Source organism: Rhineura floridana, chromosome 11, assembly GCF_030035675.1.
Source record: "Rhineura floridana isolate rRhiFlo1 chromosome 11, rRhiFlo1.hap2, whole genome shotgun sequence".
NCBI lineage: Eukaryota > Metazoa > Chordata > Lepidosauria > Squamata > Rhineuridae > Rhineura > Rhineura floridana.
Window position 1 is genome coordinate 41,753,939 of NC_084490.1, and position 137,546 is coordinate 41,891,484.

Below are 137,546 nucleotides of genomic sequence, written 5' to 3' on the forward strand. Positions count from 1 at the left end.
TAATCTACCTCATTTAACTTTTCTCATGCAAATTTACGTACTACCAAAATAGGGCATGTGACATTTGCTGGAAGAGGCATCAGAAGCAGTGTTAGGTGGCTGGCCCAGGGCCTTTCTATAGAACAGAGACTGTGTACTTGTACAGTTAATTCTTACACCTGTAGTTCAGAGAGATGTATAGTTCCTATGTGACATGCTGTCATGAATTTCCTTATGAAAAGTGATGTTTATAGGTATTAATTTAATTTTTAAAATGAAACTTCTCTTAATTGCTTTCCTGGCATGGCAAAGAAGACTAGGGTAGTTAGTTGTGGGAAGCAGCTGCCCCAGGGAATTGAACTCACAGTTCAAAATATTACTAAAACGTTGTACCTGTACAAGGAAGCTTTTCCACACATGGATACTTTGTATGCTGCAGGACTCACCTTTGGTGCATCTACAGCTGTGTGTGAAAATTCATTCTCAACTTTGACACATGTTGACACCATACAGGTGTTCAGTGCTTCATCACAGAAAAACAAACTTAGTAATCTTGGTTTTTGAAAGTAACATATTTTAAGGAATTTCAAGTGAACATCCTCTGCAAGTTTGCAGAAAAATCACAGTGCATTAGACTTTATTAACAGATCATTATGGTAGATGACTTGCACAATACACGTTTACTTCCTAGTGGTCACCGTTGTTTAGTTTACACAACTATTTTCCATTTGGAAAATATTGCATTTAAATTGATTTGCTTTTTTGTAAACCTCATAAGTTATAGTTCTTAATTAAAATGCATAAATTGGGGGGCATTACCTATGAAAACTGGGAGTGATGCTGTGTTGGGGGCATTGTGGGAAATTTAAATTAAATCTGGGCCAATATTTTTGGCCCACCTCTTTTCAGCTCTTTTTGCAAGGCAAAGAAAAACTGGGGAGGGATGGAACAAATTTCTTAAGAAATTTCATGGTGGAGGGAAGGTTAAGTTTTACTTTATAACCAATGATTTTCATTTCATCTATATTAACCCTTTAAAAATGCCTCATTGGCCACTGGTCATACCAGATGAGACTTTCCACCACAGCCTTCTGAGTTCCTTTTCCTGTCCCGGATCTGGCAAGAGGAACTCACTACATCAAATGCTTACCAAGCAGCAGCTTCTGCTCTGGGGAGAACCAATTTGCACCAGGATCACAGCACATGGAGAGTGTAATCCCCCACCAAAAATCACCTTTTTCCACAGCAATTAGGTTTTAAAATCTCCCATTGGCAATGATCTTTGCAGATGAATAGCACAAAATGACATTAAAATGACCATGAAACCACATAGCAGTAAATTTGTTTTAACCTGGCAGCTGAAACTCAGTTGGTGCCAAGTGGATGTCCCTGGGCAGAATACTCCATAAGAGGTTGCCAACACAGAAACGGCTTTGTTCCCAGTCACAACTCACCCAATTACCAAAAATGGAGCATCCAGAGAAGGGGCTCCAAAAATTATCTTAAGAGTAGGGCAGAAGAGGAGCAGAGCTGCAAAGGGCTTTAAGGTTGTGCCTGAAAATCCACAGGAAGACGTGGTGGTGGTCTGGCAAGCCTGGCAAGATGTGTCAACCAACCAGCTACAAAAATAACTGAAGTTCTCCCATTGTTTTCAAAGGCAGCCCCCTCCCCCGCACAACACATTGCAGTAGTCTAATATGGACGTTACCAGCCATGGATAACAATGGCCAGTCAGAAGACAGGGGGATGCTTTTGGAAGAAATGAGATATTTGCAGAACCTTGAGCATTTGTGACTGCGCCTTTATTGAGCCAAGGATAACTAAGGGCTCATTCACACAGGAGCTGAACTTGCCAGTAAAGATGCAGCTTTTGCCACACTTCCTCCCTTCAAAACCGCTGTTTTCCTATCACACAAGTAGGTGTTCCTCTGGAAAGATCTAGTATTGCTGTTTCCTTGTGGCACCACCCCTAATTGTACATGTTTACTCCCTCTGAAGTATCCATATTGCTAATGGAGAAGGGGAGAGGGTTTTTTGTCAGTTTCATTGTTTCTTGTCCATTGCAGGCCTCTCCCTGGAGAGAGTGGCACAAAACTATGAAACTGAATAGAGGGGGGAGTGAGTGAAAGGCAAAGTAGGCAGCAGCTGCTGCAGCTTTTGCAGACAGCAGAGAGAGAGGGCGATGGGGCATAAGAGAGCCCACCCACTAAAAAAACATCGAGGCAAAGTGCCTACATGGAGGATCGCAGTGAAGCTGAGATGGTTTTTCCTTTCCTTTTTGCATTATGATTGGATTGGGTTGATATGGGAAACTGTGTGATAGCTGCTGATTGCCTGCAACGTCATGTGAACCATGCAAATAAAATGGAAATGCAAGTAGCACTAATCTCACAGTAAGTCGCCATGTGAATGAGCCCTAAGTGGTGTTTGGAAGAAAAGTCATTCCCTAACAGATGACATTTCCTAAAAGGATAAGCCTGCCTGAGATGTCATGAAGTGTTTAATTGCTACAGGGGTCTCTAGAGCTCTGTTCACACCTACTCCTCCATTGCCAGACACACATACTGGCCCCATGCCCCCAATAGCCACATCATCAGTGTTAGTCTGAAAGTGCCCTGTGTGTGTGAATAAGCCATAAACATGCACATCTGTACACTAATACTTAACATCTGGGAGTGTGGCCAGTAGGCACATCAGCACTGGCAGCATAGCAAACGCCACAGCCCCTCTCCATGCACCACTCATTTGTGGAATGCATAGCAGTAGATTTGGGGCAAATTCAGAAGTGCAGGGTCCCTTCATATTAATCACAGCCATGCCCCCTCTCCATTGTTTTTGCTGTGGAGTTAAGAATGAGATTCTGGATACTGCCTAGGAATCAATAAGCATGAAATAGAAGTGTCTTCTCAGTGTTTGATTCACCTCCTTTCATTCTCATTAGCTTCAATCTGCAGAAAAGGGCAAGGAAGCATGTTAGAAGACTCTTCTCTGTGGTTAACACACTCCCGTTTCACGCTGATTGGCTTGTAGAATGCTGGAGACATAGGGACACTGCTGTGACACTGCTCCCAAAAACCTAAAGGGTCTAAGACAGTCTTTCCCAACCAGTGTGCCTCCAGATGTTGTTGGACCACAACTCCCATCAGCCTCAGCTAGCATTGCCAATGGTCAGGAAGATGGGAGTTGTAGTCCCACAACATCTGGAGGCACACTGGTTGGGAAAGGCTGGTCTAAGACCTCCTGAGACCCTGCACAACTACACCCATGATGCCTAGAGGAGAAGGCTAGAACAGACCCTAGCAGTAATAAGAACATGGACTCCCTGCCTCAGAAGTTCCAGTTGTTCCCCACTTTTCCCACTGCCTTATGATGATTGTTTCTGCTGGGTAATATTCCTTGTCTGAATCTTGTTTTTTGCAGTATGAATGTTACTGCTTTTGTGTTCCATTGTAGATTTTTTAAAAAATAGTATTTTTTTAAAAAAAATGCAGTTTTCCTAAAATACAGAGACAGAATAAACAACAACGATCCTGGTTCCAACCTGTAACAAGCCAAACAGGTACACTTCCACAAGGATCAAGACACAATCAGCTCAATAATTCAAGCCATAACGTGCCACAAGGGAGGTGCTGTTGGGCAGTCCACCATGTTCATGCATGGACATTGGAAAACCAAACCATTTCTCCCCAAAGTCTTTGTCCTGTCCTCTTGCCTCTCTCAATTGCCTCATTTTGCGTTCTTCTGGAAGCCTTCATTTTTGGGAGGTGGAAAGATGGGGTATAGGTACCATAATAAATATATTTAGAGGAAGGGAGAAGGAGGAGAGTTCTGAGTAGATGTGGAGTACAGGATCTGCCCCCAACCTCTATATGATCATTAGACCGTCTGCAGAAAGCACTCCCGTGCATATGTGGAGGACTCCTAGCAGGTGTTGTAATGAACATTTATAGACCAGAGGCAGAGTCTGCCTCTACTATGATGCCCTTCCCTGTACACATTCCTTGTATACAACAGGAAGGTCTAGTGTTTCAGGTGAAACTCAAAGAAGTGGTGAGCTATCAGGGCCAGGACAACACATGAGTAGGGGCGGGAAAGAAATTTGCTTTGGTTTCCATTTAAAGGCAAATTTATCAAATTTTCACTTTCCAAAACCATATGAGAACCAAAACACAGTCATCCTTCAAAATTCACACTTGTCTGAACTTTCCGATGCAGTTCTCCAAGCAAACAAGGTTTACCAAAATGCATATATTAGGAGAAAATGTGCATAAAAATGAATATATTCATGAAAATAACATACAAAATGCATTGCATTAGAAGAAATTGCTTGCACAGGTGTGTACATTAGTCAGAACTACATACAAAAATGTGTTTATTAGCAGAAATTCTCACTAAAATGCTATAGAATTTTCATAAGGACTTTTTCAAAAAAATCACAAATTACTGCAGAATTGCATTTAAGACTGGAAAAATGAAAACTGGGAAAACCAAAACTTACACATCTTTCCATCCTTACTCATGAGGGATCCCTTACAATGTAGGCTTCAATCATTGCTATCCCTGACAGACCTACTTGTGAGTCACAGCCAGCTCTGCTTTTATACAACTAGGCCCAAGGGGGAGGGGAGAAAAGGACGAATGAATCTTGGTTGCTTGAATTCTGCTCAAAAAGAAGGAAACGTTTGCAGAGATATGAAGAGTTTCCAAGTGGCAACAGAATTGAGTGCTAGAGATATTTTTCCTAGCACAAAATAAGAAAGGCAGGGCAGGGGGGAGAAAGAAAGTTGTTTTAATGCAACCCATGTGTTTGTAGTGTTGAATCCAGTTAACAAATCCCAGATGCCCTTTATCTGCTCCAGTTTGCTCTGCAGGGGGAAAAAAACCCCACATCCCAGAATTGCCTTCCACTTAGTTAAGTTTATACAGAGCTTGTGTTTCTCCCTGCCCTCGCAGGTTGGTCTAATCTACCTCGTGAGGGGTTCCATTTCTGGTCAAAGCTTTTTGGTTAGTTAGTTCTCTTGTGGGAGTTTGTCTGCACTAGACCTGTCCATTCATTTTCCCTCCATGGGTATAATGAATGTGCAGAGGGGAAAGGGTCTGTTCCTGATTTCACTAACCCCACAGGCCCCACTTTTCCAGTGCTCTCCTTTTGCCACAATATGGGCATCAGAAAGTGGGCCAGTGGGCATGGCAACATTGGGACTGAGGCCAGTGGATGTGGCCCTGCTTTTGTGCATTCATTATACATGTGGAGGGGATGCGAGTAGGTGCAGCTTCATAGTGAGCTCCCTTCATGCCAAAGCCATTTCCCTGTGGCCAGCTGCAGTATCTGGCAATTCTTGAAACAGGTAAGGTAAGGTAAGGTAAGGGACTGGAATGAGTCCAGCCACTTATCCATCACCAGAAAGGAGGATAAAAAGATGATATGGATTTGCATAAAGTTTGCATATGCTGATATATAGGTATAGATGGAGATCTATACAATACATCTCACCATTGTAGGGAAGACTGTGACCATGTGTGTGCCTGCTCAGTTTGCTGTCCAGGTGCTAGCTGTTGACAGGCAATGGCAAAACCCCTGTTCTCCCTCCTTATGGGGCTTTATCTTTACACTGGTGTGGGGTGTAGTTGTCCAGGGTCTCAGGGGGTCTTAGACCCCTTATTTTGAGGGGAGCAGGGTCCTGGAAGGGTCCTTATGTCTCCAGCTTCTTATGAGCCAATTAGGATGAAAGGGGAGTGTGTTGGCCACTGAGAATAATTTTCTAACATGCTTCCTTGTTCTTTCCTGCTGATTGGAGCCAGTTAGAGTGAAAAGAGGTGAGTCAGCCACTGAGAAGACTCTTCTCAGTAGCTGACACTCTCCCCTTTCAGGCCAATTTGCCCCTAGGGATGTTGTGGGAGATGCATTAACAAGGATCTCAATCTCAGTCCAACAGCAAAAAAGAGGGGGGGCATGGCTGTGACTACACTACTGCACTGGTCTGGGTACAAATAGCCGTTCAGATAGAGGACTCCTTCAACTGAAGCTTGTCCTCTGACAGCCCTTCAAACAGAGGACTGGCCTCTCTGTAAAGTACAACATATGGCCATCCTACCTGCAACACAGCCCAGGGTAGGTCTAGAGTAGAGTCAAGGAGTGGAGCCCTGGGATTCTGGTGAGTCTGAGGGAAGAGGCCACTGTGTCTGATGGATCTAGGGTGGGGAACTTGTGGTCCTCCAGACACTGTTAGACTCCAGCTTCCATCAGCCCCAGCCAGCATGGCCCGTAGTCAGGGTTGATGGGAGTTGTAGTACAACAACATCTGGAGGATTGCTAGTTCCACAGACCTCCTCTAGGGTTATGGACCAATGGAAACGCTGGCTGTTCACAAAGGTGTGCAGCTAAAAAGAAAGGAACAAAAAACAGTGGAGGCAAAGGAAGCCAGCCTCACCTCTTTCCTTTGTTGGCAACTGGCTTCCATGCAACCCACCCATTTTCCAGACTTCCCCACTCCTGCTTTGTTGTCAGTTGGCAACCCTTGCTGGCTGGGATCCGAAGGGTCCAGGGGCCTGCCTGTCAACATCACTAAATAAATGATAAATGTGCTCTCTCACTCTCTCTCTCATATTCATCTCTTTTAAATAGGTTGATATTCCTTTCTCTGCATTTTCAAGGAAAGGTGAGATTAGGGTTGCCATTTAACTGTGAAAAATAGTAGGGGCTCACCCTGGATGGGGCAGAGCTAGCATAGAAGGTGGAAGATATGGATATGCTGCTTGAACAGGGCAGAACCTGATGGAATATGGTGGATCTGGGCAGAGCCAGCTTGCCTGTCCACTAAGGTACACTAATTGCAACCATGCATAAACAGATCCAGTCATCCCATCCCAGGCACATGCACCGATAACTATATCTCAGGTACATGCACACACAATCATGCACTTAATCATTCACACATACACCCACAGCAAGGATAGGGAACCTTTTTCAGCCCAAGGGTCACATTCCCTTCTGGGCACCTTTTTGGGGGCTACATGCCAGTTCTGGGCAAGGTCAGCAACAAATGTAAATTGTACCTTTTTACAGTAGGCAAGCTTCTATGCACATTCATCACACACCCCTCTTTCTCCTCCATCCAGGCAAGCGAGAGGCGTGATCAGAGTTCAAGGACACCTTCCAGGCAGGCAAAGACACCCAAGGGGGGTACGAAGCAGGGCCAGTGAGGGGTGTGGCCTGAAGAGAGGGGTGTGTGGTCTGGGGAGAGTTCCAAGGGGCACTTAGAGTGGCCTGGAGCGCTGCTTGGTCTGAGTTTCCCCACCTCTGATTTACAGCATGTTGTTTCTCATGAGCAGAAGCACAAAGTTCTCCCATGTCTATCTTTGGCTACATTGGATGTGCCCATACGACACATCCCTGTAGCTTTCATATATCTAAAAATCTAAACAAATTATATATATGCTTTTACAGATTTAAAGCCTAAGTGAAAGGGCAGAACAGGCAGGTTAACAAATGGACACATAAAACATTACATGTTTGGGCTGCCTCAACATGAACAGGTTTATTGCTGTGGTTTGCAGAGCTTGGAAAAGTTACTTTTTTGAACTACAACTCCCATGATCCCCAGCCAGCATGGCCACTGGATTGGGCTGATGGGAGTTGTAGTTCAAAAAAGTAACTTTTCCAAGCTCTGGGTTTTAGCTGAGAAAAGATGGTGGGTTATCAGGAATGTAACAAAAATACTTTAATGGGCCTTAATGGCGTTAAACTCTCTCCCCTTTGCCCAGAGCTTGGAAGATTACTTTTAAAAAGTGATAAATTACAGTTACAGTTACATGGCCCCAAAAAAGTAGTAATTACCGTTACAATTACAATTGCTCTGAAAGTAACGGATTGCTTTGCCTTTACTCAAAAGTAATTGCTACAATTACATTTTAGTTACTTTTTTAAAAACAAAATGCCTACAAGGTGCTGGCCTTGGCTGCTGCACATCTAAGTAGCCTAAAACAACATTAAAAATAAGAGCACACACACAGAGGGTAGTAGAATAAAAAAAAATTATCCATAAGATTAACAGAATGGCATAACAGAATCTCACATCCCCTCACCCCACCCCCAGCAATGATGATACCCCAACACACATATTTTTGTATACATATATTGCCTGTTATTTGTATATATTTTCTCCTTCCACTCCTGTTAATTTTTAAACAGTTGTTTTCTCCACGCCGTCTCGCTCTCCACCTCCTCCCTCGTTGTCTCTTAAGCACCTATAGAGCATGTAGGAAGAACAATGCTGCACAGAAGCCCAATCTGAAGCACATAGTTTTTATTCACAAATCAGAGGAGCAGAAGACTTCCCCTGCTCCCCCCCCCCAAGTAATGCACAAAAGTAATGCTGGAAACATTACAATTACTCCTGAAAAGTAATGAAGTTACTACTCATTCTATTACCAGCAATGAAGTTACCCACTCGTTACTCAAAAAAGTAATAAATTACAAGTAATTTGTTACTTGTAACTAGTTACTTCCAAACTCTGCCTTTGCCTTTGGAATGTCACATCATAAGAGCACCGGAAAGGACAGAGAGACCTTGTAAAAAAAGCAGTAGCAATTTGGGCAGAGTTGGATTTTGAAGGAATTGTGAGTTAGCGGAGAAGGTGGCACACTTTGTGATACTTGCTTTAGGAGTCTTTTCCCAAAATGTTCTCCTTGTGCATTTGTATATAAGCAGATATTTTGCATTCAGAAGAAATTAAAACCTGAGTTTCATGGTCACAAAAATGGGGAGCACATAACTGTTTAATTTCTTTTCAAAAATAGACCTGATGAACACAATGACGAAAAAGTTGTATTGTCTTATGAAACATCGTACAAAGGCTGTAAACGCCCAACCTGACACCTAAGGGAAGCCCACAAGCAGGACATAAGTACAATAGCACTCCCCCGCTCATCATCCTCAGTACTTGGGAAACTGCTGGAGGAAACTGATTGAGAGCTACACAATTTGTAGGGGGTGAGCAGTTGCATAATTCTGATTCATAACCAAGACTAAGCTGAGGAAAAGCAGCAAATTTTTGACCAGCTCTAAATCCCACACCAAGGGCCTAACTATACATGACAATTAAAAAATATGTACTTAACCTTTCTGCTTTTATTTTGGAAAGATAGCACCCATGGGGACCCAATCTAGAACAAGCTGTAATGAAAATCACCCCTACAAAGCTGCTATTCCCCTGCTCCCCAGGCATTGGTTGCAGTAACCAGCACTTTCAGGGGCAAAAGGCAGCCAAGTAGGGGTTGGTTTTCAGCAGAAAATTGGTGCAGGCCTCGATCTGGATTGAGAACATGTTCTGGAGTGGGGCCTCGTAGTGGCTTTTTCTTTACAGCCAAAGTGATCAAGTTAAGCGTGCTTCTTTAAACGTGACTTACCGTCCTGTCATTTGGCCCTCTCATATCAGAGAATCAAACCTGCATCCACAAAGATTTGCCTGCACAAGGATATGTCCTTGTGAAAACAAGCTTAAGAGTCTGAAATTTTCAAATTTAGAAAAGGAGAGAGGAAAAACGTACATAGATTTATTTATGTATTTATTGTTATATTTATATCCTGTCTTCCCTGCAAGGAGCTCAAGATGACATATGTGGTTCTTCTTAACCTGCATGTTATTCTCACAAGAACTTTGTGAGGTAGGTTAGGCTAAAGAGACTATGACTTGCCCAAGGTCACCCAATGAGCAGGGATTTGAACCCAGGTCTCCCAGCCCCTAGTATGACACTCTAACCACCATACCACACTGTATAACACAGCGCTTACACACATTCTTGGCTGCTACAAGACACTCAAATGTGTGAAAGGGAACAGAATTTCCACGTGTTCCATTTTTGAGGGTTGACTCGCTCTTTGCCAGACTGCTGGCCTCTAAGATGAGATAAACTTCACATTTCTCTGAGAGTGAATGAGAATCATGTTGAATGCACGAAAAGTGCTAACATAAGAAAAGAAGGAGCAGTAATCCGTCATCTAGCCAACAGCTGGTTTGAGTTTCCAGAAATTAGCATGTATTGGGCTATGTGTGTCCTATATTTCAGTTTTCTACCTGGCATTGAAATCAATGGACCTAAGTTAGTTACGACCACTGATTTCAGTGGGTCTGTTGTGAGTAGGATTTAATTGGCTACAACCCATAATCTTGTTGACATCCTATCAGCCAGTCTTAAGCATACAGATATGGACAAGCGAGACCTGCAGCAAAGTTTTGCAATGTGGAATACTGTTCAGAATGTTCCATTTCCAGTGTTTGGTCCCCGCCAATACTCAGCCGGGATTCCATGGCCACTGTGCACATTGATTTCACTGGGAACAAAATGCAGCTAGCATAATCAGCTGGACCTAACCTATCATCTGTACTCAGCCTCAGTGTCACCTGTGGAAAGGTGTTCCAACATTGTGCTGGCCTTTTTGCAGAAGCAAAATCTAGACAAATAGTAAAAAAGTCCCCTTTCCCTTGTTTTTCCTCTATGGAATACAAAATGAAATCAGGAGGCTTTGTGGCATGGGGATGGGTGGGAGTCAGTTACGAAGAGGCCACTGAGAAGACCCCAGCCACAAAGACAATCACCATGGCATGTACTCTCTTTTTCTTTTCCCAATGAAAGAATGACTTTACTCCTTTTTCTCTCTCTCCCATCGTAGTCTTTTCTCCTTCCCCCCCCCCTGACAAACCCATCACATTCCTGAGCCCAAACTGCTAACTCCAAGTGATGAGGTGGCGTCTCTCCCCCTTCTTCACCCGGCCTCATTCTCCCTCCTCTTTCTCTCTTTACATACACATATATATAAAAAAAGATGGCATTCTTTTCTTTTTGGTCATGCTGCAAAAATGAAAGACACATCTTCATACTGGAAAGCATCCAGCTTTTTTAAGTGTCCAAAAAAACAGTCATGATAGGAGGAGGAGCTGTCTCCTGCAACGTGTCTAGAGTGCATTGCTACAGTCCACCATAGCCTGCCAGATATTTTGCGTCTACATTGCTGAAGTGTGTGTGTGTGTGGGGGGGGATATTTTAGTTGCTTTGGTGGAGTTCTCTGTGCATTTAATGGCAGCCTAAAACACAGAGAGAGAGAGTTGGAGCGCCTGTGCAAAAGTTCACCGCTCCATTTCTGACGTGTCCCTTTGAGTTGAGAAGAATACGTACGGATTTGAAAATGTAGAAGTGTTACATCTTTTTTTAAAGGATGGTCTGGAAGATGGGAGTGCTTGCAGAGCAAATTGAAATAAAAAGGAATAAAAAGTAAGCATTTCTTGTATCTTTGTTATTTATCAGCAAGACCAGCTCCAGAGAGTAGCAAGCTTGGGTGTTTTGCCAGTGCCTCAAGTGGAGGTGGAAATGAGGATGAACCTGTGTGCTGCCTTTGATTATCTACTGGATTGAAATGGGTGTGCCAGCACTACACCTGAGCTGTTGCACACATGCAACACACTGGCACTATCAACTTTGGCAGTTCAGATCACCTGTGTGGTGCATGTAAATCATCTTTTTGGCAGGGAGATCAACAAATCTTATAATCCTTCTCCCCTTCATTGTTCTTATGCCACTGCATGGAAATAGGCCACATCACTTCAGCCATGTGTCTACAGGGGTGAGCTCCATCTCCCCCATTCAATGCAGGGGTAGTCAATGTTGCCCTCTACAGATGTGGCTGGACTACAACTCCCATTAGTCCCAGCCAGCATGGCAAATGGTCTGGGATGATGGGAGTTGTAGTCCAACAACATCAGCAGGGTACTACATTCACCATCCATGTGGCTCAAGGTATAACTGGATGAGTGCTATGTAGAACCAAAGACAAATGGACTCTTTTCTGAAATGGGTTTTGAGGTCTGTGTTCTGTGTGGACACTGCTATCAATAGTTCTCATGATAAGATGTTTGGGCCACTGAACATCCACATGTATGTTCTCAGGAGTTCCCAGAAGCTACTTAGACATGCACAAAAAACAGTACCTAGGCCCAGTATCCGTGTCCAGCCTGATGGGGCAAATGCTGGTGGCCATTGCTACTGTAGCCGGGCTCCTCACTCTGAAAAGAAGCACCACATGAGGTGACTGTAGTGGCTTCCTTTCCACATAATACCTCTGAGACCCATCACAGGGCCCAGAAGCATTTTGGAGGCCTTGAAATGGCAGCAACTGCTGCTTTCAGCTTACTGGCATTTATCATTTTTAGCGCTGTGCTGCACCTAACCCTGCTACTACCTAACATGGCACTACCACCTGCCCACCACTTCTGGGGAGGGGGGAAATGACCCAGAGGACACTTTGCCCATGCCCCCCTCAAACTTGGAGCCAGTCCTGGTAATGCCAAATAGATTACTATTCCAGAACAGTTACTGAGGGCTGAACTGCATAGAACTTTAATCATGTAGTTTACTGTAAGCTTTTCCTTTCATAAATTGCCAGCGTGGCCGGCCCAATTTCCAATGGGAAAAATGTGGGCTTATATTAGCATGCATTTGCCCCTAGCCATTAAGAGTAATGTGAGAAGCAAACCTAGACCCTAGTGGTAGGGAACCTCTGGCCCTCCAGATGTTGCTGAACTACAACTCTCATCATCCCTTATCACTGGCCATGCTGGCTGGGGTTGATGGGAGTTGTAGTCTAACAAGTTCTGGAGGTTCCCCAATCCTGACATAAATCAACAAGACTCCTGGCCCATATGCTTCTGAACTCAGAACCATGCTTGTCTTTTTGAAATTAGTGCTTCTTGCTATAATCAGCCATCACAATTCTGGCTACTTGTTTTTACTGCCTGATAGTGCTCTGTTAATGGAATAAGGGCCCATGTGGCACAATCCATGAGAAGCCCACCCAAGGGGATCTAAACAATGGCATTATATGCCAGAAAGTGAGATAGATGCTCCGGCTTCAGTCTACATACAAGACAGCCCCCAAGTCCTAATAGTGTGCTTTAGATTATCTGCTTGCCATGCTGATGCAACAGTGGTGCTGGCATCATGATAATCACCATCATTACTCACATATCTATCTCATCCTTCACCCCTTAAACTCAGGGTGGCATACTTTATCCTTACAGCAAGTGTGTGAGGTGGATTAAGCCGAGATGAAGTGACTGGCCTGTGATCACTAAGTGAGCCTAATGGGTGAGTGTGGATCTGAACTCTTGATTTCTCCACCCAGTGTTCCAAATGCTAACCACTACCTCAGACAGCTCTTAACATGTGGCACCAGGTTTCCACCATCCCAAACAATTGTTTGTCAAAGTGAAGTGGATTTTATTATTACGGTCGCAGACCAGATATTAAAAAAAGAGACATAAAAAGGCAAACGTACAGGATGGAGGATTTGGATGTTTAGGATACAGAGCTACCATAGTTCCAAGAGCCCAATTCTTTAAAGAGCAGGTTGACATTTTTTCCTAATTTGCATTGAAATAAGGAGAAACTATGCGACATTAGCAGTGATATGACACATCACCAAGACAGGACGACACCAGATTGGCGGAATTGCCCTTAGGCAAAGCTGTTACCAAAGGGGAAATTAGCCTTCTCCTGTATAGCTCACAGGATAGAAGAACATGTTCTACAGACTCCACTGCACCATCTCCACAGAGGCATAACTGTTCACTAACTGGAATCTTGTTGAAACGGCCCTAATATGCATTACTACTAAGCCTCTAGATGAACTAATGTTTTGATCAGTTCTAACGTAACTGCCTACAATTAAAATAGGATATTATTTGGCTCTGTGGTCTTCAATTTTTCTAGAACTGAGATCCTTTAACCCCAAACTTTTACATAATAATCACTTTTAATTCTCCTCCCCTATCTTTCTCCACTTCTCCTGTGTTTTTGTAATCATGTGGTCAGTAATTCCATATCATGGATGCATAGTGGCAGCCATTTTTATTTTCCTCCCCTTTCTCAAACATTTTCCATGGCTCCCTTTGTATCTAACTTTTTCTCTGACACCCAGCAGTAAAGAAAAACATGTTTTAAAAAAGGAAATTAAAGCAGTACCAGTGATGCAAATCCACCTGAAATCAGGTTATAATCCCACCAGTTTAAGGTCAATAATCTCTAACATGTATTCTGAATTTCTGATGAGTGATCCATTACTATTTAACATTTGTTCAAGAGATCCCAGTTGCCAAGGACATTGCATTTGAACCTCACATTTTGTAGGCAATTACTCATCAGCTTTGCAATGCTCCTGATTTTCAGCACATACCATGTTTCTGCTGAATTTGCCTGCTAAGCAGGGATGGGAGAGAAATTTGGTTTGGTTTGCAAACCTATCTGATGTGCACTCCCTCCAAAAATATGCAAACTGAAATGCAGGCATCCTTCCAAAAGTGCTCTTCTTTGAATTTTGTAGTCCAGTTTTCCAGTCAAAACATGTGTCCAAAAATGTATATATTAGGGGGAAATGTGCATAAAAATGCATATATTGGTGAAAACATTAAAAATTGCTTCCAAAGTTGTATTCATTAAGAGAAATCTGCACTAAAGTGCTGAAAATAGTTCATGAGGACTTTAACAACAACAACAACGTGAACTGATGCAGAAATGTGGTGAACTGAATTTAAGATTGGAAAAATAAGAAATTCAGGGAAACTGGGCAGATCTGTCTATCCCAACTGCTAAGATCCATTGTCCTGCCTTCCTTACAGTGGTCCTGATTATTAGGAACACAACTCATTTCAAAATCTTGTGTTTTGTTTTTTTATTTTGAACAATATTTTTATTAAATGTTTTTCCAAAGCAGTACAAACCAATAAAAATAATAAATAGGGCAAAAAACTCTGGATCAATGGAATAGATACACCTAGAGTCTTAAAACCAAAAAGAAGCCCACATCCTAAATTCTACTGCCTCTGTTATTCTCAAAGAAAATCATGCAATGAAATTTCTCTCTAAACTTTTGATTTTTCAGGGAAGGTTTACTCTCCCTCATGGTATCCTCTATTCTAAAGTGGTTTGCTTTAGGATGTCCTTCCTTTGGAAGCTTCCTGGACGTTATTTTAAAGCCCAGAGGTTGAAAGGTGTAGTTTACCATGGCCTAGTAAACACACACACAGACACACACACACCAGTAATTGCAGCTTCTAAAAATTGCACAGTATCTTGTGTGCTGTTGTCACAATGCTGCTTCTTTTTCCAACCAACGTGGCTCTTCACGCTTTGGAACAGTCATGGAAGTTTCTTTTTCTTTTTTTGGAGAATATGCCCTTGAGGTCCATCAGGGAGAAGGAGCGTAGCTAATAAGAAATCAGCCTTTGGATTTTTCTCTGAGGTTCTTGGAATGCCTGTATTTGAGTCACAAAGCATATTTGCCATTTGGATTTGAAGTTTGCCCATTCAAACCTCTGTGAAATAAGGGTCAAAAAGTTTAATGAAGTTTAATGAAGTCATTTTTATTAGTTTGTGCACAAGATCAACATTTTGGGAGATTCTTAGTGAAGACACTGACGTTATAAATTGGGATAGAATGAAAACCTTATGATTTTTTTCAATATTTCACATTCACATCAGTACAAATGGATTGGATCATGGGTAACATTTTTTATGATAAAAAAACTTCATATGTTTTTTTAAATGTGTTTTATCTTGTTACATGCACATTTGAAGGTTGTCCTAGTCTGTTACACATCTTTACAGACAGGCAGCCATAAATATAGGTAAACCATATCACATAGTAAAACACATATACAGATAGCATTTCTTTTTCACGGATGGTGGCAGAAAATTGGAAAGCCATAGCCATGATATTTAGAGACACCAAACCTCAAACCTGACCAAAAGCATTTTGACTTGTCCTGTTGTTTTCAAATGAAGTTTATACGGCATGATTTGAAGTGTTCTTATTATGATCGTAGTCCATCACTCCATTACTGATTGCATTGCACACTGCATACAAGTTAAATTCCATTGATTTCTATGGAATTTTCATGTGTTTTACAATGGGGGTGTAAGCAAGACAAGCTTCAACTTTCCTTTTTAATCAGTAAACAGCACATATTTTCTGATACTGAACTCCATGTGTGCTGCAATTCACATATGGAGTTCATATATACATATGGTGTAAGAGAGAATAGGGAAGCCTCTGAAGGTCAGGGCAACTCTGTGCATGCACTGGGGCCCCTGAACCCAGGGGAAGTTGCTGAGCCTTAGGGGTATTCCTTTTCTTGGCATTTTTGTCCATTTGCTTCTTTTTGGTCCTTCATCGGTAATTTCAAACTGTGTTCCTTATTTTTAGCATGATGCTGCCCAAGCCACACTTTATCGCACTCTCTGTCTGTCTGTCTGTCTGTCTGTCTGTTTTTGAAATTGTGGCAATTGTTTCAAAAGGAGAGAGGAGAAGAGAATGAGAGAAAGGATGGATATAAAATTAAAGCGAACTGCAACATAGCAAGGATCCATTGACATTTAGAGAAAGCTTGCATGAACCAAAAGTTTTACTTTTTTTGGTATTTTAAGAAGAAAAAGACATACAGAAACAACTACACACTTTGCTCTATACCTCCCTCTGGTGCCCCACCTTCACAGGTGCTTTATTAGGTCATGCAAAAGCTGCACGTTTTACCTTACTATTATCTGATCTTGCATACTTTCTAATATTCAACTTGGTTCTTTCAGACCTTCCTGTAACTCCTGTTCCCCAAATCAGCTTGCTCCCCCTTTTCTTTTAGTCCCCCCATACACACACACACACACACACCTCAATTCATACCCCATTACATTCCTCCCTCTTCACACAGAATGTACTTCCACCCTAGAAGATCCACTGGTTTTCTGGAAGGGAGACTAACAGGGTCCATTCTTTTATGATTGGTTAGAAAGGGGCTTGGCTTGGCTTTTCAACTTTTTGGGAGTGGGTGCGCATATGTGTGTGTATGTGTGTGTGTGTGTGTGTGTGTCGGGGCAGGCTGGGCTTCTCTGATTGGCTGAGGGGCTGGCCCAAGATCCCCCCCTCAGCACTCAGAAGCAAGCAAAGAAGGGATCCACCTCTGGGACACTGGACCATATAAAAAGGGAGCCTAAGAACTTGACAGAGTCAGTAGGAAGTTTCTGCTAGGGTCTGGAGTGGAACTACATAAATCAGACCGTCCCTGTATGACTGGACTCTAAAGCAGAACCAAGGATACAAAGAGTCTTCATGTCTAATATTTAGACATGTTCAGCTTTGTGGATTCCCGGTTACTGCTTTTGATAGCAGCAACTGTTCTACTCACCAAAGGCCAAGGCGAAGAAGACAGTAAGTACAGCATCTTATCTCCTCTCACAGCAATGTATGCATGCTAAATAACAGTTTTTATCATAGTTATGTGAAGGGGCACATTTCCCCCTTGTTTTCTATTTCCCATCTGTTGAATGCAAAGTCTTTCCCCGTTCTGAATTGCCAAAACCTAGTAGTGCAGAGCAAGCATCAAACTATTTCTGCAGAACAGTTTGCCAAAGTTGGGGATGGGCCGGTGGTGGCTATGTTATCATTTTGTAATCTGTACTTCACTGTAATTGTAATATTTGTAGCATGCAGTGGTGGCTGAGGAGATGTAGAGATAAGATCGGGGGGAGGGAAGTGCTTGTTATATATATGGTGTTAAGATTCCTCTTTTTTTAAAAAAAGTGGGAAAGGTCAACACACACTGGTGACCTTTCTGAAGCTTCTAAGGTTGGCATGATGGCAGTGGGGAGAAAGGTTTAAGAGACTGAAAATTAAGGCATTTATTCCACAAGAATTCTCCTGATTCTCCTGAAAGTGCTCTATGGAGAAAATGAACGACTTCTAAAAGCAAACTTACCCAGCTGTATGTAGCCTTGGGCGTGTTTCCTTCGGTCTCCCTCTCTCCCTTCCCCTTTTCTCTAAACATGTCCCTTGGGGCAAAGCAGTAAGTTGGATCAATTAGAATCTCTGCACAGCCTTGCCAAGTTCAGTAAAGGAGAAGGTGGGGAGAAAATGGGAGTGGGTTGTCATTGGAGGGGGACAGAAAAGGGGAGTATAGCAAATGATGGAAAACTCATTGTGTGTTCTTGGAAAGCTAAGGCATAATGGTTGAGAGGGGGAAGGAGGGTAGAAGGTAGAAGGACAAAGCTATTTTCCCTGCCTTGTTGAAGAAGCCTGCAAAAGCCATCAGGAAAATATTACCCCCCCCCCCGGGGGGGGAAGAGTTTCAAGATGATTCATAAGGAAAATGTTGCACCAACCTATAAAGCACGAGAGTCTAGACATCACTTCATAGACAAAGCCTTTTGGATAGTAAAGGATTTGGAGGGAATAATTTTCTCTAGACAACAAAGTCCAATGGTGACATCTGCTGGCCATCAACAGACTCACTCTTGCCTTTGGCTAGTAAGGCTTTCTTACACAGCCTTGTCTGGGGTGGGGTTTGGGGGAGTGGCCTTAATACGGGTCAGCACTAATCAAAGAGAGTCTGTTTCCGGGGTCATCAACTAAACAGGTTTACTGAACAATCCTCCACTGGGGAACAATTAATATCCCAAGAAGCAGATAACATTTGTGAAATGATATCTTCTTGATTCCAATTATGGAAGTTTTTGCTGCCATCTAGTGGCTGATGGGAAATTTTCCTGCAACATTCCAGCATGGTGTTATCAAACATGAGTTTCATGTTGCCACATCTCCTTGGCTCTTTTTTGGTTTCCCCCCCTTATTCTGTACTTCTTCCAAGAATAGCAGGTTTTCTTTCTTTTCATTCCCCCCCCGCCATGATAAAGTAAAACCTCTATCATTTTAAAAGTTCAGTGTACAATTTTAAAAGGGAGAAATATGCACAATCCTTCAATTTTTAAAACAAACTAACAAAATGTGCTAGGAAATAAATCCTTACTTCTTCTCCATCATTTGTTCTTGGCATATCTCTTGGTACCATCCTTGGCTTAGGTATGTTCCACAGTTTCTGGTTTCTGAACAAGTTGGCATCAGATTTCACCTAAGGTGGGAGGCCATCTCACCTGCCTTGTAAACCTGCCCCGTCATGGTGCACACCTGCTGACTTCTCTGCCTACTTAAATTGTTTGCACTGGATCCAGTTTCCCAAGGCCACATGCCCTTAGTAGGATACAATTTATTCCCCTATGTGGGTCCTCCTTCAGTCCTAATTCCTGAGTCTCTCTCCTCTTTATCTCTTCTCCTTTTCGGAAGGCTGTTGATTTCTTTCTCTTTTTTTGTGTGCGTTTGGTTTGGCTTCAGCTCAGAATGTTGAGGTTACCAGTTGGATGTAACAACTGGCCAGAGGTTTTGTTTAAATTCCAAAGCAACTGGAAAGAGTTATTGTGAGGCTGGCTCATTTCCTGTGTCATAGAGTTTTCTTGATGAAAAGCAGATGAGGTTTTAGAACACACACACAAAATGTCAGTGTAAGTGGAGGGGAGGAGGGAAAGGAAGCCGCCAATCCAAAGCAATTTTATAAAACATTATGCTTTCTCCAAATTGATCTATCACAAGAGATTCTCCAGTTTGCTCCTTTGTCGATTCATGTATTCTACTGACACTGCTGGCTCCTAGACAATCCTTCACCTCTTCTCTCATCCACCTTATTTCTTGTGTTGTCTCTTTCTTTAGTTCCATCTGGAAGCTGCATACAGGACGGAATAACGTACAATGACAAAGATGTTTGGAAACCAGAAAACTGCCAGATCTGCGTGTGCGACAGCGGTAACATCCTTTGCGACGAGGTGATCTGTGAACACACATCGGACTGCCCCCATCCTCACATCCCCTTCGGAGAATGCTGTCCTATCTGTCCTGATACGGGTACTGACTTTACCTACTCTTCTTCCACTTGCCCATTCACTCAGACCATCAGAATTGTCCATAATTCCCTCCATCCATGATCACCCAGCCTCTTATCATTCCACTCAACCATACTCCTATCAGTCTACTAAAAAAAACTGCCTGTCTACAAACATATTTACTCATCATATCTAGTCTAGTCTATTTTACTAATTCATCCATCTGTCCAAACAAATCATCTACGTTCTACTAATGTACTCAAATATTGATTAATTTTCCTATCTTTCCTCTTCGCTCCTCTTTTCCCATCTTATCAACTGATCAACAGCCATCTAATCACCCATCCAAATATCCACCCACCTTTACATTGCCTATTTATTATTTTCTTCCCATCCATCCATCCATCCATCCATCCATCCATCCATCCATCCGTCGGTCCGTCTGTCCGTCAGTCCGTCCATCCATCCGGCACCTGAATAAGTGATTCCGTTGTCTGAGATTTTGTTTTCATTGCAAATAACAATAACAAATCATTGGTTTAATATAAATATTTGTGTAAATATTTGTATCTGTTCCTTGAGTGCTTGCAGAAAGTTGGCAAAGAAGCAATGCATGCAGAGCCAGGAAAGGTTTTAGAAGAGAGTGAAGAGTTGGGGGAGGATCTTTCAGGCAATGCCATCAAAGGCATCGTAGCTTTAGTTGACACTATAATGGTGCATCACGGGAAGAAAACTGGGCTTTGCTTCCTTCCTTTGGAAAGTGAACATTTCAAATGGGAGTGCTCAAGTAGTCTGGGTGATGTGAATAACTATTCTGCAGATTAACACACTGCATCTTCTAATTAGGCCAACAACAGGAGCTGCCAATTCCTATCAACCTCTAAAATGTACTTAGATTTATCAACAAGAATATAAGTCTGGTCTGTAAAGAGTCATTAATGTTTATTATGGTGAGGAGATTCTGATAGGCCAGATGGCATGGGCTGGTTTTGTTTTGTTTTGTTTTGTTTTGCAGATTATGATGATAAATTCTAGATGATAAGTTCTGATTCTTAATAATCCTTTTCCTTTTGTATCCAAGATCCCTCTCAACCACAAGCCCCTGGAGTAGAGGTAAAGTATCTTTTGGTAATCTTAACTTTCATTTATTTGGATGCATCAGTTTTGTTCTCTGAATGATAATCTGTTAATCACTATTTTTTTTATATTTGGCAGGGTCCTCAAGGAGAACCAGGCCCCAAAGGAGACAGGGTAGATATCTGTAACTAGGCTTTGGCTGATAATAGTTCAAAGGAAAAATAAAATAAAGCAAGCATGCCGGAAGAAATGTTGGCAAAATATTATGTGAGACTGGGATAGTAATAAAATATCAGGGACACTTTTTTGGCTACGTTTTGAAATTTCCATTCCTGTATGCAAAGAAAATTTGGCCGGCGTAGATTGTTCTCTTAGATGATCTCGCCCACTTCCAGTCTACAGAAAGCATATTCAAATCTCTTTTTACTTATTCTTTTTAGCAACGTTGGAATGTATTTTTTAAGTTCACGGCAGCTTTTAAGTAAACATCCAATCATTGTTTTGAAAAGACATAAGGCCATTTCGGTATAATTTATTACAGTTTCACAATTATTCATATGGGGGAGGGACATAGAAACGCCCCCTTTCAAATTTTGCCAGGGTGTGAGGAATTTCCAAAGAGTTTTCATCTTGTATAACGATCAGAGCATACTGTCATGGTGCTAACCTGTGGCTTCTTACTGCCTTTGTTTTCAGGGAGATCCAGGCCCACCTGGCAGAGATGGTATTCCTGGAAAACCTGGACTCCCTGGACCTCCAGGAACCCCAGGCCTTGGCGGAGTAAGTTGGGTTTGCCCACATAATTTTGTTATTCCATCAATTAATGGAGAATGTGTTCTGAAGAACCCTGACAAAACATTTTCTTCCTCTTCTCTGCCCTTGTAGAACTTCGCTTCTCAGCTGTCTTATGGTTATGATGAAAAATCCGCTGGTGGTGGTCTTGCTCTTCCTGGCCCAATGGTAAGTGTTGATGGCCTCGAGGAATCTGAGAGTGTCAGCTGAAGGGTGAGGGTTTAGTAAGGAAGAAGAAAAGTAGCGAGAAAACCTGAGAAGATTGAGGAAATGCAAACCAAAGAGTCTGTTTCAGCCTTCTTGATTCCTTTATCCTCAAGACAGAATGGTGAGGTCATGCATAGGTAGGTAGGTAGAAAGTCTACTGATGCGTGTCTGATCTCAGTAGCAGTAACTGTCTTTCCTAGAGTAAAAAAAATCACAGATACTCTAACTTTACTGTTATTTTTTATTAGGCAGGGGTCTCACCAGAAAAACAGAGTAACTAAGGGCTGACATTCCTTCTTTCCATGAGGAAAAGTGATCCAGAATATGGGTTCAATGAATTAATAATTGTTATGATTTAAATGATTATAATATTAGTGATCATGAGTATTTACATAAGGTTAGACCCAGTCTAAATTGGTTGGACAAGTCCCATTGAAATCAATGGAACAAGTTAGTCATGACAACTGCTATTGTTTTTAGTGGGAACTATGCTCAACTAACTTAGTCTGAACTCTGGAGCCAACCTATAACTGATTTTTTCCCCAAAGTGAGCAAACATTACCTCAGTATCCTCACAGCACCCTTGCAAAATATGTCAGTGATATTGTCACCACAGTGGAGGGAGAGGTAAAGCTGAGAGGTAATGCCTTGAGTTTGATGCCTTATACTTGTTTTCTTCATAATATACCAGTTAACCTGGCTTAGAAGGAAACAGGGACTTAGGGGTGTACAACCCCCCACCAAAAATTTCTATTAGTCTTGCTTCTCTGAGGTTCTCTCAAAGATTCTCAGGTAGGAACCTCCAGTTTTGTGTTATGTTTCACTCTCAGCGAAATTTGATGGCAACTCACCACTCAGTTGGGAAGCAGCCAATCACATTGACTACTAATGTGGTGCAACAGCAGACATTTCCCAATATCGATGTGGAAGCTAGGCCAAGAGAGATGAAAGGATAATTTAAAATAAATGGAGGAAAGGCAATTTAGGAAATGATATAAAGAGGGGAGGGAGTCAGATCTAGTTAATAGGAAAGATCAAGAATAAGAAAGAGCAAGAGCAAGGCAATATGATTGTTAGATCAAGCCTAGAAAAAATGGATATCCACTGGAGTCAAATCAAAATGGTGGCACTTGCATTTAATCTGTAAACATGACTTACTCTTCTCACCTTGATTTGCAGGGTCCATCTGGTCCCCGTGGTCTTCCTGGTCCTCCTGGCTCTCCCGTAAGTACCTCTTCATTTTCATCTTAACAATGAGCTCTCAAAACTTGTTAGACAAGCCTTTATGCATTAAGCATTTCAGATGAGAGGTGCATTGTGCACAAATGTCAGTACTTGAAGCAATGTTCACCATCCTGATAATCCCACTTCCTTTCTTCATTCGTTGAAGGAATGGGGGTTGAGTGAGATGTCTACTGTCCTGGAGAACAAGGATCCGATTTTGTGCCCTCTTTAGTTCTTTGCCTTATCAGAAGCAGATTAATTTTGCAGACTATATGCAAATCTCTTAGTTTGCATAGGTTGTGGAGTTGCAGAATTCACTTACTCTTAGGTCTTGGCACAGAATAGGAGATTGCTTTGACAAAGATTTCTTTCCTCTTTGCATAGAGGAAACAAGCTCCTCCCCTGAGAGGCCTGCTCCACAAACCTGGATGATCACACAGCTTTACAGGCGAGCTGAGAGCAGGGGAAATGAAAGACATAACCATTTCCACTTTACCCTTTGATATGTGAGATGGTTACTTACATCGCTATTACTTCTTAAAACTTATGGACAAACATTGTTCACTAAACTCAGGCAACGGAACCAGTGATGTGTCCCCTGCATTTTCAGGGTTCACTTGAGAGAGAGAGAGATGCAGCTTTCTTGAACTCCATACCCTCTAGCAGTAAGCCTGCCTCCTAATCCAATATATGGAGGATCTAGTTATTCTGTAGACCGCTCTGCATATGCTCTGGGGCACTTGTTTCTTTTCTTTGTTGAGAGCTCAGCCCCAGTGAGGTTTGGCTCAAGTTAACCCTTACTGGGGTCTTACAGTCTATATTGGCAAACTGGAGAGTTCAGGGATTTAATAAATTGGCTCTGCGGGAGAGGAGGCAAGGATAGCACAAGGTGGTTGAAGAGATGCCATGCAACAGAACAAGAAGATGCAGATTCACAGGGAAGATGCTGTTTCAGGTTAGGAGATCAGCACAGTAGAAGGCATGGAGGTGGAGTCAGAGATGAAGGGAAGGGTGGGGACTTAGAGCTGTCATAAGGTCCATCATGTTCTATCCAAAACAAATAGGGGTGCAGTCAGTAGTAGCCTTCTATCTAACATAGATGATATTCTTAATCTTCCAGGGCCCCCAAGGTTTCCAAGGTCCCCCTGGTGAACCCGGAGAGCCTGGTGGTAGTGTGAGTACCATCTGATCTTCTTTTTGCATTTTGTGTTTGCATTGTTATGGCTAAGCTGAACAGTCTCCTTTGAGTCTGTTCCTTGCAGTTTTCTGTTGGGGGAGCTTTTAAACATAGAATGTCACAGACAGGTTTTGGATTAGAAGTCCTTATTTGGCCCACTTTTGAACAATTCAGCTGGGTTATAAATAGGAGCAGGGAATACTCATCTCTGATTTTCCTACATTTGTTTCTTTTCAAATTCTAGGGTCCAATGGGTCCCCGTGGTCCATCCGGCCCACCTGGCAAGAACGGAGATGATGTGAGTAACTTATGTCTTTCCTTTGGGGTTGGTAGTTGTGGTGGGGGACTTCTTCCTTCCAATAATCCAACAATGAGGTGTGCCCAAATTGCCATGCAAATCACTAACATTGATGCTGAGGTTGCTCTGAGCTTACAGACTTGAGTGAGCTGACTCATGCACCTGTCTTACATTGTCTCCAAGAAAAGCAAGTAGGGTTCTGCAAGGTGACAATGAAAGGTGAGGGCCTTCATTTCCTTCGCACCACTTTCCCTTACTGTCTCCCATTAAGCACTGCATCGAGCAGACAGTGACCAAGGGGCAACCACCAGTTGTTCCATTCCCACTGAATGCCTTTCAGTATCTCTGCATCAAAGGAGTTTACAATGTCAAAAAGCCTTATCCCTGGTCATAGTGTTGAACTCTTCAGCAGCCGCCGAGCCAGCATTTGTCATTGCTTGGCCTTAATCAGTCTTGCCCATTGCCTTTTCTCTAGCTTCTCTCTCTCAGCTGAACAGAAGCAGAGGCACCAACCCTCAGGTGACACCTGTTGACATTTCAAGACCATTAGATTGCAAATCTTCATGAGAAGTCAAAGGGTTTAGGCCCCCTTTACAAACACAATTGGTCAATCAATAGTCTTTCTTCCTAATAACTTACTGTTTTTCCAGCACTGGCTTAGATCTGTTTCCTTTTCTTTCTCCAAGGGTGAAGCTGGAAAACCTGGCCGTCCTGGTGAGCGCGGTGCTCCTGGCCCACAGGTAAGATGACTCTCATCATGGGACAGCTATCAAGCAACTGTCCTTTTACGAAGAGTTGCAACATGTCCAGACATTCCTGGAGGTGAAACAGGTAGCCTTGATAATGGGAACCTGTTGTCTAGGGAAAGTTATGGAACTTCCTAAACTTGCTTCCAGAGTTTTTGAAATAACAGGTTAGATAATCATATTAGCAGGGTTAGCAGCTTAACTGTTTTGATTCCTGCTGTGCTACAGAGGGATTTATTTATTTAGAAGCATATCCAATGGCCTTCCCCACCCTCCAGATGTTTTGGACTACAACTCCTGTTATCCCTGACCATTGGTTAGGCTAGCTGGGGCAGATGGTAATTGAGGTCCAACAGTACCTGGAGGGCACCAGGTTGGTGAAGGGTTAACATACAACCTCTTCCTGCTCACCTGCCCCACTCTAAATGCTTAAGAACATATTACAATGCACCCCTATTTCAATGCATCCTCACAACAATTTTGCAATGTGGTAAACCTGACTGTACAATAGTCACTAGTCTATGGCCACAAGGTGGCTGAGTGGGATTTTGAAGCCCACATCTGAACTCATCCATTCTGCTCATTGCATCATCAGACTAGGTGATTACTGATAGATTCCTTCCCAGATTGGGAAATTTGATCTATTGATGGGTGGTCCCAGCTGAACAAAGAACTTTGATCTTGAGTCAGGTTGAAGAGGGAAGTTCAGGGAGACATAAGGACAAAGCTAGTCATTAAGATGGTCCAGCCAGGATACCTCCAACTACCATACTGGCATTTCTTAGAGCTTTTAAACTGGTACACTACACAGTTAATGAAAAGCAGATTAAATGTGCCCCAGTCATAAACCAGGCATCAGTGTGAAGAAGTCTGACACACTTGTTTACAGAAAGTTAGAAAGCTAAGACATTATTTTCTTCTATCTCTCCTAAATAATTTCTTGTTGTCTTTCTTCAGGGTGCCCGTGGTCTTCCTGGAACTGCTGGCCTGCCAGGCATGAAGGGACACAGAGTAAGTTTGCTCCAATTACTCAGTGGCCAAGAAAATCAAGGGATCTTGCAATTCAGAGTATCCGATGGCTAGATTATTTACTTAAGAGTAGGTATGCATTCCCTGGTGCTTTTAAGATTTGCAGGCATAACAGGTGAAAACAGCACCATGTCTCCTTCACTAGATAATTCCTGCTGTTCATTGCTACCATGGAAGTGATAACACCTCCAGCTATATGGCCAAGTGAACCATGGAATGAAGCCCCTTCTCCTGCTGCTTGTCTTAGAAGGCACCCGAGGCCCAAGCTGACAAGCCCATAAACAGGCCCTTTATAATGTCTGCTCAGATGTCTTTGGTTGAACATAGTATTATTGTCTTCTGCATTTATATCCTGCCAATCTACTTAATTCAAGGCAGTCTCCCATTCAGGAACTGACTAGACCAATAATAATAATAATAATATGGAACCCATCAGCTTTTTAGTTGAGCTGTAAACTAAGGCGCTAATAGCCTTCCAAACATAGAATTATAATATGGCAGCCATTGCCTTTTTTATAGTCAACCTTTTGGATTTTAATGTGTCTTTTTTCTCTCCATCTACTCATTCCTTCCTTCTACTTTAGGGATTCAGCGGTCTTGATGGGGCTAAAGGTGATTCTGGTCCAGCTGGCCCCAAGGTGAGTGTCCACTTTTATGTACTGCCTTCAGTTTATACAGAATTCTATTCCCTCATATTTCAGCAACAGGGAGTTGACATCTGTTCTGTCTTCTCTTTTAGGGTGAGCCCGGTAGCCCTGGTGAGAATGGTGCTCCTGGACAAGTAGTGAGTATTACCTTTCTTCTGTTCATTACTTTGATGGGTAGATCATCTTTCTGCATCTTACAAGCATAGGCTGCCTATCAACAATTTGCTCAGGTGATATCACAGAAGTAAAAGGAAAACTCCCCTTTGTCGAAGGAGCAAAGCAAGAGGATAGCTCAGTAGCAGAGTGCATGTTTTGCATGCAAAAGGTCCCAGGATCAATCCCTGGCATCTCCAGTTAAAGGAGCAGGAGTGGGTAGCAAGTGGTGGGGAAGATCTCTGTCTGTGACCCTAAAGAGCCTCTTCCAGTCAGAGTAGACAATAGTAGGCTAGATGGATCTGATTCAATGTAAGGTAGCTTCATGTGTTTCTGTGTACTATGGTCACACTTTACAACCTTTGTGTTCCTAAGGATGGATTCAGTAAAAGCTTTAACCAAACATTCTTTGTTAGGAATCAAATAAAACTAATTTTCTGAAGGTGTCCAATACGCAGTAGACTTCCTTTCATACCTTGTTAATGAAAATCCTTCAGATGAACTAGTTCCATGTGGTGAACATCCAGCAACCCCAAAAGACAATGCAAGACTTCCGTCTGAATCCTTCCTTAAGTGTGAGATAGCAGCCACCTACATGAAGGACAGGAGCATCTTGACATAAAGAACACAGAGAAATATCCAGCAAGATGTACCATTATTTTATGCAGGGAGCCTGTGGCCCTCCAGATGTTGTTGGCTTCCAATTCCCATCAGTCTCAGCCAGCATGGCCGATGGTCAGGGATGATGGGAGGTGTAGTCCAACAACATCTGGAGGGCTGCAACATCCTTACCCCTGCTTTATGGATAGTTGTAGGCCTTTGTGTAAGATTTCAGGCAAATGAGCAGGAGTCATGGCAGAACTGGATGTCTGTAGCACCTGGGTGGGGAAAGTAACAGCAAATATTCTTTCACTGGGTTTTATGGATTCCACAGAGGTATATATCAGTCTGTGGATATAGTTATGAGCAGATCCAGAAGAGCGAGAACACATAGTGAAGGGGAATGAAATGAGGGGAAAGGGGTGGATCAAATTTCAGTCAGGGGAACTTGAGAGGTATGAAGTAACAACATAAAGAAACAAGACACACTAGCAAATTAAGACTCTCTGTCTACAGTCTTTATGGCTTCCTGATGGAAACAGGAACCCCTTAACACCAGTAGAGGCATTACACTTTTGGAGGAAAGTGGTAGATGTTAAAGAACAGAACAGCTAATGAAAAAGCTTGGTGTGTAGAAATGGGGCATGAAATCAAAGCTGCCTTCCCCCGTCTGACCTTGATTCTGCTTATTCTGAATAGGGCCCACGTGGTCTTCCTGGTGAGAGAGGTCGCCCTGGTCCTTCTGGCCCTGCTGTAAGTAGATTCTTTTGTCTTGCTGGATTCCTATACATTGTGGGGCTGGATGAGCTGCTTTGAAGGCACATCATGAACTGTGGTGTACCATCTTCCAACTCTGATGTGGCCTGGTAAGGTCACTTTGGTTCAAATTCCTTTTTCCTCTCTTGTCTCCTACAGGGTGGTCGTGGTAACGATGGTGCTGCAGGTCCTGCTGGCCCCCCAGTAAGTATTGCTGTGACTCTCAGTTTCTCTTAATCATCTTTAATATTGCTGAAGTGGTGATCACATTCCTGCAGAGAGGGAAGGCTCTGCCATAGCAACACTGGCCATTGCCAAGCTCTGTAACCGAAATGGGGATTTGCAATTTAGTGTGGTCTATAATTAGCCAACCAAGTTATGGAAGAGCTTGTCTCAACTCCCGTTTCCTTTTTCCTTCCATTTTAGATCACAGACCAAACCTCTGGCCATTAATGGGGCAGAGTAGGCCAGTGTAAAGAAGCTGTTAATTTGGGACTCTTAAGGAAAATGCCATGAATTTTTTCTTCTTTATTTCAGGGCCCCACTGGTCCAGCTGGTCCTCCTGGTTTCCCTGGTGCCGTTGGCCCTAAGGTAAGGATATCTGACAACACTGACATTTCAAGTAATTGCTTTGTATCAAAATGGTTGAGTTTAGCCTTTATCAGTATATAAACTAATAGCAATCTCAATTCTCCAAGTACCATTGCTTTATGTAACCAAAATGGCACCATCACTGTATACTAGGGAGGTCTCAGCAGGCTTTTGAGGAATCCCAGTGTTTGCAGATCTAAAGACAAAAATCTTTAGGGGGGAAAATATTGGGGGCCAAAAAACCAGCCCTATGAGGACTGAGCACGCTCAGTGGGCCTGAAATGCTGATAAAACTGTTGAGGTGCAGAGGAGAAATGGGCAGGAGGGGGAACAGAATGAAGTTTCTGAAATCATAAGCAGAAGAATCCCACACTGCAACATTTTGTTGCAGGGCCCATTTGTCTCTTGGATTTCTCAGTCTATTGTTAATTTTAAAAAAGGGGGTGGGAGAGAACTCAGTCTTCCCCTCCACTTTTCTAGATGAAGAACTCTGTAGCACTTCCTCTTCTATAGATTAGTGATTTCTTACCAAACCAGCCACAACCATTGTTTTTCTCCTGTGGGAAAGATTATCGTCTTTTCCTGAAAAGCCTTGCTCCTCATAATGATAAGGCTGATCTGAAAAGCACTTCTTCCTCAAAGTCTCTGAATGCTGCCTCATCTGGCTAGGAGGCCAAGAAGTCCTGAGAGCTCCTCATTCCAGAAACGAGGGTAACACATCTACACAGACAAAGTTCTTATATTATAAGAATGGTGCAATTCCCCATGGTAGCTTCCCATCCTGACCCATTCATGTCTGAACCTAGAGGTCACTTGAGAGGCGACTGTAGTGTTACTGCCCATTCCACTATCACACACACTTCAGGTGATGTTGGTATGGGAAAGAAGTGACCACATTGTTAAACCTTCAGCATGACCTTTCAAGGTTCAAACATTACCAAAGCAGCAAGATAGTACCAAAAAGGACTAGCAACCATAAAGTTCCTGCAGCATAAGAATTGGGCCACAGGCCTTAGGCCTCAACGGAGTAATATAATAACAGACCTTGTGTAATGTGTTTCAAGTAGAAGGCCTCAAGGGAAGGCCTGAGGTCCTGAAAGCTAGCTTAACGCCTTATACTGCTAAACTAGCAGGCCTAACAAGAAGACAAAATTGTGAGGCCTCAAGAGGACTGGGGGTGGCATAGTGTAGTTTGACGGGGAAGTAAGATGTTGCCTCCAGGCTGGAGGAGGAGTACTTATGCATATTCTTCTTTCTCTTGCTGCACAGGGTGAAACTGGCCCCCAAGGTGGTCGTGGTGGTGAAGGCCCACAAGGTGCTCGTGGTGAACCTGGCCCAGCTGGTCCTGCTGGTGCTGCTGGTCCTTCTGTAAGCTACAGTGCCAATTGGTTTTTGCTTTTCTTTTTCATTCTGAATGCAGAATTTTCTAATGACAATCATAATAATAACCCTTCTCTCCTTCTCCTCTGCTTTAGGGCAATCCTGGTGCCGATGGTCAACCTGGTGGCAAAGGCGTAACTGTAAGTATCATCCCATTACTTTTCTTGTCTTCTTCAAAGCCTTCTTTTTTTCCAGTTGTTTCACCAGCTCTGCTTTCTCTTCTAGGGTGCTCCTGGTATTGCTGGCGCTCCTGGCTTCCCTGGTGCTCGTGGCCCAGCTGGACCTTCGGGTCCCAGTGGCGGTCCTGGTCCCAAGGGTAACAACGTAGGTGTCACCTAATTGTTCCTCACCGTTTGGCTTATCATTTAAGTTGTGCCTTTCTTCACAGGACTTTGAACAAATAAATCCGCATCGTGGCTGGCTATCCAGTAAATCCCAGTTTCTTTAGCCAGTAGGAGAACAAAGAGGATCTATCATAATATAACTGATTCAGTGGGCATCGTCCTCTGTTTATCCCTCCAGCTGTGCTTGAAACAGTACCTAGTTTCTTGCAGTGTTGGCAATTTGTTCCAGATCAGTATCTAATAGGGGAGTATAGACTCAAAAAAATTTTTTCTGGCAGAATACCAGCTTTCTTGCTTTGATACCATATTATACCACCCTGTCAGCATATACTGGGTTCTGAAATTCCAAAAATGACAGTATTTCAAAGCAGCCAGATCTGTGCAGTAGGTGGAATAAAGTATCAAAAGGATAAGTGATGGTGTGGGAAAAAAATGTTTTAAGAGTAATAGTATCCAAAATCCTTTAGCAGGATATTCCTGCTACCAAATCCCTTTGTTAAGTCTCATATGATGGAGGTTTTCATCAGTCACATACTGATTACTGTGTTCTCAAATCCCTTTTTCCTGGCTCTGTTTCCCACCATCAGTTCCTTCTAGACAGGTGCAAAGCCAATTTTCAACTAACTCCTAGCATCTTACCAAACCTGTTCCTCTCTGGATTGTCTTGATAACAGATACTTGTTGAGAGACACTTCAAAGATGCCACACACCCTTGTTCTCTTGTAAAATACAAAACAAAATTCATTGTTGCATTTCTTGCACTGAACGAGATTTGTGATTGTTTTCTGTCTCTTCTTAATATCTTTAGGGTGAACCTGGTGCTCCTGGAAACAAAGGAGATGCTGGTGCTAAAGGCGAACCTGTAAGTGTCCATCTCACCTGGGATGTCTTTGTAAAATGTTGTGACTATTCTAGCTTTATTTTTACCTCCACAAACACTTTACTTTATTTTCTAGGGCCCCGTTGGTGTCCAAGGCCCTCCTGGTCCACATGGTGAGGAAGGCAAGAGAGGATCTCGTGGTGAGCCTGGACCTGCTGGCTTGCCTGGACCTGCTGGTGAACGTGTATGTAGCAACTTAAGCTTTTGGTCTCCATATTATTGCCCTCCCGACCAAAATTAGTCTCCTCTTAGCTGTGAATACCAAGATCACAGCCTCTTAGCAGCCATTTAGAGTAAGCCCATTTGTGCATGGATCATGTATCTGTCTGGTATACCTCACAGTACTTTATTAGATTCATTAGGAATTGCTAAGTCAGATTACAAGTGAAACCAAAGCAGGTTAGAAGGGAAGGCTTAAGAACCCTCTGTGAATCAGAGGAGAGCTATTCTCCTAGAGGAAAACTGTCGCAAAAACAGAGTACACTGTAGCACTTCAAAGGAAACTGAATTTACAGGTACCTTTGTCATTTATTAGGAGCTGCCTATTAAGGTGTCCAGGACTTAATCACATTAAGTACAGTGTGTTCTTTGCTCATGCAGTGTTTTAAACCCAGGAAAGATCACTGCCTGGGCACTATATGTGAGCAGGACACTGCTGTTCTTTTGCTTTTAACAAATCAGCATTGTATTTATTATTTATTTTGTTGTAAACCGCCCAGAGAGCTTTGGCTATGGGGCAGTATACAAATGCAATAAATAAATAAATATATTAAAGCATTTATAAGCTGCCCTTTTCATAAAAGTACAGCAAGGTGGCTTACAGCATGCAAAGACATTATAAAAAGTAAAAACCAATATAAACATCATTAAAAACAATAATAAAAGCATCAGCAAATACTGCATTGGCTTAAAGAAAAAAATCATATTAAAAGCCCTTTCTAAAAAGTTTGATTTTCAAGAGACGCCTGAAAGAAAGAAGGAATGGTTCCTGCTGAATCTCTATTGGTTGGGAGTTCCACAAGGCAGGGCCTGCCACATTAAAGGCTCGGTCCCTGGTGGAGGCCAGCCGAACCTCAGGGTCATGGGGAACCACCAAAATTGCCCCATCAGAAGATCTCAGTGATCAAGATGGAACATAGTCAGGTGGTCCTTAAGGTACTCACTCCCTTAATTACTTAAATCTGGATCTAGAAAGAAGCACCATCACTCTTTTCTGTTACTGAGTTGAAACCCCAGGACAGTTCCATGAGAACTGATTCTATATAAATAATAAATGAGACCTTTAAGGTCAAAAGATGGCCTCATAGTCAGGTCGTCAGTTGTGTTTTATGATGATCAAATGTTTGATCAAATCCAAACTTCCCTCTACCCTGGACAGTTTCTTTTTTTCTTCTTTTGGGGTTGGGGTGGGGTTGCTCCCTCTTGTAATGTGTTGCCTGGTACTCTTGCTTGAGTTATCTGGAGCACCTGCTTTCTGTTTGTGGGTTATGTGTACTGCTTTGAGGCAGGGTGATGGGAGAGTATGAGGTGGCTGCTGTGTGGTCCTGTCTTTAGCCTGGGCAATGAACTATAATTGTGAGATTCTTGAGACTATCGTGAATCTTCTGGAGTTGCTTTCATTGACCTGCAGGTGATTCTTCCTTGCAGCATTGGAATTTTTGGTCCTTTGTGGCCAATCAGTTATTATTTTTCCTGTTCACAACATAAGAAATGAACTTGCATTGATATTTTGATGGGAGATCTCTCATTGAGGCTCACCTTCTAGCTGTGTTGAACATGTGACATTCACTGGTTCTCCTTTATCCCATTCACAGGGTGCTCCTGGAAGCCGTGGTTTCCCTGGATCTGATGGCATTGCTGGTCCCAAGGTGAGTTCTAGTATCACACTGCTGATTTCTTCTTTACAGAAGGGAAGGTATAAAAATAAAGGGAGCACGGCTTCTTGACCCCTACCCCTCCATTGGCAGCAATCCTATTTGCAGAGGTTAGGGCGGAGCAACTGGGTTGAAAAGTGGGAAGCATCAGACAAGCTTTTGGGAATGTGGGGCAGGGTAGTGACAGTTAAACCAGGGCCAGGAGGGAGAAATGGAATCTTCTCTCAGAAAGGAGCCTGGCACAATTCTGAATTGACTATGAACTTGTCAAGGATTATCACAATGATTGGCACAATCATTAACCAAAATGGAGACAATAGGCAAGAAATCAGAAGAAGGCTAGGACTGGGGAGGGCAGCTATGAGAGACCTAGAAAAGGTCCTCAAATGCAAAGATGTATCACTGAACATTAAAGTCAGAAAGTTGGACAGTGAAAAAAGTGGATAAGAGAGAAATCAACTCTTTGAAATGTGGTGGAGGAGAGCTTTCCGCACACCATGGACTGAGAAAAAGATAAATAATTGGGTGTTAGAACAAATTGAACTAAAATCATGAAACTGAAGTTATCATACTTTGAACACATAATGAGAAGACATGATTCACTAGAAAAGACAATAATGCTGGGGAAAACAGAAGGGAGTAGAAAAAGAGGAAGACCAAACAAGAGATGGATTAACTCCATAAAGGATGCCACAGACCTGAACTTACAAGATCTGAACAGGGTGGTTCATGACAGATGCTATTGAGGTTGCTGATTCATAGGGTCGCCATAAGTCATAATCAAAGGCACATATTAACAATCTACATTATAAGTAGTTTAGAAGAGGGAAATATATTATGGGGGGAAAAGGCTTCTTACATGAAACTCGTTCCCCTTCATCTCAGAGGACCTGGCCAGATTTACTCAATGTAGAGGAAATGGCACTCTGCACTTGCCCAGGAGTACTGCCATGCTGCACATGTTCTAAGGCTATCAAAATAGGTCGATTGCTTCATTTATTTCCCACCTACCAATGTCAATACTGGCTAGCAAAAATGAAAATATTATAATAAAATATCTAAAATAGTTTTTTTTAAAGCATAAGTAAAATATCCTGTTCAAATTTACCTCTGGGCCCATACTACTCCCATTTTAGAGATGGATGCTGAGAGGTAACTTGGCCAAGCGCATGCTGAATGAGTTCATGGCAGACATGAACCCTGATCCCAAATTGCTCAGTAAATATAGAAATCTACATTGTTTGCTGACACTAGAGGAATTTGCTTTCCCCATCTCTCCAAAGTTCTCTGAAGTCTTCTGGAAATTCAAAGGGGCCAACGGGGGTTGCCTAATCATCAGATAACATCACACATCATCCCTTTTTAAGGCACGGGGGCCTGCGGTGCTCCCTCATCCTCAAACTCCCATGGTCCTTAATTCCAGCTGAATTGCTGTTGCTCCCAGTTCTTGCTTAACTACCAGACTTATGCCCTCTGGCTTCTCCTCCAATTCTTTCAGATGACATATGCTTTCAAGTTAACCAGAGAATGAAATGTAAAGAGTGCTTTCCTACACCAATTGGTTTCACATTCCTTGCCCCTGCATACCGAGGGGCTTTCTTGAGCTTCTTATTCCCTAGGAACCAGATTTGCCTGGAAGCCAGCTTCAGTCTTTCCTTCTGACCATTATTTTTCCCACTCCAACAACCCATCTGTTTCATTATGCTATATTTTGCCCATTTCTCACATTTTGGAACTCTCCAGATTTACTTCAAGTGAGTCTGCTTAGAACTCACACATGCTCATTTGACTAAAGTGGAGCTGGAGCCAGTACCCCAGTAGTTATTGCTCATGCTGTGGGGCTTTTGGCCTTTTATGGTTCAACTTATTTCTCTGCACATCCTCCACAATTGAAGATTAATTCACCCACACAGAATCAGGCAGTCTGATGTTGGTCTCCATTCCTTGCTCAGCTCTTTGTTCTCAATGAATCCTTAGATTTAGCCCTAATATAGTTCTCTAAAAAAGAGAAGATGAAGCAATGCCAGTATTTACCTGCAGTGTTCAATGTCTTCCCTTGATCACTGTTCCTCCTCCAGGGTCCCTCTGGCGAACGTGGCTCTCCTGGCCCTGCTGGTCCCAAAGGATCTCCCGGTGAAGCTGGACGCTCTGGTGAGCCTGGTCTCCCTGGAGCCAAGGTGAGTGAATTACAAGAGCTCTGACAAAATGGGAGCTTGCAAATGTGATGCGGTTTTCCTGTTAGCCCCCGAGTAATGGAAAACGGGGCACATTCTACAACAAGCTTCCACATCAGTGCTGCGTTTGGGCCCTAGAAACAAATTTAGAAATGAACCGTGTTAGGAAATCATATGCTTCCCTTGTTATATTAATTGCACTCATAAAATGATACAGGACTTTTAAGTATGCAAAGTATTTTGTATTCTCTGTCACATTCATCCTAGCAACTTAGTAAGGAGGTCCTTAATTATCCCACTTTACAGATGGGAAAATGAGGCTGAGTAAGTAAGTGAATCGAAAGGCTTTTGTCACCTTTGGGTGACAGATTTTAGTGCCTTCTTTTGGTTATTTTTCAGGGGGGCATGGTGAATACAGCAAAAGTATTCACCCATTCAGAATGAAGGTGATGCTGATCCAGGAAGCATTGCCCTCCCTCTGAATTGGTGTTATGACATCATCACATAACCAGAGTTGACTGGTTACGTGCATCATGGCATGCATCCTCTTGCTCCCTATGTGATACTTGATTGGCTGGAAACAAGAATGTTTTCAGAGGCAAGCATTCAGTGCAACCCTAGAAAGAACTGACTTGCCCAAGGCTACTAGGAAGTCAAGGGCTGTCTATAATTTGAACTCAGGGCTTATAAACCAAAGCCATATACTCTTGTTACTGGGCTACATAAGCTCTCAAAATCCTCCCTTGCTCAACAATTTGAACCTGGCCTTCCAGCTCCAGAAATAGGCCAAATAACCCCTCCTACCTGTTGCCTTGATCTGTCCCTTTTCCCCATGTGCTCAGGGCAACTTACAACAAGATTAAAATTGCAATAAAATACATGCCCAAATTAATTTAAAATAGCATAAAACTGGTGGAGGGGAAACAAAACATATCTAAAACCTGGAATTAATTTAAGAGAAACCAGCAATTCCTAGGGTTTTTTGGGGGAGGGGGAAGTCTTCACCCTCTGATGAAAGGAACACCCAATTGTGAATGGCACTTATTGGATTTATTAGCTATTCAAATATTCTGTTCAGCTGGAGACTATTCTCTTAGAGTGAAAAGAGTGTGTCCAGAAGGGGCTCTGAATGTAAAAGCTGTAAAGGAACTGGGTATCTTTCACAGAAAAGATGCACAATAAGGGGTTCCCGTGACAAATAGATGTTTTCAAAGCAGAGTCTAAAATGCATTTATGAGCTGCTGTTACTGTGATGAATGCCCAGTAGGACCAGCCCAACTTGGGTGCACAATCCAAGAGTTGTTTCACCCTCTTTGGTGGCATTCCAAGGGATTCTGTGGCACACTCCTCTGATCATGCAGTGTCATGCCATGCTTGGGGTGGCAAAGACAGAGCAATCCTATCTACAGGTATATTATCCTTCACAGTTCTCTCAAGCCCTGTTTGTTAATGCACCAAAGGATGCTTCCTAACTGTCTTTCCTTTCCCCCTCCCATTAGGGTCTGACTGGTAGCCCTGGAAGCCCTGGCCCAGATGGCAAGACTGGACCCACTGTAAGTAACAGAATGGTCCTCTTCAGTTTCTTTTCTTGCTCAGGAGGGAATTTTTCTTAAACACACACATACCGCAAACAACGTATTGGTTTCTTCTTTCCCTAACAGGGCCCTGCTGGTCATGATGGTCGCCCTGGATCTGCAGGTCCACCTGGTCAAAGAGGCCAAGCTGGTGTGATGGGATTCCCTGGACCTAAAGGTGCTGCTGTAAGTAACCACTCTCTAGCTGGTTCCTTTTCTTGAATCCCTTGTTCCTTTGAATGAAGTTGCCAAGGTGGCAAAATCTAGCTTCCTCCTCCAATGTCCAGTCTTTTTCAATTCTCATCTCACAGTGTTGACATGCAAGTGGCAGTCTCAGTTTCAGGACTTTGTGAAATGGCTGCCTCCAAGCGTTCCTGAAATAAAAGCTGACATTGGCTTATGTTGCACCTCTAATAATTGCCCTCCTAACATTTTTGAGCAGCTGGAGAGATCAAAATCTGGGGGATCTATAAAGACCAAACTTGCTGGTCATTTTTGTTTTGCACCTGCAGTTACTACTATGGAGCAGAATCCTGGCTTCACACACCCTGTTCTGGGGCAGTTCACACAGCAACTTCAGGGCCTCCTGTTCAGCAATTTCCTGCAATGGCTTGCAAGGCTTCCTTTTCTGATTACTAATCTCACTGCAGCTTTTTATGCCCATAGATTTATTTTACACTGTTTGAATTCCTCCGAGGTAGATGATAATTGAGTTGATTTGGGATTTGTTTGTTTGGGGGGGGGGCGGTATAGTAATCCATCACCTCCAGATTGTGAACTGGGGAAGGCGAGGTGTTAAGAAAACAGGTAGTTTACCAAAATGACAAAAGAAGGCTAGAGATTTATGGGTAATGAAGAAGAGAAAGGAAATATGGGAAATCCTGGTGATGTGATGATCATTTATAAATCCAATGTGAGCAGTAGGCACACAAGACAGAGTATGCCTTCTTGTTCAGCAATAGTGTCTTCCAACACAAAACTCACTCCTAAGAATACAGAGAGATGCAGGCACTGTGGTATCTATTTGTGGCTGAACATTTGCACACTGCTTGCACATGAATGCACATTCAATGAGTATTTGACATACATATGTCCTGGATTTGCGCTACTTCCTGTAACTCCTCATGAGCGTAATGAAGCTCCACTGCAAGGAATACCTTCTTGCTTGCTGCTTATAAAGTTATTGATTCTGTCCCTAAAATGACCCACTTTTTTCTTTTCTCCTAGGGTGAGCCTGGCAAAACCGGCGAGAGAGGTACTCCTGGACCTGCTGGTCCTCTTGTAAGTATTTTACTTAGTGCCCTATATACCAGGTGTGGAGCTGGCCTGACATCTGCACAGGGATTTTTAGATGAAAGCAAGAAATTGTTTGCACTTGTTCCAAGTTGACACCTGTCATTATAGCAAGCCCCACTGCAGCAAGGAAAGGATAACTGCTACTGCTGCAACAGCATGATACTGATATGACACCGAGTGTGTGCTAGGCATTTACAGAACACTGAAATGATGAGAACCCTACCCTGAAAAGCTTGCAATTGCTGTAACAAAGAAGATTGACAGCCGAGGGAGAGGTTGGGGACTGGTAAAATTGTAGTGGGTCTGTCCCACTCAGACCAGTCAGATAGCAATGGAGGAGCAGGCAAGGGGAGGCTCTGGAAAGGCTTTGCTAAGGAAAAATGACAAATGAGATGAGTTTGGGTGGAGAATCACACAAAGAGGCAAAGTACATAAACGAAGAGGCTAACAAGTTTGACAGGTGCATAGAGCGATAAGGAACCAACACAATGAATTACAAAGATACATGATCTAGGCATATTGTCAGCAATAAGAAAGATGAATTTAACCGTAATACTTTCAGTCAATAGACCATTCTTCAAAGAATCCTTCCAGATACTCTCACCTCTGTGTGTTCCAACCCACATCCCTTCCTCTTTCCTCCCCAGGGTGCTCCTGGTAAAGATGGTGAAGCTGGTGCTCAGGGACCCCCTGGCCCAAGTGTAAGTATGATTTTTTTATTCCACTTTCTGTACCATTGATGGCTATTGTAGGATACCATTTTTCTGTATTCTGTCAACTCTTGAACTTTCCTTTGTTTCCTCTCTCAGGGTCCTGCTGGAGAAAGAGGTGAACCAGGTCCATCAGGAGCTCCTGGATTCCAGGTGAGAGGCTTTTCATAAAAAGAGGTGCAGATGGAACTGTGTTTTTCTATTGCAACAAAACTCCAAATTTGGAAGCCAGGGAAGAAAACTTCAGGGGTAGCAATAAAACAAGGCAAATATAGTACGTTTCTGCATTGTTGCTTAATTTTGTATACTTAATTTCTGCTTCCCTGCTTCTGGTTTTACGGTGTCTTAGATTTCTTTACAGATTTTCTGATAAGTAGTTGGAAGGTGTGGGAGGCAGCAGTAGAATAGTTGGAAGGGGACAACATGATTGTGTTTTCTTCTTCAAACCAGGAGTTTGAAGAAAAAGGAATGGTGCAAAATTTAAGTATGCAGAATCCATGACAACAGGCAGCAATGCCTGTGCTTCTTCAGCAAATTTGCAGATTATCAGATTATAGTACAGATATAGCTAACCCCCTTGATAAGCAATATTTCACTTCCTAATCTAACTCTTTCCCCACCTTCGGCTTCCTCTTGCAGGGTCTTCCAGGACCTGCTGGTGCCCCTGGTGAATCTGGAAAGCCTGGTGAACAGGTAATGGGGCTGTGTGTACAAAAATGTGAAGAAAAGATTGGGTCTAAAGACAGATAGGTTAGGGTATAATCTGAGCATGCTGTCTCGCCAGAAAAGGCTTGCTCGCCATATGTATAGTATTTATATCTGTCTTCCGGAGCAATCTGGTCATTATTAGTGCATTTCCTTTTCAAGCAGAATGCATTAGGAAGCCATTATGGAAAGCCTTGTGGATGTCTTATAGAGAACTGGGAAGTTAAGCACCTCCTCCTTTAGCATCTTCTGCTTTATTATTCACAATCTGCACGCACAGTGGGAACAGCTTCTTCCTTCTTTTAATAGCTGAAGGGAATTTCAGCAGACAAAACTTTCTCCTCTCTTTTGGGACCATGTCACAGCAAGATTAGGAACGCTTAGATTAGATGATCTTTTGAAAGTCTTCATTCAGTCCTTGTAAACCATAAAGTGCTTGTGCTGAATCTACCCCTTACCCTTCAGAGACACACATACACATTGCACTTGGGGGCTGAACTAGAAGTTGTACAATCATGGCAGAGTCCATATCACACCTCTTTTTTGAAAGGATCTCCTCCCATGCTTCCTGTGTAAAGCCAAATCAAGAGTACAATGATCTCTTGTACAAAGGCTCTCTGCATTACTGAAGCAAATGGACTCCTCCTCTTCCACATGTTCCAGTGGCCACATAACCCCCCATACTGCAATCAACATCCTTGTGCCATCACCCACATGTTCTTCTACTAGAGATGGAATAAACTGTTTGGACCAAAACTAGGATTTCGGGTATTCAAAGTACTGTAGATATCAGATACTTCCCTCTGCCTCAGGGGACCTCAGTGGGTTGAGACATCCTGGAATAATGGATTAAGTATGGGACTGCCCTTGTGGAGTCCATAGTTTAGGCCTAGCAAATCTTTCAATAAGGCAATGAATTGAACACATCCTGATGACTCAGTGCTCACAAGGGTTTTCTATATCCAGGACTCTATGATTCTTCTTAACATTCTGAATCTGAAATTGGCATTTTGGAGAGTTCATCTTCTTTGGATCCTATCCATAGAACCATACACATTTCCAGTGTGAGGTTTTGGAGAAGCCATCAAGGATAGCTGTGCTATGTATTGCTGAAGATTATCCTATCAGGCAGATGAGAATAGCCAGATATTTCCTATCATGTCCTTCTGTTTCCTCCATGCCTTTACCCTAGAGGCCCTGCCTACACTGAGCAAGTCCTGCCACCTGAAACTTGAGCTCATTCTATAGCCTTCTAAAATTCCACAACTCAAAGGGATCAAAAGGCCATGTAATCCTACCCTCATTCATGAAGCAGCACAGTCCACCCATTGCTGCACAGCAGGACCATCCTTCAGTCCCACCGTGGATTAACTATGGTACTTGAATGCTTTGTCAAAGATGCTTTAAGCAATGATATTTTCTTTTTTTGCCTTCCTGATAGGGTGCCCCTGGCGATGCTGGTGCTCCTGGTCCCTCTGGTGCAAGAGTAAGTGAACATCTTCACTCTTGTCTTCCATGTATCTTTTCATTCATCCACTGTTGCTTCTTGTAATGGTGGAGTTGTAATTAGATCTCTTTCCTACCTTTAGGGGGAGAGAGGTTTCCCTGGTGAACGTGGTACCCAAGGTCCCCCAGGTCCTCAGGGACCCCGTGGTTCTAATGGTGGTCCTGGTAACGATGGTGCTAAGGTAAGGGATGCGTGAAGACCCTGACGAAATAGGTGAAGGCCAGGCCTTTCACAAGAATGTGTTTGTGTGGAGATCCAATAAAATCATAGAATGTGCCCTATCACTACTTGTTATTCCCAACTGTTCTTCACAGTATTTTCTTTGTTGAGAATATGTTGTAGGATAAATATGAAATTAGTGTTGGATAGTTATTATGTAGAGGAAATTTTCAAATTCTCAATGTCAGATTTTGAGGCATGCAGGTAACGAGACATCTATAAACCTCTGAAATTCAGAGATGGAGGAAAAACTAATACATCCCTTCTTAGGCATCCCTGCACACCTCCTATTTTCTCAGCTCTGACTCAGCACAGTGCTTGCCTGCTTAAGACTGAGTGATAGCACCTATAGTATTTGGGATCCTCTCATGAGCTTATGTAACTCGATAATATTGCATCTCCATTCATACACATACATACAGGTTATAAGAACCTAGGGCAAAATCAGGAATAGGGGGCCACAGCTGAGCTGAGTCGTTCCCTCAGGACTGGGCTAGGTTTGGAATCCAACCAAGCATCTGCTGTGTGAAGCAAGGCATAGCCTTCATCTTATTGCAGGGTTAAGCCAAACCACATGGAACAAGCTCTGGGGTCTTCCTTGTCCCTTCAGCATCCACAGCCACATTTCACTCAAAGTAAGGCAGCTTTTGCATCCTAAAGCAAATTGTCTCAAGGAAATAAATGTGCATGGGCACTGGGATGTTCAGAAATTTTATCTTGCCCTTAGTGACATCTACCAAAGCCCCCTAAATTGCTGCCATCCTGGGAGTAACAAGGCTCTTCTTCTTCCCTAACATAAAGGCTAGACATCAGAAAAGATAAATATTGTCTCACAGATTTGTGAGTGAGTGAGTGAATTCAGAAAGGATTAGGTGCCACCTATGCTGGGTCTGATGTCTTAGCTCTGTTTCTGATCCTTGCCCACTTCTGTTTTTTTGGCTCTACCCCTCTAGGGTGATGCTGGTGCTCCTGGCGCTCCTGGAAGCCAAGGTCCTCCTGGCCTTCAGGGTATGCCCGGTGAACGTGGCGCTGCTGGTCTGCCTGGTGCCAAGGGAGACAGAGTAAGTATCTTGTCCTTGGAAACAATGCCATCAAAACAGCAATCAGTAACTTACCCTGCCTGTTAAGAAAATGAACAAGCAAAACAACAACAGCAGCACCCTTACTCTTCAAGTGTCATCCTGCTACTTCAAGTCTTTCCCAACTTCTCATGTCTCTCCCTAGCTCTCTTTCAATAAGAATCACCATTGTTGTATCTTTATAGAGATAATCATGACATAGATACTCATTCCCACTCATGCCCGCAGATTCATTAGGGGCCATTGGGGGGGGTGGAAGAAAGGAGATTTAAAAAACAGGAGGCAAGGTAGCCAGACCACTATCTCAGGGTTGTGCAATCTCAGGTTGTGCAATTACAGTGGATTTGGTGTTCTTGTGCAACAAACCCACTCCCCCCCCCACTTTTTGCAGTGACAGGAAAATGCACCAGGCTACTGGCCTATAAGCTTGTATGAGGAAAAGTAGCATCTGAAGTTGCCTTATACTGAATCAGGCCATTGGGCCATAAAGCTCAGTACTGTCTCCTTCAACTGGCAACAGTTCTCCACCCATCTCAGGCTGAGGCATTGCCCAGCCCCATCACATGTGGTCATTTTATTTTTTACAAAAAATGCCAGAGATTTAAAGTATTGCCTTTTGCATGCAAAGCTTGTGATCTGCCAGTGAGCCCCTCCCCTACCTAGTGCTACCACACAAGTAGATTTCTGGCAGAATCATAATACAGGGACTAAGGAACAGGAAGATAGTCTTAAATTCTACTGGCATATAGATATCTTCCCTCCTTAAAATCTCCAGTGCAGAGGCCAGTGGGCAGATGATCTTCCCGTTCTGTAGACTCAGAGCAAGAGGGTGGTTTACAGCAGAGGTAGCTGACCTATGGCCCTCCAGATGTTGCTGGACTATGTCTTCCATCATCCCTGACCATTGTCCATGCAGGCTGGGGCTGATAGAAGTAAGAGCTTAACAACATCTGGAAGGCCACAGATTCCTCACCTCTGGTTTATAGGATTTGCCTTCAGCATTGGCCCAAGGGGTTTGGAGCAAAGGAGAAATCTTGGGGTGCTATTTTAGTCTTTCCTTTATCAGTTTCCTTGAGAGAAATTTCCTCATGTCAAATTTGATTTGACATGCTGATATAAATTCTTCAAGATGATCAAATCTCTCAGAAGACTTCAAATTTGGGACATGTTACATCATTAATATAAAGTTCTTCCTCCCAGTGGTTGTACCAGTTTGTTCTCTTCAGTGCTTCACGGTGTGTTCTGCTTTTCCTTCCTCTTAGGGTGACGCAGGTCCCAAAGGTGTTGATGGTGCTCCTGGCAAAGATGGAGTTAGAGGACCGACTGGACCTATTGGCGCAGCTGGACCAGCTGGTTCTCCTGGCGACAAGGTAAGTGTTCTATTGACTTTCTGCACTTTATTTCCAGAGAAGCTGTAGTGAACTACAGTTGTCAGGTGTCTAGGTACATATCCTGGCATTTTAATGAATTTGTGAATAAGCCAGGAACTATTTGGTGTCTCCAAACTCAGGCTTTGATGCCACTACTTTGCCAAGCAATGGGAAGTCACTCAATAGGCAGACAGTTGCCAATGGAGATGGAAACTCTTTCCTGAACCCTTTCCCCAGCTTTGTCCTGAATGGATGGGGATGCAGAGTTCCAAGCTATCTTTTTCTAGTCAGTTCAGTATCCCACCCCTCATGCTGACTGTCAGAATTGGGCAGCATTGGGGACAGCCTCCTTTTCCAAGGAATTCTAAAGCATGAGAATTTCAGCATTGTGTACCCTTACTGAAGCTTGACCCTTTCAGAGGAGCAGCAATTGGACAGCCTGGTATTTTAGACCATGATCTCATGCTTCATCTGGGCCCCTCAGGCTCTGTGAGGTGGGCTGGGTTAGACTTGGGAAGAAAACAAGAAACCAGTGGAATCCAAGCCTGTATCAGGCTCCTTCTAACCCTGTCCACAATGACCAGGCCTGATATGACAAGGGTCAGTTTGAAATTAAAGTAGTGGCCTGTAACTAGATTCACTGATAGGGCAATCTAGGGTAGAGTGCTAGGGTGAGGAGTTTCGCTCTTTCCCTGTCATTTTATTCACATGATGCCACCAGGATACCTATTGCTGGCTGAGGCTAAACGTTCCACACACTGGCTGTCTTCCATGTGGGAAGGCTACTCCCTACAGTGGCTGTGGGAAGGACAAATGGGGGGGGGAGTACTTCTTTTTGCCTCCAGAATGGCATAGGTGACAGCATTGAGCCAACAGTCATCATCTATAGGCCATATTGTCTAACAGGCCACCAGTTGCTGACTGCCCTCAGTGAAAGGAATCCCCAGCTCAACCTGCTATATCTGATCTTAAAGGTTGCTCATGGGTCCTTTTTCAAATATTACCAACAGGTCAGGCACAAAGATAGGGTTCTAGTCAATCCTCCCATCTCCACTTTCCATCCACATAAAATCATCTCGTTCACACTTTAAACAGGAGAAAAGAAAATTGTCTTATACTGAGTCAGACCATTAATCTATCTAGCTCAGTATTGTCTATCCTGTTCAGCAGTGGCTTTCTGGGGTTTCAGTCAGGGGTCTTTTCCCAGGTCTACCTGGAGGTTACAGGGATTGAACCTGGGACCTCTTGCAGGGGAAGATATGGTCCTTCCTCTTCCAAGCCAATTTTGCTCTTCCAATTTGTCATGAATAATATTTTTCTCCCCCTCCTTTTTTTTGTACCAAAGCTTGATGGCTCTCTCTGATATGAAGGCAAATTGTCCATTTTTTGAATCCACATGTTGAATTTTGGCCTCCATATGAGACACTGAATAAACTGTTAGAAAAAGAAGCATTTCTGACCTCTGCCAAATTTATCAAGTTCGGTGATAGCAGTAGATATATCAGCTTTAGAAAAATCCTTCTTTGGCAGCAGATAATCAACCTATAGTATTTTGCTGTTGGATGCATCCAGGGTTTTTTGATGCTTTTCCTCTTTGTATTACAGCATCTTTTGTGGTCCCTCCTGGTTCTCTGGAACTTAGCCTTGTCTCTCTTTTGTTCTCCTCACCTAGGGTGAAGCTGGTCCTGCTGGCCCTGCTGGCCCCACTGGTGGTCGTGGTGCTCCTGTAAGTACATCTTCTTGGGTCATCAACTTCCTCATTGTTCCAACTGCTCTCTTCCTCTGGCCTTCCTTCCATCACTGACCATGTACATTTGTCTCTTTTTTCCTTCGCAGGGAGATCGTGGTGAGCCTGGCCCTGCTGGCCCTGCTGGATTCGCTGGCCCCCCTGTTAGTATGATGACAAACATTAATTTCTCACTGAACTGTCGGCTTTTATTGCATGTTCTGTGGCCAGGCCAGGGTGGAGGGTGAACAGTCCACCTGTTTTATGTACATTGTGGAGCGAAAGTGACACAGTTAACAGTCGAGGTTGGCTACCAGAAGCAGGTGTGGATTATTGTCAGGTGACCTCTGGTAGGAGAAAGTGAAATGTTCCAGGTGTTGTTGATATCACTCAGTTAGCAGCACTCATAAATCCCCAATTTGGGGCATATTCAGTTCTTCCTTACCCTCCCCCTAACTACAGCAGTCAGTTAGGCATGAATTAGTACACTGTTGGTGTGACAAAGTGCCTTTTTCAATGCCTTACTATGCCACTGAACTACTCTCATGGACGTTCAGGCCAACAGCAGCCCAGACAAGCAAGTCTCTATGTACTGGCTGAATCCATTTTTGGAATATTTTTCAGTACCAGGTGAACTGCAGTCTAAACTTGGGTTTAGTGCCATCACAGAACTGGTTCAGTCAAGGTCCCAAAGTACAATGGACAAGTTGATTTGGGTTGCAAATTGTTAGTAATTGTTTCTTTAGTATTTCTGTATCTGCCAATTGCTTTACAAGTGCTCATATCGTTTGTTCTCCCATCCAATGAGCTCATAGCTGAAGAGTGGGGATTTGAACCTGGGTCTCCCATGCCCAAGCCATTTTCTGCTGAACCACAAAGGGTTGACTCCACCATATCTAAGCAGTGGTGAGATGAATCAGGAATTGAATATCCAAAACATGATCAAATCCCTCCTCCCTTTTTTGCACCCTTCCCTTTCCTGGTTGAAAAAATTAGCTTCCAATTCCACCTCTTTCAGTTTTATTCACACCTGGCAAATCCGCTGGAAAGGCAGATTATCAGAAGCAATATGGTCTAACCTCCCATAGTCAGATATTTTTGGATGATGCAGCGAAAGATACATATTAGAAGACCATATAACTAAAAGTGAAATTATCTTTCCTTTTCCATCCTCCTGTTACTCACCACCTGCTCTGTTCTTACCTCCATAGGGTGCTGATGGACAACCTGGTGCTAAAGGTGAACCTGGTGATGCTGGTGCTAAAGGTGATGCTGGTCCTCCTGGCCCTGGTGGAGCCACCGGACCTCCTGGCCCTTCTGTAAGTGCCCTTTCTTTGCTTCCCAATCTCTTTTGAGACACCTTGACCTTCTGTCAGCCTTTGGTTTAATGCTGTCTTCTTTCCATTTATTCCAGGGTGCTATTGGTGCTCCTGGACCCAAAGGTGCTCGTGGAGGCCCTGGACCTGCTGTGAGTATCTTCTTTTGCATTATTAAGCTGGATGCAAGTCAAAAATGAGGCCACACATGCATTCAGATCATTATTCACATTTGTCAAAAACTCCAGAGCTTTTACATCCCAAGAATATTACTCAAGTTCATAATCCTTGGACATTTAAAGCAGACTGTGAGTTGGGAAATTAATGGTGCTCTCAGCACAAGTAATGTGCTATACAAACAAACTATAGAAGGGGTCATGCAACCTCTGCCCAGAGAGATTACAGTCTGTATGAAGTGGGCAACACAGGGTTCTTTAACCCCTGGTCCAAAATAGTTAATCTTTATTCACGGGGGACTGGCTACTCCATGGTGAGGAAAAAGTCTCCATGCATGCTCAGAAGCTCTCACTAGCTATCCTAAACCCTAATACACAACAGGAAAGAATTCCATTCCAGAGTGTGCTGCCAGCAGGTCCTAGCTAAAAGTAAACATTAGCTGATTGCAAGTAACCTAGATCAGATAATCCAAGCTGTTTTACCTGGGGGATATACAGGAGGCTCTTCAGTTGGCACGACATACAGGTTTTTTTTCACACTGTATTTCTGCATCTCCGTTTAGAATAGAAGCAGTGGGCTAAGTTCAAGGTTCTAGTTTTGGTGTACCAAGCCCTACACAGCTTGGGATCAGGATACCTGAAAGACCGCCTTACTATATGCCCAGTCGATCACTGCGCTCTGCAGGTGAGAGCCTCCTACAGATACCTAGGAGGTCCATTCTGTACAATATAGGAAACAGACCTTTAGTGTAGTGGTGCCTAACCTTTGGAATTCCCTCCCCTTAAATATTAGACAGTCGCCATCTCTGTTATCTTTTCGGCACATACTGAAGACCTTCCTCTTTGAACAAGCCTTTTAAGCAGAGACCTTATCCCAGTCTGCGTCTGTGTTGGAATTGCTTTTTAACATGTTTTTAAACCTTTTCTTTAAAAAATAGATGTTTTTAAAGCTTTTCGTAAAAAAATTTAAGATGTTTTGTTTTAATATGTTTTTAATGGTTGTTTGGTTTTAATGTGTTTTAAAGTCTGTTTTTATGATGTGTTAAAGTGTTTTTAGTGCTTTTGTTTGCTGCCCTGGGCTTCTACTGGGAGAAAGGGTGGGATATAAATCTAATTTATTATTATTATTATTATTATTTCCTGCTAAGATGCTAGAAGGGCTGAGATATTATTATCTTTCTATGACATTCTATGGCATTGCAAAGAGGTTCCTGAACAGAAAAATTAAGACCAAACCTATTAGAACAATTGCAGGTTCCTGTTCGGTGGAGAAACAGCTCTAGACAAACTTACAGTTCCCATATGTAGGGGAAAGTTATTGAAATGAAACTTTCTCTTCGATTCCTTTCATAGGGTGCTACTGGATTCCCCGGAGCTGCTGGTAGAATTGGACCCCCTGGCCCATCTGTAAGTGCCTTCCCACAAACCCACAGTTTGGTATTGTGGGCAATAGTCTTGAAAGCCATTACACAGCTCCCAGCTTGGTGAGGGGACGGAGGGAGGATGCTCAGTGGGAAGTTCCCAATATCCTACATTACAAGACCTACAAGAATATGTGTATACTGTAGGGCCTACAAGAATTTTTGTTTGCTTCCTCAGAAGAGAGGACAGAACAAGGGGGCCATAAAGCGGAAAAGATACAGATGTGAGCATAGTGCTGAATCAATTCAAATCTGAATATAAAATGGTTTTAGTCTGAATCAAAAGTATTCCTTGTAAATAACACTTTACAAAATATTTTAATTTGAAAGAATTCTAGTGTCCAATTTTATTTTTATGACCCAAGTTTGCAAACTGGATAACCAGGTTTTCAAATTTTAGCCAAACCCCACTCCCCTTGAGACATATCTGAAATTGTTGGGCTTTACAGGTTTTAACACACAGGTGTCTCTAGGTATATTTATACTCCTGACTTTATGGTCATTCCTTCTTCCAAGAGAAATCTTTGAGTTGTAGTTAGGGACAAGAAGCTAAGGATTTCTAGGCATATATTCTCAGCATCTTCACCAAAGCTGAATTCCCAGATTTGTTGGAGCAAAACATGGCAGTTAAAATGATCTGTCCACCCTCATGTATATGTTTTCTGTACTTATAAGAATGACTGACTTGTTTGTCCTCTTCCTTTCCCAAAAGGGTAACATCGGTCTTCCTGGCCCACCAGGCCCTGGTGGAAAGGAAGGTGGCAAAGGACCCCGTGGTGAGACTGGACCTGCTGGCCGCCCTGGTGAAGCTGGACCTGCTGGCCCACCTGGACCTACTGGTGAGAAGGGCTCTCCCGGTTCTGATGGACCCCCTGTAAGTAAATACCTCCTTCTACAATTCATTTCTCTTTAATGGGATAGTGAAGGCCAAGCTGGGTGTCTTCTCCTTGTGGAATCTCCCTATCACAACAATGAACTCCCTATAAGCAGCCCCACTACCATGATGATGATGATGATAAAATTCCCCTATCTTAAATTGCTTTTGAAATTCCCCACTTCCTGCTTTTGCTTTTGAAATTTCCCTCTTCCTAGTGGTGATGTTGCACTAGTCCTTGCCATATGACTAGAGCATCCCCTACCATTTTCATGGCAATTGGCAACTGTGCAAATATTTAAAACTATATCTCTTCACTGGAAAAACTTCTAGTGAGTATAACTAAGATTCAAAATAATGAGATACCACATTACATATCATGTTAACTATATTCACCAGTTTAGTGAGTTTAAGTGTTAGGAATAGAAAAAGAAATGTGGGATGTATTTCAGTAGAAAACATAGTCCTTGGCATGGGTGGTCACAAAGCACCCTTTATTTTAAGGGACTCTTATTTGATCCCACAGCCAGCCAGTCAGAGACAACAGGATGTGGATTCCTTTAGGCAAGACACTGGTAGAAAGACCCACAAAGGATAGGGATTGCTCGCAATGTAAAGAGGAGTCAGGATATCCAACAGTTCTTCTTCAAGCAAGCCCACCATATTCTTATTTCCCAACATGTCTGGGTCGCAGAAATGCTAGCTTACTATTTGCTGCTTAGTTGCTACTGAGGCCTAGCTCCTCATCACCACCCCTTCCATGGTGCACCATTATGTTGGTGAAAATGAAAACTCTCCTACCCAGGAACAGTTCTTTGTTGACATCTCACGTTCATGTCTCTTTCCTTCCTATAGGGTGCACCTGGTACTCCTGGTCCCCAAGGTATTGGTGGACAGCGTGGTGTAGTTGGTCTTCCCGGGCAAAGAGGCGAGAGAGGTTTCTCTGGTCTTCCTGGACCATCTGTGAGTGCTTCTGTTCAGTCCTTTTCCGACAGCTGTGGGCAGATAGTCTGGATACGGTTTCATCCTGAGCTTTGCAGGACAGAGTTTTGGTCATCAGAGGGCAAGGGAACAGTGGGGGACATCTCAGCCATACATGGGGCTGCAGACACAAGGGTATATGAGCAAAATAGGTTCTCGGGTTTAATTGGGATATTCTTCAATAGCTAATGACTTAACTTGGTCTATAGTTCAGATAAGAGGCCAAAAGAACAGGAGAAAATAACAGCAAAATTCATTTCTGGGCTGCTGTAAGATTCTTGCTCTGATTTAGACTCTTCAGCACTCTTGTGATAAACATATTTATATGGAAGTCGATATCAATGGTTCATCTCTAAGTATGAGTGGTTTGGATTGTAGCTTAAGTCTCAAATCAAGTTTTCTTTCCATCCATGTGCTGCTCTTTATTTCTGTTCATGCTTATAATGCATAATAACAATGGGCTCTGTTGTTGTTTACCTTAGTGACAGCATTAGTGTGCATTGTCCCAAATAATCACTTTTGTTTTCTCCAAGGCTGAAAAGAATAGGTAGTGCCATTAACCTGTAGAAATTAAGGAAGCAACATGCTTTCCATATTGCATCTAAGACAGGGCACCATTCATTATTTTAGCTTGCTCACATACATCTGTTATTTCTCTCCATCCACTGGAGCGCAATCCAGGGTTGCTGTTCCCTGGCCAAAGCCTTGGAATTCAGTTCCCAAACTTTACTTTCCCTTCAACATTTGCAAAACCCTGAAAAGGCAAGACTGGCTTATCATGCAACTACGAGTGCTGTGAATTGTCAAGTTTTCAAAACATTTCCCATCATCTCTAGGGAAGCCTGTTGTTCATATTCAACATAAACCCAGAGACAGGATATCCCAAAAGATGAGGTAGCTTTCATTCACTCAGATTTTTATCTTAGCAACTTGTTAAGCCTTCAAAATACATTTGACAGATGCTCTGTGTTTTAAGAACTGGTCTTTAGGAGCCCAACAGCTTCTTAGAAGCAGCACCTCATAAATTCCTAGAATTCTGTTTTAAAAGAACCATCCACAGCTCCATAGAACAAATAAATTCGTAACTACATGTACTGGAGCTGAAATGAATTCTGAGAGAAAAGAACTCAAGCTGATTGTCCTAGTTCAAATTTGCTTGCACATTTTGACTCTGTCCTCTTTTAATTAGGATTTGTTTTACAGCCTTTCCCACTATAGGTGTGCTTGGGTCCAGGGAGGAGGAAAAAATAGGTTTTAATGTATTGAATTTGGTAGGTTAGAACTTAACATTAATGCCTTAGCAGTGATCAATAAGACAAAATTTAGGGTTTTTCCAAGTGTTCTCTAAAACTTTGACTCTAAAACTAAAACAAATTCAGCTTGTGAAATGTCACTGAAACTTCCTAAATTGTCAATACTAGGAAGCAACCAAGCTTTCATAAACAGAACAGTGCTGAAAGTTTTTCAGCATATAGAATAGTGATGTAAATCTTACAAAACTGAACTCCATAGAAATCTGTATCTGCAACATGCCCTTGCATTACCGACACCTTATAGAACAGATACTTCCCCAGTGCTGAAATGTAGAATTATACATTTCAAGGACTACAGAAGTCCATGAAAAACGTAGCCCTCTACATCTCCATCCCATACCTCAAACTTTGAATTGATAATTCTACTTTGGTGCTTTCACAGATCCTGGGGACTAGAACAATCACACTGTCTATATTAAGCCCCCTCATTCTTTCTTTTGGACTGTAGTTAACCATGGTTATACATGGGGTGTGTAAATGTGATTTCTCTTTTTTTCCTTCCCAATCTCAACCATTGGATTATTTTTGTTCTAACTGGGACTGATCTCCACAGGGTGAGCCTGGCAAACAAGGCCCATCTGGTCCTTCTGGTGAACGTGGTCCTCCTGGCCCATCAGGACCACCTGGTTTGGCTGGACCCCCTGGTGAAGCTGGACGTGAGGTAAGTCTTCAGATTTCCATGGGAGCTCCATCTGCTCACTTTTCTCTGTGGAACCCCAATCTCATCTGGAACTCTTACCATTAATCACAACTATGGTCCAAACCAAACTGAGGAGGGTCCATAACTCAATAGTAAAACACATAGCATGCCAAATGTCCTGGTTTCAAGCCTTGGCATCTCCAACTAAAGAAGATAAGGGAAGACCTCTATCTTGAAGCCTTGGAAAGTTGCAGCCAGTCAGAATAGATGGTACTGGGCTAAATAGACCAATGGTCTGACTCAGTTCAAGGTAGCTTTATGAGGGGCCATGACGTAATTGGGCATATACTTCACTTGCAGAAGGTCCCAGGTTCAGTCCTGAGCATCTCTTGTTGAAAGGGTATCTGAAAGACTTCTTCCTGAGACCTTGAAGAGATGCTGCCAGATTTTTGGTGCTCAAACAGAATAGACAATGCTGGGCTCCTAGATAGACCAATATTCCTACGCAGTATATGGCAGCTTCATATATTCATTATCCGTAATAACAGATGTGCATTGAATAATATATTTAAGTTGCAGAGTTTGGAAGTTTTAATTCAGGATAGCATTCTAGATCCCCCATTAGTACCAAGAAAGTCCTTCAGCTCTGATGCCTCCATGATCTTCTCAGTCTCATAATCTCTCTTTCTGCCTCTCTTCTTGGCTGATAGGGTGCTCCTGGTGCAGAAGGTGCTCCCGGTCGTGATGGTGCTGCTGGTCCTAAGGTGAGTTATATACATATGTGTGCATGCAGCAGGTGTCAGGAATTGGCTGGTGTCACAAGACAATAGTCAGATAACTCTGAAATGAAAACTTCACACACATATACATGGATTCTGAGCTCTGATCTTCTCTTCTTACCTTTCCTTTCCCAAACAGGGTGATCGTGGTGAGAGTGGCCCAGCTGGTGCTCCTGGTGCCCCCGGTGCCCCTGGCGCCCCAGGCCCTGTTGGCCCTGCTGGCAAGAATGGAGACCGTGGTGAGCATGTAAGTGGCACTTCCTTTCATTTTGTTATATCATAAAAATAAATAATAATAATAAGCCATTTCCAGAATCTTTCATTTTTACACACACCCCTATGCCACATACTCAGAATTGCATTATTCCAAATCAATTAATCTGAAATAACTATCAGCCACAAACATTTCTATTCTCATGCTCAGTAAAGATGCAGATCGATCAAGTATCCTTTTTCAGATGAGGTAGGCATACCCTCCACCCACACTCATCATGACAACTTAGAGTTGCTAAAGACACATGTTTAAGAATCATACCTTCTTACTTAATTAATGTGGAATACACACCACTTCTGGTTCTGTGCTCACATGCACTAAAGGGGCACTCTTTCATGCTGCTTTAATTAACTTGGATTGACAACCATGTATGGCTCCACATTCATTATTGAGCCATGTGGGAACACTGTGGGGGAACCTCTTACATTACTGGTTTGCCATCCTTTTTGCAACTCTGCCAGAGCATTACAGGGATCACTTATCCTTATTATTATGTTTAAATTTCACTCTACAAGCAGTGGGTGGTAGAACCCAGGGAGCATATCTTCCACTTGAATCCCATTGAACATCCCAAGATCTTGCTACCAAATTCAGGAATATATTGTCCCAGAGTTATTTATTAGTTCATTTATATCATGGCTTTTCTACCTTGGAACTCAAGGCAGTCTACATGGGGGTTCCTGGGTGGCTCCCCCATGCACACCCTGAACAAATGTAAACCTGCTTAGCTTTCGCAAAGTAGGCCCAGCAGCATGTTCCTCCAGACCATCCCTTGAGTAACCCATTCCAGCTGGTAGTTCCACCTGTATGTTCTAAACATCAGGTTGACTGCTGTTGCTGAAAACACCTTACACTGAAAGCACTAATGATCCAATCCATTTATATAGATACAGAAAAAGCTATAGTCCAGCATTCTTCCTGCTGTAGTACAATCACTTACAAGCAATGCAATACTACAGAAATAGGCTACATGCCCAATTACATGTGAAATTTTTTAACTAATGATATGTACCTTTTCTTCTTTTCTTCCACTCTAGGGTCCCGCTGGCCCTGCTGGTCCCGCTGGCCCTGCTGGCGCTCGTGGTCCTTCTGTAAGTTTGGACTTTAAAAATCTTTCTCTCTTGTCTAAATCAAAGAATTACATAATATAATGGTTGCTGTGATCATTGCTATTAGATTGTTTCAAGATGTTTGACCGGATATACTTGGACATTCGTCGTCCGCATATCAGTGTTATGTTTGTCTTAAGGTTAAAAGACAACTAAAAATAAGTGTCTTTTAATATTTTGAGCTCATATCCATAGCTACACAGAGTGGCTCATCGACAGGTGTTTGCTTTCTTTTCATTTGTGAAATTTCATTAAACCATTTTAAAAAAATCTTTCTTTTTCTTTCTAGGGCCCACAAGGTGCTCGTGGTGACAAGGGTGAGACTGGCGAACATGGTGAAAGAGGAATGAAGGGTCACAGAGGATTCTCTGGTCTCCAGGGTCCCCCTGGTGCCCCTGTAAGTATCAATACATCTTGCCTTATTGATGTAGAGCAAGCTAAATGTCACAGAACCCACACTTGGCCCTGCCAGTCCCCATTAGGGATGCTTGAGGAATTCATTATTTGTGAATTCTGGTATTAACTAGCCTGATCTGCAACTTCCAGACTAATGTGCAGATCAAAAGCAGTTATCCTTGCCGCCCTGGGCTCCTATTGGGAGGAAGGGCGGGATATAAAGCTAATAATAAATAAATAAATCATGTGAAGCAGTTTTTGGCTTTAAAAAGTATGAAAATGTGTATAGAAATGCTTATATTAGGATAAAAGGCATTATCTTAATGAGATTAATGAGGAAGCAGGACTTATGAATGAGCACATGCAAAGACAACACTGACTGGAAATAGACTAATCTGCTCAACCCTAGTCCACAGAGAATGGGCACCTGCATCAGGGGTTGATTTAACCCTCTCTGTGTAATGTTCTTTTGGGAACATTCAAAAATTGGCTGGGGAATAGTGGTGTTGTAGGTTCTGTGCAAGCCCATGTCAGTCTAGCAGTTTAAAACTTCATTCTGGTAGCCTGAGCAATTCACACCATGAGCTGCTTTAAGGCTGCAGCTCACATGAACAATAGTGTAGTGGCACATCCAGAAGTGCAGGGTCCCTTCATGATAGTCACAGCCACATTACACCCCCTCCCCTCCCTTCCCCCTCCTTTTTTGCTGCCTGGTTGAGAATGAGATCCTTGTTAATGACTTCTTCAACCACAGCAGATGTTTCTCGGAGTCAGTGAGCGTGAAAGGGACCATGTTAGCTACTGAGAAGAGTCTTCTCAGTGGCTGATTCACTTCCTTTCACTTTGATTGGTTCCAATCAGCAGAAAAGGACAAAGAAGCATGTTAGAAGACTCTTCTCAGTGGCTAACGCTCTCTCCTTTCATGCTGATTGGCTCATAGGATGCTGGACCCTGCTCCTAAAAGAGTAAGGGGTCTAAGACCCCCTAAGACCCTGGACAGCTACACCCCTGCTCATGAAGTAAAGAAATAGTTCTCACAATTATTAGAGTTGTGCCCCCCTGTCTAGAGAGGCCTTGCCAGAGCTTTCCTAGCTTTCAAAGGCCATTTGTCTCATTTCCATGACTTAGATAGTTTTAAAAAAAGAATTAGGCAAGTTCATGAAGGATAGACCTCTTAATTGCCACGATAACTAAACTGAACTTCTGTATTCAAAGGAAATCTGCTTCCTTCCCCGCTATTTCTAAAACTTCCCAGAAGGATCTGGCTGTCCACTGTTAAGAGAGAGATGGATATCAATCTGATTCAGCAAGCCAATCCTTTTATAAGAGGCATTTAACAACAAAAGCCTTTTTGATGAAAAATCTAGTCGAGGAAGAGGAAAGGAAGAGGGGAGCTTATCTATGTGGCCTGGATGGCAGTGGGTTCTTGCTGGATATACTTCCTTGGGAAAAGTCCCAAACCTTCTTAGCTTGTTGTCGCCCTTGCCAATTAATCAGCTTTCTTTTACAATTGCTGCTAGATCACTAATTATACCAATTAATTAATTAAAACTTGCAGCTCTGAAAATGTATCACAAATTCTTCCCCAAATCTCTCCAGTTTCTCGTATACATTTTTTCCTCACAGATGTCAGTTTTTTATACCATGTGTTCTAAAAATAAAATACTCATAAGGGCTTCCCTGTGTTCATACAAAATCCATTTGTCCCACTTATTCCTACAGCCATAGAGAAAAGGTCTCTCGTGTGGCAGGGCAGTTACTGAGGCCAGATGCAGTAGGCCTCAGGCCTCACTTGTCTATCCCTATGTGTAGTTTCTTCTTTGTTATTGAATATGACTACAGCTTTCTCTCTTGTTAATAAATTTGGTTTGTCAGGATGACCATCTAGTTAAACTGACAGTTATTTTCTTCTCTTCTGTAGGGTTCTCCTGGTGAACAAGGTCCCTCTGGTGCTTCTGGCCCTGCTGGTCCAAGAGTAAGTATAATTATTTCATGAGCTGAATGGGAACATTATAGCACCTCAGGCCTGAATGAGTGAGCTCTGGGGAAATAAAAAATCTACAACAAATGAAGAGCAATCATCTCTGGATCAGAATCAAAAGTTGCTGTGTATTTGAACCATAGCATAGTCATTTGAGTAACTAATGGTTGTATCCAATGTTAGATCTACTCAAGAGTCGATCTGTTCAAATGAATGGACTAATTTAGGTTCATTCATTGCAGTGGATCTATTCTGAGTAGAGTTTAACTGGATACAACCCTGATGCTGCAACCCTGTACAGACTTACCTGGGAGTAAACTCTACTGAAAACAGTAAGACTTACTTTTGAGTAAACATACATAGGCTTCGGCTGTAAAACAGCTTTTTAGAGGGATGTTAGCTATTTGAGGGCCAATGTGGCATACAGCTATTTAGATAGAGAACCAATCCACAAGATACAGTGGTTGAGAGTTGTATAATTCTTTGATGTGTAACAAAAGATAAGCAACATTTGAAGGCAGACATGGGATGGGGGAAACAGATGAGAAGTGAAGCAAAAAGGGGTCAGCTTTGAAAAAGAACTCCTCTAGGGGCCCATACAAACACCCAATTTCCTCCTAAACAGCCTATTAAGAACAATGTTGATATTAGGTTATTTCATTAGCCACCAAACTCTCCTGGTTGGTTTGTCAAAAAGTGAATGGATGAGGTTTAGTAGAATCTGCAAGAGGAAAGTATTTGCTATTGCCTTAAATAATTATGGACTTCAATAATTTGAAGGAAACACAAACTGAGGGTGTGGGACACAGTCTATGAGGAACACCATTCATTGTTCTTCCCCTTTATTGGAAGTTAGGGAAGCAGCAACTGAAAGCGCAGGCATCGGGTAGCAGGAGGGAATTGTGCAACATTGCCTTGTGTCACTCATGCTGAAGCCATGATTTCCCTTTTCCCATTTGCCATGACAAATGGTGAGAATCACTCAAAATGAATGTAATGATGGATGTGCAGAGCCCCTCCCCCTCCCCCCAAATCCCTTGCAAACGTGTTTTGGCAGGGAAATAGTATGTGATGCTACATGTATCATAGTATTTCCAGCCATCACCACTCAGGAAGATCTTAAATTGGGGGATACATTTTGCAGTAGAGTAAGACATGGATGGATATTGCTGGACTTTGATTCTTCCACTGATCATGCATCTGTTGTTTTTCTTTCATGTTATGACAAAAAACTCACTAATGGTGCATTTTTATTCTCTTTTCCTGGCAGGGTCCCCCTGGCTCTTCTGGTTCCTCTGGTAAAGATGGTCTGAATGGTCTCCCTGGTCCCATTGGTCCACCTGGTCCCCGTGGTCGCACTGGTGATGTTGGCCCTGCTGTACGTATTCTGTCTTAACTGTACAAAGTTCATAGCTGGAATACATTAGGTGGACGAGATCTTTGCCTCCAACTCTTCTTCTTTTCCTTCTCCAGGGTCCTGCTGGACCTCCTGGCCCACCTGGTCCCCCAGGCGCACCCAGCGGTGGCTTTGATTTCAGCTTCCTGCCCCAGCCTCCTCAGGAGAAAGCTCATGATGGCGGTCGCTACTACAGAGCTGATGATGCCAATGTAATGCGTGACCGTGACCTTGAAGTTGACACTACCCTCAAGAGCCTGTCCATGCAGATTGAGAACATCCGTAGCCCTGAGGGAACCCGTAAGAACCCAGCCCGCACTTGCCGTGACCTGAAGATGTGCCATGGAGACTGGAAGAGCGGTAAGTGCAGGAAAAAACAAATTTGAGAAACGGAAGTTATGTTGCCAGAATAGCTCTGTCCTGCTCTTTTCTTCTCACCTCCCCTCTCTTCTCTTCCACTGCTAATCTTTCTATTTCATGTGAGGATTGTTTGCACAACCAGGAATAGTTGTTGACTCGGGTCTGCGGCCAGGAATGGATTTCCCACCAAAGCTGACTGGGCAGTGATTCGACTGCCTTTTCTTGCAACCTGTTCCCTACCTAAAATGCTTGAGTCAAACATAGTTATTAATTCTCCAGAAAGCTTCTGTCTGTAAAATGTGGCCTGGATTTGCTTTCTGAAAGGATGAGATGGGCCTTCAAAGGGGCTACAGAGAATGTCCAACCCTAGTCATTCAGACATTTCCCTGACCCTCTCCTACAAAAAATCATGCCTTGAAATCAGAGTACCATTTATTGTGTTGATTGTCAATGCTGGACAGTGATGGGGCAACCATCTATTTTTTATCCTACACAGCCACTTCCCCTTACTCTGAGGCACCTTAAAGTCTGTTATGGCCATAATCCACAGTTCTTTTCTCTGTCTTTTTATTTCACATGCTTGCCTTAAGCTGGTGGCCTGTTCGTCTTACATGCAATGAGGCTTGAGCAGATATTTTCCTGACTTGGGGAGACACAATTTGATAAGTTTGGGAACTCCTTGCACAGGAGGATCTGTGGGACAGGAAAAAGCAGGGAGGACAAATGATTGATCAGTCCCATTTAAGAATAGAAGGCTGAACTAAATGTTTGTTTTGCTCTTGTGATTCATTCTTCATCAACCCATTCACTCAATTTTCCTCATCAGGAGAGTACTGGATTGACCCCAACCAAGGCTGCAACCTGGATGCCATCAAGGTCTACTGTAACATGGAGACTGGAGAGACTTGCATCCACCCATCTCAGCCTACCATCTCCCAGAAGAACTGGTACATCAGCAAGAACCCCAAGGAGAAGAAACATGTCTGGTTTGGCGAGACAATGACTGAAGGCTTCCAGGTGAGACCAGGAACCAGTGAAACAGGAAAGGTTAAATAACAAGTGGTTTAGCTGGGATTGGCAAGCATGTACTCTGAGCTGGGACTGTGGAGAGTTATTTCATGGTCAGGCTTCTCCCAGCTCATCTCCTGAACTGAAGCTGAAACAAATTCCTCCAAGGTCATGTGTGGAAGGAATATCACAGGCAGAAGAACTTAGTGAATGTTTGGCCATTTAAATGCAAGCTTTGGGGCTATTTGGCCTTGGGGAAGAAGAGATTGAGAAGAGATTTGATAATTGACTAAATGTCCAAGTAGCACCAGCCTCAAGGAGACTGAGGAATTTGGGTCTGTTCTCCATGTCTGCCATGAACAGTGCAAGAAAGGATCTGTTCAGACTGTAACAGAAAGATTTAGGTTGCCCTTTAAAGAAGTCTTTCTAATGGTAAAGGTGGAGAAGCCCTGGAACTGGTTTCCTAGGGAGGCCATGGAGTCTTTATCACCAGAACTCTTAAAGAGCTATTTGGACAAAAGTTTGGTTGAGCTAGTTTGGAGGGGCTTGATTCACAAGGCAGGAGAAGTACCTGGTAATCTCTTGTGGTCATTTCTAACCTATATCCAAGGATGTCAATAGATGAGAATGAAACGGAAGAGGGAACTTCTGTTGACTGAGGAGTCTCAAAGTAGACTTCCTGCTGCTTGCAGGAGGTTGAACTTGATAGCCCATGAAATCACTTCCAACTCTATGATGTTACAAAACAAAGGAGATGAGAACATCATTGGTCACAAGCAAGTATAGGCCAATTTTCAGGTGATAGAATCCAGAGGTTGAACTGGGCTCACAGGTCAAAGGCAAAGCAGTGTCTGTTGAAAGGCAGCTTATTATGTTGGAGTAGGCTAGCTCAAACAAGCTACAGCTGGTGCAATTGGGAAATATAGCCTATTAGTGAGAAGGTATGCCTATTGCCCCATCTCTCTCCACATTTCATGTGTCTCCAAGTTGGATTTTGGCTCCTTAAGGAGAAAAGTGATCAGCTTGCCTGACTTTGCCCATTGCTGCTTGGGCACTCCGACCTGAATAGGTTTCCAGATATAACAGGATGATTCCTAGAAGAGATCACCTGAGCACTAATCATTTCCTTGCTTTCTCCTTCCCTGTTTCCTTTGGCAGTTTGAATATGGTGGTGAGGGATCCAACCCAGCCGATGTTGCCATTCAGCTGACCTTCCTGCGCTTGATGTCCACTGAAGCTTCCCAGAACATCACATACCACTGCAAGAACAGCGTGGCATACATGGACCAACAGACTGGCAACCTGAAGAAGGCTCTGCTGCTCCAAGGCTCCAACGAGATTGAGATCAGAGCAGAGGGCAACAGCCGCTTCACCTATGGAGTCACCAAGGATGGCTGCACGGTGAGTCATTGAGCTTTAGGTGTAGCAAGGCATGGGGATACCAGTAGATTTTAATTATCTCAGACAGGAGTCCTTGCATATAAGGTACAGTGTTTTACTAGTGTTGGGTGGGGGGGTTCTCCCTTTCCTCTCTATACATCCTGCTAAAACCTTTGGTCTGTGCTCTGCAACTGGGGATGATACCCAGGAAGATAATCCATGTAAAAGCCAAAGCATGTGTAAGAATGGTCAGAAGCTGGAGGAAAATAGAGATAGGCAGGTCTGACTGAGAAAGTCAAGGCTGCAAGTAGATGCCTCAGCACTGTGCATCCAATATGTGTGTCAAAACACATCTTTGCAGGCACTGCATGCTTTTCTGTACTAAAGCATGGTAAATGAGGGGAAAATGTCTTCATCCAGTAGCAGAACCCCCTAAACGAACCCATCAGACATATTTGGAGAACCTGTGGGCTCTCCAGAAATTTGTTGGACTCCAACTCCCATCGGCCCCAGCCAATACGACCAGTGGTCAGGGATGATGGGAATTACAGTCCAACAATACTCAGAGAAGCCCTCGTATGTTCCAAGGTGTACCTCCATTGTTGTAGCAGCATCTGTTCAATCTTCTACTTGCTTCTGCTGTTTGAATCAGGGACAGAATCTTGCATATTTTATGTATTTTAATTTCCAAGGCACATCCTGTTTTTTGACCAGGAAGAGAGTTTAGATGGGGGAAGGGTCATCCTTCTGTACCTAGAAGTTTTAGAAGTCTGTTGAGCCGTACACAAAATTCTAATTTCTTCCTGCTTTTCCTTCCTCTGCAGAGTCACACTGGTAGTTGGGGAAAGACAGTCATTGAATACAAGTCAACAAAAACTTCCCGGTTGCCCGTCATAGATGTGGCTCCCATGGACGTTGGTGCCCCAGACCAGGAATTCGGCCTTGAGATTGGACCATGCTGCTTCTTGTAAACCCAAAAGGAAACCTGACAGTCTAAAAAATAAAATAAAAAACAGCCAAAAAAGAAGGAAATTTCACATGGACTTGAATTTGTGTCTTTTTCTATCCATCATCTCTAAAACTATTTTTGTTTCCGTTAAAAAAACAAAAAAAGCATTAAACCAAAAAAATAAAAATAAATGACTTTTCAAAAATAATTAAGGAAGTGCATCCACTTGCTTGACTTTTTCATTATTATTATTATTAAAATCCCCGAAGACAGAATGGTTTGATTTTATCTTATTCTTTTTTTAAGATCAAGTAATATTGTGGGACCACTATTTGCACATTCCAAAATACATATATAAAAACTGAACAAAATGACAAAACCAGTCCAAACCAAGCAACATCTGAAGTACATCAGCCAGTTTTGTAAATCTGTTGTTTTGGGAGCAACAAAAGCAATAATAAACTAGTGGTAGGACCTGCCCATTTACACCCCTATAAAAATACCCCCCCTCCCAACCTGGAGCTGGGAAAATATCCCAAAATTTACCTATAGGCCATCTTTCTCTGCCGGTACCTTATAGAGAGAGATTTTTCTTTCTCTTTTTCTTTATACGGAGCAATACCACTGAAAATATTTTTCAGCCATTTTAAATGTACATTTTTTTCTGTTTTGTTCAGTCGGCAATAAAGATACATTTGAGAAGTCTAAATAAATACAGGTGTGGCACTGGGTGGTTTGAAGAACAGAAACCTGTTTCAAGAAAAAGAACAGGTGAATAATGCCTGTCCCTCTGAGAGAGGTCAGAGATTATTTTGAAGCAAGACAGGCAGAAAAAATAGGTTTAAGTGCTATAAATGTTTTGTCGGTGAACAACTGAAGGAAAAAATGGCCAATAATATTAGAAAGCAGAGAAAATGTAATGTTAAATGTATATTATTGTTGTATGGACGGCTACCTCACCATTGTCATTTTCAAGTTCTTTGGGGTAGTTTTGGGATTTTTTTCATACCAGTATCAGGTTGCATGGGGGGAAACTGGGCAGAATTTCAAGTTTAGATAAAGGTGCTAACTGTCTTTTATATATCTATTTTTTTCCTTTTTAGTCTATGTTAATAATTTTTTAAGGTCCCAAGAATTTTTTATTTTGATCAACCTATAAAAACCTCACCCCATGCAAGGTCCTGAGAGGGGTTATTTGGTGCTATAGAAATGAGACTATTGGAGGGGGGAATCAAATTTGATTCCTTGCTGCCTACAGATACTTGTGAATTTTTTTCAAAAGGTGCTATTTTTTTTAACAAGCAAAAAAAAATTCCAGGATGAGGAAAAAAAATCAAACATTGCTACAAGGGATCAAGGTCTGAGCAGTTTCTGTCTTTCTCTTGTAAAGCAGGTGGATTCCCTTTTGGCTTGTCTTTCCCCTCCTCACATTCACCCAGTTCTTCTCAACCCCTTTTTTCTTCTTCCATCTCTTGTCCCACCCTGCAAGCAGACTCTTGTGCCAAGCCTCTCTTGTTCTCCCATGGTCCTCACTCGCTGCTGATCCATTCATCCCTTTCTTATTCACCTCTTTCTTCTCCACTCCCCCAGCCTCCCCCTCATCTTCTTTTTCTCCCCTCTTCTGTCTTTCGGTGGGTTTCCAATTCAAGCAAACCCATTCCTCTCTTTAACAAGAGGCAGATGTTCTAGGGAGTGTGAGCGACCAAAGATTCTGTACCTATTTTGTATATGTATAATAATTTGAGATGTTTTTAATTATTTTGACTGCTGAAATAAAGCATGTGAAATGATCCAATACACCGGTTGTTCTTCAGACTTTTCTGTCACGCAAGGCCAGGTTGCTGGCTGGGGGTATCGTTTGGGAGAATGGGGCAAACGTTTCCTACACTCTTATCAATGTGTCTGCATTTCAAATGGGAAACTTTTTTTAAAAAAAACTGTCATGGCCTTCCTCAAGAAACCAGGTAGCTGTAGTTGTGTGAAGGAGTTAAGAGACTTTTCTGTCAGAATGTGCTTTCTCTAAGACAGGGATAAGGAGATTGTGGCGTTCTAAATGCCGTTGGATTTCAACTCCCATCAGCCCCTGCTAGCATGGCCAATGGCCAGAGGTGATGGGAGCTGTAGTTCAGCAACATTAGGAGAGCCACGGGATCCCCACCCTTGTTCTAAGGTGACATCATCCCTGGATTTCTCCCTGGGAGCCATGACAGTTTGGCCAGTTTACATTTGCAGTGTGGACGCATCGTAGGCAGAGGGATGGAGTCCAAAGGAAGTCTATCTAGCAAGTTTTGTTTGTTCACTTAGTTCTTCTAATATTTCTCACTTTGCATGGTCCTGCCTCGTTCTTACTCTCTTCTTGAATGCCTGGTTATTTCCTCCCCTCCCCCATCTCTCCTACAACTGGCCAGTATTTCCCACATCACCCCATAGTGCTGCCACCAGGCTTGACAGCTTTTTACCAGTCCTGTTCCCATATGTTTTAACAAACAAGGCGGGGGGGGGGGTTAAGCAGGTAAAGTGCTTGCCGTTTTATCTCCCTATAAAGAAACACTTCTGCTACTACATTTCTGGGTGGGCTCAGGTGGGCCCAGCTATAGGGCCAGCAAAAACATACATAGCAGCAAACCTCGTCATCAGTTCAACAAATTAAATTGATTTGATTTGATGTTATTTCTTTTTCCAAATATTTCATCTTCAGCATTCTCCCCACATGGATTCCCTGCTAATTTTCACCCGCCATGAAATATCTCTTTTTTTCCACCACCACTCCCCCCAAAAAAACCAAGGAAGGTTTGGAAGGGTTGAGGGAACAACTAGCCAATCCACCAATCAACCACTTGCTTGCATGGTAGAAAAGCAATGAGTTTGGGACCAAAGAGAGAAAGAAAGAAAGAAAAAGCTGTGAACTTACCAAAATGCTGAGGAAGATGGCACTTCTCAAGGCATGAGGCTTCTGACAAAGATTTTTTTTAAAAAAACGTTCTGGGAATATTCCACCTTGAAAACTGATAAGGAATTCTTTTTCACAAAGCATCCCCCCCTCCTTACAAAATCTCTCTTCTCCTCTGGGAGCCTGCAAAGATCTTTCTTTTAAAGGAAGATTGAACATATTCCACAAACCAAAGCCCATTTCCCCAGAAAACATAGCAGGTCCGCCAGTTCCACAAAAGAGGTACGCAAGCATCACAAGAGTCACCTTCATCTGCTGAAATATGCTCTTGCAATGTGTAATTTCTGAGAGACATGCCAGGGCTTGAATTTTCCTAGCGGTCAATTCCCTTCTCTCCCTTGAAGCCTCATGTAGTGATCCAAATTGTGTGGGTGAGAAGCTGTGGGAGAAAGGCACTCTGTGCATGTTCAGAACCACTTCTCTGTATTATTACTCCACATGGCACTGAAAACAGATTTCAATGCTGAGCCCTGGTGGTCCACATGAAGCTCTGGGATGCTGCCTGCATATGCTCCAAGCCACAAGGAATGAGTGAGGCTCCAGCGTTCCACAGGCTCTCTCTACTCTTGTCACAGTGTCACAGCTTCATGAGATATATGTGCTTCACTCCAACATTCAACAGCTTTTGTTTCTTGAATTTCTTCTTCCTCTTATCCATCGTTCAGTCATCACCCATGCCTTTGCTCTCCTTTTCCATTTTTCCATTATGTCTCAATCACATCACTTTCAGCCCCTCTTCCCTCTCTTATTCAGCTCTTGACATTTCTGAGGTCTTTACAAACTAGACCACGCTTTCTATTCCTTTTGCTTACCTGCATTCTAAACAGGAGGGGAGGAAACCCTCCTCCTTCCCCATCAAATGTGAGAGCTGGCCTCTTCTCCCCACGTGCCAGGAAAGCTGGACAACATTCAATGGTCCCCATTCAGGAGCTAGCATGAAAAGGGGTCCTTTGCATCAAAGAGTGCTTTGTAAAGGGGAAACGTACACCAGAGACATCACACACAAACACATACAGTGGATGTTTTGCCACTTCCAAAGAGGCCAGGTTGTGAGGGCAGCAAAGCACAGCTGCTGCTCCTGTGGCTGATCATGAATAGGGAGCCTTTTAAAACACAATGGATGGATGGAGGTTCTTTTGCATTTTCAAAACAACCAGCAGCTGTCTGGAAAACCCCAAGGCTCAAATGGAGTGGGATGAAAGACAGTTTCTGCCCTTGCTGCTGCCCTGTGACATCTGATCATAGGAAAATAGGAAGCTGCCTTATGCTGGGTCAAACCATTGGTCCATCTAGCTCGATAAACTTACTGGCGGTGGCTCTTTAGGGTTTCAGGCAGGGGTCTCTCCCAGCCCTAGCTAGAGATGTCAGGGATTGAACCTGGGGCCTTCTACCTACAAACATGTTCTCTACCACTGAGTCATCATGGCCCTTACCTCTTTTCTGTTCCTCGAGCCCCTTCTCCCTTCACAAGAATCACATGCTGAGCAAAACCAGCCTAACCTCACTTTGTCTCCCCTTCTATTGCCATTTGGTATGCACAAGCACACAGAGCATGCACAACCACAAAACATCCTCCACCCTATTCCCATCACTCATTGTCTGTACGTGCTGCCCGTAGTGAATCATGGGTTCTTCTAGCCAGGATTCAGTATGACCCTGACTATAAGGCTATCCCCAAAGCACCCACTGTCCAAGGAATGCACCCATCACAAATACTAAGGCTTAGATGAACTCCACCCCCCAAAAAATTAACACCCAGTTCTCAGACTATACAAGTTTTGCCCTCACTCTGATCTGACTTGAAATGTCATCATGTTGTAGCCAAATCTCATTGGCTACATGGCAGTGCCATGAACTCAAACACAAGTAAAATCAGGAAGCATTGCTTTCTGCTCTCAATCTGGCAAATTGTGGGTAAAAATAAACAGGAAGTGGAAGCCAGCTGTGCTGGGGAGTATAACTACTGACATTGTCAGGATCATGAAAAAGTAGCAGTGGAAAACGTTAGGGAGGAAGGGGGTTATGAAAACTTCCTCACCCCCAAAAGTACAAATTTTGAGCCAAATAGTTCACTTGAGGGAACTTTGGGTTCAGCTACTGAACCCTACACTGCCTGGCCTTTCTGGTTTAATGTTGATTGCAAATGTTCTTCAGCAAGGACAGCTTGACTTTGGTGTTCTGTAAGCACCTAGCATACTTTTGGCACTAAAAAGGCACATAGAAGACTAGCATGCCCCTTAATGCCACTCTAGAGTCTGCCCATTTGCTACTAAAAATCATGCAAGGAGGTGAAGTGCCCAACGACTCTTATAATACTGCACACTAATAGCAATCTCAGTTCTCCGTGTCTGCATCCTTGTGGAGCCAAAACAGAATATCCACACCCAAGAACGAGTTAATGGGAAGCTGAGAAGGAACCCAAAGATTTCCAGAAGTACCGAAGAAAATTAAACAGAAACCCTGAAGGGCAGACCCCAAAAACATCTCATTGTAGACTGCACATGCTGATGGGATATGGAACGATGACTGACTGGTGAGGAAGAAAATGGAAAATCAGGGTGTGGAGTAGACTGTGGGATGGAATATCTTGGAAAAATCATGGCTGTCTGCATGCAGGGATGCTTCTGAAATTCTTCTCATCTGAATCTTTCACAGGACTTTGCAGTGCAAAATCCCCTGGTCTTGTTTCAAAGGTGGAACCAGTGCACTAGGGGTCCTCCGTTGTTGTTATATTCCCAAACTATATACAGTGTGCAGTGCATGCACAGTTCACCACAGCGTTTAGTTTGTCCATGTTATTCGTGTCTTTCCCTCCCCCTACAAAATACACATGCGTACTGGTAAAACATCCCCCACAAAGTAATTCTAATGTGATTGTCCACTGGGTTGTATCAAGATCCCATAGCTATCTGGTTGGCCACTTCGGTAAACAGGTTGCTGGGCTGGGTAGGAATTTGGTCTGATCTAGCAGGGCTCTTCTTTGGGTTTTTTTCCCTTTTGTAAGATTATTTTTTTCACCAATGCACAGGAGCATGTATTGTGCATCAGAAAAGTACTATACAAAAAGAATCTAGGTGCAATCATACATATGATCACATCAGTACTTTTCAGAATGGAACTTAGTGGTTCAGCTAATCCATAGAAATAAGCACTTCTTGGCTCTGCCAGCAGTCTGACCAGAGTTTGTTCCAGGGTTGGGTGATCCATAGCAAAATCCTGCCTGATGGGCCCTGTTCTATAGTGACAGGACCCCCAAGCTATTGCCTTATCTGGTGGCAACAGCAAGTAATGAAAAGCTGCCATTTTAAATTTCTGACAGTGACCCCAGACCACTTTGTGGGAAATTTAAGATGACAGCTTCCCAGACCCAGCTGCCCTGGATCAAGGCAGGCATCAGTGCCAATTCCTAACTAGTTGTTGGAACCCTGGACGTCATCCAAGGGTGCCAGATCCAGACACCAGCTGGGAGCATGACATATCATAATTTCACTGAGGTAAATGGTGAGAAAAGCTTGTGTGTGTCAGGCTGAAACATGGTGGATGAAGGCACAGAAATAGGAGCAATGAAAATTGCATTAATGACCCTTTTCAAACGTGGGGTGTGAAGGGGCTTAAGTGTTATTATTTATTAATCTGAAGCATTTTTATTCTGCTATTCAGCAAAAGAAGACGCTCCAAGAGTGACTTACACATGTGAATAATAAGAAAGTCCTTACCTTCAAGCTTACAATCTAAAAGACATGACACAAAAGGAAAATGGACTGGGAGGGAGGGGGGACTCAGGCACTATTTCTTAGTTATGGAATTCTTGTAAAGACCAGCTGGAATGAAAGAATTTCAAGGACAGGTGGAGCCAAAAACTGCTGGTTTTTCAGCAGAGCAGATGAGGAGACTCTGCAGTACCTTCTGTTTGCTTCCGTTATCGTCTGATGGAGTGGCTGATGTAGATAAAGTTGAGGGGGGATTCTGATGGAACTAGTCTCTAGCAGACTGGATGGTGAGGCTGTGGAATCCCATCTCTCCCTCCCCCCTCTATCCTGTTAAAGGCCTGGGAGCAGATAATAGCTATTTTGCCTGATTTTGCTTCTCCTGCACTCCCTACAGAATGTATTTGCAGACCCGATATATTTACGAATGCTGCCCCAGCCATGTCAGCCACATTCTTTATTAGGGAACTTTTTGGTTAATGGCCCGGGATGAGTGGTTAATGGTTTCTCAATACAAGCTAATGATGGGAGATAGGGTGGTCATGTCTCCTGTACAAGTCCTCTGTTTTAAGGGCTGTCTCTGAACCAAGCCTGGTTTAAAGATGAAGAATCAAAATAAGGAAATGCACAGGCCTTCAAGTTGTCTGTCAACACAACAGTGAGTTCCTGGACACAATCTTTCCACTATGGCGAGATGTATTGTTTGTTTTTCTATTCAAATCATAGTAACGATTTCTAAATTTGCATCTCTATCTACTTTTTTTGGTGATGCTTAAGTGTATCCTATAGGGATATGTACACAGATCATGCCTGTTTTGGGGAGAGACAAAAACAAAAAGACAGAAATATTTGGGCTAGAAGGCACTTTTGGGGATGCAGGTATCTCACTCGGGTGATCTGATGTGGGGTAGTAGGTCTACCACCTGCTACAAATGCTTATGCTGCTTGCCTCCCCTATGCTCTGTGTATATTTCTAAATTAACCTTCCCCAACCTGGTGCCCTTCAGATATTGCTGCACTATAACTCCCACCATCCTGGACCATTGGCCATGCTTGCTGGGGCTAGTGGGAGTTGAAGACCAACATATGGAGGGCACCAGGTTGAGGAAGGCTGCTGTAAATGCACCAAATGTTGCAAAATGCCATAAAACACAGGCGCTGTCTTCCCCAAGGGAAACTAAACCCGAGTAGCCCTTCTCACTGCTGAGCAAAGTGGAGAATATGTAGTAATATCACAATGAGCAATTGTAACTTTTATTACTGCTGAATAGCCATGCTGGGCTCATCCATATGCCAATTTTTTTTTACCTTTGATTTCCCGCTGATCTGCTGTCATTTCTTTTTTGCAATGTTACACGCTCAGACAGGAAGAACTGCAACAGAGCCTGTATAATGCTCCAACTCTCCCCCTACAATGAAGCTTTTGTGCCGAGCTGCCTGGAGGCTCTCCAACCGGGCTCAGGGGTGAGATAGCTTTGCAACACAGTCTAAATCTTATTTGCTCCTTCAAAACCCAGGGAGGGTTTGCTGTGTTGTGCTAGAGGAGAAGAATATGCAGTCTGATCAATGAAAAATAGATTTTACAAAGCACAAAAACAAACTTGAAACAGTGAGGCATTGCTGCGACTGGAATGAGTAGCCTTGAACTATTTTCTCTTTTGAAAAGGACCACATACATACATTTATCCATCCATGTGCCAAGTTTCAGAATTAAGGTACAATGTATGTACAATGTATATGCATTCATCTTTGTCTTATTAAAGAAAATTTTAAGAACAGTTGCACAACTGCTCCACAGATTCAGGGGCAGGGAATGTGGCTCTGGTGATGTCACAGAAACTGGCCAATAAGCAGCCACCACAACCACACGTCTGTGGAATAAGACTTCTTCATGTCTCTTCTGGGAAGAGGAATCAGGTTTTTCCAGGTGGAGCTTGAAGCATGCTGAAGATCTACGAAAACCTTTTGCTTTGAGCAGACACAACTGCTAGACAGAAAAACCGTATGCTGCAAAGTGGGCAATAGTGGCTTTATGATAATGCCTCCACATTTTTCGAAATGTTAATTCTGGTATATAGCCTGCAACTGAATGGAATGGAAACAAGGATAGGAACATACAGCTTTTGGCTGGGTTATGTGCTTTGTACTTAATGCTTCTTCATTAGCCAGTGAACCAGAGGTGTAAAGAAAAAAAGGTGTGCTTGGCTTTTTTCACTATACGTTTAGGTTAAAGAAAGAGAGTCCATTCTTACGGGAGACAAGAAAGAGGCAGAGGAGAAGAGGAATGATCTTGGGATTGGAATACATTGTGCTCCAATCAGCTGTCACTGCATTTGTGGATTGTTGTTTAGAAGATTCCTTCCAGAACGACAAATGTATGAAAATTAAAAAGCACTAATTAGATTTTTAAAAATTATTAATCTCTGTTCAGTGTTCATCAGTACAGTCTCACAATGGGTTTTCACTTTATTAAAGTGGGGGTTATTTAGTATGTGGTTATTATTTAGCGTGGTGATGATGATGTGAAGGTGAACACTGTGTGTGTGTGTGAGACGGGGGGAATAAGTAAAATATGTGATAATTTGTCTTTTTGCCTAGAGTTTTAGAATTGAAATACAAAGCTGTAAAATGTTATATTTTATTGGGCTTGGTCTGATGAAGGGTTCTGTGAAATGTGAAAGCTTACACACACAGATCTCACCTCTTCCAATAAAAGTGAGGGCAATTTTGCCTGAGTTGTTATTTTAGGATTTAAAAATCAGGGGTTTTGAAACTGTGATATTTGAAGAAAAGAGGCTTCCTTTATATTCTTTTTGACACTTGCTGATGTCCAGCTGTGACCTACCATGGTGACCAGCAGTGCAGAATATCTGAAGTACCACAAAGTTTGCACCTATGTGCATCCAAGATGTGGGCTGGCATATTTGTGAGCATGTATCAGTTAGAGCTGTTGAGGTTTTCTTTTTACGAAGCAGGGCGTAGGAATGGAGAAATCTGTCAGTTTTGATTTCTCTCTATCTCATTTTTCCAATCTTAAGTTCAGTTCTCGACATTTCCACATCAGTTTACAATTTTATTTTTTAAAGTCCTCATGAAAATTAACCAGCATTTTAGTATGAATTTCTCCTAATATACACATTTTTGCAAACAATTGTCCTTAATATAATGCAATTTTATATGTTAGTTTCACTAATATATGCATTTTATGCACGCTTTACCCTAGTATATTTACACATTTCATGGCTGCAGTGAAGTGTGAATTTTGAAGGATGACTGTATTTCTGTTAGCTAATTGTTTGGTAAAGTGCAAATACTGTAAGTTCACCTTTAAATACAAGCTGAACCAAATTTCTCCTCCGTTCGTAGTGGGAAGGCAATATGTTCAGAATATGAAGTATTGTGAAAGGCGAGGGTAGGCTGTGTGTGGACATTGCATGCACTAAGGGAATGTGGAAGATTTAATATATCTCTTAATATATTAAGAAATGAACTGTGTGCTTTGTATGAGTGTGTGTTAATTTGAAAGGATAGTACATGCATGCATCTGTTGAAACTTTGTGTGCACTGTAAGTACACTCTGTGTTGGCACATTATGTATATGTGCTGACAGTTTTGACAGATGTGTATGTCTGTAGATTGGTTGCCAGTTTGTTTCCAAGCACAATTCAAGGTGCTCAAGCTACTGTTTAAAGCCCTACACAACAGGTCCCAAATATCGGAAAGACCGCCTCCATGCCTACAGTCCCTCTTGGGTGGTGAGATCAGCAGAAGGGGGCCTTTTTGATAGTTCCACCACCCTCAAAAGCTCAGGGGGTGGCAGCCCGGGAGAGGGCATTCTCTGTGGCAGCCCCTATGTCATGAAACTTCCTCCTACAGGGGTGCACCTGGCAACTTCACTGTACAGTTTTGTCGAATGCTGAAAACTCACCTTTTTACGCTGGCTTTTTACACCTGAGATGTATATTTGTAGGGCCCACCATATCTTGTGTGATATTGTGATTTTAGGTTGTTTTTAATGTTGTAACCTGCCATAATAATATTAATATTGATGATGATGATGATGATGATGATGATGAAAGGAATGCTGTGAGGGTATGAAAGTGCCTATCCAGACAAGCTAACACAGGACCAGAGAAATACAGTACCTAGTTGTTTTCCACATGGGGATCGCTTATGGGCTAAGGAAGGATTTGCAAGGAAAAATCTGCAGGCAGAGCAAGGATTAAGCCCCCTTGCCCACATATTCCCACCTGTTAGTGTGACCCTCCACCCCTTCATTTGCCTTATGAAGAATGCACAGTTCCATCCCAAGTATTCCTACCTAACCATAGCAAGAACTTACATGTACTGTAGGTTGCAGTTCTCTAGTCACTTACCTGGGACTCATCCTCATTGAATTAATGAGGCTTTTCAGTAGACATGTATAGGATTTCACTGTTAACAATATAACCGCTGCTTTATGGGGATGCTGTAGAGAGCACCAGGCTCCCCTAGATACCTATCACTATATATCCTCTGCTGTAAACATAATAGATTGTATTCAACTAAGTCCTATTCAAAATAGTCCCATTGAAATTAATGAACCTAAAGTAAGTCATGTCTATTAACTTCAATGGGTCTCCTTTGAGTAGGACTAGCACTAAATACCACCCAATGTCACTCTAACTTCTATAATCTTTACATTTCTTTTCCAAAACTTAAACTGGAGCAATAGTCTACTAATCTTTCATTCAAGTTTTTAAAAACGATTTAATTGGGGTCTAATGAACTCCAATGCTTCATTAGAAATATTTCTTTTTTCAAGTAGAAGACAATTTAGATGGGGTATTTGTTGAAATGAGCATGTTATTGGTATACATACTAGCTATTTGCACAGTTGTATATATGTTAGAAATGAATGATTTCTTTGTGGCTTGCGTTGATATTTTGTGTAGTCGTGTATTGGCTGGGGAAAGTGTGTTTTGGCGAGATGTAAAGAGTAATTTGAAAATAAATGTTTTGCATTGTGTGTTGAAAATGAATGTTTTTGAGTGTGTGGCTAAGCAATGCCTTTGCTGGAAGCAAGTATTTATACAGTAGGGCCTTGCCTTTCAGCGGCCCGCGTTTCGGCATTCCACTAATACAGTGGCTTTCAATTAGAGTAAGGCCCCATTCATATGGCGCTTGTTCTGCTTTTACAGCATATTTTGGGCGTCGGGTGCCATTTTATTGATGGAGTTCTGCTTTTCAGCGGGTTTCACTTTTCGGTGGAGGTCTGGAAAGTAACCCTACCGTAAGGGCCCTACTGTATACATTGTACAAATGTGCATTGGTGAAAATGAATACTTTTAGAATATGTGTGCTGACATTTTTTATAGCAAGTTGTGTGTGTGTTCAAAGGAAACAAACTCCTTCCTGCCCAACTCTGTCACGACTTGTCCACACCAAATCCACTGCACTGCCACATCTCTGAGCTGTCCCTGCCCAAACTGGGGCCCCTGTCCTATCTCAGGGTCCTATGGAGCAGGTTGCCACAGCTATTACGGCCTCTTAACCCATTAGCAAAGACAGGGGGAGCACTCTATGGCTTTTCCAGGTAGCTTTGCCACCATCTGAGTATTTTGAGAACATGGGAAGCTGTCTTATACTAAGTCAGACCTTTGGTCTATCTAGCTTAGTATTGTCTACACTGATTGGCAGCGGCTCTCCAGGGTTTCAGGCAGGAGTCTGTTTCAGCCCTATCTGGAGATGCTGTGGACTGAACTTTGGACTTTCTGCATGCAAGGCAAATATTCTACCACTGAGCTGTGGTTCCCCCCCCCAAACAAAATGTTTTTTGTTGGAAATGTAAGATATTTTGGGAATCATCTAGTCCCTGCAAGCACGACAATGAATCCTATACCTGAAAGATTTGTGACAGATGACTCTTAAACCTTCTCATGAAAATCTATTAATATTTAATATTTATGTATTCCAGCTATTGATGTTTGATGGTTTAAGATGGATTTACTCTATTGGGTTATTTTATCCCCAGTTTATTCTCAGTTTTCAAGTTTTTATATTAATTCTGTGACTTTGACATTTATACTTTATTGGAAAATTGTATAGTTTGCAACATATTTGAATAATTTGTTGTTGTTTTTGTTTTAATAATGTTTTTATTGGTTTTGGGTAGAATAGAATACAAAACAAGAATAACTTATACAACAGTGAGAGAAAATAGTGCAGTTGACAAAAGGAGTTATTGTACCTATAATGCTCTAAGGAGGTAAGCATATATTAAATGGTTATTGTCCTAAATTGTTTTCCAGATAATTATCCCAATGTGGACCGCCGAATCTGACCATGCGAGGTTGGAGGCTTGCAAGCCCCATCACTTTGACTAACAAAAACAATAAAGCTATACCATTGTTTATAGAACTTGTCTGCATCTGTTCCTTGTCTCATAGCTTTTGAGCTATGTGTTAGTTTTTCCATAAGGGCTAATTTCCATATTTCCTGATACCATTTAGAAAAGATTCCATGGACTCTCCCATATCACATGTGTACATACATACTAGCTTCTTCTTCCATGGCCAGCCTATCCTTATAGATAGGACAGGGCTGCACCAAATATTTTTGAGTGAATATTTTGGTGTAGAAAAGAGGCTTTTGCAGGAAACAAAAAGTTATCTGAAAGGCCACAACAAAAGCTTACCTTTCATATGTGTTTGCCCAGCTTTTGCTGGCCTTCTGATCAGCTGGCTTAGGTACCATTTTTCCTGTAATCATGGCTTCTTCCTCACCACATGATCCCTGCCAATCTGGGATCACATTATGAATGTGATGACATCACAGTACCAAAGAACTCATCAGATTGGCTTTGCAACAACTACCCTGAAGGTAAATGTATCAGAGTGAGGGCAATGCTTCCTGAATCATATTGCTCTCAGTCTGAATTGGTCGGGAAAGGGAACACATGTTGGATTTTGAGCAAGGGTGGAAGTGAAGTGCATCTTGCCCACTGTCTCTATTGTCTAGGTAAACTGGACAAACTTTTGCAGCCCTGTTTACAGCTCTTTCCACCACAGTCCTGCCCTTGTTGAAAGTAGAGACCTCTTTTCATTGCCTGTGAACAGGGCTGCAAACACTAGGGTGCTGTTTTGGCTCAGCTGACAGTTAAGAAGTTCTTATTGGTACCAACACAGTTAAAATTAGCTCCCTTTTGGAAGATTTGGAAGGCCATGAAATTTGGGCTGGCTTTGGTGGTGGTGGTTTGGTTGGGCTATAGCCTTATGGGTTGAGTTTTTTGTCTAACTTTTGTTTTCACTCAGATTTATGGATGGTCTTCCAAGTTGCAACTTAATCAGAGTCCTAGAATGGATAACATAAACCCATCACAGTGGTATTAGAAGTTCAAGAGTATCAAGCAATCCAAACGTCCGAAGGCTATGAATTGGGGGAAAGAAAACAATACAAAGGAGGAGGTTCAACTTTTCATCACTCCAAGGAGCAAGATGGTAAAAAAGGGTTCTTTGATCACATTCACTATAGACTCAAAGAGGTCTTAACTGTCATGACTTTTCCCACAGAATTCTGGAAAGTTCAGTTCACAACGAGAAGGCCAGTTCTCTCCAACATGCAGCATTAGTAGTCCTGAACTTACCACCACTCAGATACATAGCAACAACAAAAATATTTTTGCCCTAGTAGCCAAAATGCTTAAAGTTAACCCTACAAACCTGTACAAAGAGTGACCAAACAACACACACCCCAATCCCAGTTACCACAATTATCAATGTGGATACAAGCAGCAAAGCAAAATCCACTATTCCAAGTTTCGATGAAAATTGTTGTGTCAGTATTGAGAGAAGACTTTGGTGGGAACATTCTCCACAGTCTAGCTGGATTTGGCCTGTTGGAGGAAGAGATGAAGCTCGGTAGCACACAAATTCCTTTGGCTTCCATCAGTGAGAAGGGGAAACAGATTACAACAGGGTTCGTGCATCTCCCAGAAAGTTCTCATATCTTTGGAATTGCACAAAAAATAACTCCCTTCCCAATGAGGCTTTTCATATCACAGTACTACAGTGACAAGAGAAACCACACCATCTGGAATCCATCCCACCTCTTTCTGAAATTTTCTATGCAATTTCCTAAAGGTATAGCAGCCTTCACAAGATCTAGCAACCCTAAAGGACAATGCCTCCCTCTACATACTTCCCCCACATCTCACATCCCCACAGGTTCAAAGTCTGGAAGTGGGACCTTTGTTTGCCAGATCAAATGCAAGAAACCAGGAAAGGAGGACAGTAGCCGACTGCCCTTTTCTACAGCTGACAGTAGCTGAACACAAGCTGACTATTGCAATGCTCTCTATGATGGGTAAACACCAGTTGGTGCAAAAATTCAACCGCCAGAATGCTTGTGGGATGGGGGTAGCTACAGCTCCCTCAGTCCCCTCCCCGCAATTCCCATCTTGTGTAACTATTACAACTCTTTCTGGTAGGAACTGTGCCAATTTTGTACAGTGCCTACCGGGCATTGCCATTTGCTCCAAATTAATATTCCACTTTATTCCGCACTAGTTAGATCTCATCTGGAATACTGTGTCCAGTTCTAGGAACGAGGTAGGCAAACTGGAACAAATTCAGAGAAAAGGAGCAAAGACAGTCAGTGGCATAGAAAACAAGCCCTGTGAGGAAAGGGTGAAGGAAACGGGTATGTTTAGCCTGAAGAAGGAAACACTGAAGGGGGGCATTTTCAAATACCTGCCACATAAGGCTTGTTCACATGTTACACGGAACACAGGCACAAGCTGTCTCTAAACATGTACACATCTTTGTGTGAAAGAGTGTACACTTGTTGGTTTTGTACACCTCAACTACTGTGTAAGCAGCTACACTTATTGAAAGGTGCCTTATACTGAGTCAGATTATTGATTGGTCCATCTAGTTCAGTATTGTCTACACTCACTGGCAGCAGCTTTCTAGGATGTCAGATTGCAGGTTTTGCTCCTCCCCTTCCTGACTTTGTTCTCAGTTAGTAATGGCTCCCTAAGTGTAGACCCCATGGCTGCTTCAGCATGTATGACTTGACTTCTTTCTAGTAATAAACCTTACTTTTCTTTATTCTTTCAACTACCAGTCTTAACAGACCAGCTATTTCTACAGTCTGCAGCAAGACACACTACCAAAAACTCTAACACGAACAACTCTCCTTAACAAACTGCACTCCCAGGAATCTTTGGGGGAAGCAACGACTGTTAACATGGTATAAGAATGCTTTAAATGTAGGGTGTGGATGTGAGCCAAATCTCTGATTCTGCAATTATGTAGTGGCCATAGTGGCACAAACCTGGCAAAGGTTCACTGCTGAGCCAGGACGAGAGGCACCTGGGCACTGTCAAGGTGGCCACTTTGCATGGGATTGGTCCTCTCGCCTGTGCGGATGTTGAACATGGGCAAAGTGGAGAGGGGCCTGGGAACGTTTCGGGTGCTGGCCATCTGCCTCAGTTCCTCTGTGTTGTCATGGACTGTGTGGTGATGCACCATCTGGATGCTGAAGAAGAAACAAAATGGTAATGAGAGGGAGGGAAAACATGACCTTATTGACCCCTTAAAATGGACATCATTAATTAATTTATTTGGATTTTATCCCACACTATCCTGTAGGTTCTGCATGGGTTACAGTAACTGTGATCATTTATAACAGAAGCCAAAATAAATTAGGCAGCTACTGCTGTATGTTATTTTTAGGGGTGTCACAAGAAAGCAAGCAGGGGTGCTCATGTTGTTGAATGCCCTGCTCAATTTCTGCAAAGAGAAAAAAACACACACACATATAAACTATAGTAAGATATGGACACAACTATAGATATAGATGAAAATGGAAATGGACTGCCTTCAAGTCAATCCCAACTTATGGCTACCTATGAATAGGGATTTCATGGTAAGCGGTATTCAGAGGGGGTATACCATTGCCTCCCTCTGAGGCTAGTCCTCCCCAGTTGGCTAGGGCCTGCTCAGCTTACCACAGCTGCACAAGCCAGCCCCTTCCTTGTCTGCAACTGTCAGCTGGGGGGCAACTGGGCTCCTTGGGACTATGCAGCTTGCCCACGGCTGCACAGGTGGTAGGGCACGTAACCCCTGAGCCACTCACTGTGGGGATGACCTTTAACTGGACCTTTACACCCAGGAGACATGAGCGGGGATTTGAACTCACAGACTCTGGACTCCCAGCCAGGCTCTCCTCCCCACTGTGCAACATTCATAATTTTAAAAACATTATAAATAAACATCAAGTAAACCGTAAACAATTATAATGCTGTTTCACAAAATGAAATAAAGTAAAAGAATTAGTACAATTATAAAAAAAACCATTTCAAGTTGCAGGAGATTAGAGTTCTTCTGGCAGAATTGTATAAAGAGAGGCCAATTTACCCCAAATTTATTTCTATTATCACCTGATACTCTTGATCTTCATAATATGTTAATTTAGCCATCATGGCAAAATCCCATCGCAAAGAGAAGCACACACAACAACCAGCCCCAGCCTACCCACCACCCCTCTCAGGGGGAAAAAGCTTTACTTGGGGGCCAGGCGAGGGGCAGCTCCACTAACATGGCCCTTTGGACAATTTGGGGCCCTCAAGCCTCTCCCTTCTTCTCCCATATTTGCATCCTCCAAAAGCAAAAGGCGGTCCTGCCAGTGTCTTGACACTGCGGTGTGTCCTTCTGCTTGAGATCACTGAAGTTGAGCCACAAGCCCCATAATCTCCAGCCGTTGCCATTTTCCATCAGGGATGATGGGAGTCATAGCTCAGCTTCCACGATCCCAGGAGGAAGGAGACACTACACAGTATCAAGGTGCTAGCTGCATTTCCTTTTGTGCTTGACAGAAGCAAATGTGGGGAAAGGAGAGGCAGGCCAGTAGGCCTATCTAAGCAAAGATGCCCGACTGCCAGAGCTGCTGCCTGGGGATGGGTGAATCTGTCACAGTTCAGTTTCTCATTTTTCCCTGTCTTAAGTTCAGTTCTCCACATTTCCGCATCACTTGGTGATTTTTTTTAAGTCCTCGTGAAAATTCATCAGCATTTTTGTGGGAATTTCTTCTTACATGCGCATTTGCGTGCGATTTTGCCTGATATGCATGTTTTGCAAAGCAGCTTTACCTAATATAATGCATTTTGTGTGATATTTTCACTAATGTCTGCGTGTATATGCACACTTCATCCTAGCATATGCATTTTTGTACACATTGTTTGGCTGGAGAACTGCATTGCAAAATTCAGAGAGAAGTCTGAGAATTTTAAGAGATGTCTGTGTTTCAGTTTGCAAATTGTTTCAGAAAGTGCAAATTAGGCAGGTTCACTTTTAACTGTGAATTGCATCAAATCATCCCTGACACCGTGTGCCTGCCCCATAAGATGAGCTTTTCCCCATTGTGAGGGAGCACTGGGGAGACAAAAGAAGCATCCCACAGTGGGGATAAGGAAGCAGCCTACAGGGAAGGAGGTGGTTTGTGGCAGAGAAGGAAGGCAGCACCCAGAGGAGACTTGATTCATTTTTAGGGAGAGCAGCATGCTGTTCTTCCATCTCTAAATCATATAATGAATTTATGCCAAGGACAATTATGCACCAGTTCAAATTTCAGACAATGTTCTGAAATGATTTCCCCCCCCCCTTCATTCTAAAACATTACCAATAAAGACCAACATTATACAAAACCATTTTTGGTTGACTGACCCTCACATATTCTGTACAACAGGGTTGGAGACCCTCAGACTTAAGGGCCAAATGCGGCCCACCAGGACGCTCTGCCTGCCCCTTGAAACTCTCCCCAGGCCACACCCTCAACTGGCCCTGCTTGACACCCCAAATATTTTTGGTTGGATGGATTGTGTCCTTGCTTGTCTGGATGGAGGACAGAGGGATGTGTGTGTGTGTATATGTGTGTGTACATGTACAAAGATAAAATTCAAATTTGTTGCTCTGCCCACTTTTGCCTCCAGCCCCACCCACCACCGGCATGGAGCCCTTGAAATGTTGCCCAGAAAAAAAATGCATCCCTTGGGCTGAAATAGGTTTTCCAACCCTTCCCACAGTCAGTTGCTCCAACTATTTTTTCTGTTCCTGGCTGTGACAACAGAAGTGAGCAGGGTATAGAAATAAGCAACTGGAGCAATTGACCAAGGGGAGACGGGGGTAAGGCTCGGGAGGGAGAAGGTCCAGTTCTCCTTTCTCGTATGCTCCTTTGTACCGTTAAAGTAAGCTCACAAAACCCAGGCCTTGAATGTGAACAGGTGAACACTTCAAAAGAAAGATGTGTCGGTCAGCAAAACATCTCTTATTATGGCTCCAAGAAGCAGCTAACATAAGGCACCAAGTTCTCTGCATCTATCCCTCCTGTTGCTTAACTGGGATTTCAGATTGTTTTCATTTTGAATTTTTGTTTTTAAGTCAATGTTAAGCAATGGTTAAGAGAACGGGCTATGAAGCTCCAGTTCCAGTCTTGGCTCAGCATCACTGACTGGGGTGGCCTTAGGCAAGCACTTCTGTCATTAAGCGCCTGCTGTCCATCTATCATGGAGGGATAAGCTCACCTACTTTTGTTATAACGACTGGTAAGCAGCACTTTATGCACTAATGCTAATTCCAGGGAAGTAGCCCATGTTAGTCTTTTACAGCCTAATACAAAACAAAAGGGTAAAGAAAGACCGGGGAAGGAACTGGCAATCCCACCCCATATATAACGTCTGCCTAGTAAACGTCGCAAGACGTCACCCTAAGAGTCGGAAACGACTCGCACTATAAGTGCGGGGACACCTTTATCTTTTACAAAACAAAAGAATCTTGTGGCACTTTTAAAAAAACTAGCGTGGATATAAGAGCAGGTATGGTGTAGTGGTTAGAATGTTAGACTAGGACGTGGGAAACCTGGATTCAAATCCGGACTCAGCCTAACCTTCCTCACAGGGTTGTTGTGAGGATAAAACGGGGAGGGAGAGAACCATGTAGATGACCTTAAGCTCCTTGGAAGAAAGGTGGGATATAAATGTAAATAATAATAATACTGTAGCACAAGCAGTAGTGTAGTGGCAAGTTCAGAAGTGCAGGGTCCCTTCATGTTAGTCACAGCTGAGCCCCTCCCCCCTTTTTGCTGCTGCGTTAAGAATGAGATCCTTTTTAAACCTTCTCCCACAACAACAGATATCCCTAGGAGTCAATACGCATGAAAGGGAAGAATGTTAGCTGCTGAGAAGAGTATTCTCAGTGGCTGATTCACCTCCTTTCACTCTGATTGACTCCAATCAGCAGGAAAGGACAAGGAAGCACATTAGAAGACTCTTCTCAGTGGCTAACACACTCATGCTGATTGTCTCATAGGATGCTGGAGATATAGGGATCCTACCAGGACCCTGCTCCCAAAAAAGGATGAGGTCTTAGACCCCCCCAAGACCCTGGACTACTATACCCCTGAGCACAAGGACCAGTCGACCTCATTTTGCTCTGATGCATGAAGCGAATCTTCAGATGAACAGATGAACTCTGGCTGGCAATGCCTCTCCAGCATCTCAGGTGGGAGCCTTTCCAAGGCCTGCTACCTGCTAACTGGAGATTGTCCCTGGCCCCTTCTGCATGCCATGCATCAACTTCACCACTGTGCTAAAGCTACACAGGTACCCATCCATCCACCCACGCACACACACATTGTAAGCATCTATTGATTTTTCCAGTCTTTGGGGTCAATGCTTACATTTCCTCCCCCTCTGTATCTGATCCTCACTATCTAATAGGGTGGCCACATGCCCTACTTTACAGAGGACAGTCCTCTGTTTCAAGAGCTGTCAGAGAACAGTCCTATATTTGAAGGACTTCTCTCTTTGATGGGCTGTTCAAGAAAGAGGAGCAGAGGCCTTAAAGCTGCCCATCAAGCACCTGGACAGCAGGCTGAGCAGGTCACCAGGTCATGCGCTTCCCCACTTTGGTGAAATGGATTATATTTCTGTCTTACATCAGATAGTACTTCTTCACACAATGCATACTTTAAACTATGGAATTTGCTCCCACAGGAGGCAGTGATGTCCACCAGCTTGGATAGCTTTAATAGAGGATTAGCCAAATTCCTGGAGGATAAGGTTATCAATGGCTACTAGCCATGATGGCTATTCTGTGCTTCCACAGCCAGAGGCAGCATGCTTCTGGATACCAGTCGCTGGAAATCGCAGGAGGGGAGAGTGCTCTTCCACTCAGGTCCTGATTTCGGGCTTCCCATGGGCATCTGGTTGGCCACTATGAGAACAAGATGCTGGACTAAGTGGACCATTAGCCTATTCCACCAAGACTCTTCTTTATGTTCTTATGTTCTTAAATTATTGTCAATAGTTCTAAATTTACATCTATATTTATAAATCAGCATATTCAAATATTATGCCAATGTGTCCTTTTTGTTTTCTTTTGGGGAAGCATTTCCTCCTTTTAGGCAGATGCTATTTACTATCTAATAAAGTGTGTCCTAGTCCATGAAAGGTTATATGCACATCAATGTTCAAAGTGGCCTAGGCTAGGCTGCCATCCCACTTCTTTTGATTTGGGCCTGTAAGCATTCCATTTATTTTCATACATATTTGAGTCTGCCCTAATCATCCCACTTCTCCCCCTGTTTTGAAACCATCCCACTCCCCCCCGCCACTTTGGGCATGGATAAAAATACTAAACATTGTTATATTTTTCCCCCAGGGGGAATGCTCGCAACTGTTTAGCAAATAAACAAAATGTGTTTAAAAAAACACCAAATCACTAAGTAGAAGGGGCAGACATGTGATGTAAAACTTCAGGCAGTGTTTTCGTGACATCACAGAGTACCAAGTTGACATCACAGAGCACCCAGCTGTATTCCCATGACAACCAGCCAGACCTATATACTCAAAATGTGTATGTGAGATGGACAGGTTTTATTTGCCTTGCAGCTGAGCACCATCAACTTGAGTTCCTCTACACTCCAAAACACGCAAACTCAAAATATTGTTGTGAGAGGTTAAAAAGAGATACTAGACGTGTGTTGACACTTGAAGAAGGATACTCAGGAAGCAGCATCTGCTTATTCAGGAAACCCCAAGTCTCAGAGCAAGAACAGGGTGAGTGAATGAGTGAAGTTGTGAATGTGAAGAGATCTTTGGAGCCACAAAGCCTCCAAATGTGTGTACATTAAATTGGGGACGTGGAGGACATGCCTGGACAATACATACTGAAAGAGAAAGAAAAGAGCCACATTTAAATCTGGGAAGGAAGGGAGACACATTTCCCCTCCCAAATAGATGCCAGGACAGTTCCAAACTGCCTGAAATATCCAACCAGAAACAAAAGGAAAAGAAAAGTCAAACAGAAGATACTTTCTGAACAGTATGATGGAGTCAAATGAATTCCCAGAAGTTCCTTCGGTAGGTGCATCTGAATCAGGTTCAACCAATATGGCCTCAAACCCACAATCAGAAGATGCTGAAGAATCTGATAGTTCCCAAAACGCTCAGTCCTCAGGTTCTTCTGAGCCCCCTTCTCTACTGGATCCTTCATTACAGAGAGGCAGAAATCCTGGGACAAAGACAGCCATGACTTCTGATCAGAGCCAAAAAGCTGCGAAGCAGATGAATCCATCAACAGCCATTGTGCCCAAGCTACCCACCACCCATCTTTCCTTGCTGATCTTCACAGCTGTAGCCACCTGCAAGAAAAAGTCTGGCCTTTCCATGCAAGCCCTTAAGAAAATTGTGACCAGCATGGGCTACAACATGGACAAGAAGAAACACTATTTCCTGAGATCCATCAAAAACATGGTGTCCAAAGGACAGCTCTGGCAAGTGAAAGGGACGGGAGCAACAGGCTCCTACAAGATCAACCCCAACATTGGGAAGAAGAAAAATCAGCCAAAGATGAGAGGGAAAGGCAAGAAGGCAAAGGATGCCACCAAGACAAAAGGCAGCCCAACCACTTCTAGGAATGGCAGGAACAATGGGAAGAAGCAAGGGAAGGGCGAATCCAACAGAGCCACCAAGAAAAACCGGGTGCTAACTATTCAAGCTTCCCAGAATCAGGTCAAAGTGTGAAGGATGCCTGCCCTGTCCTCCAGAGTGACTTCTGCATCCTTATGACTAATAAAACAATCCCTGTATTTAAAATTCACCTATCTATGCTTTTTCTTTCTTTAAAAAATGAAAATAACATGAAGCCAGGACAGGGAGAGGAGACTCCAGGTATATGGCATAGAGGTGGATGAATCTGTCTCTTTCCAGTCTGTAGTCCCTTTTCACTTTTCTTTAACCTGCAATTTACCCATGATGTGGATGTTTTTATTGTCCTTATTCATTACTGTGAAATCGCGTCAAGTTGCTTTATAGGACGGGATCGGAAAGGATTTTTTAAAATTCTATTCAATCTCTTTTCCACATTAATCTGTGATTTTTAAAAAATCCTATTGAAATGCTTATTAAGTTATGTAATAGATACCTATAGACTTTTTTTACTCAAACTACATTATTTAAATGTGTATTTTCTCTGGAAATTAGATGTGTATTTTGATATATTTCAAATTGCCAAGAACTGCATCACAACATTCAGAAAAGTGCAAAATTGCATGGATAGCAAAGTATATTAGTCCGAAATGAGTGGATTGCATCATTACATGTAGGGAAGTTTGGATTCCTAAAGTATCCCAAATGGGGTGGAGTCACCTACATCATCAGAGAAACCAGGAGTGATTAGCATATTATTTACAAAGATAAAATAGGCGATTTCTCCCTTTAAAGACTGTAGGGCACATCCAATAGCTGTGTGAGCTAACCCAGAGAGAATTACTATGTTGTTGATTTTACTTTTATTACTACATAATATTTGTTTGTTTGTTTGTTTATTGAACAAAGTTTATATAGCGCTTGATTCTGAAAAACCCCTCTAATCGGTTTACAAAAGACATCAAATTGATTGATGAAACAGTTAAAAACAGGAAATTAAAAACTTTAAAAAAAACAATTAAAACAGCAACAGACTAAAAAAGTCAGAACACTTCAAACATATGTGTGTCTGGATAAGCTTGCCTGAAACGTTTTAAGCAGATGTGTGGTGTAGTGGTTAAGGTGTTGGACTACGACCTGGGAGACCAGGGTTCGAATCCCCACACAGCCATGAAGCTCCCTGGGTGACCTTGGGCCAGTCACTGCCTCTCAGCCTCATGAAAACCCTATTCATAGGGTCTCCATAAGTCGGAATCGACTTGAAGGCAGTACACACACAAAAAGAATCCAATGAAGGTGCCTGCCTGATATCAATAGTGCCAACAGCATGTTAGGCATTGCACAGAAGTGAGACTCCTTATCTCAGGTTTAACAATTCAAGTAAGTTGAAGAGGACTTTTATTTACTCTTGCTACCTTATAGCACTTGTTTATATGTAATATACTGCACAGAACCAGCCACAGGTCCTGCCCAAGCAGTCTAAAATGGAGGGAATTATTATGACTCAGTGGTGAGGGACATGCAAGTTGCACATGTTCACGGGCACTCTACTTCTACCCGGGCTTCATTCAGGCAAACTGCCTTGTATTTATTAAAAGGTATGAAGAGAATCAGGACATAAAAACACTAGAAGAGTCTGCTTGACCAGACTAATGGGCCATCTAGTACAGCATCCTGTTCTCACAGTGGCCAACCACTGGATTATTTTATCTGGAGCAGCTTAAATGACTCCCAGCCTCTCCAATGGGGTCCATCACTTGAAATGACTTCCAGCTCTATATCCAAATGTGTTCATTGCTAGAAATTAGGGTGATTTCCCCCCTGCTTTCCCAACAAACATGCTTTCAGTAAGAAGATTCCTTGCAGCTAGCAGGTAGTTGATGTGGATGACCTCCAAGGTCTAAACCTCTGCTATACCAGAGTCATGCATACTGACCTGAGTGTACATGGCTGACTCTGAAAGCCATATCCCAGTAATGCGACTCGCCTCAGATTAAACCCACATTAAGTAAAGGTTGCCTGAATCCAGCCTAATCCCAAAATGCCCTTTTCTCAAAATGGACAGTGAGAGAGGGCGAGAAGTAGGATCATTCGTAAGGGGATATGGAAAGACTATCAAATGCAAAGAATGCAACATGGAGGCTGGCCAATCAGATAGTGCACCCTTCCCCTCCAGCTTTCCTCCCTTTGTGCTTGGTTCCCATAGCTACTGAGCTGCTGTTAATTGTTTTAATCATCCATATAGTGAAGCATACTGGGACAGCTGGTGCCCCACAATTGTCCATTCTCTTTGTCCAGGTAACCCATTCATTATCTAGTAAGCTATCTGCGTTATCCTATTGTGCCTTACCACTGCGAAATTACAAGAAAAATAAAAGGGAATTAGACTCATTTTGAGAAAGATTCGAGGGGTTACTTTATTTGTTCATCGACTAACATCCATAGATCCTGAAGCTGTTTACAGAATAAAATTCCAACACTAAGAGGTTAAAAACATATAAAATCAATAAACATAAGATCTAAATAAAATCAACAACAAACGATGAGCAATTTCAGGGATATACAGTATACACTATCTAAATGGACCAAAAAAAACTAATTAGGAAAAGCCTGAGCAACTAAATGCATTCTTAACAGTCTTTGCAAGCACCCTACTGTGGGTGCCTCACTTGTAGCAGGTGCCACTGCTGAGAAGGCCTATTTCCGTGTTGTCACCTAGTGATCTATTGTAAAAAGCGGCACAACTAGCAAGGCATTCTCTGACGATACAGTAGTCACCTCTGGGGAGAGCATTCCACAGTCAGGCCACCATAACCAAGAAGGCTCACTCCTTGGGAGCCACCAAAGAGCTCGTCTCAGATGTGGGGGGCAACTGGAGGAAGTCCTCTGCTGAAGATATGAAATGTAAGGACAGGTGTATATGGAGACAAATGGTCCTTCAAGTACCCTGATCCCTTAAGCCATAAAGGATGTTTAAAAAAAAAAAAAGATACCCTGAACTGGGCCTGCACTGAGAGCCAGTGTGGCTGGCATAGCATGTGTCCTATGAATATAATGCCCAACCCCAGTTAGTATCCAGCAGGTGCATTCTGAACTAATTGCAACTTCTGGGCTGTCCTTAAAGGCAGCCGCAACTATAGCACATGGCAATAGTCTAACCTAAAAGATGAGAACTGATGGTCCACTAAGCAAGAGAGATGGCACTACTCCCAAAGCCATAAACTGAAGCAGGAAGGGGCTACAATGGCATGATAGGAAAAGCTTTCTACCTTCTAACGTTGAATAGATCATAGTGGAAGCTGTGCTCAGAAGCAAGAAGACCTAAGTCCTTACTGTTGAGATAACAAATAGATGGGGCCAACACAGTCATTCTTCAAAACTCATACTTTTTCTAATTTTGCAATGCAGTTCACCAGCCGAGTAATGTGTACAAAAATGCATATCTTAGGGCAAAGTGGGCATAAAATGCATATATTACCGAAAATAACATACAAAAATGCATTCTGTTACAGAATGTAGCTTTGCAAACGTGTGTATTAGGGGAAATTGCAAAAATTTGTATATTAGGAGAAATCTGAACTAAAATGCTGAGAAATGAGGGCTTTTTAAACAAATATTGCAAATTGATCTGGAAATGTGGAGAACTGAACTTAAGACTGAAAAAAGAAGAAACAAAAAGGAACTTAAATTGATAGATCTGCCCATCTGTAGTGGTGGTTGTGGCTGAACAGGCAGGTTTCACCTCTGGTCCCACCACAACTCCATTCCATGTGCACATCTCATAATGCAGTCAACATTTCTGAGGTTGCAGGAACTGGGTGGCTTTCTACCCCTTTTTGGCTAGGGTGGGAGGACCATATCATCAGCAGAGACAGTCTCCTATCCTGCCTTCCTCTAGCACAGTGAGAAAGAGACAGACAGACAGAGCTTCCAGTTGCATCAGACTACAATACTTAAAAGACTGAGACAAGTGTGCATTCAGAGCTGCCCTCAGACATTTCTCATTCATCTTTTGATTTGACTCAAAAGATGATCTCAAGACCAAATAACAGGCATAAAAATAAAGACAGCTGAAATACGGCACTTTATTCTTTTTTCCTTCTTACACACAGTTTCAGCTATGGAAACCTCCTGTAGTCAACATATGACTCTGCACCTCAGATGGTTCAGATTTCTGTGACTTGGTCTTCTTTCTCCTTGACCTCCTCCTCTTCCTCCTCCTCCTGTTGGAGGCTTTCTTCTGCTTCAGGCTTGTCATTGCCTTTCTCCTCCTCTTCCTTCTCGTTCTCCTTTTCATCCTCCTCCTCTTCAGCACCTTCATCATCATCTGGCTGATTGCATAGGAGCCCGTAAGTCCACGGCCAGTCAGCTTCCTCAACAAGCCCTTGGCGACCAAAGCCCTCAAGACCCTCTTGAAGTAATTCTTCCGCTTCTCAAGGTCATAGCCAGTGGCTGCCACGCTCTTCTTAATAGCTTGCAGGGAGACACCGGAGCGTTTCTCAGCAGATGCCACCACCTGGAAAATTATTTTGGAGACACCACGCCTCGGCAAAAGGAATTTCCAAGGGAATGAAGGCTTGTGGGCATCTCTACCTTTAGATCTGGACCTGGATGCAGGCTTTAGTTGTAGGCCAGAACAGGATGGCTGAGGCTCCCTAAAGCTCTTGATTTCTTGCTGAGTTGGGGCAAAGAAGTCAGTAGATACTGGTTCGGAATTCCCATCATTATTCAATAAGAAATGAACTGGAGTTTCATTTACGGTACCCATTTCTCCTTAAGCTCCTTGGGTTGCTACATCCCCACCATGTGCCAAGATCCAAAAGCTTCTTTGGCTTGGCTCTTGCCTTTCTTTTACTTGATGTTCCTTTCTGAGTTTGAGGTCCTTTAGTCTGATGGTTCTTCTGGGAGTCCCTAGGCTGCCTGACTCACACAGCAAGGAAGATGTTGGGTGGGATTCCTGTGCAAGGCAGATATGATTAGGCCATCCTACTTTGCAGAGGTTATGAGGTTACAGGGGGAGGGGCTTGAATTAAATGGTTGTCATGAAAACAGCTTGGTGGATTGTGGAATCACAAATACTCTGTGATGCCTCTCTTTTGTCTGCACATGCATGTGTGCCCTTGTTTGATGACCTCGTCACACAGTGTCATCCCCAAGACATTTTACTGCCTAAGGCCAAGGTCAAGATGTTGTCCCTACCCTGTTCCATGTGTAAAAGCCAAGAAACTGCATTTTACATGGACACTGGTGGTATCTTCCACTGCAGTTGAGGGCACTAGGCTAGTTTCAGGGGTGCAGGGCATGCCATGTGGCACACACAGCTCTGTTCTATCAAAATGTTGCTACCACTTCCAACTCCCAGAGCCTGCTGTCTGAGGTGCCCGCCCACCTCAGGTCACTTCCAGACAAGCTGTTTATTGAGCATTCATCTTGATTTGTTTGCAGCGAGGTTAGGTGACCCCAGCTATTTACTGAGCATTCATTCTCATTTGTTTGCAGGAGACTAGACAACAATGTGTCAAGCAAGTCTTATCCCACACTCTCAAGAGCATTTTTCTGTCACTTTCCTTATTGCAAAAAAAGTCCGATCTTTTGGAAAAGCAGGTTTGTTAAGCAAAAGCTCCAAATCAACATTAAAATGGCACAACCTGAATTTACCTGTATGTGATTAGATCCCACCCAAAAATGCCAACAGTCTGGAAGTGCCCTCAGTTTCCCCAATTGTAAGGGCAGTCCTATAATTGTGGCCCAGAGTGCAGAAATTTCAGATGGACTGCAAGGATCTGATCAACAGACAAAATCCATACATTCAATACCAGTGACTCATACCGTTACTCGTGTGTGTTTGTGTGTCTGTTGCTTTACCCATGTTTTAATCATCCAATGTTACGGGGTCCATTTGGACACCAGGTGCACTTTTCATTGCGTAATTTATACACAAGTAGACCTGTAGGGGTGTCTTTCTAGGACACTGTCACAAACTCACCCGTACAACATGCCCAAACTTCAGCCAGTTATCACTTATAGTTTTCCTTCTGGAAATAAAAAAAACACTGGGGGCCAAAAATAACCCCAAAACCTTTTATTGTGTAATTTACAGACGAGTAGACCTACAGAGCTGTCCTTCTAAGACATTGTCACAATCTGTCACCTATACAATGTCCCCAAATGTCAGCCAGTTACCACTTACCATTTTCCTTCTGGAAACAAAAAACCATTGGGGGCCAAAAATATCCCAGCAGAAAGCCATGAAGGCAAATTTCTGCCTTTTATTTTTTATTTGACATATGGGTAGACCTACAGGGTTGTCCTTCTAGGACATTGTCACAAACTTTCACCTGGAGAACATCCCCAAATGTCAGCCAGTTACAATTTTCCTTCTGGAAATTAAAAAAAAAACTACCTGGGCTCAAAATATACCCCAGAAATATACCCCAGAAATTGTTTGTTTAATGCCCGGGGAATGTGCCACCGGTTACTGCTTGGAAAAATTCTACCTCCTTTGAATAAGGGGGGGGGGTTTGGCTCAAGGTCCTTTGGTATTGTCAAACACAGACAACACAGACAAAAGTGGTCTCTGAGGAACAAAGTTACTCCATCCTTCACTGGAAATTTCACTGGGGTCCAAATACACCCTAAAGTCAGCCAGTGTGATTTTTTAAACACTCTTTAAAATAATGTGAGTACTTCAGATCACCTCACTTTTAAAAGGCTACAATAGAAGGTATAAAGAACTAGGTGAGGCTGAAGAGGGAAAGGAGTCTTCAAAATACAAACATTGTGGCAAGAAGGGGGGCGGAAATCATGATTTCACATTTTCACAAAACCACTCAAGTGCAAATGGCGACACAGAATATTCATAGGAGGGTAAAACCACTTACTCTGAGGTCTTCATATCCCTTTTCTGCCTACAATGAAAAGAAGGGGGGAAACTGGGGTTAGGTCCAATTGGCAATAGAACAACTTTTATTTCTCAGTAATGGACTCAGGGCTATAACAAGACAACAACTGTTCTATATACTCCAGCTGATCCTATTTACCAGGGACAGCCTCTTTTTTCTGGGCCTGTGCTTGATATATCACTATCCTATTTTGACCCCATGGTTGCCTTTTCAGAGACTGTGACCATGTTTGCATATCATGCTAAACCAATGTTCTTCAATCTTGGGTCTCCAGATGTTGTTGGACTACAACTCCCATCAACCCCTGCCAGCTTAGCCAATAGCCAAGGACGATGGGAGTTGAAGTCCAACAACATCTGAGGACCCAAGGTTGAAGAACAGTGCACTAAACTATGGTGTAGCGCTGGGGAACATGCAACACTCAGGATAATTTTAAATGGATTGCAATGGGGGGTAGAGGGAAATGGAGTGTCAGAATGAGAAACTGAAAAGAGGATGCCCCGCCTATTCTTGGCTCTGGTCCCACCCATTTTTTTGATTACCCCCAAGGGAATATTGACCTCAACTGAAAAAGGGCTCCCCACCCCAGTTTAGTGTCATGTGCCTGAGGAGCAACAAACAGCAGTGAGCATCAGGCTCATGCACTCCTCTTTCCTCCCCCTGCATGGGAGTAGGAAGCATGCTCACTACAGCTCATTCCTGCTGGTTTACTGTAATGTCCAAATGCAGCCTGTGATTCATCAGAGGCACCATTCCAGGGCATGAGATGGATTAAAACGATAGTGAGTCTGTGTGTGCATAAAGTGATATACAGGGAGGGTGTCTTTTGAAAACCCATTACCAAGGTAACTTGGTTGCCATAGAATTTTGCTAAAATCCCAGATCATTTGAAAACCTAAGCACAGAAGAGGACAAGTTACACAAATGTGTATAGTTTGTGCAGCATATCCTTCCCATACTCTCTGGGGTACACTGGTTCACACAAACAGTTACTTCAGTTTAATACATCCTTAATGTGCATTAAATCCTATCCTCAGTAAGGATTTCCTCCAGCTACGTCTTGCATTCTGGCATTTCCACCTACATACAAAATACATATGAGCTGTATCACTTAAGAATGGCATATGAGACATATGAGTACAAAGACCAGATTAAATATGATGCCAGGCTCGCAAATACCTATTGCAGACATGGTTTTTAAACAGAAAATAACTGATGCAAGGGGCCCAATTCAGACTGGAACCCTAGCAGGGGTTAGAGTGGCTTTAACCATTTGTGCATGTGTATACACACACACACATGCCACCGTTCTGCTGATCCACACTGGAGGATCCATGCCTTGGATTTGCATTAAAAGGAAAACTTCTATTAGCATCAAATGAGAGGTTCCATTCCAATACAAAGAGAAGATACAGGAGGTCAAGGGATTAAAACTCCCTATCCACCACCACCAGGGTCCCTACCTGGATTAAGGGCGTGAACCTGCTGTCTTTTTAAAACCCAGCAAGGGCCAATGATCAGGGATTATGGGAGTCATCCAGCAATATCTGGGGATCAAAGGCTGCCCTAAGGTATTCTGTTCTCTTAAATCAGGTGTGGGGGACCTTTGGCCCATGGGAGTTGTAGCTCAGGGACATCTGGAGGGCCAAAGGTTCCCCACTCTTGTTTTAAATGATGTTGCCCTTGCTGCCATTTGCACCTGGAATTCTCTCCCTAAACAGAGAGCTGTTTGGGAGGGGGGCTTAAATGATATCTGGTAAAGCTCCATGTCTATTGATAGTATTATGTTATTTAGAAATGACGCAAAATGCACTGCATTTTTGATTGTCACATTCACCCATATGTTGCAGCCTCTCTCCACAAAAATAAATAAGAGAGACTATCCCATATGGATTGCAGGAATTGCAGTTGTGTGAATTTTGTCAAGCCTAGTTTGGTCCTGAATTGCAGCTCTCACTAGGAAAATATTCTAAAGTGGTGGCCTGATCTATATGGGATTCTCTCTGCTATGTATTTTTGCAGACAGAAGCTGTAGTTTATAGACAGCTGTGACAATGAAAAAGTCTGTGCATTTGTGCTATTTATAGGTAACACAGCATTGTCAATGTGTGTGGGGGAGAGGGGAAGATTAGGCTTTTACCTAAAGTGTTCGTGCAGACATAAGGCACACCTTCCTGAGTAATTCCTACAGAAATAAGGCACACCTTCTTGAGTAATTCTTACAGAAGTACCTAATGCTCTTTTTTTCTCATGGACACAACTCTGACCATATGTGCTAGAGTTTTTTGTTTTTTAAAAAAAAGCATACAAGGCTCCCATCTGGTCCCATACATATTATGCAACACTCGAGCCCTCTTCAGGAGTTATAAATTGTCGAAAGTAAACATGTGAGGGGCCAGTGGGAATGAATGTGCTAGCTCAGCCCGCTCTGTCCTCATTTCTGCTGCCTTCCAGCTAGGGATGGATAAATCTCTCAATTTAGGTTTCCCTCAATTTCTCATTTTTCCAATCTTAAATTTAGTTCTTCATGTTTATTTATTTATTATTTTATTTATATCCCTCTCTTCCTCCCAGCAGAAGCCCAGGGCAGCAAACAAAAACACTAAAAATACTCTAAAACATCATAACAGATTTCAAAATATATTAAAACAAAACATCTTTAAAAACATGTTACAACAAAACATCTTTAAAAACATCTTTAAAAAAAAAAAGCTTTAAAACCATTAAAAAGAAAAGCTTTAAAAACATCTGAAAAAGTAATTCCAACACAGATGCAGACTGGGATAAGGTCTGTACTTAAAAGGCTTGTTTAAAGGGGAAGGTCTTCAGTAGGTGCGGAAAAAATAACTCCATCAGTGTGCAATTTTTTAAAGTCTTCATGAAAATTCACCAGCATTTTAGCGCAAATTTCTCATACACATTTTTGTTTGTGGTTTCTCTAATATACACTTTTTTGCAAGGCAGTTTCCCCTAAAATAATACAATTTTGTATGTTATTTTCACTAACATATATATGTTTATGTACACTTTAACCTAGTACTTGCATTTTCGTACACATTACTTGGCTGGAGAACTGCATTGCAAAATTTGGAGAAGTCTGAATTTCGAAGGATAGCTATGTTTCGTTTCATGTATTTTTTTGGAAAGTATGAATTAGGTAGGTTCGCCTTTCAGTGTAGCCGAATTAAATGTCTTCTTCATCCCTGCTTCCAGCTTGTGGGACTGTTTGCCGTAGGGAACCTTTTGTATCCATGGAAGTTCCTTGCATGTTTTAGAACCCTGATTTTCCAGAGTTCTAGAATGCATAGGGAGCTTCCACAGATACATACAGTTACCTTCCAGGAATTGTAAAGCAATGAGAACGACAACAGAAAGCGGGAGGAGCTAGCATGATCATTCACACACACACACTGCTTCCCCTCCTATGTTTATTTTCAACAATTTGTAATGCCTAAGGAAGGTTGTGATCTCCCAAACTTCTGGATGCATATAAGCAACTTACACGCCTTCCCGTCGGCAGCACATGATGTAGGCCAGGATGACAGCGAGGAGAAGGCCCAAGAGGAAGGGGAGGAGGAAAGTCAGGAAGAAGTCACAGAGGAACATCCTGTCGGGGGCAACATCCGGAGGATTGAATTCGCTGCCTTCCTCAAGCACCCCATCTCCATAGATGGGCATCGTTTCTGTGGCGTTTATCCTTGTGAGGTCTATCTGAGGATTGTGAAAAGGGAAAGGACAAGGGGAGTGACCATCTTCGGGAAGCTGCCCACATACTCCTAGTACACACCGTTCCCCACTATCTCTAGCATCCATCTCACCAAGGTCAGGTTGCACCAGTCAATTTGGAATTGGGGTCTGAAGCTGTCATAGCAGGTAATGACTGGCTGTTGCTGCAGCTTACACCGGTAAAGGTTGTCAGGGGACTTGGTCTTTGTTAAGCATTCAGTGAACAGATCTTTGGAGCCCACCTTGATGTAAACTCTGGGAGAAAGAGAGAAGGAGCACAGCAAATCAAGAAAGGAAAGAGTGGCGAGGGGGGGGCAGTAGAATCATAGAGATCCAGGGAAACTCATGCCTCTGTTCCAGTCCCACAGACGCACAACCATGAAGCAAGTCTTGTTATATTATTATACTGTTATATACAGGCAGCTGAAACTTCCATTGATATTCTGTGCAACAAGCTGGACCTGCAACAGAATGTTGTGGTGTGGCATGTTCCTCATTGCTCCAGCCTGTCGGCTATACTCTTCTTCAGGACCACAGTGAGGCAAAGCACAAGAAGCCTGAACCAAATCTTTAGGATTATTAAGGAAATGACACCTTCAGTACTGGCAATACAGAGAGGCTTTCAATAAACTGCTTTCTGATTTGGCAAGCAGGGGCTTAGCAACTGAGCCTTGCCAATCATCCTGCAGCCCTATCTGGATGTGATGCCAGGGATTGAACCTGGAACTTTTTGCATGCAAAATATGTGCTCTGATATTGAGCTACAGTTCCTGATTTTCTGATTGTGATAGAAAAATAAATATGCCTGGAAATGTTATTTGGAATGTGAAACTCTGCAGTGTTTTTCCACAAAGGAGGCCTTCACATGGCATATGAATGTTGAGGAGGAAAGGTCACCTTGTGGGGATTTTCCCCTTCACTCTTAAAGTGGTTGTGTGAATTCCTCCAACTCCTGCTGTGAAGCAATAGCATTGAGAGAGAGGATCTCTGACAGCAGACCAGAACTTTGGCAGCAGGGCCAGATTAAGCCATGTCAAGATTCAGAGGCCCCATACCAGAGCATCTGATGATCCAAAATCATCGTCCATGAAAAACAACTCAACAACCATTAAGAAAGAGAGACAGAGAGAAATGTGTACTACATTATAATACATTATAATAGAAACAGTAATGAAAAATATATGGTAAACCACTATATTTGCATATATACATAGGCAAAAATGCAATAAAAAACTAAATAAAACAAATTTCTTGAAAAATGTTCTATCTGCATTATTACATACTTTATGATTTCTTAATTAGCATAAATGAAACTGAAGACCCTCCTCTGGCAGCTTCTGCCATTCATTCCTACACAGACTTAGCTCCTGACAAGCCACAGCTTGAAAGGAAATTTAAGTATTGCAATGGGACAGCAACAAATGAAAGCTTATTATTAAGCTGATTCTGGCCTCTACATGGGCTTCAGATGGGGCATCAAAGGGGCAAAAATACATGTTTGTCTTGCACATATTTTCCAATACAGCCCTCTCCCCAGCTACAAGACTGTGGTGGTATATGTAGGGGTGGGAACGTGGCAAGGAGGGGATTACCAGAGATGGTGCCTGGTATGGAACAGGACTTGAGAATGTGTTGGTGGGCCAGCTCCCATTGTCTCCTCTTGAAGTCTGGGGTGAGGTTGGACAACCTCGGTGGACGATGCAAGTAGGCCAGCAGCCCTTGAAGGGAAGCTGATGGGAATGGGATAGGAAGGTCAGGGTTCAGAACGTTGGTGCTGGATTTTCTATGGCAGGTTTATTAAGCCAAAGCTATTTCAATTATATCTTCTTGGTTATCTCCAATATATTTAGAGGCCCCTCATAATATGAGGCCCTAAGCCATGGTTTACTTGGCTTGTTCCTAAATCTGGCACTGCTTGGCAACTGTGCTATTCAACTACCATTCACACAAGAGACTCCTCTTCTCTTACCCTTCCTTCCGGTTTTCAATTGGCAAAGGTACGCGGCCTCCCCGGTCCAAGGCTGAGGTAATATTGATGACAGTCAATCCTTCTTGCTCCCACATGCTGTCCACAGCTTGCTGAAAAAGTTCTTGGACATCTGTAGGTAGCACTTCCTCCACGTCCCAGTTCTTCACGAAGAAGTCAGCTTGATATGGCATTTCTCCTTCTACAGAGAGGGTTATGTTAGGTCTGTTGAATTTATGTAGCATTTCCCACTACAAAAAGTCCTGAAGGAATTTATAACTATGGAGATTGGTCTGTCAAGGCAAATGGGGCACTGGCCAATCAGCCTTAAGTCTTCTCTCAGCCAACCCCACCTGCCTTCTTACTTACATCCAGTCCACTATCTTACCCAAAATGCTGGCAACACAGGGGAACATGTTTCCACCTTTGATGGGAATGTCCCAGAGTACCCTCCTTTTGGGAATCAGTGTTCAATGAAATTAACCAGCTAAGAGCACAGGACTTGTTACCAGTTGGCACTGCTGAGTATTTGGGATAACCAGAACAAGGATGGGAGAAGTGAAACTTTAGCTGGATTCTCTTGATGGCTGCAAGAATATTAAATCTCCAGGTACTGGAAATATTTGGAGGGCCTCTCTGTATAAGTGAGGTATGAAAAGGTGTGGTTTTGGTAGTGTCAGAGAAGCTGGCCACTACTGTGGATTCCAAAATGCAACTATTTAGAGGACAAATTTAAAAAGGCAAATTATGTACCATTTGGTCTGGCTTCACTGATTATAGAGCAAAATCAGAAGTTCCCAACAGAACACCAGAAAAGTATGCACTTATATGGAAGTCAGCTGCTTCTCTCTAGGGTCCAGATAAACTTGAAAGACACAATGAGTCCTGGTTTATCAGGCATTTCTATAAAACAGCAGATAAATATCTTTTAAAAATATTTAATTCATATTGGTTGTTATGATTAATGTATGTATTATGGAAAAAAATGGTTATTTGGAATCATATATTTTGTTTCACTCAATAAGATTTTCTTTGAAAATTAAAAGAAAAACAGCCCAAGGGGTGGCGCTATCTGTTAGGTTCCTCTTCCCTAGTCTCAGTGTTGCTCTTATAGAACTCAGCAAGGAGGAGGATGGGGATAAAACCAAAATTAGTTGGCTCTGCCTGTCGTTGGCTCTGGCTCCATCTACTGTTGGTCACCCTGCCTTCCGCTCTACCATTCTCAAGGGCACCAGCCAGCACTGATTTACAAGAATAAAAAAACAGTAATACAAAGACATAAACATATTAAAAACATAATCCGAGTAACAACGTCCAATCATTTGCACTGCCCAAAGGGCTGGGAAAACAAAAATGTCTTTACCTGGCACTGCAACGATGACATAAGTGCATAAGAAGAGTCTGCTGGATCAGGCCAGTGGCCCATTTAGTCCAGCGTCCTGTTCTCACAGTGGTCAACCAGGTGCCCATGGGAAGCCCGCAGGCAGGGCCTGAGCGCAAGAGCACTCTCCCCTCCTGTGGTTTCCAGCAACTGATGTTCAGATGCATACTGCCTCTTATCGTGGAAGCAGGGCTTAGCCATTGTGGCTAATAGCCGTTGATAGCCTTATTCTCCATGAATTTGCCCAGTGCTCTTTTAAAGTCTTTCAAGTTGGGGGGCCATCACTACCTCCTGTGGGAGTGAGTTCCATAGCTTAACTATGCACTGTGTGAAGAGGTGCTTTCTTTTATCTGTCCTGAATCTTCCAGCATTCAGCTTCATTTGATGTCCATGAGTTCTAGTGTTATGAGACAGGGGAGAAAACTTTTCTCTATCCACTTTCTCCATGGTATGCATACTTTTATACACTTCAATCTTGTCTTTTCTCTAAACTAAAAAGCCCCAAATGTTGCAACCTTTCCACAAAGCCAACTAAGGTAATGAACATCACATCTTGGGGCAAGAAATACTTAAGTTAGCTATGTGAAGAAATACCTCTTTTGCTTTACTGCTCAGTTTGTTTCTTGACTCTGACTTCTAGTATTATGAGAAAGGGAGGGAAGACTCTCTCTATCCACTCTCACCATACTACTCAAAAACTGATAAACCTCTATCATGCTCTTTAGCTGTCTTTTTGCTAAACTAAAAAGGCTCAATTTGGCCTTCCTTTGTAGGCAAAGTACTTCAGCTATTCGATCATTTCCCCAATGCTATTATATCCTTTTGAGACTGGATGATAATATTCTAATTGTAGCCGCACTGCAGCAGTCTGATAGAAAGGCAATGTACTACCTGCTGTTTTATTTCCAGTTCCTTTCATAATCATTCCAAATGCTGATGCATCATTTTACAGTTACTTACAGAGGTTATAATCCTAAACTCATTCACCAGAGAGAAAGCCCCACTGAACACAGAGAGGCTTATTTCTAAGTAAACCTGCATAGGATTGCACGATAGGGAAGGACCGTAGCTCAGTGGTAGAGCACCTGCTTTGCATGCAGAAGGTCCTAGTTTCAGCTCCAGGTAGGGCTGGGAATGGCTACTGGTCTGAAACCCTGAAGAGCTGCTGCCAGTCAGTGTAGGCAGTACTGAACAAGACGGACCAATTATCTAATTCCGTCTGAGGCAACTTCCAAAGTTGGTGCACCAATGAAGCTGTACATATTGTTATGGGTTTGGGGGTTGAGATAGGTGGTTTCTATGAGTCCCCTTCCAGCCTCTGATTTGGAACATGACACCTGGAGGTGGGCTCTGTAGCTGAGAAACCTGCTCCACTGGTCCGTTGAGTCTCTTTTGTTAATCCAATAGAGTGGCCAGGTGGGCTAATGGGTCTGCCAAGTGCCCCTTAACTGGTGAATGGGCGAGGGAGATCATATTGTTATTGAAACTCTTCAGGAGAGCCCCCCACCTCCTGGGGCCTAAGAGTGGCTTGTGTTTTTAGTTGTGTCTGAGGAAAGGCTGGGAACTGGAGACAGGCAGAGAGGCTGGCTCCCTGCACTGTAGCTTTAGGATGCCTCCTGTAAGCCTGATGGAAAGGCAAGATCTATTGGACTGCTGATGCCTTGTACCCCTCCATCTTGAGCTCAGGTTGGAATGTGTGAAAATAAAAAAACCATATTTCATAAAGACACCATAGACTCCGCTAACCTTCTTTCCAAGGAAACCAAACCCTGGGCAAGCGCAGGGATCCCTGGAGATTTCTCATCGCTTGGAGATTGGGGTGGTGCCCAACAATATCATTTTGCTTTGTGTTGTTTGGAGTGGCCCTTTTGGATCTCCTCACAGTCCGCTGAGCATTCACCATTCTTAAGTACTTGTGTAATCCAGACACTGGGCTATCTCACTACTCAGCCCTGATTCCAGATCACTTATGAATAAGTGAAATAGCATCAGTCCCAATGCAGATCCTTGGAGGGACCCCAATACTTATTTCCTTCCACTGTGAAGTGCTTATTCCCCTCCCTCGTGAAAACTGCCCATATTCCTATCCTCTGCTTCTTGTGCTTTAACCACAGGGGGACCTGGATTCAGATCCCATTATTGCTAAGTGTACTTAGGAGGCTTTGGTGGGGGATGCTATCGAAAGCTTTTTGGAAGCTCAACTATATAATGTAACTGTTGGCACTCTTGACAAATTATGTAAGGCTGGCGAGGCGAGACTCAGGTTTTGCCAGGAATCAACTTGGCAAAGGACCATGGTGCAAGATCCTGCTTTGGATATTAGTGCCATCCTGTTGCTGAGCTCTGTTAGGATGAGCCTTTCCCTTCCAGGTACTGCCTTCCTCTTATGAAAAGATTCAGATGGGAGAGGAGGATGTTTCAGTTGTTTATAGTTCAGTGTCTGTTATATAGTTCTAAGACACCATGTGGACGGCATTGTGGGAATAAGCCCTGTAGAGGCCTCTGAGGTTATTGCTGGAGTACCCACACACAACCAAACATATACATGTATATGTTGACTGACCACTTCAAGCAAAAGGTCAAAGGCAGGAGTGGGAAGCCTCTTATCTGTGGGTCTAATTAGGTCCATTTGGCCTCCCCATTTAACTCATGACACCATCATATATGAGGTGTGAGGCAAGTAAAAACGCTGGATCCTGTTCCCCACCCCTAATCTAGGATAATCTGAGGAGAAAATCAATCCATCTGCAGGACCGATATGCCCAAATAACATTTATGCATCTGGCCTAGGTGGATATGGCTGGGGAAAAGTCTCTTCCATCTTGCCTGGACTGGGTCACGATCTGCTCATCTGCCACCTCCCCTTTGCCTTCTCCCAGCAGCCCAGCAAAGGCCTTGAATGGGAATCCAGGAAGTGAATATCTGCACCAAATTTAAAAGCAGCCTAGAGCCGATATTCCTATCAAAGTTAACAGTAAGGAAAGAGAGGTAAATATGCAGCATATCCTTCATGGGAATGATGGAGGGAGGGGGATTACCTGAAGATTTGACAATGCTGATGTTCACTGTTTGCCTCACAGTCTCATAGGTGTACCTGTTATATGCCTTCACCTGTCACAAAGAAGAGAGATTTAGTTAATTTAATTTATTTATCATTTTTATTTAAAAAAAATGTATCTCATCCTTCTAGAAAAAATATATTTCCAGGAAGGATAATGATAGCAAATAAATCCTGGGATTCCGAGGTAGCCAAATACAATATTGGACAACGGATAGAAGATCTAGATCGCCAGTACCTATTGTCTAAGGCGCGCACATCTTGTTTTTGAACATCCTTTTTATTTTGGCCTGAGCTTTCGTTTTCCTTTCCAAGCGTCATATTTAGAAGAGTTAAGCTTTCCGTATTATAGATTTCTGTTCTCCCGAGCAAGATTTAATTGTTTACCTTCTGCACTTTTAACGGGTCGTTTTCAAGGTACTCCTGTGGAGAACCGTTATTGCATTTGTAGGATGAAACTGCCCGAAACTATTGGTCATGTGTTCTTTGTATGCGAGTTATATCGAGATGCAAGAGCAAAATTTATTCTGCCACTTATTACAGGGTTTCCTGGCAGACCCACAGAATGGTTAATACAACATCTTTTGTCAGATAAAGTTAAAGCTACAACTGAACAAGTTGCAAAATTTCTTTATATAGCCCAGTCTATACGAAAAAGGCAGGTTTCCATCTCTGGATTTTAGCAAGTAAATTCTGTAAATAATGTATTGCTTTTAAAATGTTTAAAAGTGATGATTTTATTTCTTTTGTTTTAACTTGTATTGTGGGTCTATGACTGTATAATAAAGAGTTGAGTTGAGCAAATAAATCTTTTCCAGTCTAAACAAAAAAATGTAAACGTTCTGCCTTCAAGTCGATTTCGACTTATGGCAACCCTGTGAATAGGGGGCTACCACAAAAGGTAGATTTGTGGGCTGGAATCACAGACAGTTCAACTCCAGTCCTCTCTCTATATGGAGCTGGCCCTTCAAACCTGGTATTAGGATATCTGGTTACAGCCAGTGGTGGCTAGTGACCACTGGGACTGGTAGGGTAGAAGGCAAGGAGCCAATGACAGGCAGAGCCAACTAATTCTAGTTTTGTCCCCAGGGCCGGTTCTAAAGGGCAGCCAGGTTGGGCACTGGCCAGAGGGCCCTGGAGCTACAGGAGCCCCTGAGGGGCCCTCCACTCCCCTTCCGTGATCTGCGCCCCCCCACGCCCCCCACTTACCTGTCAGCCAGCTTTTTAGCATTGCCCTTAATGAAGATGGCGGCCGCAGCTTCCCTAAGGTACTGAAGCTGCTGCCGCCATCTTAGTTGATGGCAGAGATGTGTGTGCATAGCACGCATGTGTGCCATCAACAAAGATGGCAGCGGAGGCTTCATTCCCCTTAGGGAAACCACGGCCACCATCTTCATTAAGGGCAATGGTAAAGACTAGACAGGTAGGGGGGCTGTGGGGGGCTGTGCAGGGGGGCCGCATGCACACACGTATGCACTCACGCGTGCACACACACACAGACACCGGGGGCCGGAGCAAGCTGATGCCCAAGGGCCCCTGCATGCCTGGAGCCGGCCCTGTTTGTCCCCATCTTCTTCCTGGCTGAATTCTACAAGGGACAACTCTGAGACTAAGGAGGAGGATGCTGATAGCCAGTGCCAACCCTGCAACCCTAAGTAGGGATGGAGAAGAAATTAGATTCAGTTTGCATTTCAAGCCGAATCTATCAAATTCACACTTTCCAAAACAATATAAGAACCAAAACACAGCCATCCTTTGGAATTTGCACTTATCCAAATTTTGCGAGGCAGTTTTCAACCAACCAACCATTACAAAAACGCATATATTAGGAAAAGGTTTGCATAAAAATGAACGTATTAGTGATAATAACACACAAAAATGCATTATATTAGGATAAATTGCATGCAAAAAAGTCTACATTCGTCAAAACTGCCTACAAAAATTTGTTTTTTAGGAGAAATTTGCACTAAAATGCTGACAGTTTCATAAGGATTTTTTTAAAAAACATTGCAAACTCCTGCAGAAATGTGGAGAACTGAATTTAAGATTGAAAAAATGAGAAACTGAAAGAACTGAAATTGACAGGTTCTTCCATTCCTAGTCCTAAATAAGAAGGCAGACAGGTGGAGATTGAGGACAGACTGAGGTTGGTGGGGCAGTGTTCCATTCGCCCTAATGGACTATCTCCACTGATTACAGTCAATCTGGAGAGAGGTCCAAGGCCTACAGGTGGCAAGAGGCCCAGTTGGGGCTTCGAAATATGCCTGTCCACTCGGAGTGGAGAAGAAATTCATTTGGTTTGCATTTTAACCAGAGCTTGGAAAAGTTACTTTTTTGAACTACAGCTGCCATCAGCCCAATCCAGTGGCCATGCTGGCCAGGGCTGATGGAAGTTGTAGTTTAAAAAAGTAACTTTTCCAAGCTCTGATTTTAACACAAACCTACCTAATCTGTACTTCCTGAACCAGTACACAACTCAAAATGTGGCTATCCCTCAAAAATCACACTCCTCTCCTCTGGATTTTGCAATGCAGTTTTCCAACCAAAAATGTGTACCAAAAGAAGTGTATTATTATGGGAAAGTGCACATACAAATCCTCATATTTCTGAAAATAACACACAAAAATGCATAGCGTTAAGGGAAATTGCTGGCAAAAATAAGTACATTTGGGGGAATTGCAAACCAAAACATATACATTCAGAGAAACACATAAACAAACTTTAGCTTTGGGAGTAGAAATCAGAAACCAAATGCTTTCTCAGGCTCAACCTGCACCTGAACTTAAGTCAAGAAAACTCTCAGGTAAACCTTGAGTAAAACTTAACTGTTTTGTCCAGCAGGGAATTATAAAGCACACACGCATGCACACCTCAATTGTCTGCTTGCCAACATCTTGCTTGGTGGCGGACCCATAGAGATATCCTGGCTGGTAGGGGGTGCGTTGAATGTAGCGCAGCCAGCGAGGCAAGTCGGGGTGATGCAGAAGATTGGCGTGGAAGGTGACTGGAGCGTCAGACGGTTCTGTAAGATTTCAGACCCAGATTGAGCTAAAATTGTGCTTCTACCCCCAGGTATCACAGAGCCTGGTCCTTGAAAAGCTTAGGGCAGAATGTACAGGGTGTCTCTATGGAGTCAAGGCCAAGAAGAGTGTCTATGTAGGAATCCTGTTTGTCACTCTGGAGCAACTGGGCAAATGTATTAGGTTTTGGTCCACTGTCTGTTTCCAACCATTTCACTGATAGTTTCAGTCAGAGGAACTCCCAGGGAAGAACTGATGCTCCCGGCTTATCTGGAATGGGCAGGGAAAGGAAAGGAATGGAACAATGGAAGGAGAGGGAAACATGGGGAGAGAGTAACTGGACAGATTGTATCAGAGGCAGGCGGCGAAGAGGGTTTGCACCCATCAGTGCGCTTACTGGGAGGGGGAGGGGGAGGGATGAGGCAGCAGGGGAGGTTGGTGCAGGCGCAGTGGCAGGAGTGCCAGACTGGCTCCGCGGCTGCACCTGCACTAACCTCCACGTTACCTCATCCCTCCCCCACTCCCTCCTGGTAGGCACAGTGACACTGCAGACTCAAGGCCAAGTGAGGACCACCGCCCCTCCTGGCCAGCCACTTCTGGAATGTGTGTGTCTCTGTGTCTGTACACATATCTTATAGACAGACACACAGATAAACAGAAAGGTCTTCACATGGGGATGGATTGAAGTCCTGGGTTCCTGCTGGGAGGAAGGGCAGGATATAAATCAAATAATAAATAAATAAGTCCCTCTCCAGGATCTTTGTTCCTGCACCCCCACCCCACCCCCACTGTCCACCATCTGAAGGTCTAGCGCTTCCTCAAATAATCCCACCCTTTCTCCGTTGCTGTCTCACACACCTGGAACTGCCTCCGACAACATCTCTGTGATGCCCCCTCTCTCATTCCCTTCAAGTCCCTCCTCAAAACTCACCCTTTCCATGAAGCCTTTGGCATAACCCCCAAGTTCCCATGCGCTGCTGTCACTCAGACTATAACTGACTGTAACACATGCAAAATGTGGTCCCCTCCAAACTGGGGGGGCGTGTTTTTGTTTGCTTGTTTGTTTTTGCAGGTGTATTCCCCGACATGTCATTGATAACGTAATAGCGCATTAGTAGTGGATTTGTACTGGACTGTCCAGTCTGGAGGAGCACTATAGCACAACAGAAGTGGGACAAAAAATAAACTGGAACATGGGTGATCTAACAAGTTGCAGGTTTTCAGCAAGGAGTTATAGGACATGCGCTGATTGGCAATGAAGCATTATGTCCACCCTGAAATTTTTGGAGGTGTAAATAGTAATGAAAGCCAGATTGCGTATAACTACCCTGTAACCATTATGAGGACAAAGCATCATCAATGCCCAATAAAAAGGATGTCTAGATGGGTCCTGAAACAACCACTTATTGCTTCTCTGTTTATCCCTGTCTCCTTTTCTCTCCCCTTCCACTGCAGAGTTTTAGATTATAAGCTCCTGAGGGCAGGGACCTGTCCCCTTGTGCTCTGTGAAGCACCATGCACACTGATGACAATATACTCGCCAGCCCCCAGCCCCAAATATGCCCACGCACCCCCAAACACATATGTATGTGCACACACACACACACAGAGGGACTCTCTCTCACACACATATATAAATAAATAATGTTCTGTATCAAATAATGAGCTCTGAATCCCTTACCATTTTGATCCATGGACGGGGGAAAGGCATCCTTAAAGCCCTCTTTTTCCAGCTCATGGATGAAGATCTCCCCAACAACAGCGTGGAGATTGAGGACAGGGAGATTGACAGTGAGGCCCCATCTAAAGAGAAGCCCTAGGAGAGTGCAAAGAAGACATGGGATCAGGTCCCAAATCCCAATGCTATGATATAAATGACAAATGTTCAATCCTTTCTACTGCCCTATGCTTTCAACAAACTGAGGATTCACTAAATTTCTGTGCAGAAGAACAATAAAGAGTTTTGTGTGACTGGAAAGCCTGCTCATTCTCATACTAACTAAAGCATCACTGAAGTTAATAATTACCTGGTTTGGAACATGCATTTGTTGAGCTCATAATGCACAGGATGCTTCTTCACAAGGCAATGACCTTTTCTTTTTTTATTTTATTTTCCCTGGCTTTTTGTTTCTCTGTGAATTGAGATGATGCTGTTTTCTGGTTGTTTTTCATTTCTACTGACTGCTTTTAACTGTTCTTTTGTACTGTGGCTGGGGATAGAATGATCTGTCAGTTTCAGTTCTCTCCATTTATTTATTTTTCAATCTTAAATTCAGTTCTCAACATTTCTGCAGGATTTTGCCATTTTTTTAAAAAAAATCCTTATGGAAATCACTTTAGTACTAATAAACACATTTTGTATGCAGTTTTGACAAAAGTATATGTTTTTGCAATCAATCTAATATAATGCATTTTGTATGTTATTTTCAAAAGTATATTCATTTTGTGCACACTTTCCCCTAATATAGGAATTTCTGTAAACACTGCTTGCAGAGCCAGCACTAGAGGGTGGCCAGGTCAGGCCCTGTTGGACTATGACCTGAGAGACCAGGGTTCGAATCCCCACACAGCCATGAAGCTCACTAGGTGACCTTGGGCTAGTCACTGCCTCTCAGCCTCAGAGGAAAGCAATGGTAAACCCCCTCTGAATACCGCTTACCATGAAAACCCTATTCATAGGGTTGCCATAAGCAGAGCTTGGAAAAGTTTTTGAACTATAACTCCCATCAGCCCAATCCAGTGGCCATGCTGGCTGGGGCTGATAGGAGCTGTAGTTTAAAAAAGTAACTTTTCCAAGCTCTGGCCATAAGTCAGAATCGACTTGTAGGCAGTCCATTTCCATTTTTCATTTGTTTAATCTATATGCAGAACATATCATACAGAAAGCGGGATCGGACTAAGATGAAGGAGGTGTGAAAATTGGAGGGAGAAATATCAATAATTGAAGATATGCAGACAATACCATACTACTAGCAGAAACCAGTAACGATTTGAAATGAATGCTGATGAAAGGTAAAGAAGAAAGCATCAAAGCAGGACTACAGCTGAATGTCAAAAAGACTAAGGTAATGACAACAGAAGATTTATGTAACTTTAAAGTTGACAATGAGGACATTGAACTTGTCAAGGACTATCAATACCTCAGTACAGTCATTAACCAAAATGGAGACAATAGTCAAGAAATCAGAAGAAGGCTAAGACTGGGGAGGGCAGCTATGAGAGAACTAGAAAAGGTCCTCAAATGCAAAGATGTATCACTGAACACTAAAGTCAGGATCATTCAGACCATAGTATTCCTGATCTCTATGCATGGATGTGAAAGTTGCACAGCGAAAAAAGCGGATAAGAGAAAAATCAACTCATTTGAAATGTGGTGTTGGAGGAGAGTTTGCGCGTACCATGGACTGCGAAAAAGACAAATAATTGGGTGTTAGAACAAATTAAACCAGAACTGTCACTAGAAGCTAAAATGATGAAACTGAGTTTATCATACTTTGGACACATCATGAGAAGACATGATTCACTAGAAAAGACAATAATGCTGGGGAAAACAGAAGGGAGTAGAAAAAGAGGAAGGCCAAAGAAGAGATGGATTGATTCCATAAAGGAAGCTACAGACCTGAAGTTACAAGATCTGAGCAGGGTGGTTCATGACAGATGCTATTGCAGGTCACTGATTCATAGGGTCACCATAAGTCGAAATTGACCTGAAGGCACATATCAACAACAATTATTGTAAATCACTTTGGGAGCCACTCTTGGCTTAAAAGCAGGATATACATGTCATAAATGAATGGACCACCCATCCACCCCCAAAATGAATGGATTCCTTTATGCAGTCCAGATAGGATTTGAAAGCTGGAAGCCAACTTTCAAACTGCATACCAGTTAAACCCCATTGGACTTCAATTCATTCTTTGCCTCATGTGCTTTCAGTCTCTGGTTTTGCCATTTGCTGTGTTTTCTTTCATTTCTTCTCTGCCTTCAAGGGTTTTGTGACATCCAAATACTGCTAAAGTGATAGACTTTTCTCACCTTGCTTCTTTTATTCCCTAAGGCAGCTGATCTTTTTTTATTTTGCAGTCTTGTCCTTGGAGGGAATTTGTCACTTCCTCACACAGTGAGGCTCATTTGCAATCAGATTTAGGAACCTGTATTCCTTGCTGCTTTATCTTTAAAAGATGGCAGATGCTGGAAGATGGCAGACGCTGGGACTACAGAACACAGTAACATGGGGCGGGGAAACTTTTTCATCTCGAGGACCAGATTCCCTTCGAAGCAATCTTTCACGGGTCGCATGCCAGTGTTGGGCAGTGTTGGCCTGTTATATCAATAGACACCTGTCTCCATAAAAGTCTAAAAGGCAAAGCCAAGACTACATTCACATCACACATTTATTCCACTGTTATCCCACTTTAAACAGTCTTGGGAAGTGCAACTTGTGAAGGGTGCTGAGAGATATTTAAAAAAGGTAAAGGTGTCCCCGCACTTACAGTGCGAGTCATTTCCGACACTTAGGGTGCCGTCTTGCAATGTTTACTAGGCAGACCGTATATATGGGGTGGGATTGTCAGTTCCTTCCCCGGCCTTTCTTTACCCCCCAGCATATGCCAGGTACTCATTTTACCGACCACGGATGGATGGAAGGCTGAGTGGACCTCGACCCCTTTTACCAGAGAATCAACTTCCTCCTTCTGTTGGAATCGAACTCCAGCCGTGAGCAGAGCTTTGGCTGTGGTACCGCCGCTTACCACTGGTAACTGCTATTCCTCTCACAGAGCTACTATTCCCAGAGCTCCTTAGGAAGAGGGACTGACTGTTAAACCACTCTGGGAATTGTAGCTCTGTGAGGGAAACAAGGGGTCTCCTAACAACTATCACCTTCCTTCACAAACAACAGTTCCCAAGATCTTTGGGGGAAGCCATGACTGTTTTAAGTGATATAATAGTGGAATAAATGTATGGTGTGAATGTAGCACTAGGCTGCTACTTCTCTAATCTGGGTTTAGTATGGGGTTCCCATGCCTTGTTCACTCACTTGCATTTTGTTGGGGGTGGGGGGAAGAGAGTGGTTCCACATGACAATGTCATTCATTTGTAATCCTCCTGTGTTTTCTTGGGCTTTAACTCCCAGTGAACCAAACAATAAAAGTATGGAAAAGCAGCAAAGTCTCCACATGTATAGATACTCTTAGCTCTCTTCCATCTTTTTAAATAGAAATGGAGGACAGTGACAGTCAGGTGAACCTCTCATACCTAACCACACAGTCATTCTTTGCAGTGGGCACCATTTTATAACTCCATTCAATTTTTTAAAAAAATATCCTTTAATTAGTGCTAAAATGCTTTCTGTCTATATATCTTTTCAAAAATATTATAAAGTATTAGCAAAAAACTGCTTAGAGTATTATAGTATTGTAACATTACAATGCTATTTTTTTTAAAAAAATAAAGTGGATTAAACCCCTTCTTAGTCACTGCTCTTTCAGCAACGTGAGTTTATCTGCTATTTATTTATTTTTATTTTAAAACATTATTAAATGCAATTTCAGAGCAGATTACAAATTAAAACAAATCCGGGCACTTCATACTAACAACTCGTACAAAAAACAAGACAGATAGCTGCAAACAGGATAGCTAAAATAAATATTGACACTGGCACTAAAGTCCACCAAAAGCCTGGGTGAATTAAGCCCTTCCAATCTACGCTTCTAATTGTATATTTTCAAAATATTAGCAAAATACTGCTTGAATGAAAGAGTCTGGCAATCCAGTCATGGAACTTGTCTAGTTTTGCTCTAACACAGCCACCTTTTTGTCACAGTAAAGACATTGCCTCTTAAGTAAGGAACATAGGAAGCTGCCTGTTGTCCGTCTAGCTCAGTCCTGTAAACTCTGCCTAGCAGCAATTCTCCAGGGTTCCAGGCAGAGATCTTTCTCAACCCTACCTTGAAATGCTGAGAATTAAACCCTGGAACCTTCTGCATGCAAAGGGATTGCTCTATCACCCAGCAGCAGCCCTTCCTTTAGGTTACTGGGATGGGTGAATCTGTCATGTTCAGATCCTCTCCGTTTCTCATTTTTCCAGTCTTTAAATTTGGTTCTCCACATTTCCGCATCAATTTGTGATTTTTAAAAAAAAGTTCTCATGAAAATTCATCAGCATTTTAGTGTGAATTTCTCTTTAAAAACATAGGTTTGTATGCAAAGTTACCTAACGCACTTTTGCAAAGCAATTTTCCCTATTAAAACACATTTTGGAATGCTATTTTGGATTTGGATTCCAGCATTAAGCAGGGGGATGGACTTGATGGCCTTATAGGCCCCTTCCAACTCTACGATTCAATTCGATTTTCACTAATATATGCATGTTTTTACACACTTTATCTGAGTAAATACATTTCTGTGCACATTACCTAGTTGGAGAGCTGCATTGCAAAATTCGGAGAAGTATGAGAAGTCTGAAGGATGGGTGTGTTTCAGTCTGCGATTCAATAAATGCAAACTGAAATCAAATTTCTCCCCATCCCTCATCATGACCAGAGTTCTGCATAATTTTGAAACCTGCACATTCCTACACCTGTGGTAAAAAAAAAAGTTCCCAGTACTCATACCTTGATAAAAGTGCTGTAAGTGGCAGCACAAAATGGTTACCATGGGCAGCTGGTACTCTGTATCAGTGAGTTCCATCACACACAAAAACACAGCCTACACCCAAAGATATTGCCATCCCTATGGTGTAATCTCCTGTTCTCTCCAACAAATATGGCAACAGCTGTCTCCGCTCCAAGTAACAAACAAAAGGGACGGCAGCCTGATACTAAAATTAGAATGTGTCAAGAAGAGAGGCTGTGGGAATGCAGGCAAACTTTCTGATCCCCAAGAATTTTAGGCATGCGCATCCAGCTAAAAATTGTGCCAAAAGACATACAGGAGGGCAAAAGCACACATATGGTTACTCCTCTCTTGAGTGGAACAGGGATTTTTTAAAAAAAGTTTGAAAGAGCCCTTGATCAGCGTCTTTCCTACATGTCCTTCCATGGCTACTCATGTGGTCTTAAAACCAGCCCTGCGCAATTCACTCTCTACACCTCCAGTTCCTATAAGTAGATCATAAAGTCACACAAACAGACCCACACACCCTCCATGGCACAGCAGAGTCCTATACTCCCATATAAAATCTAGAAACCAACTTGCCTACAAGGAAGTAGCTCCCAATCAGGCACCGTCCTGCCATCTTGCAAGAGGAAAGTTTTGATTGACAGAGGCAGGCTGGTATGAAAGATGGAGGGAGGTGGGCAGGGTGTGTGTTTCTTGGGGTGCTGCATAGACAGAGGTTAGGACAACGTGCGCCAGTGGGGTTGAGAGAATCAAGCCCTGTCACTTCCTGAAGGGGGCACTGCAGGTCTGCTAAAACAACATACAAGGAGATGATTCACAGTAAAAGGACTGTTTGAATGGTTGAGCAAAGCTGCAGCACACAAACTGCACCCACCCATTTATAAGCGACTTGTATGTAAATATCGTGGATGGTGTACCACAGTGAGGAACAACAAATAACATGGCGTGCATGAGGTCTAACAACAGAATGAGTGTTCATCCAGAGAAGATAGAGGTGCTGCTGGTCAGGAAGTAAGGACTGTACCTCAGCAGAAGAGCATCTATCTTGCATGCAGAAGGTCCCAGGTTCAGTCCCCGGCTTCCTCAAATACGACTGGGAAAGTCCCCTGCCTGAAACCCTGGAGAGCCACTGCCACTCAGTGTTAACAGTACTGGGCTAGATGGAGAGCAAGACACAGTATAATGTAGGTTCCAATGTTCCTAATGAGTCAGATTTGGGAACAAGGGTGCAGCCTGTTTTGGATGAGGTGGTAGAACCATAGAAGAGTAGAGTTGGAACAGGCCTATAAGACCAACGAGTCCAACCTCCTGCTCAACTTAAAGCATAAGTTGAATGGAAATAGGCTGCCTTCAAGTCAATCCTGACTTATGGCGACCCTATGAATAGGGTTTTCATGGTAAGCGGTATTCAGAGGGGGGTTACCATTGCCTCCCTCTGAGGCTAGTCCTCCCCAGCTGGCTAGGGCCTGCTCAGCTTGCCGCAGCTGCACAAGCCAGCCCCTTCCTTGTCCACAACTGCCAGCTGGGGGGCAACTGGGCTCCTTGGGACTATGCAGCTTGCCCACAGCTGCACAGGTGGCAGGGCACGTAACCCCTGAGCCACTCCCTGTGGGGGTGATCTTTAGCTGGCCCTTGACATCCAGGAGACACAAGTCGGGATTTGAACTTACAGACTCTGGACTCCCACCCAGGCTCTCCTCCCCACTGTGCTATACCAGGTGTTAAAGCATAAGTTACTCCCCCTGAAGTCAGGTACTCAGGCAGGGAGTGCTCCTGGATTTCCTTTTGCACATTGATGACCAGTGGGAGGCTGTGGCCAGGAGTACCTTTGGTCAGCGAGGCTGGTGTTCCAACTGCCCCTGTTGCTGTGGACGTCACACCCAGCTACAGTAAAACATGTCTTAGTTATTTAGTCCAGAATAGAACTGCAAAGATGCAGAATGCTGGTGTGTGCTTTCGCCACTTCTGCAAGAGCTGCATTGATTTCTAAGGATGGGCAAACCTTTCAGTTTCTGTTTCTCTCACTTTCTCTTTTTTCTCCAGTCTTCAGTTCTCCACACTTCTGTGTTGCTTTTTTTTTTTTAAAGTCCTCACAAGAATTTGTCAGCATTTTAGCATGCATTTATCTTCATATGCACATTTCCCCCTAATATAATGCATTTTTGTATGTTATTTTTGTGCATATTTTCCCTTAATGTGCATATTTTTGTATACTCATTATTTGGTTGTAGAACTGCTTTGCAAAAGTTGGAGAAGTATGAATTTTGAATGATAGCTGTGTTTTGGTTTGCATATGGTTTTGGGAACTGCGAATTAGGTCGCTTCACATTAAAATGCAATCAAAACTTAATTTCCTCCCCATTCCTACTGGTTACCAATCTGCCTCCCAGCACAATTCAAAGTGTTGACGGTCACCTTTAAAGCTCTAAATGGTTTAGGTCCATTTAGCTTGCATCATTTTGCATGTTCTTTTCTGAACCTTTTTCCAGCTCTGTCTCTTTCTTGTATCTTGTAAGGGGGGTGAAGCAGGGTCAGTGAAGGGTGTGACCTGGGGAGAGTGCCAAGGGCCAGATAAATAAGGTTGGAGGGCCACGTTTGGCCCCTGTATCTGGTTTCACCTTCCTGATTTATGGATTAGCATCTCTTCTCATTGCCAGAGTTCATAGAATCATAGAATCATAGAATTGGAAGGAGCCTATAAGGCCATCAAGTCCAACCCCCTGCTCAGTGCAGGAATCCAAATTAAAACATACCCAACAGGTGGCTGTCCAGCTGCCTCTTGAAGGCGTCCAGTGTTGGAGAGCCACCACCTCCCTAGGTAATTGGTTCCACTGGAGTACTGCTCTAACACTCAGGAATTTTTTCCTGATGTTCAGTTGAAGTCTGACTTCCTGCATCTTGAGCCCATTATTCCATGTCCTGCACTCTGGGATGATTGGGAAGAGATCCTGGCCCTTCTCTGTGTGGCAAGTTTTCAAGTACTTGAAGAGTACTATCTTGTCTCCCCTCAGCCTTCTCTTTTCAACGCTAAACATGCCCAGTTCTTTCAGTCTCTCCTCATAGAGCTTTGTTTCTGGTCCCCTGATCATACTCATTGCCCTCCTCTGAACCCTTTCCAGTTTGTCTGCATCCTTCTTAAAGTGTGGTGTCCAGAACTGGATGCATTACCCAAGGTGAGGCCTAATCAGTGCCAAATAGAAGGGAACCAATACTTCACGCAATTTGGAAAGTATACTTCTGTTAATGCAGGCTAAAATAGCATTTGCCTTTTTTGCAGCCACATCACACTGTAGGCTCATATTCAGCATGATCAACAACAACCCCAAGATCCTTCTTGCATGTAGTATTGCTGAGACAAGTTTCCCCCATCTTATAACTGTACATTTGGTTTCTTTTTCCTGGGTGTAGAACTTTGCACTTATCCCTGTTACATTTCATTCTGTTGTTTTCAGCCCAATGCTCCAGCCTATCAAGATCCTTTTGAAGTTTGTTTCTGTCTTCCAAGGTATTAGTTGTCCCTCCCAAATTTGTATCATCTGCAACTTTGATAAGCATTCCCTGCACTTCCTCATCCAAGTCATTAATAAAAATGTTGAAGAGCACTGGGCCCAAGACTAAGCCCTGCAGTATCCCGCTTGTTACCTCCCCGCAGTTTGAGAAGGAACCATCGATAAGCGCTCGTTCAGTACAATTCTGTAGCCAACTGTGGATCCACCTGATCGTTTCTAGTCCCCCTGATCCAGCCCACATTTAGCTAGCTTGCTAATCAGAATATCATGGGGCACTTTGTCAAAAGGTTTGATGAAGTTGAGATATATTATGTCCACAGCATTCCCACAGTATACAAGGGAGGTTAATTTATAAAAAAAATGAGATACGTTTAGTCTGGCAGGATTTGTTCTTGATAAATCCATGTTTGCTTCTAGTAATCACTGCATTGGCCACTTTATAATATGCTCCAGAATTTTCTCAGGGATTGATGTCAGAGTGACTTGTTAGTTCTCAGGTTCCTCCTTTTTGCCTTTTTTGAACAACAAAAGCAAAAGCAGATAGAGTAAGAGAGAGATCTGGCCACACAAAAAAAGCTGTTGTGTGCACATTGAGGCACAAGAACAAAAAAAGAAAGAAAGGCAGAAATGGAGGGAGGGAGGGAGGCTGGAGTGGGGTGGGATGGGATGCAGTTGCCACATTCAACAACAAGTTGCCCAGAATGAGGGAAATCAGCACATCTCAGAGCTTTTATAGCAGCCGGTGTCCCTGGATTGGCCCTGACATCCTAAACAAGGCAGATTATGGAATACAATATGAATCTCTCTGCTGGAATTGCTTTTCATACCCAAGATGCAAGGAGCAGGGAGTTAGTGCCTCCTCTGCAGAGCTTCCAGACTGAGCTCTCTGTGTTGCTTGACAGTTGACACCCATGCCGGAAAGTGTAAAGGAAGCTGTGGCTTTCTGTGCAAGATGTGGATTGCCCTTACAAAAACTGGGTTCTCTAACCACTTGAGCTGCTCTGCACTGTATGTGGCTGCTGAGTTTCACTGCTGTTTACTGTATTAAACACATAAAGCAGCATTCACCAACCTGGTGCCCTCCACACATTTTGGACTACAACTCCCATCAGCTCCAGCCAGCACATGCCTAGGTGAAGGGGAGGTGCACTTCCTAAAACATGCAGTGGGCATATGCCAAGAAGCTAAAGCTAGTCATGTGCCCCAGAAAGTATCTCCTAGGATGGCTATGCATCCTACTTTACAGAGAACAGTCCTCTATTTCATGGGTTGTCCAGTCCAAGACCAGTTTAAAGGTGAATCATAGAATCATAGAATAGTAGAATTGGAAGGGGTCTATAAGGCCATCAAGTCCAACCCCCTGCTCAATGAACAACCCTAAAAATGGAGATCAGGGGCCTTGAAGTTTCCCATCACTGGTGGGCACCTGGAGAGCAAATGAAACAGGCACGCTGGTCACCTGGTCACAGTCTTCCGTATGATGATGAGATGCCTTGCACTTCTGTTTAAATTATACTCGTGATGATTTCCAAATTTGCACCTATAGCTACAGATTTGCACATGCAAAGCTTTTGCAGATATGTGCTCTTTTTTCTTTTTTTCTTTTGGTCCTCTTTTTTTGGCATTGACCCCAGCTTCTCCCTTTCATGTTTTATGTGTTTCCCAAGTCAAGTGAGCTACTGCATAAAGGGAGGCCTGATTCAGACAAATGGCACCCTGCCCATGAGCACCTTGGAAGCATAGAGACTGTCCCCTTGGGAGAGACGTTATAAGAGGAGGCAGGAGATGAGGTCATCCCTAGGTTTATAAGTTGGTAGCATGCACACATTAAACAGAACCAGGGGGCCCCACATGGGGTGGCTGCTCATATAGTCCCTGCAATTTGTACAATCATGGTAGCCTGAAAGAAAGACCCACGACAATGTGGAAACAGTAGGCATCACATGGAACCTCCCCACATGGAAGCCACAGTTCACTTGGAGCCTCATATGCTCTTGGGGCACTCTGTGGGGGGGGAGCACCACAATCATGTATCAGACAGGTAGGGTTTTACAAAACAGCAGGACTACCACTGCATCCACCCCTCTGCCACCCACAGCAGGAAAGGAGAAAGGTGAGGGGGCAGGCAGATTGCCGTGGCAGCTTGGAGCTGGCACAGTCGTCAGGCTCAAATCAGGCTCAGTACCATCATGGGACGACAGTAGGGATGGCTCAGAATCCAACAGATCCTGGATTGATGCACCGTCCTGCCCCCACTCCTAGAAATGGCCCTTTTTGCGTTTTTCTTTTGGCATGTTTAGTAGGCAGAAACAGGAGCTCTGCTCCATCAGAGTGATGCAGGCAGAGGCCAGTGGGTGGCCAACAGAGGCTGGCAGGGCTAGGCAGAGAGGGATACTTTTGCCCAATCGAACCCCCACCTCCCCCCAGCTTGGCACAAAAGGGGAGTTGGGTTGTTCTGCTAATGCCTGTCCTATAGGCTTTTATGGAGATGGTTGTCTGTTTGATGGAACATAATGCTTAGAAATAAAATGCATTTCCTGGCGAGCACAGACCAGATACAAAGGCTAGTGCACTTTGACGTTTCTGACAGCACTTGCTGTGTCTTTGCTGGGTACCTCAATGGCCTCCCATGGCCATCAGAGAGAGTTACCAGCAAATCCAGCTGAACCAAAAAAAGATACATGTTGAAAATCAGGGACATTGCAAGTGGAACGAAGAACAGAGGGAGGATTTGAAAAGATTGATTCAAATCTAGGACATCCCTTTCAATCAAGGGTACCTGAGAGGGATACCTGCAAGAGCTGCATTCCACATAACTTTTCCTGATGTCTTAAGGCACAGCATGGCTGCCTGGGTAGGCCACTGAGGGGTACACTTACTACTGCTTGCAAAATGATTAGAGCCTGTCCTAGATATTGAAGCACCCTGGCTGATTTCTAAAAAGATGGGTTTGAGTCCCCAGGATCTTTCTAAAGGTTTTTGATCTGGAAACAAAGCGGTGCATTGGGGGTCCAGAAGTGGACATGCTCAGTGGCACCCTGAATATGCTCAGAGTCACTTTTTGCTGATTATTTCACATTTCCAAGTGGGGTCATGGCAGGGGTCCAGTGGGTTCTGGCTCAAACTGAGCCACAACCCATGGTAGGGCAGCCATGTGTCCTATTTTGCAGAGGACAATCCTCTCTTTCATAGGCTGTCCAGTGACAGTCCTCTATTTGAAGGTATCTCCTATTTGAAGAGCTGTCCAGTCCAAGTCCGCTTTCAAGATCAAGAACCCTAAGAGAGGAAAGCAGGAAGGGCCTTAAAGCTGCCCATCAACTCCTGGAGAGCAGACTGAGCAGGCACACAGGGTCACCCGCTCATAGCTTTCCCCACTAAAGCCAGATATATTGTATTTCTATTATAGGAATTATGTCTAAATTTGCAGTGATACATATAAATTAGCATGTGTAAATGTTATGTAAATCTGTGCCCTCATTTTGGGTGATGCCCAGCTGGCCACCCTATTACACGGGCAGGGACCTGCCTCTTCATTGCCCAGCATATTTCCATTGCCTTGTGCTTTATAGATTACAGCAAAGCCTTTGACTGTGTAGATAATGAAAAGCTATGGAATGCTTCAAAAGAAATGGGGGTGCTACAGCATCTGATTGTCCTGATGCACAACCTACACTCTGCACAAGAGGCTACTGTAAGGACAGAATATGGAGAAACCAATTGGTTCCCCATCAGAAAGAGTGTGAGACAGGGGTGTATTTTATCACCCTATTTATTTAATCTATACACAGAATTTATCATATGGAAAGCAGGATTGGACCAAGATGAAGGAGGTGTGAAAATTGGAGGGAGAAATATCAATAATTGAAGATATGCAGACAATACCATACTACTAGCAGAAACCAGTAACAATTTGAAATGAATGCTGATGAGATTAGGGCACCAGGGGTATTATAAGAACATAAGAGGTGCCTTGCTCCACTAGGTGAAAGCCATATCTATACCAACATCCTGTTTTCCACACTGATCAACCAGATGCCTATGAAAAGGCCACAAACAGGACATGAGCACAGTAGCCCTCCCCTACTATTGATCCCTTTTGCTGGTATTCAGAGGTATGCTGCCATGTTTTCCATGTTTTTTACAAATAACCTTTTATTGATTTTATATATTACAGGCAGCAATGTGACAACAATAAAACAACAAAGAAAAGAGGGGTCAGCATTATGCCATAGCATCATTCAAGATAGAAATTAACTAAAAGAGTTTTTCCAAAGATGGCTGTGCACTTGTGGAGGGCAATATCCATGTTCAAGGTTTCAGGGGGGTAAAAAAAACAGATGTGTGCTGTCTCCTTCTGTCTCTTAATTGACAAGTCAATTTCTCCATGACAGCAAGTTGCCAAACTTCTCCATGCCAGTCATTCATCAAATCTGCATCCAGACTCAAAGATCTACAAAATTTAGTTGTGGTCAGTTTTGCTGCCAGTAATAAAAAGAAAATCAAACCTTTATACAGTAATGTCTGGGTCAAGTTGTCATAAATGGAGAACAAGGGCAATTTAGGATTAGGAGTAATTTCTTGCCTTGTGATTTGTTCTGTTCCTTGGAACACCTTTATCCAAAATGAATTCACTTTAGAGCATAGCCACCACATGAGGAAGTAGGATCCCAATGGACCACAATTTCACCAACACTCAATAGCAGTTGTTTTAGTAATTTTACTCAACAGGTAAGGAGTCATATACCAGCAGTGGAATACTTACAAGAAATTTTCTTTAACCCTAGTGGTGATTGCTTTAAAGGATGACAAATTCCAAATTTTACCCTATTCATCACATCTTGCCCAGGTTGAAACATATTGGGCATGTAATCACAGGCATACTTGAGCCCAGTAGTGGTTGGTGCAGTGGAATGGAGCCGCCCTCATGATAGCAGCACCATTAAAACTTGCCTGTGTAGGGCTGAGGCAGAGCAAGGCAGTGATGAGGTTGGGAGCAAGTGGATATACTGATAGAAGGGCCTGATTGGCTGCAAACACACGTGCCCACACGGCCCCAACCCCTAACTGCCACTCTATCCCAGTAAGCTGCAGTGACACCAATGTCAGGAAGATGGCTCTGCCCCACCACACTGGCTGCTAGTGCTTGAGATCCTTCTCTTTTTGTAATGAACCATAACTGTTATGCACCTTTTACCAAAATGAGACGATGAAGGCAGAGAGAGAGAGAGATTTTAGGATGGATGGTTCTAAAGAGATTCAACAAATTCATGAAAGATAGGTCATCCATATTCAGAGGGAATATATATCTGAGGACTACATACTGGGCACAAACAACTGTGCGCAGATGCCTCCATTATGCCCTTCTTGTAAGCTCAGTTCCAGGTTCAAGAGAGCCCTATCCATCACTTGCCCGGTGGTGGCAGCAGCTAGCAGGAACACTTTGAGCAGTGGGAGGCACTTGGGTCTAGCTGCCATTTTCATTTCTCATCATGCTCCCAGCATAGCTCTGAAGCATTGTGTGACATTAAAATGGCAGCTAAATTCAGCTGCTCTGGGTTGCTTGGAGCATCAGGTCATCTTTATTCGATTTTATTTTAAAGGGAAGGCCTAGACATCAGTGGCAGACCTTGCCAGGCTCCTGAAGCCCCAATAGCTTCCCAAGTATGCCAAGTGCTGACACCAGCCCTGGGTGAGCTTCCCAAAGAGATCTAGCTGGCATTGATGGAGACAGTGCTGCTGGGCTAAACAGAGTCTTTTGTGCTTAACAGGATTTGACTACCCAAGGGTGAGTTCGAATGTGACCTTAGAACATTCAACATTTCATTGCCAGTGTGATGCAGATTGCTTGGTGGCCGTGGTCCAACCTACCTTACACAGCTGCAGTGAATGTAAATAAGCCGTTATAGTGACAAGCACATCAGGGCTGGGGAACCTTGTCTCAGCCTGAGGGCCACAGTCCCTTCTGGGCAATCTTCTGTGCACCATATGCCAGACGTGGGCGGAGCCATAGGCAAAAATGGGCAGAGCAACAGACAAGCAAGAGGCATGATAAGAGTCCAAGGACCTTTGCCTTCCAGCCAGGCAAAACCACTCAGGATGCAAAGCGGGACCCGTGAGGGGTGTGGCCTAGAGAGAGGGTGTGTGGTCTGGGGAGAGTTCTAAGGACCAGAGAGAAAGATTAGGAAGGCTAAATTTGGCCTCCAAGCCTGAGGTTCACCACCCCTCATATACATCAAGCCACATGTCTTCTCACCACACCAACTATCTCCAGCCACATTACTCATTCTCCCACGAGGGTGATGCATAAGCAAGCAGTTTGGAGCTGTGCTTTCATCCTTTCGTCAAGCCTGTTATTAACACGCTACACAAGGTTGCTTGGCAAATCCTTCCACCCCCTTTGCTCAGAGAGATTACAGGGGCGTCCCTGTTGCTGACATCCCCTTCTACGTAGAGATAACCTTTCCCAGCCTACATTGGGTCTGGGACTGCTCCCTGAGAAGGCAAAAGATTCAATGCTCCGTCTAGATCTATCTCTTTAAAGCAGGAACTTAAACAAATGTCCCAGTATACAGTTACAGTAGGATACAGGATATAGTAAACTTTCTTAGTTTATTGGTAATGCACCCTCAGCCTTGGGGGTACACACCCTCTGACATTTGATGAACAAAATGATATGATATGATACGATGATGTTTGTGATGTTGTTAATTTAATGTTTACCCTACCTTTCTGTAGACAATTCATCCAACACATTCTCATAAGGAGGGTTGCTTTGTGAACTCCACTCCTTTCACTGTTACACACCACTAAAGGTTCTCCTCTGCCTGTTACCTCTAGGCATGGGGCCTGCAACAAAATGTTGCAGTGTGGAATGACCCCTGTTAATGATTAAGAGCAAACATAACAAAACAACTTAACAGCAACGAAAATAAAAACATTCTAAAAACATATAAAAGCATTCCAAACACAGTTACAGCTTTTTAAAAAAACTTCCATCCAGTGATCTTCAGATTGCTAGAAACAATCCTCTTCAGTCGTCAAATGCCTGGGTAAACATGTGTATATTAGGGGAAATTCACACTAATATTCTGATGAATTTTCATGAGGACTTTAAAAAAAATCACAAACTGACATGGAAATGTGGGGAACTGAACTTAAGATTGGAAAAATGAGAGAGAGAACCGAAAATGACAGATTCGCCCATCACAAGGTCAAACCATGTGACAGACATTACATTTAGTTCAGTCCTTGTACTAATGTCATTTTAAGAAGGCATCCCCACAAAGGCACAAAATAGGGGGAGTGATTTATCAGGATACCACCAAAACAACAACAATTAATATTTATATCCCACCTTTCCTCCGAGGAGCTCAAGAGGGCATACATGGTTCTCCCCCTCTCCATTTTATTCTCACAACAACCCTGTGAGGTTGGTGCAGCTGAGAGATGGTGATTGGCCCAAGGTTACCCAGTAAGCTTCATGGCTGAGTGCGGATTTAAACCTGGATCTGTCATGTCCTAGTCCAGCCTTTCCCAACATTTGGGTTCCCAGATGTTGTGGGACTACAGTTCCCATCATTCCTAATCATTGGCCACGCTGGCTGTGGCTGATGGGTGTTGTAGTCCAACAACATCTAGGGCCTCAAAGGTTGGGAAAGGCTGCACTAGTCCAACACTCTAACACAGCTGGAGCATATGAGATGGAATGGCCTCAAAATCCATTGACAGGAAAAGGGAGGGGCACCAATTTTAAGGTTTGTTCAATACAAACAATAATAAGAAGGGTGCTTTAATGCCAAGCACTCCCTTTCCTTATTGGTTATCATCTGATGCCTGTCCTTGCCTCCGTGGCTATTGCCACCATTTCCCTTTGTAATACTGTTCCCAGACACCTCACATCCCCCCAAACAAACAAACATCTATAAATCTGGATTTGGGGCAGTAGGATAAATTTGTGTTTATGTAGGTGCAGAAAATGTCTAGAGAAACAGAGTATGATAGCCCAGGTTTGCACACACACACACAGCTTTTTATTAATGTTTATTTTTATTTTACGCAGCATCTTACGAAACAAAATATGCTTGAGGGCTGTGTCCTGCCCTTCTTTTCTCTTTCCCTCTCGCCCCACATTTATCAACCAGAGAAGAAGAAATCAGGAAATGAAGAATTCCAAAAGCAATTGTTTCTACCAGAGGAATTCAGAAAAGCTACAGACTGAGGCTTAGTTGTCATAAAGAGCAAATGAGGACATAATAGCTGGGTCATACCACTTTGAGCTGGGGCCATACCACTTTCAACAGCAGGGAAGATCACATGATAGAACACTCCTCTAAATTAAAAAAACAAAAACAAAAACAAAAAAACAAAAAAAACAAAGCCCTGTACATAGAAAACTAAAGTCAGGGAGAAGTGTTCTATACAGGCTTTTTCTATTACTTACTATTTTATAAGTACTGTATAGGGAAGTGTTTTGTTTTGTTTTTTTCTCATGTGAGCCTCCACCAGTAATCTGAAGTGGTGCAGTCCAGACACTGATTTGCTATAAGGATAGGGGAGAAATTCTATTCAGTTTGTATTTACAGATGAATTTATCACATTTACATTTTCCAAAACAATATGAAAACCGAAACACAGCCGTCCTTTGAAATTCGCACTTATCCAAATTTTGCCACACAGTTCTCCAACCAACCAATGCTTACAAAAATGCTTATATTAGGGGAAAATGTGCTTAAAATGAATATATTAGCAAAAATAACATATAAAAATGCATTATTCTAGGAGAAAATGCTTGCAAAAATGTGGATGAGCGGAGCGAGTGGAGGGTGGGGGGTTGGTGAGCAGGGGGGTCAGAGCTCCCCTAGTATTCAATAAGAACTTAACAGTGTTCATTTACATATTGCCCCAAAAGAGGAAATGGCATCATCAAAATAAGAGGCTATTGTTTGGTATGCATAGAAATAATGATAATATTATTATTTAAAAGAGAAATACAAACAATATATCTCACCTTAGCAGGGAAGAATGTGACCAAGTGACCCATGTGCCTGCTCAATGTGCTTCAAAGCCATGTCCAGGCCCCTTTTTAGAGTCCTTTATCATTAAATCATACTTGGACTGGTCAGCCCTTCTTATAAAGGAATGTCCTCTGTGAAGTAGGCCATATGGCCACCTCCTCCACAACGAAGACCAAACTAGACCAGGACTAATTTGACAAGGTTGTGGAGGTGAGGGGAATATTAGGAAGCAGGGGGGCTGGATTCTCTTTTCATCTCTTCAAATGAGAGTAGATCCTAGTAGTGAGAAGCATGGGTGGGTGGGTGCAGAAAAGGTCGACCTGGGATTTTCTGCATAAAGCCAAGGAGGGAGAGGAGAATGAACGATGGGAAATTAATGGTTACAGCTCCCTTATCTAAGTGTTTCTAAGCTGCTGTTCAGTCCCTACGAAGGGCGTCTGGACTTCTTCTTTTCCAGCCTTCAGAAGGAAATAGGGCATAATGGCTAGCTTTCGATATGTTTGAAAGATTAACATTGTTATAATAGTCGATTTTTGAGTGAGGGGCTCTTTGTCCAAAACAGGGAGGGGAGTAGGTTCTACTAGTGTGAAAGAAAGCCAAGGAACTGGGGTAAAAGATAAAAGATCTCTTTGACTTGGTTCTTGAGGACAAGGTCAGTTTGAATTTGACAGGCTCACTACCATGATTAGCTCAGTGACGTTCATGTATTCTTTGTCATTCACATGTAATCACTTCTCACTACAGTACAGCTCGGGTATAAAACCTTTTTCACCCTGAGGGCTGCATTCCCTTCCGGGGGCCCGATGTCACTGGTAGGTGGGCTAGAGGCAAAGGTTGGCAACAAATGTAAATTTTACCTCAGCACAGTAGGCCAGTTTCTATCCCTAGGAAGGGGGTGCATCCTGGGAAGAGTCCCAACTGAGGGCCAGACGGAGAGGCCTAGATGGCTGCATTTGTTCCCCAACTTCCCCACCCCTGGCATAGGAGGGAAAAAACACAGACCATGAGTTCCAGACTTGTTTGAAGTAGAGAGAGAATGATCTGTCAAGTTCTGTTTCTCATTTTTCTAAACTTCAATTCGATTCTCCACATTTCTGCAGTAATTTGCAATTTTTTTAAAAAAAAATCCTCATAAAATTCTTCCACATTTTAGTGAGAACTTGTCCTAATACACACTTTTATGTATGTAGTTTTGACTGACGTACACATTTTGCAAGCAATTTATCGGAATATAATGCATTTTTGTATGTTATTTTCGCTTAGATATTCATTTTGTTCACACTTTCCTCTGATATATATGCATCGTTGTAAACACTGGCTGGTTGGAGAACTGTATTGCAAAATTTGGATGAGGGCAAATTTCAAAGGATGGCTATGTTTTGATTCTCACATTGTTTCAGAAAGTGCGAATATGGTAAATGTGGCTTTAAATGCAAACTGAACCGAATTTCTCCCCCATCCCTAGTTTGAAGATGCAACAAAATATACATGGTGTGTTTTTTGTACATGGAGATGTCCACATGCATGTCTGTGTGTTTAGCTGCAATTTTCCTACGTCCATGCCACAAAAAAGGTTATGCATGAAATAGCCTTCATAGACAATGTACCAATCCCTCTTTCTTTCCCTGTCTGCTTAGCGCACTTGCTGTGTTGCCTAAAGGGAAAAGCGCTTAGGTAGTGCGCTTCAAAAATGGGTATTAGAATTACAGCAGTGGGAGGGGGGTGACTCTGCATGTGCGGCAAGGCAGAGATTTCATTGATGAGTGGGCACAAAATGCTGGCAGCCGCAAGCAAAAAGCTCAGAGAAAGAGGGAAGGAGGGGTACTTTCTTGTACTCTAACTGAGAAACACAGTTATGAGCTATCTGACAGAGGAAGACCAAAAGGGAGCTTGAACTGCTTCTTGTCGGGCCTTCCTCCTCTTGCTCTCCCACCCAGTGGCTGCCATTGCAAGCCTTTGCCCACCCTTGAATTCTTACAAATACTGAAAATGTGTTTAAATCTCAGAGTTACCTGCAAAACCCCAAGAGTTTATAAATAATGCTATGAAGATGTTTTTGGGGTTTTTTGTCCTTTGAATATTCTGTATGGGAGAATAAGAATTCTTGCCAGCAGAACACCAAATCCTGCAAGCTGAATATATTATGTAAATCAAGCCAATTTCCATAGATAGATGTTTAAGCTGCATAGTTAATATAACTAGTCATGTTTTGTACAGGAACAAACAGGAAAGAAACTCCACCTCCCACCACCAGAAGTCCTGCTTATGTCCATGAGGGTCTGACATTTCACTAAAAGGCCACTACAGTCTTATGGGCTAGCAACTTAATTTTTTTAAGATGAGAGCTGACATTAGAGTCTGCATTCTGCTCTTAAGCAAGATGATTATGCACAGAATACACAAAAGCTAATTTGATCAATTTGACACTTTCCCCTGGAATAAGATTTATTTTCCAGAATGAACAATCTACCAGGCCACCACTGGGCCCCAGTCTGATCCTGGCCAATCTACCCTGGCTTTTATCAAATTAAATCCATTTAGATCCTGCAGCTGAGGAAGTTCTGAGTGTGATGGGTCTGCCTGCTCTTTTTTGCATATTGAAAATTCAGTGACTGGCATTCAAGTTTTTTTATCCTGAGAAGGGATGTGCAAATTAGTCTATTTCCAGTCCATATTCCTTTCACATGTTTTCACCCATAAGTCTGTTCCACCATGTTTCTGCATTAATCTGCATTTTTTAAAAGAAACTGTACAAACATTTACATTCAAATACATTTTTAAAAAAAGGTTCTGTCTCAAAATACGCATTTCTAAACTTATTTTATCTCAAAATATGCATTTTTGAACATGCTTTTGTGAGTCAAGAACTGCATCACAACATTTGGAAAACAGAATCACAGACTCTCACAGACTCATAGAAGAGTTGGAAGAGGCCATCAAGTCCAACCCCTTGCTCAATGCAGGAATCCAACTTAAAGCATGCCCAACAGGAGGCTGTCCAGCTGCTTCTTAAATGCCTCCAATGCTGGAAAGCCAACCACCTCCCAAGCCAATTGATTCCATTGTCATACTGCTCTAACAGTTAAGTAGTTTTTTCTGATGTTCAGCCGAAATCTGGCTTCCTGTAATTTGGACCCATTATTCCATGTCCTGCTACATTCTACATACATGTAGAGCTACATTCCAAACCACATGCTAGTCTAGGAGGTACAGATCAGGTTAGTCCCTACTGGAATTTGAAAGTTCGAATTCCTCAAGCATCTACAAGAAATTAGAAATTCCAGGACTTTTAAACTACATTCCCTTGCTAACTCTGTTAGGACCTTCAGAATTTACAGTATGGAACTGGGAACTCCAGACACCAGAGGTCACAACCGTAGACTCAGTCCAGTCCCTTTTTCATGCCTTGAATATATAAACAAATCTGAGGTTAAGCTAAATTCATGCCTGTTATTCTAGAACAAGTGATCATATAAATGAGGTGTTGACTACATCGCTCAAAATTCGACATTGGTACTTAAGAATGTTTTTATCCATGTACAAAAAATGGCAACTAAAAGTTAGAGGTGTTGGCTCAGTTCCAACATCACACAAAGCTATTATGGTTTGCACAAACCATACTCTACAATCCACGCCATAATTTGAACTTCTGAACATACAGGTTTTGAACATACCATGATTTAAAGCTACTTGTCTGCACTCAGATTTCATTGGTTCAGTTCTCCAATCTGTTTTCTTTCAGTTGTAGCTATGATTTGTCAATTAAAACACCATACCAAACCATAGTTAGCACAAGCCATGGCTTGCAAACCCCCTTCAGGGTTTCTGATTATGGTTTCTTTTCAGATTGATGTCAGAGTTGAGCCATTCACTTCTATAACTTTGATTATGGTGTCTCTTTTAACACGCTCATTACTAAAACAGCCTCTGAAGATGGCTTGAAGCTAATGGCTCAGTTACTTAGGACATTCTTGCATTCATTACTAGATATAGTTATTCCCAGTGGTGTAGTCATCTGGGGTCTCAGGGGGTCTTAGACCCCTTACTTTTTTGGGAGCAGAGTCCCAATGTCTTCAGCATCCTACGAGCCAATCAGCACGAAAGGGGAGTGTGTTGCCCACTGAGAAGTATATTCTAACATGCTTTCTTGTCCTTTCCTGTTGATTGGAGCCAGAGTGAAAGGAGGTGAGTCAGAAACTGAGAAGACTCTTTTCAGTAGCTAACACTCTCCCCTTTCATGCCTATTGGCTCCTAGGGACATCTGTTGTTGTGGGAGAAGGTGTTAACAAGGATCTCATTTTCAACCCAGCAGCAAAAAAGAGTGGGAAGGGTGTGGCTTGACTATCATGAAGGGACACTGCATTTGTCACTACACTACTGGTTATTCCTTCCACCATCCTATCACACTTTACTTGCGCACAGGCTTTGCACAAGCAGCCTGTACAAGAGATATAAGAGTAGGAACATGTTCCTGTATGCATTTGCTGAATGTTGCTGAAATAGGACTTGATTTGGGTCTCTCAGATTCACAGCAATTCACAGCTCTGGAAATTCTAATTTTGGTACTGCAAATGCCATTGTTTCTTGGTTACAACAATTAACAAAGCTCAAATAATCTAAATGCATACACACACCTCAAAGCTCACAACTATCAGAATGAGAGAGTCCCTTCTTCCAAACCCTCCCCTATTAGGAGCAGGATGAGTTTGTTTTGGGGAGGGGTTTGAACAGAAGCTTCCCTGTCTCCCTAGGGGTGGGATCCTTGTGGTGAAGGAACTATTGCGGCTATTAATAACTTGATGAATAATTAATTGTGGGCCGCTGCCGTTTATCTTGGCCCTTTCATCTTGACATCCACCACCTCCTCGCCCCAACGGTCTCAATACACTGTTTTGCATCTGATGGATGTTCAGTCTCAGTTTGTTGTTTTTTTTACTGGAGCATAGATTTTTCCAAATCTTCCAGGAGTCTTCCTGGCTAGTCTTGGTTTATAGTGGAAGGGGTGGCAGCCTGGGAGTGGAAGACTGAAGTGAGGGCCTAAACCAGACACTTGTTTTGGAAATACTGTATTGGTTTGCTATGGGGTTTGTTTATTGTTTTTTGCTTTGCATTCCTCCCTGGGGGAAGAAGGGGCATGTAAAATTAAGGGTTTGCAGGGAGATTTTTATACACAGATCTGCACAAAGGTTTATTGTCTACATGGAGAAAAGAAAGACCCCTGCATTACCCTGACCCAAGCATATTTCATGACTGCTGGGGAAGAGACAACGTGAGGCAGTGGTTAGAGTCTTGGACTGGAACCCTGGGAGACCAGGGTTCAAATTCCAGTTCAACCATGAAGCTTACTGGGTGACCTTGGGCAAATCTCAGTCTCTCACTCTAAGCTCGTGTTGCGCCAACTTGTTTCCCTTTGAAAATTGTGGAGGTTCCTGGGGGACCACTTCGTGATTTTTCTGCTTGTAGCAATTGCAATGCACAATACTAGATATTTTAACTGTGTTTGCATTGCTTCTTTTATTTCTTATATAGAAATAATTAAAGCACATGTAAGGCATATCCCCTCCTCAAAAAAAGAATCCTGGGAATTGTAGTTTGTTAAGGGTGTTGGGAATTGTAGCTCGGGATGGTAAACTACAAGTCCCAGGATTCTTTGGAGAAGTCATGTGCTTTAAATGTAAGGTTTGTACATAGGCTCACACAGACACTAATGCTAATTTCTGTTTATGTACAGGTGCAAATTTGGGCCAAATCTCAGAAGGAAAAATTACCGTTTGCAATTTTTATATATCTATGTCTAGAGCAGCCTTTCCCAACCAGTGTGCCTCCAGATGTTGTTGGACCACAATTCCCATCTTTCCTGGCCATTGGCAATGCTGGCTGAGGCTGATGGGAGTTGTGGTCCAACAAAATCTGGAGGCACACTGGTTGGGAAAGGCTGGTCTAGAGAGATCAAAATTTTAAAAGAAGGGGAGGAAGGTCTGGAGGTCTGGGGCCTAGTACAAAAGACCAGGAGCTCAAGCCCTTTGAGACACCCATTAACAACTCCCCTACAGCCTGGTGAAATTGCTATGCCCGAGTTCCTTCACAACATGGGGATCTTAGTTGCCATAATGGATCCAGAAGCAATCCTGTGACTCTTCTTCAGCTTCTTGAAATAATTATACTACTTAACTTTGCCTGGCACAGCTTGTGCAGAAAACTCCATGGAGATTCCCCCCCCTTTTTTTTCATGTCTGTCCTCAACACAGATGGTTTGGGCGACTGATTGTGAACACTGCGTACTCTTGTTCAGAGAACCTGGGTGGTGGGTGATGCTGGGAGGGCATGTTCCTCTTTCCTATTTTTTTGCTGGAAATGCCAACAGTCAGTGAAAAATATGGAAGCTCCATTTGCAGCTTGGAATGTCTGTTTATATAGCGTTGGGGGTGGGGAACCTGTGGCCCTCCGGATGTTGCTGGACTCCAGGCCTCATCAGCCCCAACCAGCAAGGCCAATGGTCACATATTATAGGAGTTGTAGTCTAGCAACATCTTGAGGGCCTAGAAGTTCCTCACCCCTGTTATACAGTGCTGTATCACTTCTTCTTTTTGGGTGGAAGACAGGAAGCTGTCCTGTGACAAGTTCTGTCTGCAGTTTTTCACAAGAAAACAGCCGTCTTAGCAAAAATGCAGAGTGATGCACACTGTGATTTAAAAACTGACAAAACTTGAAAGGTATTGATTCTGACAGGAGCCACAGTGCTGTAAGTGGTGTATTAAGTGCTATATTTGTGTTGGAAGAAGCTGCAGACCACGTTCTTATGTCTCCCCTACACCATCCTCAACAGGGAATGTTCTCAAGCCTGCTTAGAATTCATGCTATCAGAACCAGAAAGTCACACTTCCGATATCCAGTGTCAGCTGTGGGCACTCTGTACATGCTCAGATGCACCATAGTCACATATTCCAGGACTGAAGTCTGACAAATAAAATGAATTCTGGGGCTAAGTCTTGTTTATGTGCCTTCAAACATATGACTGAATATTAATATTACACATTCCTCTACCTTTAGTACAGGGGTGGGGAACCTGTGGCTCTCCAGATGTTGCTAGACTACAATTCCCATCATCCCTGACCATTGGCCATGCTGGCTGGGGTAAGTCCGCTAATATCTGGAGGGCCACAGGTTCCTCATCCCTGCTTAAAACCTGCAATCCAAGTTGCCCTTCCTAGTCCAGCAAATGCAGTTTTTCTCATCACTGCAATCCAAAGAAAATGCAAGAGTTGAAATCAAGGCCTTAGATAGGTCTCAAGACCATGCCTGTGTCTTTGGAAATGTTCCCATCTTTGAACACAGAATATATGTTTGGCTGTCTTTATTAAACTAGCTAATTTACTTAAAAGTACATTTGTTCATATTCAAGTATATCCAGCATCTGGAACCTGTGGCTTTTCCAACTGTTGTTATTATTTATTTTTAATTAAATTTATACCACACCCTTCCTCCCAGTAGGAACCAGGGTGGCAAACAAAACACTAAAAACACTCTAAAACATCTGTTGTTGGACTCCAGTTCCCATCAGCCCCACTTGGCATGGCCAGTGGTTAGGGATGATGGGAGCTGTAGTCCAACAATGCCTGGAGAGCCTTCATCTCACAGAAGCATTGTGGTACTCTGTCCTGATAATAAGTTTGTGGTGACTCAGGACAGGACCTTTTCAGTAGTGCCCCTTAGCTGTGGAACTCCCGCTGGTGCAGTGGAGATGCTCCATGAGGACAAAGGGAGCACTGCCCCACTAAACTCTGTCTGCCCTCAACCAGCCCCCCTACCTGCCTTCTGACTTACAACCAGGCCAGGGGGTGACCTAGCAGTCACCTTTTCCCTCCTTAATCTCAGTAATGCCCTTGTAGAACTGAGCAGGGACAAAACTATAATTAACTGGCCCATCTGCCACTGGCTATGAGTCCACCTACTGTTGGCCTTCTACCTTCTGCCCTGCCAGTCTCAATGGGCACCTGCCATCACTGCACCAGAAGTTTGTTTATAGGAGCCCACAAAACAGGCATTTCATTGGCTGGCTGTTTTCTTAGCTGGGCCTTCAGAGTCAAGCGATTATCTTTCAGTATTCTGGCCCTTATATTCTACTACTGCTCAATGTATGTTTTTAGTTTGTATTTTGGATATTGTAATATTGCAGTCACTGCAGGTTGGTCTTAGCTTCGGTTAGACACTTTGAAGGCCTTTTGGGTGGAAATGCAGCTGATGGATATCAACCTAATATATAAAAGAAAGCATTATATTATTCAATTTTGATATCCAAATATTTACATTTAATTTATGATGTTCGTTTTTAAAAGAAAAATCTTCCCCTAGATTTCATTTCAACTCTATTTAAAAATATAAACAGAAATAGTAAAAAGTCAAGAAGCAGCTTTAACAGATACTGCCTATGACAATCCGGGATGAATACCCCTACTTTTATCAAATTGTGGTGTAAACCAGTTATTATGAGACTGTAATAGCCAGGAACTTGGCTTTTTTTTCACAGCAACATATCATGGGTGGGTGGACGGATGGAGGGGGGAACAGGGTGTGAATCAGAGCTGACTCAATGCCTTGATTCCAATCTTTCTTGCCCTAGGCTATGTTTAAGGGACTCTCCCCCTAACACTGATGTGGATTTACTCTGGAACATTCTGCTACCGAAGCCGGCTCGGCTGCAAGGGAAGATGTATTACCAGTAGCAGCTGCACCGGATGAGCTGGTGTGCTTTCGCACAAGGCCATTCTTTTCCAGGCCTGGATTAACACACCTAAATCCTAACATGGCTATTCTAGGAACCTCATGCCCAGGTATTTTCCTCCTGACCTACAAGCCAATTCCAAGGTGAACACACTGTCAATTGGCACAATCCTAACATGGCTATTCTAGAAACCTCATGCCCAGGTATTTTCCTCCTGACCTACAAGCCAATTCCAAGGTGAACACACCGTCAATTGTTACAATCCTAACATGGCTATTCTAGGAACCTCATGCCCAGGTATTTTCCTCCTGACCTACAAGCCAATTCCAAGGTGAACACACCGTCAATCGGCATAAAATTGCCCACACTGAACAGCAGAAAGCTGTCAGATAGGTTGCAGTGCACAGGCTGCAACAGGGGAATCCATAGGGGTGACGGCTGCAGATACACAATGAGCTTTCAGGTTTCCCGTTCTCACTCTAGCAAGCCTTTGTATTCATGATGCAGGCAGGGTGGCCATTTGTCCTGCTTTGCAGAGGAGAGTCCTATTTGAAGATAGCAGACAGGTCACCTGGTCATAGTCTTCCCTGCTGCATATAGTTTGAATAACTATTTAAATAATAGTAATTATTTCTAAATATGTTTGTATATTAGCATATGCAAATTTCATGCACATCTGTGTCCTTGTTCTTTTTTTCTGTGTGTGTGCATGTGTGTGTATGTGTGTGTGTGAGAGAGAGAGATGTCATTTGTTATTTTCAGAAGATGTGTAAATGGTCACACTAAATACAGGAGATCCATGTGTGAAACACTGGCCATAACAGTCATGGTTTCCCCCAAAGAATCCTGGGAACTTTGTTAGTTTGTTAAGAGTGCTGAGAGTTGTTGGGCTGCCTTCAAGTCGATCCCGACTTATAGCGACCCTATGAATAGGGTGTTCATGGTAAGCGGTGTTCAGAGGGGGTTTACCATTGCCTCCCTCTGAGGCTAGTCCTCCCCAGCTGGCTAGGGCCTGCTCAGCTTGCCACAGCTGCACAAGCCAGCCCCTTCCATGTCTGCAACTGCCAGCTGGGGGGCAATTGGGCTCCTTGGGACTCTGCAACTTGCCCATGGCTGCACAGGTGGCAGGGCATGTAACTCGAGCCACTCACTGTGGGGTGATCTTTAGCTGACCCTTGACACGCAGGAGGCACGAGTGGGGCTTTGAACTCAGACTCTGGACTCCCAGCCAGGCTCTCCTCGCCACTGTGCTGTACCAGCTTAGCTTCCCTTCACAGAGTTAAAGTTCCCTGGGAAGAGAGATTGATTGTGAACCCACATTGGAAACTGTAAAAGTGCTATAATACTGCTTTAAATGTAAGGTGCAGATTGCTATCTATTTCTCTCTGCACCCAGAATGGGTCTGCTTGATCAAGGCAGGATGTCTGTTTCTAAAAGCCACTGTAGACTACTAGCTAAGAATGTGGAGGTCCAGATTTCAGTCCTCCTCTTCTTCCTCTTCAGTCATCATCATGCACTGCTTTCTCCAGGGTTTCAGAGAGAAGTGTTTCTCAGTTTTACCTGACTATACTAGGGATTGAACCTGAGAACTTGGCTTTCCCAGAAGCTCAGACATAGGCTGCGGAGCCAAAATATAGATTACTCCTCTTGTTAGGAGAGGAGGGGTGATTATTGCCTTTGGTATTTAGAAACTTCTTCAAGCTAGAAGTGAAGTATACAGATATGCTACAATTTCGCCCAATTTGGATTTGGTACTGAAATTTCCATTAATTCGCTTATCGCAGATTGGATTTTTATGAAGTGATTTTCTGCAGCTATTTTCAAAAATGTTTCTGCCTATAATTTTAATCAATAATTTTATAGATATTTCCTTTTATTGATTGATATTTCCTTTAAAAATATCGATATTAATAATCAAATTTTTTTGCCAGGGGAAAATAACGGATTGGTATAAAAGCAGCAGCTAGCGAACAAAGAATGAACTTGAATCAATACCGCCCTGTTAGGTTGATGGAATGCTTTCAAAATGGCACAGGCAACCGGATCCCATCCCTAAGGGCAGGCTTTTATCTTCTCAGTTGGCCCCCACCCCCTATCACATCAGCCAATGAGGTGTGTGTGAAGTCAAAGCAGGTTCTAGGCTATGTTCTATTTCCACTGTTGAAGGCAGTATGTCTTCCAGTTGCTGGGGAATCACAACTGGGGAGAGGGTTGTTGCACTCAGGTCCTGCTTACAGGCTTCCCATAGGCATCTGGTTAGCCACTGTGAGAACAGGATGCTGGACAAATGTGCCTTTGGTTTGATCCAGCAGGGCTCTTCTTATGCTCTTATGGGTCCTTATACTCAGTGAATATAAGAATTGGTGTGTATGTTTGTGTGATTTAGATCAGGGGATTCATATCACAGACCATATATCCTTCAAGTCCCATTTTCCCCCACCCATGCCCCAAAAGGATCTAAGAGGTAGAGCCACTTCCACCATTAAAAGAATCCCAGGGGGACAACAGCCTTGGAAGATGTCACATCTAACTGTTAAAAAAGACACAATACAAATCTTGAGATGTGGCTCTCAACATGAATGTACGTCACAGCTTCTGCAATGAAACGTTCTTCCTCAGAAGTTATCCAGGCCAAAACTAACTGATAGCACACACATACACACACACTCAAAGCAGCAAGTTCCCCCACATCTGCACCAAGAAAATTCTGCATTCAATATATTTGTGCCTGGATGTTCACCTTGTCCCAGTTCTAGGATGGGTTTGGAAGCACTTTGTGGATGTTCTGTATGACAAAGAGAAAGACATTTTGCACGTACTTAGAAGCACTCACTTTATTATTCTGTCATAAGTTCCAGTGCTGAGTCCTGAAATTCAGAACAGATTTCTAGTCCTCACTGATGTGGAAATTGGGGATGTAGCACCTGTAGCTTTGCTAACTGGTCATTTCTTTCTCTGTCACATGCTCTTGGATTATATGCCCTCCTGCGTGTCTGTGGTGGCTTTGGCTGTTCAAATAAGTGGCGGCAGAGGCAGTGCTAGTGAAAGCATAAGTGGTTTATGTTTCCTCTTTCATGCTTCCGGTGTAATGCGAAGTAAGGACTTGCTCTGGTGAAGAAATACATGAGTTTCACCCACCTACCCACTCTGGGGATTTTGCGTGCATCTGTTTAAGATCATACTTAGCCTGGTGATTAATTTTTTTAAAAAAAAAAATTTGCAGAATTTTGTGCAGACCTCTATGTAAGAAGAAAAGCATAGTGGAAACAGTGTGGGGAAATGAGAGGCAGCAAGCAGAGAGGGATGCAAGGCACACTATAATCTGAAGCCATGTGGCACAGGGAGAAATTATGAAAGTGACCTAGAAGATACAAATGCTGTGTTCCCGATTTTCCACATCAGTGAGAACTAGGAACTTGTCCGCAATCTTGAGACTGGCACTTACAAAATAATAATATAGAATTGAGTGCCTCTGAGCAAGTACATTTCCCTTTGTTGCAGAGAACATCTACAACCAGCTTCCGAAAGCATCCTGGGATCGGAGCTTTGGGATCTATGGAAGAAGGATCCACACATCCCCAATCTTGTCTGAATAAGTGGCTCCATTTCATATCGAAAATAAATTTGTGTCATCCACAGCCAATCTCCTACCATCCCCCTGTTGGAGAATCTACAGCAGCTGGTAAATTGATGGCAGAGGAGGAAATGGGAGAGATCATGGAATATAGGACCACTTTGACCACACCCCAAAAAGTGAAAAGATGCAGGAAACGGCATAGCACGGAAGGGAAGCTTTGGTCAGGCATGTTCTGCAGGGTCCTTGTGCCCCCCCCTCTGTGTAGCCTTGGGGATGATGGGATACTTCTGTGGCTGAACTGGGGCTCGCTTGTGTGCTTCCTTTGACCTTGCTGCACAATTTCGTGCTGTTGGTGATCAATACTTTCTCAAGCCTAAACAAGAGGCAGTTGTCTCAACAAGAAGCAGTTACCCCAATCCAGAGCAGAGTAGTTGCATCAGCTGAAAGGAAGCTGCAGCATGCATGCTGTTCAGCCTGTGGGGAAGCAGAGCCTAACACACACACTTGGGGAGCAAGGTGATCCTTATGAGTAATGCATTAATAATTCCTCCCCCCTCCCTCCACGAAGGTCTGCTCATGATGGCAACCTGTCTCCACACATGGATTGCTTTCACTAGATCAGAGTTGGGATGGGCAACTTGTAGCCCTCCAGCCACTGCTGGACTACATCTCCCATCATTCCTAACTATCAGCCATGCTAGCTGAGGCTGATGGGATATGGAGTCCAAGAACACCCTCATTGCAAGGAGTCTGGGATAACTCCTGCAACACGCAGCACGAATTGTTCACACCTAGGCAAAAAAACAGAAATCACTCAATATAATTGGAACACTTTTGTGCGGCACTATAGATCTTAAGTATTATGTGACCACATGTGCGCAATATTTTTTTCAAGGTAAGTGTACATGAGGTAACAGAGGGCTAACGGGGGAGGGGGGGCTATTTAAAAAGAAACAGCCATATGGAGGCCAATTGAAATTGCCTTCAATGAAGTTCTGCATTTGCACCATACTGTACTTTCAGATTTATCAGCTAATGCTCAATGTATTTATTTATTTATAAAATACTTATATACCACCACAACAAATAAAAATACAATATAAATCACATAAAAACTGAAATCACAAATCACTAACTGTAGCAAGATATTTTTTCTTTAACTATCTGCACAGTTATGCGGGAAAGGGAGGTGAAACCTTAATAAAA

The 137,546-nt window shown here is 43.0% G+C and overlaps 3 protein-coding genes and 1 long non-coding RNA gene across 6 annotated transcripts; 1 reads left to right on the plus strand and 3 right to left on the minus strand.

The window, feature by feature from the left end:
- Nucleotides 1–15,429: 15,429 nt before the first annotated feature.
- On the minus strand, nt 15,430–20,664 carry LOC133365778 (uncharacterized). Of its 2 annotated transcripts, none has more exons than XR_009758320.1 (3): nt 18,829–20,664; nt 17,782–17,854; nt 15,430–16,294 (listed from the first exon to the last, which is right to left on the minus strand). It is a non-coding gene; the product is annotated as an uncharacterized LOC133365778 (long non-coding RNA). The 2 variants fall into 2 exon arrangements; XR_009758319.1 differs by having other exon boundaries at nt 18,185–20,664.
- COL1A1 (collagen type I alpha 1 chain) lies at nt 17,015–64,017 on the plus strand. Its single transcript, XM_061587997.1, has 51 exons — nt 17,015–17,234; nt 19,563–19,754; nt 20,814–20,845; nt 20,948–20,983; nt 21,506–21,589; nt 21,695–21,769; nt 22,988–23,032; nt 24,153–24,206; nt 24,454–24,507; nt 25,194–25,247; nt 26,211–26,264; nt 26,867–26,920; nt 27,022–27,066; nt 28,382–28,435; nt 28,598–28,642; nt 28,976–29,029; nt 30,299–30,397; nt 30,505–30,549; nt 30,635–30,733; nt 31,562–31,615; nt 31,710–31,817; nt 33,448–33,501; nt 35,586–35,684; nt 37,181–37,234; nt 37,343–37,441; nt 38,483–38,536; nt 39,199–39,252; nt 39,361–39,414; nt 39,901–39,954; nt 41,408–41,452; nt 41,556–41,654; nt 42,646–42,753; nt 44,034–44,141; nt 45,814–45,867; nt 45,978–46,031; nt 47,079–47,186; nt 47,282–47,335; nt 48,713–48,766; nt 49,493–49,654; nt 50,510–50,617; nt 52,502–52,609; nt 53,299–53,352; nt 53,507–53,614; nt 54,679–54,732; nt 55,040–55,147; nt 57,068–57,121; nt 58,398–58,505; nt 58,601–58,883; nt 59,710–59,900; nt 61,050–61,292; nt 62,096–64,017. The coding sequence occupies exons 1-51, from the start codon at nt 17,153–17,155 to the stop codon at nt 62,240–62,242; spliced, it is 4,353 nt and encodes a 1,450-aa protein (XP_061443981.1). The 5' UTR covers nt 17,015–17,152; the 3' UTR covers nt 62,243–64,017.
- Nucleotides 64,018–74,997: 10,980 nt separating this feature from the next.
- SGCA (sarcoglycan alpha) lies at nt 74,998–112,180 on the minus strand. 2 transcript variants are annotated; one of them, XM_061589880.1, is made up of 11 exons: nt 108,517–108,606; nt 106,925–107,107; nt 106,579–106,713; nt 104,748–104,899; nt 101,858–101,930; nt 97,442–97,640; nt 95,565–95,727; nt 95,249–95,457; nt 91,726–91,752; nt 78,193–78,396; nt 74,998–76,750 (listed from the first exon to the last, which is right to left on the minus strand). In XM_061589880.1, exons 2-10 carry the CDS (start codon nt 106,953–106,955, stop codon nt 78,204–78,206), a joined length of 1,182 nt encoding a protein of 393 aa, XP_061445864.1. In that variant the 5' UTR covers nt 106,956–107,107; nt 108,517–108,606; the 3' UTR covers nt 74,998–76,750; nt 78,193–78,203. The 2 variants fall into 2 exon arrangements, with proteins under 2 accessions (XP_061445864.1, XP_061445863.1); XM_061589879.1 differs by lacking the exons at nt 106,925–107,107; nt 108,517–108,606 and adding an exon at nt 112,095–112,180.
- Nucleotides 88,459–89,716, minus strand: LOC133366605 (histone H1.2-like). The gene has a single exon (XM_061589881.1). The coding sequence runs from the start codon at nt 89,610–89,612 to the stop codon at nt 88,959–88,961; it is 654 nt and encodes a 217-aa protein (XP_061445865.1). The 5' UTR covers nt 89,613–89,716; the 3' UTR covers nt 88,459–88,958.
- Nucleotides 112,181–137,546: the final 25,366 nt, after the last annotated feature.

What these genes read in the sequence shown, in the direction of transcription:
- COL1A1 (XM_061587997.1), top strand. Translation starts at nt 17,153, where the DNA reads ATGTTCAGCTTTGTGGATTCCCGGTTACTGCTTTTGATAGCAGCAACT. An exon ending in AGGGACCCCCTGGCCCAAGT is followed by an intron (nt 39,253 to 39,360) that starts GTAAGTATGATT and finishes TTCCTCTCTCAG; the next exon opens with GGTCCTGCTGGAGAAAGAGG. An exon ending in TTGGACCCCCTGGCCCATCT is followed by an intron (nt 48,767 to 49,492) that starts GTAAGTGCCTTC and finishes CTTTCCCAAAAG; the next exon opens with GGTAACATCGGTCTTCCTGG.
- LOC133366605 (XM_061589881.1), bottom strand. Translation starts at nt 89,612, where the DNA reads ATGGGTACCGTAAATGAAACTCCAGTTCATTTCTTATTGAATAATGAT.
- SGCA (XM_061589879.1), bottom strand. Translation starts at nt 112,134, where the DNA reads ATGGCAGGACGGTGCCTGATTGGGAGCTACTTCCTTGTAG. An exon ending in ATTGAAAACCGGAAGGAAGG is followed by an intron (nt 95,728 to 97,441) that starts GTAAGAGAAGAG and finishes TCTTTCTCCCAG; the next exon opens with AGTTTACATCAAGGTGGGCT. An exon ending in ACTGGTGCAACCTGACCTTG is followed by an intron (nt 95,458 to 95,564) that starts GTGAGATGGATG and finishes CACAATCCTCAG; the next exon opens with ATAGACCTCACAAGGATAAA.